Below are 144179 nucleotides of genomic sequence, written 5' to 3' on the forward strand. Positions count from 1 at the left end.
AGGTGTGTGGAGTGGGGCTGGAGGAGGGAGTGGGGCACAGAAGCTTTCATGAAAGGAACTTAGACAGCATTGCTATTTCTTTCTCTCAACAATTGGTTTCAAAAGTGTCCTGTGATGACCCTTTCTGTGCAAGCAACACATTCTCCATCTCACACCCCCACCCTCGCGACGTACTCTTATTGCCATTTCTCTTCTGCTAATAACTATTTTGGGGCTATGCCTTCCTGAAACTCTGCAAAAAACTGACACAATTAGTTCAGGACTCTATTGTCCAACTTCCTGCAGCGTTAGCAAAGCGTCCTATGTGCTCAGACTAAACACCTCGGTTTAGAACGGCTGCAGCTCGTATTTATATCACTATGGCTGCAAAAGACAACACGGGATATGAGAACTAGAGCAACTTCGGGCCTGTGTGTAATTAACAACTCAATGCTTTAGAGGACATAGGGGCAAAAAGGGGGTGAAATGATTAAAAATCCTCATTGCTAGAGGAGGGGATTTTCAGAAGCACTCGGTGCTGGCTGATCAGTTTGCCTTTGGCTTCACATGGGAGCAGAGAGTTAGGATAACTGTGAATGTTTTGGAAAATCATGCTTTTACCTGTTGGAATGCCTAATCTCTACTGCCTCAGCTCCACTGGAGTCCCTTTCCTGAGGAAATCACCCCTCTCCACCCCTGATACTTATGCAAAACCATCATTGGCACTGGCATGAGTTCTGTTTGCCTTTCATCAAAGATTAACAATTTAAACTAGGACAATTCATTGTACTGGGGCCAGAATCTACTGCTCTGGCTTCAGATTGCACCCTTAGCCCTAGGGCAATAGATTGATGCCGTTGTCCCTCTGTTATAAATCTTACTTCATCTCAAGGAGAATGTGTTCAAATGCATCTTCAAGGCCAATAGCTTGTGGCATCAGGAGTGCACAGAGCAAGCCAGCCCACAGGTTTCGGGTAGGGATATAACCAGCTGGTAGTGTCCTTGTTTTTATGAAGGCCCATCACAGGATCAGGACAGCAGTGTTGCTGGCATATTCCTAGACCCAGCACTATGGCCTAGAAGACCTTTAAGGAGAGGTCAGGAGAGTTCAGGGCCTGTTGATCTTGACAACCTCCCCTCCCAGTCCCCTCAACGCTCACTGAGTTAGGACTCTGAGCACCTGGAGCAGGCAGAGTAATTAACTTGGCATAAAGCACAGAGACACTTCCCTTTGCACACATGAATTACTACCCCTGGGAGATAAGGAAGTGCCTCTTGTTTTCGTCACAAGTGGTTTTCTCAGCTCACTTAGCAAGTCAGTGACAGAGCAGGTGTTAGAGCCCAAATGACCTGACTCCCAACCCAGTGCTGTGCCAACATCACAAAATAATCCTTCCTCCCTGACCAGGCTTTGTAGTGGGAACAGACCAACCACCACCACATGAATGTCATGAGTTATCCAGAAAGATACAAGTTCTAGCTACTGCCAGTGACCAGGGTGATCCAGCATCAGGCATGCTCCATTTGCACTCCTTGAGAAGTCTGTTGATTGATGTTAGCCGATTACAGTTCTTCCACTTTAACAGCTGGGGCTAGAAGCGCTAGAGCCACCTGGGGTATGTCTACACTGCACACTAAGCCCGGGCTCTGATTCAGGTTTGAGCCCAAGCCCTCTTTCCCTCCACACACAGGCCAGTCTGACTCAGGTCAGCAAACATTCAGGACCCAGATCCTAGGACCTTGCTAGGGGGGTGGGTCAGAGCCCAACTTGCCCTGTTATTTTGCCAAGTGGACACAACTCAAGCAGCAGACCCAAGTCAGAAGGGCTGCGTAGTGCAGTATAGACACATGAGCATGACTCTGAGACCCGGATCCAGCAATTGTAAGCTCAGGTTTACAATCCAGTGTGGACACCCCGAGTCCACCAGGCTGGGTTTACAGTGCACTACCCTGTAGACATACCCTGCATCTTTGAATCCAGCATGTTCACAAAGCTCAGTACAACCAGCATTATTAAATCAATTGCCCAGTTCACTGTTAAATATTACACCAGGCTCAGCGCCCTCTGGCGGGATAACAACAGGATGGCACGTTTCAGAGCGGAGTAGCAAGATGGGAGGGCACCAGAGGATTTGAGAGGAGGGAGGCTGCAGTTTGGTTTAGCAGCACTATGGGGGCTTTTTTGGCGGGAACTGGGGCACAGAAAGGCTGAACTGCAGCGCGATGGGGTAAGGGGAGACGCGGGGAGTCCAGTTGGAGGCAGTTCTCTTTGTGGAAGGGGGGAGACGGGAGGATTCTAGGAGGATTCTGCCACCACATCCTAACATGGTGTCTTATACGGGGGCTGCGCAGTCACCCAGCTGAGTTGCTCTGATCAGATGGAGCACAGCTAATCCTTTCACCTAGCTGCCCTGGCGAGGGCTGGCCTATGGTAGACCATGGAAGCTGGAGCAGGAATAAAGCCTTCTTCACTGGTGAGCTATGGTGAGCGTAGTGACGATGGAAGGAGAACATGAGATGAAAGCCTTAGACCTTGTCTTCACTAGGAAAGAGAGATGAGTTTGTAACGCGTGCCACATACTACCATGCTTGTGTAGATGCTAGCAGCATTTAACACTAGCTTTAAAGCCAGGTGATGGCCCCAGCCAGTGTGTTAAAACTAGACTACCTTATCTACACTAGGATTTTCACTGTGTTTGTTAAGGTGTTAAACAGCCTGGTTTTTCCAGCAAAGACACAACCTTAGGCGGTGTCGTCTTCTTTTCTCGGTAATGCTGAGGAAATGCAATTGCGCCACAGGATGGCCTCAAACAGGAGCAGAGCTCCTGCTGAATGGGGCCGTGCCGGTGCTGGGAGGCCAAAGGGCAGGCGGGGCACACTGCAGCCGTTGTCAGGCAGTCAGAATGCGCTGCCCGCCCTGAGCCAACTGCCTTCCAATGACAGTTCTGTAATGGAGACAGCAGAGAGTGCGCCACTTTGGTTTGCGCCAAACTCTGCACTAGGTGCTATCCCATTGGCTGTACGCAAGGTAGGCCATAAATAACCCACTCGTCCATTTGTAAAGCACAGGCTGAGGGGGGGTGTCACCTTTAATAACAGCAGGGGGACGGCTGGGAAATTGGAATCAGAGCAAATGACGGAGGCTGGTGGAGTGGAGCTGTTTATGGGGAAAATAAAACAGCACATTCTTCTACTTACAGCCCTGGCTGAAGCATCAGAATCGATGACTGACAGACACTTGCCTACTATAAACTAAGCATAGGATTTTCAGAAGCACCTAGTGAGTTAATAGCACGAAGCAGTGGGACTTGTACTCCTTTCTCCCTTTGGCCTTGTCTGCCCACAAACACATCACTTCAACTAGCGCTGTAGTTCAAACAGCACAACCCCCTGAAATGGACACAGTTATACTGGAGTAAAGGTGCTTTATAACCGTACAGCTCACGCCCCTGCCCATGCATGGAGCTGGTATAAGACACCGTTGGACTAACTAACTACAGCTGTAAGAACCTACCCATAGCTAACAGCTACATGCGTCCAAACCTAGGAGTAGACGAGGGCAGGGCATTTTTGAAAAGCCCTCCTTAAACTGCTCCCGACGGTGCCTTGTAAGAAGTTTACTGGCACAGAAGGTCGTTGGCTACTCATAACCACTCCCGTTAGGGAAGAACGTAGGCAGACTGTTAGAGCACAGGCAAAGACAGGCAGCAGCTGATTGAGATGCACACGTGAACAGCTGAAGCCTCCTTTTACAATGACAGTTTTTGAGACAGAGGCTTTTCCATTTGCCCAGTGGAACATTTTGACTGACGCAGCGTTTGGCTCCAGTTGCACAGTGCTAGAGAAGCAATGCAGAGGACTGTACAGAAGCCAAGGTAGCTCTCTGCCCTCAGGTGCATAGGGCACTGAGCCCACACTGTCACAGTGATCATCTCAGCCCCACCCAAAGGGCAGACTGGAATGGAGGACAATAGCTGGACATAATTTTGCTTGGAGCTGGTCAGACTATTGGGGGCCGGGGGAGAAGAGGGGAAATCAAGAGCTTGTCTCCAATTCAGGCTATTATTTTTTTAACCTAGGCTGTGTGTACACTTAAAACGCTACAGCTCTGCCCCCACAGCACTGCAGTATAGACTGTCACTACAGGTTCTCCGGTCACTGTACTCCCCGAGAGGCAGTAGCAAGGTCAGTGGAAGAATTCTTCTGTTGACCTAGCGCTCTTGACACCGGTGGTTAGGTCGGCTTAACTATGTCTCCCAGGTGTGTGGCTGTAAGTAGGACAGCGTAAGTTTCCAGCATCAACCAGCCCCTGATAAGTAGCTGGAGGAGATAGCCAGTCTCCTCTACACCAGTTACTGCATCCTATTTGACACCCTTGGTAGACACCCTCCTCCTCCTCAGCCATTGGACAGTGATTTTATGTAGGGCTGTTGGAAAGCGTTGCCATGAGGATCAGCATCTCCTGCTTCCATGAAGTGGAACCGCTTCCTCTGTGACCGCAACTGCGGGAGGACCTCTGCCAAGGTCCTGTATCCCAGCAATAAAGGCTGGACTGAGATCAGAGCTTTGGCTCTAGTTCACACTTACGGCAGTGCAGACGGCAGTGTCCATATGGTGTCAGCTGATGGAAGTTGTTCCTGCATATATCTGTGCCCTTCTAGAAACTGATGTAGGTAACACACACAATTCTTTCCTGGAAAGAGTTCACATGGGTTTAGTATTTCCCCCCCTTGCTCTTTCCAAATGGATCCCAAGTGCTCTGCATTCTCCCTTGGGACTATGGTCCCAAACACACGAAACAAACAGCAGCAGCTGGTGAATGTCACTCTGCAGGAGGAGCGGGATCCCTCCCTGCCAGCCATTAGCCGGGTATGTGTTCGTTTCCTCACTCCAGTTCCACGATCTCCCGCCAAAGGCAAGGACTGCCAACATCTAACTGAAAGGAAAGCTGAGCTCTGCTGCAACTCAATATGCTTCAGCTCCAACACAACCCAGGAGGTGTCAACTTGCTCCAAAGAACCAACTGCTCTTTGGAGAGGGAAGAGCTGGGCACGCCGTGACAGCCACGTTTTTCCCTTCAGAGAGACAGTTCGCGTGCAGTCCATCAGGAAACCTGTTGCAATTTGGTTATTTGCAATAAACGGAAGAAATGCTCCATGGAAGCAGCGCTAGACCCCCAGAAGTACTCCTAGGATTCAGAGAAGGCTCTGGCCCAGGAGGCCAAATGCCTCGGCTTACATACTGCAAATCTGAGAACAGGGCCAAGCAGCTGCTGCCTACATGAAGGACTCCAGCTCTGACCTGCGGAGTTCATCAGTATCAAGGATGTCCTCCTCCAATGTTAGAAGTGATTTTAATATTGGCAAAATGAGCTAGACAACCAAGTCTCTCTCCACACGCCTCTGCCTGCTTTGACTCTGACCTCCTTTGAGTCCCTGCAGGTAATGAAGTCTCCATGCTCACCCAAAGCCTCTCTGGAATACAGTTAATACTAGATTGCACTTACACATTGGCAGGGCAATTTGAATTCTGACATGCTCAGCTGGAACAGAATGAAGAGCCATAGGCCCAGTGACTTCATTTCTCCCCCCAGTGCCTTCCCCCACCGTAGCCAGGAGGGGTAATGGAGGAATAAGGTGCAACAGCTGGGCACCAGTTAAAGGAAAACTGCAACCCCCCCTCCAATTATCCCTTCTGTTTACCTGTTTCCTGGCAAATGCCAAGGAGGCGAAGGCTGTGGTATGCTATTTTCACGAGCTGCCCCCTTTTAAAGGTAACGAGGCAGGCCAGAGGCAGTCTGTGCCGGCCCCTCTTCTAGAGCACACGGCACCCTGGCACTGACCAGCAGCCCAACAGGGAGAGAGGAAACCAACAGCAGTGGCCTTTAACCCCACCCTGACCAGGTGATTTGATTGGGCCCATCTGGCCTTAAATTCGGACTTCCTTAGTCTCTGGCAGCCAGAGTGCAACAGAAGCAGGCAGCTGCTCATGCGATGGACCCTGGCTTTTGTTGAACTGAACGCATTTATTTTTTTTTTTAATTTAAAACACACCCACCAGTTAAAGGAACGTATCGTGATGGCAGAAAGGTGTTGGAAGACTCGGGCATTGCCTCGTGCCGTCAAACATCCAAACTGATGGCTGGTATTGGTCCACAAAGAGCTGGCCAGCCCCCCGGGGCGGCCTCTCCTTGGTCCCAGCTGATAAATTACATTTTAAAAGACCCAGCTAACTGTGCTCTTCCTAAGGGTACTTCTTCCACATAAAGCAATTACTGGAGGCATCACAGAACATGCAAGCACAAAAAAAAGGGGAAAGAGGTGCATGGAACAAACCACGTTTGGACATCCTTAACAAGATCATTTTGCTATGGGGGGGGGGGAATTTCGTGTAACGTGTAAGAGCTGAGGTTTTGCTGCATGACACATGAACAAACCATGCCTGAGCAGGGTTAGAGATACTGCATTCTCAGGCTTCACTTTGCCTTCTGGGCACATGCAAAGATCTTTTCCCAAGGACATGACACACGAGAAGAAAAGCAAGTCTCTCTCTGAATTGCGGGGAGCACGTTATTATGCTGAGGCCCCTATAATACCCTCTACATGTGCCCGCTGACCGGAGAGGCTCTGAGTGTTATCAAGAGGTACAGGAACGGTCAGATAAGATACAATTTAAAGAGTTGTCAGCATGGAGGAAGTTCATTCAACAGAATGATTTATGAAAATGGCGTAATCAGTTTATGGGGCTTGCTACCAGATTAATGCTAGCCACAAAGCCATTATCACAAGCCAGATGGGCTCATTGCAACTGAGCCCTATAAACTTATGTAAAACATGGATAAGTGTTGGGCAGTGCTATTAAAAATATTGCTGACTCCAGTTTAGTGCACCTAGAAGAGCGAAAAGTACATTGATTAGGGCTAAACTGTAACCCCCTCAGGAGGGACTCAGGGAGGGGTATATTTCCAGGATGTGACTCAGTGTGAATTTCAGGTGTTATCTACTAGCACCACTGCAATTTGAGACATAAATTGGCAAACAACTGAGTCACATAAGGAAGAACTGGCTCTTTCTCCTGAAGGATTATTGAGGAGTACTCTAGATTTTGTAATGGCCCTAAATACTAGAAATGCTTATTATACATATTAATCAGCAGGGCTTGCCTTTTTACATGTCATGACACAACAGCAGCATAGCCTTGGAAGTGGTCCTTCTAAAATACCAACTGCTCCTGCAGGAGGAACTGCCACCAAAAAAAGAAATGAGTTCAGCATGGAAATCTGAGCTTAATTGCTTCCAGTAACCAAGCTAGAAGGAACCTAGACTGTGTTCCTCCCCTCTGGTATTTTCCAGTTTGAGCTTTTCTCTGCTGCTGTGTAGAACTGTCATACAAGTTACTGGCTCCACACAGATGCTGCACTCACCTGCATGAGGCGCTAGAAGTTAGTCAGGGATATCCCACGGTTCATAGCACTGCCATAAGCAGAGCCAGTCTGTGAGTCTTTTCCAGCAAACGGTGGGAAAATGTCTGGCCTTCTAGGCACACTCAGGGAATTGTGGGAAGGCAGGATTTTTCTCAAGTAGCCCTAGGGGTACGTATACCCGGGTTTGAAAACCACTGCTTTACATAATGCTGTTTATACAGAGGAAAACCCTCGTCTCCAGGAGTAGGTCATTACACAGGTGCATGGAGAAAGGAACTTCCCTAACAGCAGGGAAGCTTATGAGCCAGTCCAGGCATTATGTCAAAAGGTGATTTTTTTTATTTATTTTTTTTTTTAAAGAATGGGGAGGGGGGAGAAGAGGAGGAATCCGTTTTCTGATCAGGTGTTTCTTTACATCCTGAATTGCTGTTTTCATTGTACTTTTAAAAAAAAAATTGTTCAAAACTCTGCCACTAAACAAAAGGTGGCTAAATTTAGGTAAGTTGGCAAGCTCTACCTTGTATGTTCTTAAATTCAGGATGCCCACCCCATCCTCTGAAATATGTACTAGTTCCATTCAAAATGCTGCCCCACTTTTGTTAGTTTAAAAACTTGAGACTTTTCCTCTTCTTAGCTATGAATACTGATATTCTGCATGACACCGCAGAGAACCAAGATTCACTGACATACAAGCAGCTTCCCTCATTCAACCCCCCAAATGGGAAATTTAGGATTTCTCAAAACCAGAATTAATATTTCAGACTGATAAACCCAGGAGAGAAGCGATTGGTCACAGTAGAGGCAGGGGGGAAAAAAAAACAAAACACAAAGATCAAATATTTACTGAAAATTTGGTCAAGTACCTTCAGGAAGCAAAACATGAAAGCTTTCCATTAGTAATACTAAGTACTTAGACTTTGAACAATAATCTAGCTGTATAATTAGAGTTTGTGAAAGCTTGATTCTAATTTACCTACTTCCCCTGGAGTTCATCTCTTCTCCACAAATTACTCCTAGCTATCCGAATCCAGCACTGGTTAGCGGTGGCAGTCAGACTATGCATGGTGCACTTTTGAACAGTTTCTTTGCACATGCTCTTCGACGCATGCATTCAATGAGTCAACTAGACCAAAGCTTTCGTATATAAAAACTTTAATGCCTCAAACTCAGCTGAATATAATATGTTTGGGACCTGCAAGACTCTTTTCAAAAGACCCAATTTCTTTGAGATAGATTGTGTGTTAAGGGGGTAGCTTTCTCTTCACAACTTGGGACAAAGCAGCTTCACATGTGTAGTTTGGAAAGGTGTCCATCAAAGTAGTCCTCAAGGCCGTGCACTGGACAGCCTTACACCTCTTGTTCACCAGCCCAAAGAGACTTCACTGCATACAGGATTTGCACCAAAGGCCCATTGGTTTATTCCTAGACAATGGAACTTTAAAGATATACTGTCGCACACTGGCGCAAGCCATGAAGGGAGCTGTCCTAGAAAGGTGGTTTTCTATAGTCCCTTGCTTGCCCCATTACAATTATGGGAGACATTTGTGCTTGCAGCAGTTAAGAGCTCTTCCTCACAGCTCAACTTCACCTTTCTGCTGGAGTCTGCGGTACTTGTAAACTTGCATTTACGACACCAGGCTGTTAATGAATTCAGCATGATAGCTTCACTCTAAGTAAGGAGCAGATGGAGCTGAGGAAGCAGGCTGGCTCAGCAACATCTTCTAAATTGGAGAACAGTGTCAAGGGAAATTAAAATCCCATGTGAAAAGCTCACTAGATGTAAGTTTTGAACTAGACATCGAAGATTCCTTGGTGCAAAATTCCCACTTCAGAAGGTGTACAATCCACAAAGCCACATGCAAGTTCAGGGAACCTTTCAGAAGTGCACACTTACAATGGTAGAACAGAATAGATACATCTCTTCAACAACTGAATTTAGGTACAAAAGTTTAATAAAAACCAGAATGAACCCTCAGACACCTCAAGAGAATAAACTTTGTTAAAGATTGCGTACATCAAGATTATACATTGAACAGGCTTTCAATGTGTTTGGTAACCATTTGGCAGGCTCCGTTCTTTAAACGACCCACGTCCCAGTTAAAACCTAGAATCTCTTACGAGGACCCCCACTGCTAATACCCAGTGAAGTAAGCAGAGCGCTTGTTCTAACATGAACAGAAAAGTGCATGGAACTTCGGTGCCCTACAAACTTGGTAATGTGCCTACACTTTAAAAACAGCATCAAAGTGACAGTACACTCTTGGTGATTTAAACAGTTACAAAATTGCTTAAAACCTGTTTTATTGTATTATGTTCAATTGTCAGGAACTCTGGTTCTCACTAGGAGGCAAGTTCGCATGGGATGGGGTCTTAGTCTGTGCCATATATATGACCATCGTAGGTATGTTATTGCTTGGAAATCTGTTGCAAAATATTTTGCTTTGCCCTTTAGGGCACTGGATATTAGTAAGGGAACCACCCATGTGACGTATCTGGCAGAGCTGCAACTGAAAGCCATTAGCCCAGATTCACAGAGTTTAGTACTTTGGCTTCAGTTTTACATCTTGGTTACAGTATGTATTGCACAGTATACAGCCATCCAACGTTCAGCTGGTGTTCACCCTCTTTGGAAGAGATTCTCTCTTCGTTGTTCAGCCTGATGGCTGCAGGAGTGGGAAGTGCCTTCCAAAACAATGCCATACTGTCTGATGTGCATATGACAGCATCTCCCATGCTAGACTCATGTTTTCACATCAAACAAGAACCATATACACGTATTAAATTGTACCAATTAGCTTCCATCCTTTCCTGCACATGGAAGTAGCACAATTCTATGACTTCTGTAGTTTAACAGGATCTCTTGACTCCACCAAATCCAGGTTTTCCTGATAGGTGAACAAGGCAGGCAGCTAGAAATGGATTTCACTTATAGTGCTACACAACTGCTGAATCCACACCCCCCCCCCATTAATAATCCATTACATACTCATTTGTAAACAGAACAAGATTATAGCTACACAGGAATCTCCCCCCCCACAACTGTCGTATCTTCCCAAAACAGTAGCCGACAGTGGCTGTGATGGCATCTCCCCACAATTTTGGGGAGCTACACTTATGCAAGGAAATAGCATTGGTGGCCTATGAAGTTCAGATCAACTAATCCTTTCTGGAAACGTTACAGCTGTCCAGGAGGAGCTTATATTTCAGATCAGCGTCTTCCACTTGTACCAGTGTGTCTTACAGAAGTGGGACTTTCCATTCAGTTTAGATATACCTCAGAATACTCTGGTTTGTGCCTAGTTGTAAATTATGTACCTAGATGCTATGGCAACAGGTGCCTTTGAAATATGGCTGTTTCCATTACTGAGACTGGGATTTGTCAAATGCTTAGAATTTCAAGTTTCCTTTGGCAAAATATGAAGTAGAGGAATGCCACCTAGAACCTCACCACTACCCCAGCAGACTCCCCCAAAAATACATGAAAGAAATCAGTTCCCCATTCACTCTGGAAAATAGCTCTCAAGCATCCTCCCCCCCGGCTGCAAGAAACTGTCTTTACTCAAAGGCAAAGTTACAAAAGAAAAATGAAGCCCTTCATATACATAGACAGAAGCACTGAAAGTATATTTTGATATATTTGAGGTCTTCAACACTTTCAAACCCCTCGCCCATCCAAACAGATATTTACCCATGTTAACTACTGAAGTGGTGTTTATTAATATAGTTGCCAACTCACAAGACACAGGTTTCTCCAGATATGAATTTAACATCTTATCAGGAAAACTAGAATACAAGCCCACCCGCCTGCCACCCCCCATTAGGTTGCCCACTTTTTGGAACAGCAGTAGTCTGTTATAATTGCAATCTCAGTCTCTTTAGTAAGAGTGCACAGGATATATTGCAGACTTGGAATAGAGTTTTTCAAACTAAAAGATTTTTTCCAACAAGAAAAATATGCCCCCTGGCCAAAAAACTTTGCTATATGCATGGAAACAGTCTAAAAATGCTAACGTAAAAACACCATTTACACAATAGGCATCTGGCAGCATTTTCAGATTTTTTTAATTTATTCTGACATGCTATAAAGGAATAAATTACACTGTTAAAGAATTACCAGCAATAAAAGTACTTTTCTCTCAGCTGGGCTAAAGTAAGAGTGAGGAGGAAAGCCCAGGGCAGTAACCAATGTGAACACTGCAGTGTGAGGCTGTCCAAGAACAAGAGTTAATTTGATTATATCCACTTCACAAGAACTTGAAAGAAAATGCCTTGGTTTAAAACCCTCCAAACACTTCCATTCTAAATTTTCAAAACTAATCACCACAAGTCAGTCCAGCCAATGCAAGACAACGGCAACACTTGTGGGCTGCCAATACTGGGGTCTTCAAAAGATGCCAATCTCTTATTATAGAGGGCTGGGTATCAATGCAGCAGGTTATAAAAAATTGCAAGACTGCCCTTTCCCCTCAAGAAAAAAAAAATTAAAAACGAAAGTGAGGAAGAATTACAATACTAAATCTAAAATGATTTAGAAAGAAAAATGAATTTTTGCTTAACAAATGGCCTTGAAATTGCCTGTTTAAAAAGAACTGGGGTGGTGTTGATTTCTTTAGACTGAATTAACAAGGCAAATTTAAAAAAAAATTTCCTTACAGAAAGTTTAGTTTTTAATGAACTTGTAAACAAAAAAGCTCCCGTTTCAAAATAAAAACAAAATCCCAGATCATATAGATGTTTACAGTGATTACATTTATCTAAGCAACTTACATACAGGTTGAGTTGTAAGATGTTAACTAAATTTCTGTGACAAATATGCTGTTTTTCCTTTTATACCAAGAACATTATAGAGTTAATGCAGAGTCCTAAAGATTATCTAGTAGTCGCTAAGTTTCTCTTAAGTCTTCACTTTAGATGCTGTTATTTCTAGCACAGGTAAGCAGGCAGAGTCTTTCATACGCTTAAAAACTGGAATCTTTGGTTACTACCATGTCAGCTGGCTTGGTATGTTGCACATAGAAGCCAACAATTTTAAGAATGTTTTAAGTGTACAACTTTCAAAACCCAGGGAGGAATAACCAGAAAGAGTGCACAGTTGTGAGCATTTACAATTATCACAACTGTTGCTGAAGACTGTTCATGCCATTCTTCCAAAACAATGAGATCTCATAAGCAGTGTAGTTCAAAGTAAAAAGGTAACAAAAATTGGCATATGCACAATTTTCTCCACCATTTTGTGTCAACCATTTAGTTAACTTTTCCACTTGAAAAAATGCAATAGAAAACTGGACACCATGTTTCACTATCTCAGTAATTCACAATTACAGCTGCTGCTACAACTCAAAGTGCAGCATCACCAGCGCTGCCCAGAGCCAGTTTATACTGAAATTAAGTTCTTTACACCAAGTAAATGGTTGCTCACAACCACTGGCAAGTGTACGTATGAACTAAAATTTCTAGGATTTGGGGAGTGACAAGTCCTGCTCCGATCTGCTCTGCTTTGTTTGTTCCTCTCTTCATGCTCAGAAACCTGTAAGATAAACAAAGGCAACTTACTGATATTTGAAAAGAAAAACGGAACAGCCTCCGGGATGGCAGGGTTAAACACAAATAATTATGGTCATTTACAGAGAAAATGTTGTTCCATTTTAGAACGGCATGGTCCCTGCTTTCCTTTTCTAAAGCTAAACGTGGTTTGACTGATCACTGTTCCGAACCAACATCACATGCTTATAAATTTACAGCAACAGTACACGTATGCACTAACTAGATGCAAAGTCCTTCAAATGGCCATTCAGTTTGGCAGCCAGCCATAGAATTTAAGAACAAGATGTGTTCTTGCCACTAGGAAGCAGGGTGTAATTTCACAGAGTTTTCTACTTGTCTGTAATGCTGTGTGTGTGTGTATTTTGCAGAATGTCCCCACCGGTCACCTGATGACAGTCTCTCGGAGGAGCATCAAGTGGCAGGAAGCAGATTTGATCCCATTCTTTGGGGCCAGCCGGATTAGAACCGTTTTCGAACTGTGCAGAAATACTTGAAAATGCCTTTTCACTCCATGAAGCAACTATCAGCTGGTTTGCTTCAGATCCTTATTTTAAAAAGGCACATTGTGATGTGTTTGGAGGGAGCCACTGCTTTGGCTGGGCACCAGTTACTTTTACAGATCCCTCAGGGCTCCATTTAAGCCCTTTGTAGTTGTCTACTTATAATGGTGCGACTGGAAATACTCAGGTTTAAGAATTGTAGGCAGGCCCCAGACTCTAAGGAACACCGTAGACTGAAGTGTTGTAGTGAGATGTTCACAAATCAAGGTGCATTTTGTTTATGAATGTCTCTGGCCATCTGATAGTCTTCCCCCCCCAAAATCATTTGAGAGCAGTTACTGGAAAACAAATTCTGTTCTCAAACAGATGCAGCCATTAGATCATTTACTACACAAGAAATCTTCAATCAAATCACCCCCATGAGGTCATTTTGATACCCCAAAACCTTTAAAGGTGACCAGTATTTTAAAATTGGACTTGCGGCCATTGCTATTTCATGAGGGATAAAAGCCTGAAAGGTTGTTTATTTTTGTTTTTGAACTTAGAAATGCCTGACTTTTTTTGGAGGGAAGTCTGAACACTAATGACTTACTGAAGGGACTAGAATGCTGAAACTAGCAAATTTTCTTTAACCAGAGTCAATCATTGAACAGATTTTAAAAAAGAATTTTAAAACCAGCGATTAAAAAAAATCCCTTTCCTTTAACGGCTCAGCTTTTAGCTCTTGTGATGTCACCATTTCACTAGTTCTGTAGTCACAGAGCCTTCCAGAATATACAGCACTTAGATTTCTAATGGAAACAAGCAAAAAACACTTTATGATCTGTAAAGAAAACTGAACTTCAATTAAAGAAGCCAAAACGGATTAGAGTCAAAGATTCTTTTCTTCTTTGCAACTCATCTTTAATATGCCTTATCCAAATGACTGCAGCTGTATGTTTTTAGTTGAAAGATAAAGGCCCATCTGACATGCTTTGTCCCAAATCATTACCCAGCTTCAGACTATTCAGACTATTTTACCAGCCTATCAGAATGTGAAGTACACTGCACCTAATTTGAAAAGCATTTAAAACGCTCAGCATTTACACCACCTTCTTTTAAGCACCCTCATTAAAAGCTGCAGGAAAAACTACCGTTGTGCAGTCTGCATTTTTGCTGTGTGGCTGTGTCCTTCTGTTGTGCTAAGCCTTAGCCAAGTTGACAAACGCTTCCTACAGTCTCAGCACGGGTTACACAGATACTGGGGCTGTACTTTGGGATGTCACGCTGATAAGACTGGCAACCACAATCTGGTATGTACACTTCCCCCCTGCATTCTGGTCACAATACCATCCAACACTAGTGCCATTTTGCCGTATCATTTGTTCAGGTGCCTCTGTTACTACACACCTACCACTGTTATAGGTTCACTGCATTTTGGAAGTTCTTATGCTCAGGAAATCAAACATCTTTAGAGCTTTTATCAACTCTCCATCACAGATACTCAATGTACAAGATAACACGAACAGCATGATATAAAGAAATTATTTATGGGAGATAGTGGATGAAACAAAAGGAAACAAAATGCAACAATCACATGAATCTCCTGTGTTCTGTATTACTGTTAAGCAAGGCAGGATACTCTACATCAGTGACCAAACTGTGGCCTGTGGACCACCAAATTGGCTAGTCTTGTGACAACAGTTCTTTGTTTCCAGTTGTCAAGCTGCACTAAGGACAATCAGTAGTACATGTCTTTTAAAATGAGAGAGGGGAGGAGTCAGAGCGTAAGTTTGGGAATCTTCCTAAATGCTAATAGCCTTTCAGGAACCATGGGACCAGAACTAGATTCACTAGTTTGTGAGTTTACGGTAAGGAAAGCAATCTAAAAATGACACATTCAGTAGATTTGCTGTGTATGCTTGAGTCTCATCTCTGAAAAAAGCAGCCAGTTTATAGTGATCAGCACTGCGGAGTCCATACAGCTATGGCATGATGAGCTGGGGTCTTCCGTGTCATGAAAAACCCCTATCAAAGATCAAATTGCAGATTACTGGGGATGATAAGACGCGAATTTGAGCAGGTTTTTTTTGCATTTCTGGTGTTAGTAGCTAGAAAACATCTCACTAAATAACAGAACAAGTTTTATTTGGATCTGGGAAAATATGAAAGGAAACAAAAGTACATTTTTACACCGCCACTTTTGCCTAATATCAGAATTTGCTCAATTAGGTCTTAGGTACTGCCATGATCTATGAACAGCATGCCGTGTTTTGGATACAAGTACTACCAACATTAAACACCAAGGGAAAATACTGTTGCCATTTCTTGGCCTTCTTAGGCTTTAACGTCAGACGTTCTACCAGTTTGTAATATTTTAATTGACAAGAGACGCTTTCAGGTTTAAAAGCTGTTTTTTTCGGATAATTTTTGCCTCCACTTCCTGGAGGAAAGCCCAGAGTGGATGCAGTGCTCTGACAAATGAGCACAGCAGCACTTATCCAGGATACAGCATCCTGGTACTGTAACGAACCAGCCCTCATGCTGCCTCTCCTCTGTATTGCTGATGGAGGACTGTGGGATTAACAAAGTGAGGAAGCAGATGGGAGCATCCCCACCACAGAAGACACAAGAGACAGGTCTCATGCTGTGGAATCCATGAGCCTCCTTAATGCTTTCCTCTAGCAATCCTGAACATACAAGAAGTGTTAGAGGAACTACTGGGGAGGGAGCAAGAAGAAAAGATTACAGAGTAGGTGCTCCCACCACACAAAGAGGATCCATTTCTTGGTTCTGGTAACTGACCAGTCCTTGGATGAATGGACAATCATAGAATACCAGGGTTGGAAGGGACCTCAGGAGGTCATCTAGTCTAACCCCCTACTCAAAGCAGGACCAATCCCCAATTTTTGCCCCAGATCCCAAATGGCCCCCTCAAGGATTGAACTCTCAACCCTGGGTTTAGCAGACCAATGCTCAAACCACTGAGCTATCCCTCCCCACAATGTCTTCCCACAAAAGCATGTCCCAACAGTCTACTACCTTTCTCTGCATAGAGCAGTGTAAGTGGCTTTCAGATGAGAAGGTTTCCCGGCTTCCCTCTTAACTACTTTTCCCTACCCACCAGTTAGCTGACTATGGTTTTACTTTATAGCCCTAGGACTGACCATCACTAGCTAACAATTAATCATGATTAATCGCACTGTTAAACAATAGAATACCATTTATTTAAATATTTTTGGATGTTTTCTACATTTTCTAATATATTAATTTCAATTACAACACAGAATACAAAGTGTACAGAGCTTATATTTATTTTTGATTAGAAGTATTTGCACTGTAAAATATCAATAGTATTTTTCAATTCACCTAACAGAAGTGCTGTAGTGTGATCTCGATCTTGAAAGTTGAACTTACAGATGTAGGACTATGTACAAAAAAACCTGCATTTAAAAAAAAAACAAAACATTTTAGAGCCTGCAAGTCCACTCAGTCCTACTTCTTGTTCAGCCAATTGGTCAGATAAATAAGTCTATTAACATCTGCAGGAGATAATGCTGCCCGCTTCTTGTTTACATCACCTGAAAGTGAGAACAGGCGTTCTCATGGCACTTTTGTAGCTGGTGTTGCAAAATATTTACATGCCAGGTGCGCTAAAGATTCGTATGTCCCTTCATGCTTCAACCACCATTCCAGAGGATGTGCCCATGCTGATGACAGGTCCTGCTCGATAACAATCCAAAGCAGTGCAGACCAACATTCATTTTCATTATTTGAGTCAGATGCCACAAGCAGAAAGTTGATTTTCTTTTTTGGTGGTTCAGGTTCTGTAGTTTCTGCATTGAAGTGTTGCTCTTTTAAGACTTCTGAAAGCATGCTCCACACCTTGCCCCTCAGATTTTGGAAGGCACTTCAGATTCTTAAACCTTGGGTCCAGAGCTGTAGCTATTTTAGAAATCTCATATTGGTAACTTGTGTTTTCTGAAATCTGTTCTGAAAGTGTTCTTAAAATGAACATGTGCTGGGTCATCATCCGAGACTGCTATAACATGAAATATGGCAGAATGTGGGTAAAACAGGGCAGGGGACATTGAACTCCTCGGGGCGGGAACTGTGTCAAATTTAATTAAAACAAGTGTCATCAGTATGGAAGCATGTCCTCTGGAACGTTGGCCAAAGCATGAAGGGGCATACGAATGTTTAGCTTATCTGGCATGTAAATACCTTGCAATGCCGGGTACAAAAGTGTCATGCAAAAGCTTTCTCTCACTTTCTGGTGACACTAAATAAGAGAGCAGCATTATCTCCCGTAAATGTAAACAAACCAGTTTGTCTTAGCGGTTGGGCTGAACAAGAAGTAGGACTGAGTGGACTTGTGGGCTCTGAAGTTTTACATTGTTTTGCTTGAGTGCAGTTATGTAAAAAACCAAAAATCTACATTTGTAAGTTGCACTTTTACAACAAAGGCTGCACTACCGTACTTGTATGAGGTGAACTGAAAAATACTATTTTTGTTTATCATTTTTAAAGTGCAAATATTTGTAATCAAAATACGCACTGATTTTGAACACAACACAATACAATATATATGAGAATGTACAAAAACATCCAAAATATTTAATAAATTTCAATTGGTATTCTATTGTTTAACAGTGCAATTAATTTGAGTTAACTGCGATTAATCAACAGTCCTAATACATATACACACACATTTATTTATGCAATTTTAGTTTAATAGTTTCAGATTAAGCAATATCATTCACTGTTTTCTAGCATACTGAAAATGTACAATTATTTACTGGATAATTAACTTTTGCCCATAATTTGAATCATGCTGCATTAGGACAGCAGCTGGAATTTAAACACAGAAAACAGCATTTTTATTCAACAAAACTTTGCTTATCAAAACACATTTCACATTTACAACTAAATGATTTAGGAAACAGAGGGATTAACTGCATTTAGCAGTGATTAAATTATTTCAGGTCAGCTCCTGTTACTTTCACTTTGGCACATTTGCCCAGGCTGAAGTTCCTTTTCGCATAAGTCTCTTGAACATGAGAGAGTCTCCTACATTTCTTAGGCCCTCCTTCAAACTTTTAGATTTCATCCCTTCCCCTCGTTTTTATTCATAGACTAGAAGAGGGGCTAGCTTTCCTGCTTTTTCGACTCCTAATTGATTTCTCAAATTTGAATTAGTTCAAATAAAGCAAATATTCACTGTGCCTGCAGAAGAGGCTACTGCTGTCAAAAGCAGGTTTAGCACTTCAAAAAACTCCGGTTCCAGGTGCTTAACTAGTGACAGCCACCAGTTCAGTGGTATGACTTTGTTTAAATCATTAGCAAACGTGTATGGCTTGAATGGTTTACCTCCAGCCCTGAAATTTATTGTGATTGGCATGACTGATGAGTGATTATTAGATGCCAGTAGTATAGTAGCACCTTCAGCAGTTAAAGCATCTACCCTGGTACTTTGCATTGACAATATTGACAAGAAAAGGAGATTGAGTAAATGATTGATCCATCTGCTTCCTTACTGCCTGCAATTTAAAATTTGTTGTTCATTATTTCCTTTCCTCAATGTCTCCTGATGTTCCTTTCTAAATTTCAACAGCATCAGCAATACATCAATCTTTCTGCAGTTTATCCAAGGCTACAGAAAGTGGTTTCAGTATATGCAGCATGTATTCTACATTTCTCTTCAGTCTGATGTTGACTACTGCAGCTGTGATAGTTCCATCTATTTTGCCAACAATTTGCTTCACAAATAGTCATCAAAACAGGTCAGTTCTTAATAAATACCTCAAAAGTCAACTACTAATCCCATTGTACATATTGGGTGAGAATTTGTTTGGATCCTCCTCCTCTCTTCAGCAAAGCTGAAGTGGTTGTTAGGGAATTATTTTGAAATTTCAACATTTTCATTTATTCCTGGAGGTGAACTTCGGCTAAAAGATTAATCAAATGAGCACTGCACCCCAAGTTATAAGTTTTAGGGTCCCTTCATTATTTTCTTCTGGATATCTTCTCATCTTTGCTACATTTGCAGCACTGTCTATGATGCTACACACTTTAATTTTTGTTCAACTTGTTATAGCTTTTACTGCTACTGATAAATATTCTGCTACGTGGATATTTCCTGATGTATCAATTGTTCTTGTAAGATAGACAACCCCATCTTCTGTTGTCACACAAGCACAGATTATTGGATCATTGTGTACGTTGCTCCACTCATCAAGACTCAGATTAATGAAATTTCCCGTAAATTTTTTTTGCACAGTGTTCAATTTCATTCTCACACTCTGTGTCCAGTAACTTTCCAGCATGGTCTGCTCTGCCAGTAGTGTGTAGCCTCATCATAACGACTGCGCCACATCCATGAAATGTTTGCTCTGAACAAGACGAAAGGGAGAATTTGTTGCATAAATGAACCAAGCAATCTTGTCACCAAAGGAGTCTGGCTGGAATGGGCTGATCCTGATTACTAACGCATCCATGGTTTTACTGGATAATGAAGAAAGTCTTTTCTTGATTCAGGTAATTTACTGTCTGATGCATATTTAGTTGCGGCAATCTAGTGGTACCAGCAGATGATGACTCTGAAGTTGTAAACACTGCAGACAGATGTTCATAAACCCTTATTGTCTAAGATGGACCCTGAAACAAAATGGTAAACGTCACTAATTAAGTATTACTCAGTGTTGCTTATAATAAAGTATATATAAAACACATGAAACACGCATCCTACTGGACCTGTTTGTTCCACTGTTTAAATAATTTATTCCAAACCTAGTTTTATTGGAAAAAAGTCATGAGAATTATCCAAATATATTAAAAAACCCTCATTTCTAGAAACATACCAGACAGCGTGAAAATAAAAACCCCTTTAAATGTTAAAAATTCATAAATGCCTAATCAAACTCTACTTTTGTTTGATTATGCTGCGCAATAAAAAAGTCATTTCAGAAGTCCACCAGTAACAGTAAAAATGGAATCGATAAATATTCCCACAACAAATTAATATACCAATTATATTGTGAACACAAAAACTTTGAAATTGGTAAGTAAATAATCTACCCAAAACACTGGTGTGTGACAATAAACTAAGTTATTATTCACTAACATAGTAAGACATGGTAGGCAGTCCATAAGAATGGTGGAAAAATAAGTTTACTAACCAGATAATCCAGATTGTTCAGATATGTCCACATCATCTTCAAAATCATTGCCTTCTGAAGAGCATTTTGCATCATGCTTCATTCTGACAACCAGACCTTGCATCTCTGTTGTGCTGCTTACATTTAGCATATGATGTTCCTTTTATACCCAGGAGGTACAATTTTTGTTTGTTTTGTAAATATGACTTGCAGCCATGGCAGGTCTCTTTCCTCCTCTATTCCCAAGTGTTGAAATGAACAGAGAAGGAGTTCTCAGGATAAATGTTTTGGTGGCCGCGCTATGAGGCCACCAACTTTTGCTGGTGGCTACTCATATTGTTTCCCTAAAATATTTGTAGGATGGAGCCTGAAATCGTGTGTCCAGATCCTGAAACGGACAGGGGATGGGGTCTGGGATGGAGCCGAAAGCCGTGGGGCTGGAGCCTGGTGCCTGCTGCTGCACAGCCGGAGCCTGAAACATGGCCAGAGCCTTAGGCCCTGCCTCCCCAGGGCTGAAGCCCAAAGCCTGAGCCCCACTGCCCCTGGGAGGGTGAGGAACTCACTGGCTGCCTGCTCCTCCAGCGTTGTGCCCCAGGTGTCACCGGAGGGGGGCAGGATCCAACCCCTACTGGCAGCCCTCCAACCAATACCAAGGCGGTGCATCCAGGAGCAACAGGGAGGGGCCGCTACTTTGCCACTCCTTCCCCCCCCCCCCCCCCGTCCCCATCACGGCTCAGGAGGCTGTGGCCACAAGAAAAGCTCCGGTAGCTGCATGTGGCTACAATGGCTGCATTTGAAAAACACTGCGCTAGAGGCTGCACTCTGAAGAATGTTATCCCTTTTCCCCAGTGTCCTGTTTTCACTCCAGTATTGCACCCTTCTGCTCCTTCTCCCTTGTTACAAAACTCCTCTACCCCGCCCCAGCCCCAGCCAAACAAAAGAATTAACAATCCAAGCTATAAAACAGGAGGAGGAGACCTCAAGGTGGGCTCAGTTGATGATCCCGATGAGATACAGGATCTCTCCCGAAGTTAGAGGCCTGGTCCAACATTTATGATGACTGCCAGGCTCTTGCACCAAGCAGTACAGCCTGTGGGTCTACCACAGGATCAAGCTATTACAGTACATGACCTATTACGTCATTTATAAAGCTCAAAAGTTAGAATCGGGGAAAATATTTTATATAGAAAAGCATCCTTTAACTCAAAGTTTTTGATAGAGGCTCATGGATTCGGCATATGTATTTTTTATTTAAGTGTTAAGAGATTACAGCAAGTTTAAGCCTTAACACATTTTGGAGTAAATTCAAACTTCATTTTAAAAACAGGTTTATTTTTAAAGAGAAAATTGTTTAAAAATCTAAAACCTAAAAATCCTATTTTTGTATTTTTTCAAAAAAAAATTCACTCACCCATTTAGCAAGGAGAACCACAGAATAGTTCTTTTGCAGCTGTTTACTGAAACAAGTGACATGAATAACTGTCAAAGATTCTTTCCTTCGCTGTTTCCCTCAGTGAAGATTAAACTTGCAAATCAAGCTTTAAGAAACTGCATCAACTGCAGTAAGGGTTGAGCATTCAATCAGTCCAAAATAATTGGCCAGCTGACTTGGTCAAACATTATTAAAAAAAATGGCAAGTATGGAAAACCACTAAAGCACTAATTTATCAGAATAGTAACAACAAAAAGGTAACACTTTATGGTCTTCAATAGGCTTAGCTTTAAACACTTGTGCCTAATTACGAAACAAAAATTATTTAACTTAGAAAAATGTGAAGCACAATGAAAACATTCTAATAAATAATAGAATTACTACCTTTTTAGCAATGTGAATGTTATGCAAGAAAACCTCTGTGTAAGCTGGTCTCTCCTCAACAGAAGTTGGTCCAATAATAAATAATACATCACTCACCTTTGTCCCTCTAATATCTTGGGACCAACAGGGCTACAACACCACTGCATACAACAGTGCAAGACTGAAAAGTTATAAAAGAAAAATTAAACAGAAAACAAATAGCATATGTAAAAAGTGATTTTTTTAAAATGCACATATGCTAGTGAGTAGCAGGCCAACTCTTCAAGCACCTGGCTTTTCATTTATCTTTTTCTTCAGCTTCAACTACTTCATCTATTCCTGCCACCAAATTCATCAGTACCGCTTTCCTCTTCATCCGATGAATACTGAGTCAACTCTTAATCTGCCATTTTCTTTTCTAATATTAAATTGTGACACACGGTCACCAGCTTCCCAGCACTGGCGGTCTTCAGTCTATTTCTGGTTTCTGAATGGATGAGGATTCCCCAAACTGACAAGTTTTGTTCCGCACATGCAGTTGTACCGTCAGAATTGTTTGCACATGTGTATATGCTTTAAGATTTGCAACAGTCACTAAGAGGTCACAAACTGAATTGAATGTGTCACCAGAAAGGTCTTGGCTCTAGAAATGTGGATCAAGAAGGTAGGCAGCATTATGTGATCACTTGGCTTTTCCATGATACTGTTTTGTCTATTACCTTTCCTCTTCAGCTTTTGTAAGTGGGTTGTGTTCAGTATTCTCAAAAAATTTATCCATCAGCAACTCATTCTTACCATTAATGTTTAACTATAATTTTCCGTAGTCTGAATGGACTGAGCTATGGGGTACAAACAGTGAAATGAACTTTGAGCTTTATATTCAAGATATTGAGACTGTCAGCGCAGAGTACTCAGGGGCAGCACTTGGCCACCCCTTTTTCCAACAGCTGTGTATTAATGACCTTCTTGAATATTTGAAGATCTTGTAAACATTTAATAGAAGATGCCCATCGAGTATGACTATGCTTACTCTGTGTGGATGATACTGAGTCCTGTACTCAATAACTGAAGAATGGCTGTTTTTTCAAAAACTTGAAAATGCTTTTCACTTTTGACACGATGAGAAATTGTCAGATCTCGCCAATGAAAAACTGCATCATATGGACAGCACATAAACAAAGAAGGTGTGGACACATTTATTAAAGCCCAAGCAGCTTTCATATTAGCCATGTTGTTGGCACAACCAAAATAACCTTCCCTGGAGCCAATTCATTGATTACATTATTACACTGGTCAACAATATATTGGGCTGTGTGGTGATTCTCAGTTGTGCACTGAAATGAGTAAAGCACTGTGGAGTTATCATGAAGTTGATGGAGCACTCTGACTATAACCCCATCCATCAAATACTAGAGACACGTGAGGAACTTGCACAGTAAATACACCAATTTTTTCACATTGTCTGCTTTGGCATTCAGAAGACTCCCTATAAACTGTATCCTACTTGGTACTTTGTAAATAGGATGCAAGTTATGAAAAAATTCTAGCATATGAGGATTTTTGATGGTATGAAATGGTATATTGCCGGCATGAACACCTCTACCAAATGTAGTCAAGTTAGGTTTTTTCTGATCATGACACATTTTATCCAAAAGCCTCTTAAAAACGATTATGAACATCTGAATACTTTCCAGGAGTAGGAGTTTTCAATGTTGAAGCAGGTGGAGTATCAAAATACTTATCAGAAGACTAAGAAGTTGAATTAGCTTCACTTTCACCCATATGACTCTTAACAGAAAATATCCCTGCATGCTTCTTGATGCTGCCAACGACAAAGTTGGAGTGCACAGAAGAAAAATTTTGATGCAGACCAGTTTTCCCTTTCTTGCTGTTTGACTGCAATAGTTTTTGCTAGTAGCTGGACACATGAGAATTCATCAGAGTTTCTCCATTCTATCTACGTGTCATACTCAGGAGACCAGAACTTGCACTTCGCTTTAACGTTTTTTCCATGTTAATGTCTAGTAAAAAAAGAAGTTTCCATACGAACGATTCTGGCTTTCCCCAACTCCTCATAATTTATGTCACTGTTAATGTCTTCCTACTTCTGGAATGCTTTCCAGATTATGAAGTATCTCTTGTATTTCAACCAACCAGTAGCCAATTTATTCTCTATCTGCTGCTGTTCCGGAAGAATCCAGCGAAAAAACGTTTTTGGTCATGCTGCCCTCTCCCTCCCGGGACCTTTACAGAATTCCAGATCAGATGAAAGGGAGAGACAGCTCTTCCTCCCTACAGCAAACACAATGGATTCATAGGTGGCAGCAGCAGGAGGAGGAACAGCAGGAAGGGAGAGGCCTTTACTGAGATGTGATATTAGAATCCACTCATTAGCACAGGACTTTTCAGATTGGCAAGGTTTGGTTGGGATTAACTGTGTGTGCATTATAAAGGAGATTTTTGTTGAGAGGGAACTAGTGGAAGTTTATTTACATGGGCATTTAATGTTGCTGTTTGCTTTGTTGAAGTAAGGAAAGGTGTGTGTGGGGGGTTAATAGCGGAGATTCTTTTCTTTGTTTCGGGAGAGGTTTAATGGCTGTGTAGCTTCTCTTTGTGTTGGGGAAGGAAGTTTAATGACTCCCTCCTCAACTCCAGAGTTAATTTCTTACGTTTGGTCAGTTTAGAGTAGACTGTAAGCTCTTCTCGGTAGGGACTATGTCTTAAATTTGTTTAATGTACTTTATAAACAGCCATGTACATTGATGGCCTGGTATACAAATAAAAGAAAAATACACAGAGTATTTGTTCTATAAGGTTCTAACCAGTCAAGATGCTCAATTTTCACCTTCCAACCATCCCCCCCACCCCCCGCAAACAGGTGCAATTAGCATGTAGTAGAGTGAGCAACCAATACGCTCAAGTTGGCTAGCTAACTTGTGGCATCATGGTTTTGCTGCAATCAAAAAGGTAGGATGCCAGCTACATCAGACTATTCTTGCTGGAATACTTGACAGTGGTTAAGTAGGCCTTCAACTGATTGGCTTGCCAAGTGCAGCACTGACCTCAAAAACAAGTTTTAAATATCCCAGAATGGTCTACCAGTAAGAGAATGCTGGAAGTCAGAATTGTGCAGTGGATTTCACAACACTTCCCTGCATTATTAGTCTTAAAACTTAACCTGCTAGTTTACTGACTTCACACCTAGATTCACTGTAGGTTAAATTCTAACCAGGCATTATCCAAGGTTTCTCTTTTATTTCAGCCATGCTTGGCACAAGGACCTGCTATAGTAGTGACTGTTACTGCATCAATGAAATATAATCTAATACAGCATATGCATTGTGAAGGTAAGATTGAAATCATTTCCTTGCTCAAATAGCTGAGTTTTAAAAGCAGCTAGAAAACATATTCAAAGTAGTCCCTAGGGCTTTTCCAGAAGAATTCAACAGTGTTCAAACTGAAGCATGTTTAGTCTCAAAAAGAAGTTTTGGACAGCAATTGCATCTGAACATTTCACAACATTTCCCCGCAAAATCATCATCATCTAAAAACTTACGTTTTATACCAAGAAGTCTAAAAACCAAGAACGTCCAGCCACTTTGAAATGAAAAGATGGAAAATTGTGACTTTCTGGGATAAAACCTTGAAGTACAACAGCAGTTCAAGATTATACCTAAATTTGAGCAAGACATTCCAGGCTTATTGGTCCTTTCCCTGGACTTTGGGCCAAGTGAGGCTGAATGCAGTATGTATTAACATTAGAGGAAGCCAAGTGATGAAACCATATCATTCACAGTTTTCCATTTTCACTGCTGGACAGATGCAGAGTGGAGAAAAACCCACAACACTCCTATAGCTGGAACAGAGCAGAACCCAAAGTCTCCAGATACTGGCCCTAGTTAATGAGGACTATCGCTGTAAAGTGTTAGGTCTAGGATTTTGGATTGTATCACTTATCACATTCCCAACACCAAGTCATTTTCTTGTTTTGGAAAAGGGGTTAATGCGGGAGCAAAAGATGCAGTGGTTAAAATGACCCAACATCCCCAAAAGAAATGATATGAAGAACAAGGACATTTTGGTTTAAAGTTAGTAGTCAAATTCTCCAAGGACGTCTTTTTTTTTTTTTTTTTTAAAACAAACAGCCAAATGTGTGTTTTTAAACCACCTCCTTGATCTAACACTTAAATCACTGGCATTGTCCAATTTAGTGTTTAATTTTTTCCTGTAACGTCACTTGGTTCTTGGCTACTAACCTTTCATGTTACTCTTGGATTTGTCAGTTTGCTTGCCTGTGGGGGTTTGGGCCTGCTGCCCCTGCCCACTGGAAGAGGCGGCTTGCTGTGCTGCTTTCTGCTTTAACATTGTCCAGTCGAATGTGTAGTCATATTGGTGGTTCAGGGTCCTAGAAGACAGGGAAACACTTACTGCAACGTGACTACCTTACTGTGAATTTCAAGCCAGTCTGCTGAGAAATGAAGCTAGAAGTTAATCTTCAAAGCACTTTACAAAAAACAATTAAGAGCAGTGTACAAATGCTAAATATTACTAACTGAAAGGAATCCTTGGAGTAAGTCAAAGCCATTTGGTAATGTCTGCTTCCCTCATTCACACAGATATCTGCATCTGTAGAAGTACTTCTGCACAGCCCAGCTTCTCCTCCTGCCTGCACTGGAGTCATGATTCTTCCTTTATATTGTCTTATAGGAGAGATTTCTGGTGCTACAAATCATCCTACATGAATTTATAAGATTCCAAAGGGCTCAGATTATAGAGGGTCAACACCAACTTCCATTATTTAAAGGCACTTTATAGAGAAAACAGTTGGTCTTATGTTCTTGTTTGCTTCTTTACAGTGTAAAAAGTATTAATGGGTTTTAAAACACCATTCCCTCAAATAAACTTCCAGGACACCACCAGCAGATCTATATGTAGCCCCAATCCTCACCGCACCCGAAAGCTTCCCATCGCTTCTTCTCGTGATCCAAATCCCATAATCCTCTTGCCACTGAGAGTTGCTGGAGATGGTGGGATGTTGGACAATTTCAGCCATTTTGGGGGTTGAGGATGAAGAGGAATCAAAGTCACTGATCTATGTCATCACCAGGGCGGAACAGATCAAATAGAAAAGATCCTCTTCCTTCACAGCCAGTTTCATATTGTGCCACATTTCCTGGTTTTCTAAAGTTGTAGTTTGCATGCTGTTTCTAATTTTAAATGATTTCTTGAAGTAAACTTAGAAGTTTCCCCATTCCAGGAATTTAAAAAGAAAAAAAAAATCTCTAAAGAAGATTCATGAAGCAGTTATTGTTCATTTGAATGCTGATCCGATTAGATTTCTAAATTATGCTATATTTTTAGACTGACCTGAAAAGAATACGGAATAATTGCCTCAGATACATGTAATCCGGTGCCTCTTCAAAGCGAAGGCCACGACAGTAGTTCAGGTACATGGCAAATTCTGCAGGAAATCCCTGTAAGCAACAGGATTAGTCAAACTATGACCCGCAACAAGGAGCCATTTGTAAGGATTCAGAAATCAAAAAGCCATAGCCAATGTTTAAAGGCAGAGTTTAAATATGGATTTGGGTCTTAGGAGAAGGCAATAACTAAAGTCTCTGTTTTGGCCCCATTTTGCTCAGGATGCTCATCAGATCACTAGACACCCAAGAATATATTCCTTTTCCTGTCTTAATTCACAGGACCTTAATATGATGTATGCAACATAAAAATAAAGATATATACAAACAGCAGCATTTAATTAAAACTGAAAATATACCAAATGCTTTATTCTTTTATACCTTTCCCCTTTTATTCTAGTTATGCTTAGTTCTTAAAAATCCTTTACCCCAACAGAAGTGGTTACAGTTCTTCAGAAAACTCAGTTACTTGTACAGGCTATTTTGGGGGTATTCTAAGTAACAGAAGCTACTGCTTAATGCTCCTTGGGACCTAATCATGAAAATGTCTACTTTGAGAACTGGCAACATAATGTGAATTTCTGCATAATAAGTGCTGCTTAAACGCCCTATTCTTAATAATAAAATAGTTATTTGCATAAACTAATGCTTTAGTGTTGTAAGAAAAAAAGCAAGAGGAGGGAGAATTCAGTGGCAGATACTTGTAAAATTTGTCATCTGTAGGAACTACTTTTCCAACATTCACTATACGGTGATTTGCAGGATTGCAGAGTTAGACCCAAGGGACTCTTGGAGGACACCCAACCAACAACATAACCTTACCCTGGAAATGGGTAAAAAGCAGGCATCTATGCCTTTGCTTTTGATGCCATGAGGTGCTGACATCTGCAGCCCTGGAGAGGGTACAGTGAGCTGGTCCTCTGAAATCCCAGATGACAGTACTGGATAATTGTTTTTCTGCAGTCAGGCCTCTCAAGTGGGATTCTACAGGGGTCCATTCTATTGCTTCTTCTACTCAACAAGTATAGGAGACTATTAGGAAACACAGGCTGCTGAGTGTTCCCTCACAGCACTGGATGAGAGACCTCTGTAGCTTCATCTCATCCAATCTTTCCCGTGATGCAAGTATTCTATTTGTACCTCAACGAAATACTTTGAGAAGAATTTGGACGACACTCAACCCAGATAAACCTGACTGAGCGTTTACATGGTGAGAGCAAGAAGAATTGGCAAAAAAGTGAAGATTTATATTGTTCAGACCCCCCAAACCGAGGCTATGCCTGCCTTATTTATATTTGCAAATTAAGGATCTTGTTAGATTGCCAACTGCACCTGCTGTTCAAGTAGCAATGGCTAGCAGGAGAATTCAAGTGAATAGAGAATGCAGTTTATTTAAAGTGCTTTGACCGTGTGTCCAACGCACTGGACATGTCCTTTGAGTCTCTAAGGAATGATGTCATGCGGTGAAATAAAATTATTTCCATTTACTCTTACCTTACACAAAACCTCAACAGGAGTGGACATCTTCTTTTCACTAATCTTTTCATACTTTTGCTTCTTTGTTGCAGCCTGTGGAACATGTGGGTCACAATATAAAAAGATGTTGTGCAACACTGGATTAACAAGGACAGTAGCAAAAAATAAAAATCAAACCGACAGGGAAAGCCCTTTGTCAACCAGAAGTTTTTTTTTATGTGAAATCTCCAAGTCCCACATACTTATTGCATAGGGAATGAAGGTCAATCTGGTATTAAGATTTGGACACAGTTTAATACCATTTATTGCAGTCTAAGGCTTCCATCACATGGCACAACTCGTGTCTTTCTAGCTGCTGCTTTTGTCCACTCAGACCCTACTTGAATATCCATTTGCAAAAGTTCTATTAATTCCAATTTCTGAACTCCATTCAACTGCTGCCTCTACTTTTTAGTGAGAAACCATTACATTAGATTGCAGCTGGAAAGTTCTAGCATTTTACCATCAGATTGCCTGTTTAAAAACTTACTGGTTGTGCAGCTATAACGCCCCCTGAACAGCACAATTCCCATATGGGAAAGAAAACTAAAATACAGTAAAGAATAAGTCTACACTATTCAAATCACAAATTCACCATGCTTTTACATGATGACCTCATGTTCTGACATAGGGTAATGCAAACGCACACCTGAGTTAAGCTTTGCGTATGTTTCAACTAAGATAGCCATTCAGCTAACCCACAAACGAGACTTACATTCTCTTTTTAAAGTTATACTTTCATATCCTACATAGTTACTGAGACTATTAAAATAATCTTTTATATCTATGTCTCCCTTTCCAAAATGACCTCAGCCTTGGATAGGAAGAGTACTTTTGCAAGGCTGATGTAAGCCACTGTTTAGCATAAATTTAAAAAGTGAAACAATACACACATTTTGCATACTGCATGAGAAAAAGCAGAGGCCTTCTCCTGTCACATCCAGTAAAACTAAACTTGGAAAAGAGCTCTGAGTTAGAACTGCACAGATCATTTTATGCAGGCTAGTAGTCAAGAGCATCCATTACCAGCTCTTACATGTTTAGAGTCTACAGTAAGACTGCAGACTGCATGGCCTACCTTTAATCCTTGCCAAGGCAGGCTGGTTCTGTTAAAATACATCAATACATAGCCTAGAGACTCCATATCATCTCGACGACTGTAGAGAAAAAAAGACAATCTTAAAAACTGCAAATGTTATTAGAACATTAAGATTGCACCATTTAGTGTTCATAAGAATCCTTAAACTAGAAACAGTCTCATGTTTGTTCAAACTATTTCTAACAATGACACAAGGAATCAATGAGCAAAACGGAGAAAAATCTGGGATTAATTATGTTTCTCTACAAGTCATTTTAGAGATACTGAAATTTAGGGAAAACATGTAACAATCAGTCTGAAGGCTCCAATGTTACTTAGTTTTTCAAAGCAAGGAAAGTTGACTTTCCCATTCAGCTCCTATTGACATTAGTTGCAGTTGTGACTAAACAGCTGCACATCTATGAAAATTTGTTCCCATGGAACTCCAGAAAGCCAAAGTGAAAAATTTGATAACCACAGATGCATTAACTCCTATTAAGGCCCAGCCAACACTTGATATTCAGGTCAACAAACCTAAATCAGGAGTCTGTAAAATCCACACAAGACTGACGTAGCTATGACGACATAACAGCCAGTAATGTCAACAGAAGAATGCTTCCATCGACCTAATCATGGTCATGTGGGGACAAAATCCCTAATACTCCTTTCCAACAGAGCTATGCCAGTATAGTCTCTGGAGTGTACACACACCTTAAGTAACTCGGGCAGGAAACTGATTTGAATTAGTGCTATTTTAAGAGACTTCTATAGTCTTCCTTATTTACATCTTTGACCTACTTAAAACAGTTTTTCCTTGAACTCTGTTTTTATTATGGGGCTTACTGTAGATTCTGATGTTCAGTTATATCACCATATTTAGACAGGGAGCAGATGTGACTCCTATATTTAAAACACACTTTTAAACCATCAAAAACGGGGGAAAAAAAAATGTAAGAGGAAGCTCCAGTGCTATTTGCAGACTGTATTAAGAGCCTGCTGCTGAAACATTGTTTCCACTAGACATGCTCCAGCACCAGTAAGCCGCCTCAGACCCTATCACACCAAACATGCTCCACAGATAACATTTTCCTGAATCATTCTTCTGTGTGAGTATTTAAAGACAGGTGCAATCCACTGCAGTGAGGAGGTATCTGCTCCACCAGTCTTCCTTCTTGGCAATGTCCTCTCTGCAATGGCAGGGAAGGCCTCTGCCCTTCTATATGCCAGCCTGCTGATGCTGCCTATTTAACATGGTCTGAACCAACTAGTTGTGTGTGTCTACCCACAAACCCCAGTTCATCAAACACACCTCCTGCCAGGCTGTTATTCTGCAGGTAAGCTAGATGGAAACGGGTTCCCTCCTTCCGCCCACTAGGGGTTAAAGGGAGAGGGGAGATGAGAGAGAGCTTTTTTTTTTTTTTGCGGGGGGCGGGGATTTATTTAATGAGACTGTAGTGAAGGAGCATCTACATAAGTAGATCCCAAAAGAATCCACATGTGCCTGTAAGACAACCCTGCCCTGCAGAGCTTACTACCTGAGAGAATACTCAGTGAATGTACTTACAAGGTAGGATGGAAAAAATGAGGGTGACAGCAGTCAGACTGTGCAGTTTCCTAGACCACAGTGTGCAAAATGTGCTGGTTCTGAAATCATTTGTTTTTTCCATTTTAAAATAAGCACTAGCAAAGCCCAGTGACCTCATGCATAGACATGATGTGCTTAAGAGCTTATATGGGGGTGGTGGCAGTAGGACTCTGGGGGAGTTTTCTCTGAGCCCAGGCAGTGAGGGGGCAGCATGCACCTTCTCTGTTATTTGTTTTCAATGGATTTTTCAATGCCATAGCTGTACAGTATGAAGCCTGGAATTGACAGTCTTGTACTGACATTTCCTAATAAAGGCTTCATTAGGATCCAAACGCATGTAAGTGGACTCCAGGATATCTGGCTTGTAAAGGATGAGATGATATCACCTTCTGTTATACTAGGTATTTATGTTACTTCAGTAACAGCTGTCACTACACTTGACAGAGCAAACCCTGCAGTAGTCTCAATTTAGTACTGTAACTGATGAAGGGTTCTGCTGTCAAGTTTCAGATCTCCTCCACCTTCACATGATTTACAGCAGAGGATCACTTAGTGACCTCACTACTGGCTTAGTCTGAATGTTTTAGTAATTCTTAGAGAGGGGTAAAAGAAAGTTTACCATTAAACTAGAATTCCAAATACCAAAATAGAGGATGGGAGAGCTGCCAGACAAACTACTAAAAATAGCCGCAAAGAATGCATAGTCCTTTTTATGATCACTGCCTCTACCTTCAGATCCTGGCTTATCCAAATCTACTTGGGATGCAATGTATCAAAACCTGCGTTAAGAGCATGTGTTCACATCAGAAGTTCTAATGCCCACATTCTCTATTTGCCCCACATGTCTAAGATGTTAGAAAATTGTCTGAGAAGAACCACCACGTTTAAATTGCTATTCATGACGACTGCTACACAAAAAAAAGCCACAGAGGAAGGAGGTCAATATGGAAACATATGGACTTTTCCTAAAGTCTATGGTACTAAGCCCTTCCCACATGCTCTGAATAGTCAGTTATAAGTTTTGTTACAACTGATGAGATAAAAATAGCTGCTCAAGCTATGTTTTAATAATGTTCAAGCTCTGACGACAGACCACAGGGAGCAAAAATTCAGGAAAGGCTAACTACTTCAGGATATGACCTATTATGGCTCTAAACTAAGTCCTGCAGCAGGACTGGGATACCGCAGGACCCACTGAAATAACAGCAGGAGCAGGTAAAATGTACTTTGTTGTGGGTGGGGGTAAAAAGCAAACTGCGATAATCTGAGGGAAAAAGATTAAAAAAAATTTAAATAGAGGTTTTAACACTGAAATTTAAGCGAGGGATCAAAAGAGATTTGATGTCTATTATAACAGGAGTGAAGTATTTTTTTACATCATTTAAGCAAGATTTGTTTCATTCTTTTAGTAGTAAACACTGTCTGAATTCTGTGTGTTCTTCTGAACAGTTAGAGGAGTGAGCACTCTCTCCACTTGATTTCTGGAGGAGTGGAGCTCACGCACACAGAGCAAGTGATGCACTCTGTCTCGAGGTGGTGCGAATCCACCCTTTTGATTAATAAATTTCAATATTTGCTTTGGAGAAGGTGGCTTGCTCTCACCCTTCTAGGAACAGGGATACTACTAGAACCACAGCCAAGTATGCAAAAGACTAGAACAGAGGAGGAAAGCAGGGGTACCGTGATCCTCATAACCTAACAATTAATGACTGGGGGAAGACAAAGTAAAAATACCAGCACTGAAAGTCAGTACAAAAAGGCCCCTGAAGCCAGTTAAGAGTTTTTCCCATTACTGAAACAAAAAACTGGGCTATGGAAGTGGATCTTCCAAGACCTTTCAAAGAGACAACAACAAATGCCAGCACAATGAAAAAAATTTGTGCTTTGAAATTTTATTCAGCACAAGTGTCTCTTCAGCCTGCAAGACTCACTCTTCAAGGAAGAAAATAAAGCACTTAATTAGCTTTCATACTCTGGCAGAAGCAGGCAGAAAGGTAAATATTTGCCAAGGGATGTGTTCACACATTTGAGTGAAAGTAGTTTAGAGACTTCTGAGTCTTATGAATGAGGTCAGCCATAGCCTTCAGGAGCACTGCAGTAATCCCCTTGAACTCACCTCTGCTCAATGCCAAGATGTGCATTGATACTGGCATATCGAGCTGTGCCAGTGAGATTTTTGTCTTCTCTGTATGGTATGTGTTGCCTTGTCCTGTTGTCCCGGTACTTTTTGGCCAAACCAAAGTCAATAAGGAATAACTTAAAAGAGAAATGAAAGTAGGTTATTTCTTCCAGATACAAGTATGTGGAAACCCCACCCCATATGTACTTTGTTTCATTAGGTCTGTAGTTAAACCAGAGGCAATAGTTTAAAGGAAGCAAAGTAACCCTACAGTAAGTCTTACTTGCTCTAACAAGCAAACTCGACGTTTCAATATTCAGTTTTTTTAAGCCTTTCCTTTTCCAGGTGGGAGGGACTAGATTGTGCTACTCAACTCAAAGGTTTAGTCTTAAACATACTTTACTACTGTTCTAATCTGTATTATACTAAGGTTATGTCTACACTGTCCTACAGTTTGGACTATAGGGGAGTGGACAGTGCGCACTGTAACTCCCTTGTACAGATGCTGTGGGTGTGAACTAAAAGGTTCTTACTTTGCATTCATGTAGTTCTCTTCGAAGAGGATTACATTAATGCACACTAAGAACCTTTTAGTTGGTGTCAGCAGTGGCCACACGGAGGCGTCACAGAAGAGCACCCTGACACGCATGGCTATTCACACCCCTGTAGTGCAAACTGTGGGGCAGTATAGGCAAGCCCTTACTCAAGATCTGTGATGTGATTATTAGTTAGGAAGGGAAATGAAAATATGGTATGGCTATATGCATCACAAAAATGTTTTTATCTGAAGCAATTTTGCACTACATACATTTAGATATTCACTTAATGGCAGCTCAGCAACTTACACCCTTCAATTGTTTTGATGTGCTAGCATTTGTGCATTTTAATAGTCAAAGATCATTTTGCATAGCATAAAAGGCCAACTTCAATAACAATGAGATATATTGCTTTCAGCCATACACCCATATTTTTAAGCTACTGATTAGAAGTCAGCAAGCTAAGTACCACAGAAGCATGGAGATGCTTTTATTAAATCCAGCTGACTATATTCACATAGCCAAGCAGCTCTAGCCTAGTAAAAGGATCAGATTAAGATTTATTTCTACAGAGCCCATGTCAACTAAACCTCCCTAACAATCAAACTTAAATAGGAAGTATGTTTAACTGGATTCCAGTTAGTGTGGTAACAGTTATTGTATTTTCTTGTGGCAAAACTTCAGGCAGAATTTGGCAGCGAAGAATGAGACTGCGGTATGTAAAAAAAGTGTTTTCAGTTATAGATCTGGAATATTACTCTTCTGTCTCAGTGCTGAACAATTAAATCTGTTCCTTTCTTTCCTTTAAGATACTCAGAATTTTTTAGCTGAACCTTCAAGTTTCAGCCTGATAACATGTGACACCCCACTGCCATAGATTAGATCCAGAGGCCAACAGAAGATTGGGGTCTCAGTCCATACATATGACAAACGATTGAAGTGGCTGAGTGTCAGGCTATTAAGGGGGCTTTTGCGACTCCTAAATAATTCGCAAGAGAACCACATTCAGGGTCTTAAGTTCAAAAGATTATTCCAGGTAACTAAGATAGAGGACATGGCTCTTAAATTCACTCAACAAGTGGGAAGGAAAAGACTGAAGGATAGTTTTACCCTAGTATAAGGAGAGAGGGCTGCCTTTGGTACATCTAGGTGGTAACACAAATTAAATCAACAATTCTACTGCGCAAAGAAGCTTCACTCTAGGGTGGCTGGCTGGCGATTTGTTAACTATAGTTTCTTCTGGAGAGGAATCATCAAATTCAGAGTACTCTTTAGCAGCCTGAAGACATGCGTTAAGTTGGCAGGGATAAGGGGTAATGTTTAATGCTGAACAACTTGGGGACATTCTGACATAATTTATACTTGTTTTATATTTAAGACCATGATCTTAAGAACTTGCTTTCACACAAATCTGCATGGAAATTTTTTCTTCCTTTTCTCTTGAGGGAAAGCTTTGCCTTACTGAAATTTCTTCCAGTAATTTGGGTTGCTGTTATTTCATGTTCCACCAGATGAAGCCACTGCCAGTCTCAAAAAAATCTCTATTCTTAAGCACACAACACAACTACTGGTAGAGACAACACCCCACAGGCTGAGCAGAAATATCAAATTCTTAGAACTACTGGGACAATTTAATAAGTCCTAAAGTAGATGCTGTAAGGTTACACTTGTATTAGCATGCTACAAGTGCTACCTACCTTTGACATAGGAAAAACTAAGTGCTGATGTAAATTTATAGCTGGCCTCCACACAGAAAGACGGCTCCCATCCACTGTTCAAAGTTTAAAGCTTTGTGATCACATGACAACCACCAATATGATGCTTTGATCACAAAAGCTGTTTGTTAGAGTGCCCCCTTCCAGCAACAAATACAAGTATTTTATGTCTCAAATAAAATATGTATTTTATTCCTCAGTGACTACACACATTCACTTAGTCAGAACATTTAAAACTACACAAGGAATTTACAAAGTACTGGAAATACTTCAAAGTCTCAGCTGATATGACAGGCACTTTTGTAATCCTTGGGGTCTGCCATTAATCACAAGTGCAGGAAGAAACACAGCCTCATGATACTGATCACAATAAAAGGTATAGCAACACACACAGCAACAGTCTTTATAGTTCTTTAGGCAAATTCTGTATTTTTTCCTGGAGTTTTGTTCCACATGGCATTTTAAAGCCTACCTGCTGCTGCTTCTTAAAAAAAGAAGCAAAACAAAAAAAACACAACAACAAAAAAACAAAACAAAAAACCCCACACTTAGTTGCAGGAATTTTGTGATACTCCATGCTTCCTGCTACAACTCTTATAGACCTGCTTAAATGCATATTGGGCTGATACGGCTGTTGTTCCCTACTTCTGTTTTACACTGATCAAGTAACTGGAATCTGTTATATTCCACTAACTTTTTCCCCTCCTCAGGAATTTAACCTAGTCTCCAGGAGTGGGACAGCAAGTTCAGCCACCTCCCTTCTAGACTACTATGGGTTCAATGGAGTAAAGTAGTATCTCTCAGTGTAGGAGGCTGGGATCTCTTCAGAACACCCTCTGACCCAATTTTAACAGGGACAGACACTTCCATCAGATGCCAGTCAGCACTAACAGAAGAGCCATCATAGAAACAAGTTCAATAGCACCTTGATTTGATTTGAGGTAGAAGGGTAGGGCAGCTGCAGATGTAGAATAAAGATTGCCTTGACTGACATGTTTTCAGAACTAGATTCCTAATATCTGTCAGTGAAGTGCAGCATATGTACTACAGAACAACTACAAGCAGTGAAGACTACTGCTTCCGCAAGCCACACACCAGAATAGTACGCCTTACCAACCCAGGAGTTGCTTTCTGATCAATTTCCATTTAGTTTCAACTGCATGGTTAGAAATAGGCACAAGACTTGCTTTCCCTTTCCAACCATGTCCTCTCTCCTAGCAGCAAGGAACCCTACACTTAAGATTTGAAAGCAACAGGCAACAGGATTATCCAAGAGACAGGTTTATCAGGGTAGCCTCATTTTATGAGCACAGTCTTAAGTCATGAGTGACCTCACACCACCATTTGAAATGGATTTACCAAGCAAGAACTGCATGGGAAGGGAGACTGACTGAGGTGATCAACAGGATTTCCCCATATCTGAATGCATTCAGATACACAGCATGCACCCTGCTTAGTGGGCATGTGTACAGCCCTATGCAGCAAGTCTGGCTGCTACGTTGCTACCACTTTGAAGGGGTAACCTAGACACATCAGGACATGCAACAAATTGCACTAAAGTTTTATATACCAAACTAAAAACTAATTTCTGCATTTGACTATGAGGCATGTACATATAACCCATTTCACATTTAAGTTTACAGAAAACACTTTACAGTTTAGACAAGTGCCACAGGGAAACATCTTAGAAATGTTACATGTTTGCCAAGTATGTCTGAATAATGCCAACATAAGAGGTGCTTTTGCAAGGTCTACATTGTCCAGAAACAAAACAAAACAAAAAAATAAATAAAGCACATGAATTTGGGGTTGAGGTTGGAATAGGAGACAGTTTCAGACCTGGTTTAATCCTGAGAAAGATGGGTCCTGAGAAGTACTAACAGTCATGCTTCTTTTCCTCTTCCCCACTGGAGATTCTAAACACTGAACAAACAATAGAGGGTGGCAGTGCATCAAACAGTATTGCTTACATTGCAACAATGGCCGGCGCAGACAGGCAACACCGAGGCGTTAGAGAAAGAACAGGGTAGCCAAATGCCATCCTTCTTCCACCAAGCACTGTAGTTTTCCAAAATAGTTAATTTTTGTTTTAAAGAGAATTTTGAAAAATGTGGCAAGATAATTTTTGAATACGAGCCACTCCATAATGGCACTGCCTTAAAAGGGATAGCAATGGTGACATTTGGCTCTATCAAAAAAGGAAATTGAAGCTTTGCTTACAAAAAGCATTCTTTGGTACCACAAACTGCCCTTCCCCAAAAGACATTAAGAAAAAGTAAATCTTCAGTAAGGAAGAGGTAGAAGGCATTTAGTCACCTTAAAGTTTACTTTCATAAGCATGCAGGGCTAATTTCTAGCAGAGCTGAAAGTTTACCTTTTAAGGTAGGAACAAATTACTCCCAAATATCAAATTGAGAATAATTTAAAAATTGATCACTTAAATTTAAATTGTGACTACATTTAAAAAAAAAATTGTTTATAATTGACAGGAAGCTACTGGAACAAGATTACCATGGTACCCTAGTCTTTTTGTGACTGGCATGTCCTCAAGGAGTACGTACAAAACTATTAAATACGTAGCTGCACTTAGCTACAAAGAAAAGGAACAAAACAGTGTATTATATCTGGAAGCAAATGTTTCTAAAATGGAGCAGCCATTAGTCCAAAACTGAAACAAAATGTCCCTTTTCAATTCGGCTTACGTAGAGCAACAATTTTACATTCTTACATCAAGGACTATTTAATAAAACTCATGCCCGCAACAAAGAGTGTTTGCCACTATTTCATTGTGTGGCTCCCTAACACAAATAGCAAGTGGCATTGACTAAAAATTCATGGTCTGCAGACAATTTAGGTTTTCCACTCAGCTGATGTGACTAACATGCTCATCTAATAAAATGAGCACAGCAGTATTTTCTAGGCCATTATTCCATATCAAGGTAAAACAAGGAACTACAATGCCAACCCAGCATGACTGTGCAAAAGTGTGGGAAAACGGCCAAAAACGAAAGAAGTTGGAAATCAGAGACTGAAACTAGTAAAAAAAAATTAAAACAAGCTATTTTAATTTTTTATAATTATATTGCCAGGTCTTGCCAGAGAATTAAAGAACCTGACTGCTTTATAGCAGAGAAAAATAGAGCTCTATAGAGTAAAAGTATGAAACTTGGGAATGAGCAAGGTTTAACAGCAACAGGATTACATGAAGACTTTACCTTTCAATTGGACTGTTACAAAAAGATTTTCCAACAAAAACAGTTAATCTAAATGTTCATTGTGCACTGCACCCCTTCAGACAGAACTCTGATGTTTCTCATGATAGCAACCAATTTTGTTTCTAATGTTAATGGCTTCAAGTTGGCATTCATACAGGCAAACAAAGGTAAACATTTTATAGCTAACAGTGCCCAAAGATAGTAAACATCCTCAGATAGCATATAAAGAACATAAGTGGGAATCTTGCTTCCAATAAAAAGCTTAATTATGTACGTTTGTCCTGAAGTTAAAAATTTCTATTAAATAGCATGCTTACTGCATTGCCAATGCTGCCTGTCTGCCCGAGCTCAACATAACAATTGAGAATGAAACATTTCACTCAACAGAACTAGTCACTGAAAACAGTATTTCTCTATGCAAAGTTTCCAACTGGAAGCATGCATCTCTGGCTAAATTAACCCCTCTACCCCCCCAAGTTTAAAGTTAGCAACTAGAAGTCCTCCCAATTTAACTTAAAGTATTTAAGATCCAGTAAGGTCAGTTTTGGTGTGTGATCTTTAAGCATTCAACTAATCTACATTTTAGTACTTCTCCAACTTGAAAGGTTTGCAGAAATTCAGTTACAAACACAGCTTAAGTCAACAATGCTACCATCTATAGGCTGATAGTTATTTTTGTATGCATAATCCTGAAGATTGAAGGTTTCATTACCAATCATTGCAAACTTTAACACCTTGGTGACAGGTAGGTCAGGAGCTCCTACACTGGTGCAAATACATTTTGCATCAAGATATCAGTCCTGGAGCCAAGAGTTAAGACTTGATTTTAACATTACGGAAAAAAATTATGCTATTCGGATATTCACTAACTTTGAATAATGAAACACCATAGTTGGACAGAGAATGTTTAGGTAATCAAATTAGTTTACACTTCAGATTTTTATGTTTAAAAACAATCCTGTCATTAAATCCTCCTTGTGGGGTGGGTCAAAGGCCCACATGTTCATGCTACTGCATTTAGCAATACACGTAAGGAAATCCCACCACCTGGCATCAAAGAATTAAACTGATTTAGTCTCTTTGGCATATCTGTTTCAGCAATGACAAACAAACAGTTAACGCAAGCTGAATAGCTTTTTTCAAAATCTGAAGTTTATCAGTACCATTCTTAGAGGCATTACCCTCCTTGTTCTTACATGCAAAGAGCATTAGACTAACCTTATTACAGTGACGCCCGATACCCATTAGGAAGTTATCTGGTTTAATGTCTCTGTGTATAAAATTCTTTGTGTGCACATATTCAATTCTACTGATCATCTGTAAATATAAGAAAAAAATAACCAGAATTTAACATTAGAAAGAGAAAGCTAAAGATCAAAGATATTAGAAAAAAGTCCAGTGGTTTAGTTCAAGTTCATTTTCCTTACTAATGAATTAATTATAAATTGAGTATTTAACCAAGTACATTTTAACAAATAATCACAAAATAGATTTGTCAAGTGACGCGACAAACAGTTTGATGAAAATAATCACTGGTCTGTCATCACTTGACCAATACTACAGGTCTTCAGCGTAAAAGCCTCCAACTGTTTCACTATAAGTAGCACAAGTTGTATTCACAACTGATTTATTCACGAATTTAAAAAAACCAAACTAACTAAAGTTACTTTGTTTACTACAGGACTGTTTTAGAATCTTTTCCTGATATTGTCCGACTAGGAACTAACTCATTAACAGTTGGTTACTCCACATATGCCTTTTAGCTATTCTGGTTATCTTAATTTGCTGGACAATAATATTATAGCATTAGGAAGGTCTACATTATGGGGACTATTGTGGTATAGCTACAACACCATCACTATGCTGGCATAACCCCATATAGCAATGGAAGGTGTTTTTCCTGTCACTGCTTGGGAGGTGGTCCTACAATGGGAGCTAAGTCAATGGAAGCGTTCTTCCATCAACCTGGATGCACCTACCCTAGAGGGTTAGTTTGGCATAGCTATGATGCTCAGGCATGTGGATTTTTTCACACCCATGAGTGCGAAAGCTATATTGATCTAAATTAAGCGTAGACCAGGCCTTAGTGAATTACAAGTGTCAATACTGTAGCATCTCTCTAAGCTAGTAGCAATCCCAGTGGACTCTGTCCCAGTGGCCACCTTTAAACTTACTGTACTAAAGTTCCTATCCAGCAGTGCATTTGAAGGCATTCCTATTGTCCCACAGATACTCAGGTTTTGATTCTTTGAGAATAACCTTTTGTTTTACAACATTTAAAGATGCTACTACCACAGCAGCCAAGAGTGGTTCTCCCTCTGAAGTGAGCATCAGTGACTAAAAGCAGCTGAGAACAAGGACAGTTGACACCTATCTCCACTCAGAAATGCTCTACCCTTCCTTGGCTGACAGCCTGGGATTTCATGACCATTTGGCAAAGTGACAGTTACTACTAACATCAGTTGGATAATCTTGGATAATTTTCAATACAAGTTTTAAACTCACCTATATTTAGGTCCATCTAACCCTGGCACTCAGGGCATGAAATTTTTCACAGCCCTGAGTGACTTAGCTAGATGGTTCTAATTTTTAACTGTAGACCAAGCCCTAGATTCTATGATGGAATATTTCACGCCTAAATAGAGAAACAAGTGAAGATAAGGCATTTCTAAGGCACTCACCACTAAATATGTAACCTCAACTCTAGAGATTTGAATTAAGAGATAGAAGTTTGGCATCCCCATGTTTGTCACTAAAGGACAGCAGACATCCCAAAACCATTCAAATTTGAGAAGACTAAAAGTCAGGATATCAAGGATGTAACAGGTACACACTGACGTGCAGTGGCAGAGCTTGACGGAGAAGTCTATATACAGCCTGCCAACAACATGCTTGGCTGAAGCCTATTGGAGTGCTTCATTTAATCAAATTAACCCAAAATGCTGAAGATTGCTTTTTACCATTACCAGTACTTGACATCTGTGATGTAAGTAAAATAAAATTAAGAGCATGATTTTATAAAGCGTTAACACTAGCATGAGAATACTAATATTTGTGTTGCATTCTGAGTTCTCTACAATGCTAATCTTATGCTCTGCTATACCACAAAACTGCCACTAACACTGTTCCTATTTTTTGCTTCTATGCGAGTCAAATAGGCACTTGAGTATACAGAGTACCGGGTTGCACACATTCTGACATACTTAAAAGGAACATTATTTGCTTCATTTTCCTTACAACGCAAATTTAAGTTTCACATACCTGGTCTGCTAACATAAGTACTGTTTTCATTGTGAACCTGCGGGAACAGAAGTTGAAGAGGTCTTCAAGGCTGGGTCCCAGAAGATCCATAACTAGAACATTATAGTCTTTCTCTTGACCATACCACCTGCAATGACACAGAGATGTTTAAGTTATTCCGTTTAAGATAATACTACAGATTGTTAGTTTAACAGCAAGGTAGCCAGTTAATATTTAAATTTTAGAAGATGCCAAGTAGTACTATGTTTTCCCACTTCAAAATAACAATTGATATTGTTGATGCATAAATGCAATTAACTAGACTGTTTTACAAAGTGTTCAGTATTTATAAGCAAGCCCTGGCTACCATTAGATATGGAGTTTTTTTGTGACAGTAATTTAGTTTGATGTAGATTAGTGGCAATGATGCACTTCTTTTATAATATTCATTTTGTTTAGGTCTTAATTGGATCAGCCCCATTTTGTTCTTCCTGCCATTGATTTCCAGAAAGCAATGCATAATGCTGGCCTTTAACGATGTTAACTCCCATTCTCTTATTAACCACCAAAAGCACTGACTAAAAACAACCCACTGGCAGTTGGCCTTTACAAGCTGAATAGTTTAATTTTTTTATTATTATTGATTATTATTAAATAGAATACCTTTTTGTAAAGCAAGCAGCAACAGAAAGCTCTATAGCAACTTACTGAGTCACCCTACTTTCTGGAAAAGCATTCAACTTTCATAGGACATTGAGCAAAAAGGTTTTGTTTGTATTTTAATAAGGTGTGCCTTCAATTTTCACTTCAAACAAAGGAGTGTCAAGTTTCCACCTGCAACTCTCCCATCCCTCTCAGTCTTCAACTCGATGTCTGCCACTTTCTGACAGAAGAACATTTGAAAAATACCAGTGTACCAAATTAAAATGACAGAGCAAAGCAGAGGCAGCTGTATGAACGGTAAGGTTCAAACCATGTTTGGACTGGCACCTTTCAAAGGTATCACCTCATTTTTGGTGTTGCTTCTTGTTGTTTCCAGTTTCACCCCAGAGAAAGTTCACATATAAGCAGTCTTTCCAGAGGAGAGTTGTACAGTTTTTTTCAAGCTATGACTTTTTTTCACTAGATAACAGGGCAAGGAAGTCAGATTCTCCCTCACTACACATTCATCCAGGTTTTTATTGGCAGCCATCTTTCCAGCATTTGAGCACCCAGTAGATACATTCTGTTCTAGTAGAAGAAGCTGATAGAAAATCTAGCGAGAGATCCTTGCTATACTTAAGACAAAACTAAGATTTTACTAAAAGTAGGAGATTAAAATTCCAAAAGCAGAAATCTAAAGGCACTGTTAAAATAGAACACTAAATTACTTTACTCTGGACCAGGCAGATCTTGCAAGCCACCAGAGTGTCTAATCTCATAATTCTGAGCAAGGACATCGAGAAATAGTAAGGAACGACTTACAAAAAGCATATCTATCCTTTCAGCACCAAGGGAAGATCTCTTCCCATCCACAGTATTCCTGCTAATGTGTCTATGGTATTTCACGCCATTGCATACTATTATCCTACCAGATGTAATAGTGGTTGATGGGAGCACTTAAAAATAATTCCAATTCTTCCCTTCAGAATGCTCAGTATGGCGATGGGCTCAACTACATTGAGAGTGCTCAACTGCGAAGTTCCACAAATCTTAATACTTCCCTTCCATCAGGGATAACATCTTTTTGAGGAGAAGGGAAGAGAGGAAAGAAGGAGTGACAACCACCACTGCTTTCTCTCCAGTTCAAATAGCACCTCTCCAAATAATTCCTCTGCCTAGCCAAGATAATTGGTTGGATGAAAGTCAGGAAAAGGGACATGCTTTAAAAAGTTCTTATCAGGATTCAGCAGTTTACAGCACATATGTCCTCCTTGCTCATTACTGCTTGACAAAATGGTCATGACAAAAACCCTCTGCCATTGACTAGCCAGAGGTTGCACCTCATCTTCTCAAAGATGGACCTAGCCACAGTAATTGTACTTTTGGGACCTTCAGCCTTGACTACTGGAACTCTGTACCTAGGTCTTCCAATGGACATACAGTCAGACGCTGGAAACTTCAGTTATACAAAGCGAAGAAAATAAGATTAACTTTTCTGGGATCTGACTAATATGGCCCTTGCCATAGCATTAGTAATAAATACCCCCCAAAATAAAGGTAGGTGAACAGAGGACTAGATCAAGTTCTGACTTAAGCCCCAACTACCATATGTCTGTATAACTCCTATAGCAAATACCCACTTAAGGAGCGGACTCTAGGAAAGTAAGTTATCACAGATTGATCTGTCCTCATCAATATTGACTCCATCAACCCAGATCATGTGTTTCAGTACAGCCAAATGCATGGTCCTACATCTAGGAACCAAGTACAGGCCATGCTAACAGGCTGGGGGCTATATCCTGGGAAGCAGAGTCTGAAGAGGACTTTAGGGGTTGTGGTAGGTAACCAACTGAATACAGGCTACCAGTGTGATGCTACAGCTAAAGAGGACCAACATGAATAGGAGGATTAAGGAGGTACTGTATATGACACTGATGAGACCACTACCAGGCAGGTGTCAACACTTTGAAAGGACTTAGACAGGAGCCACAAGAATGATTCAACATCAGAAAAACATGCCACACAGTGAGGCTGGAAGTGTAACTTATAGTTTATGGAACAGAAGGTTGAAAGACAAACTGATCACATTCTTAAAATACATACACAGGGAGAAGATGTAAGAGGCTCTTTAGTCTAGAGCAACAGTTTTCAAACTGTGGGTCGGGACCACAAAGTGGGTCAAGACCCCGTTTTAATGGGGTTGCCAAGGACTGGCATTAGTCTTGCTGGGGCCCAGGGCTGAAGTTCAAGCACTCCAGCCCCGAGTGTGTGTGGGGGTAGCTTCAAGTTACATGCTGCCTGCCTGGGGCTGAAGCTGAAGGGATTAGGCATTGACACCCCCTGCCCTCCCTCAAGAGCAGCGGAGCTCTGGCTTTGGTCCTGGCCCCCCTGCCCAGGGCAGCAGGGTTTAGGCTTCGGCTTCAGTTCCCCGACTGGGGGTCATGTAGCAATTTTTGTCAGAAGTGAGTCGTGGTGAAATGAAGTTTAAGAACCCTTGGTCTAGAGACTTCATAAAGAAATCTAATGGTTGGACGTTGACTTTACAAAAAAAAATGAGTTGTGATATAAGGCACAAATTTGTTATAATGGAAGTAATTAGCCACTGGAATACTTTACTACAGGATGTGGTTGATTCACAATGAACACAGGTATAAGTCAAAACTGGATGTATGGAGGGTAAGCTCTAGATCAACTACAGGCTATTGGGTTCAATGTAGAAATTACTGAGTATGCCAACCACTAAGAGCCTATACAAGCTGGCATCCTAATAGTAATGAACCACCTATATTACCTAGGCAAATCACTCAAATTTGGCATGTTACCTAGACACATCTACACCATAAAGTTTAAAGCAGAGCAAAGGCACTCCTGAGCAGTGAGCAACTGGACTGACATGAAGGAGAGATCAGTTTGGCTTGGGACCAACTATCTTGTCTTATAATGAAACTTGAAATTACTTTTCAAAGAATCCTTTAGTTGTACAACAATTCCAGGCACTCTGAGTCCATCTGTTCTTTGGCATAGAAGCTTCTGAACCAGTTATTCATGATGGTCTTATGAAGATATAGTAAAAAGTTCAATTAGCCATTAGACCAGGGGTCAGCAACCTTTCAGAAGTGGTGTGCAGTCTTCATGTATTCACTTAAATTTAAGGTTTCACGTGCCAGTAATACATTTTAAATGTTTTTTTAGAAGGTCTCTCTCTCTCTCTAAGTCTATATATTATATAACTAAACTATTGCCATAAGTAAACAAGGTTTTCAAAACGTTTAAGAAGCTTCATTTAAAATTAAATTAAAATGTAGATCTTATGCTGCTGGCCCGCTCAGCCCGCTGCCAACCTGGGGTTCCGTTTACCTAGGCCAGCAGCAGGCTGAGTGGGGCCTGCGGCCAGGACCCTGGCTGGCAGGAGCTGGCGGACGGAACCCCAGACCGGCAGCAGGTTGAGCGGGGCTGGGACCCCAGACCAGCAGTGGGCTGAACGGCTCAGCCCGCTGCCAGTCTGGGGTTCCGTCCGCCGGCTCCTGCCAGCCAGGGTCCTGGCTGCTGGCCCCACTCAGCCCGCTGCTTGTCTGGGATCCTGGCCCTGCCTACATAGAGTGGGTACTACCTTCTCCCTGGTTCTAGCCCATTCTCTTCCTCTCTTTCTGCACTGAGCTGTGGGTGGGAGTGCACTGAGCACAGGGCTGGGGGTAAAGGAGCAGGTTGGGGTGTAGGGTCTGGCCATGAGCTAGAATGAGGGAGGGGGCTCAAGTTGGGGCAGGAGGGTTGGGTGTGGAGTGCTTATCAGGGCAGCTCTCATTTGGTGCTAGGGGTGCAGGTGGCAATGTGTTTGTGTGGGGGGGGGAAGAGGAGGTTTGCAGGAGCTCCCGTTTGGTGCTTGGGGTGGTGGTGGGAATGTGGGGGGTGCAAGAGTCAGGGCATGGGGTGTGGGAGGGGCTGGGTATGTGTGGGGGCTGCAGGAGTCAGGGCAGGGGTCGGGGGGGTTTAGGGGTCAGGGCAGAGGGCTGGGGGTGTGGGCTAGGATCCTGGGGGTGCTCCCAGCCCTCTGCTCAGAGCAGCTCATGGCAGGGGCTGGACGGGATATGTCCTGATTCCACCCCCCTTCCCCAAGACCATGTTGCCACCTCTTCTCCACCTCCTCCCCGGAGCAGCAAGCACACTGCAGCTCCCAGCTCCGCTTCTCCCTCTCCCTCACAAGGGCCATCAGCTGATCAGCAGCAGGGAGAGAGAGGAGGAGGGGCAGGAACCCAGCACACCGACGGAAGAGGGGGGACTCTGCCTGCCCTGCAGCCGGCAGAACCAAGCTTCTTCACCCTGCCCGCACAGGGGGGCAGAGAAGAGCAGGCCGGGGGGGCAGGATTTTTAATGGCACGCTGCTTCCTGCCAGGCTCCTGGTCACCAGCCCAGCTCAGCCAGCTGCTGGCCTGGGTTCGGCAGCGGGCTGAGTGGGGCCAGCAGCTGGGACCCGGCAGGCAGCAGCGTGCCATTAAAAATTGGCACGCGTGCCATAGGTTGCCGACCCCTGCATTAGACCTTAAATTCTTTACTGGAACTCTTGGACGGGTCCACTTTCTAAACTTTAAGTAGAGTTCTTGATGTCAAATTTTTTCACCTACTTCAGGACAGAAAGTAGGACCAGAAGAAACCCAGACAACAGCATAGCCAGCACTATACAGTAGTTATGCAATGCCCTATAGATGCTAATCTACTAGTTTTTGAAGTAGCGAGTCAGTTTTTGCCTTTGACAGAACACATAAAACAGTCAAGACTACTGTAAGAAGCTTTTAGGTTCCAGTTTCCCTTCCAAAAAGTATTATATTTTGTTTGCATTATAGGTATTGTTACCTGCACAGTCTAAAATAGACAAGGTTACCCAACACTGTCCATTGTAAGACCATTTTCAACCCAAACAGTTACATTTTGGTAAAGTTATAAGCAACTGAAATTTGACCAAGTTATGAGCTTCTGAAAGTCTCAGCACCTGGTTTGGCAGCTACATTCTCCAAAGATTCTCTCTCTAATGGGCATGCTGCAGGGGTAGAACAGACTTTCCTGCTATTGCTCCTTCCACCTGGCAAGAGCCACTGTCACAACATGCATTGGGAACTGAGTTTCTCATACTCCCCCTGCTGGGACCTAAGAAGGAGAAGGGGGAACAACTTGACTGGAATGCAGAGGGATGAGGAGCTAAGGGGGCAGAGACTAGACACAAACAGGCTGGAGAGGTCAGGACAGAAGGGTCTGAAGCCGCTTGTGAATATTCCCTTCAGAACCTGGAATAGCACCCACAATTTCAGAGTCCACATTCCTTTTATGTCAAATAGCAGTGAAGCATACTGAAAATATATGCATCATCCTGCAATCCAAGTGTTTTTAAACAAATCTCATCACTGTAGGTTTTTAAGCACAGGTTAGACAAACGTATCAGAGATGGTCTAGGACCGATCATCTCAACCTGGGGAGGGGGTCCAACTTTTAAGGGGTGTGACAAACCTTCTAATAGTTCAGTAATTATAGTAAATGTAGGGGGGTACTGTGGCATTGCATCCTGATGCTTGCCTCTCATTCAAAAGCAAATTTTAGGAGGTAGGGAGAGACAAGTCCAGGAAAAACAATGCTAAGGTGGGATGTGATTTAAAAACATCTCGGATATAGGTGTTCTTGGCCCTGACTCAGCGCAGGAGGGCTGTATTAGATGACCTCTCAAGATCCCTTCCAACCCCACATTTCTATTATTTAAAACTTAACACAGGAAATGAGCACATTAACAATGGAGCTGATGAACTAGTTTAGAACTAAAAAAGCTGCTTAATTCAACATAAGAAGTAAGAGGTCAGTGTGTTTTGGGATGTATATTTAGAGGTATCAAGCGTTTGGGCAGACTTTCCAGAGAAGTTGCTTCCTACTTGCTTTGAAAAGCATTTCAATCCCTCCATCCAACCCTCATACATTGTATGAGCAAATAGATGATTCACTAGGATAGCTCCACCTCGCTTCTGCCCAAACATGTTTCACTAAGTGCTTAGGTTTGCCTCAAATGTAGAAACTGAATGCTAATTTCAGCCATGTTTTTATTTAAGTTAAATTAAGGATTATACAAAGCAAAGAAGCAATATGCTCGATTCCTGCTATCAAAAATAAAAAGGTAACTGACCCCAACCAAAACGTGCAGGTATATCTCAGTGAGGTCCATGAATTGTTGGAAGATGTAGGATTTTTTTCTAACAAGGCATAGATTTTGTTTTTAAATAGACAGTTATCAAGAAGTGGACTAGGATCATTCACCCAGACTACCGTTTAGTTTTAGATTTTTGCTAACTTCTCAACGTAGTCTCCCTCCCACCAAAACAAACTATGTTTTGGGTGAATTATGTCCTTTATGGGTCATATGCAGGCATTCTAGAATACACAAGAGGCAGATTTTGTTTGGGGATTTTTTAAAATACAGAAAGAAACCCTGTCCTCATAACCAATTCTAACAAATGATTTCAGTATTTATCAAGGGTTCTTAACAGGCTTTTAATATTTAGTCTCCCTGGTCTAAAGCAAAGCTAGTTCTGCAACAACTTTCTAAAAGGAATTTATGTTGGAAAATGCGGTAGTATTTCACCACCACTTTCATTTCTTAAATTGTAAGAAGTCAGAAATAATTCCTGTTGATTCACATAACCAGTTAATTTGAAAGGTTTGGTAAAGGAGATTTGAAATATTCAGTGTTTGGCTTTGCAAAACACTGCAAATCAACGACTTCATTTTCCTGTAATGTTTCCAGGAAAAACTGGATTAAGAAGTGAGGCTACATCTTGTCCATTCAAGGTTTGTTTGGTAGCTGCTACTATTGGAAACTAATAGTAAAGAATGCAGAAACTTGGCTCTCACAAGCAAACCCTTGGAAAATATACTTACAACGTTTAGCTAAACAGTCATGTTACTTCAGGACATGGCTACGGATTTACTGGTAGTCTTCGAATGATCAGATTTTTAATCAGTAAGTGTCAATAAATGGTGATTTCACCGTACACACACAAACTAATGAAAATATATGTTCATCAATGATAATCAAAATTTACAGATAGGCAAAGAAAGAAAAATGATGCTTGAGAACTTAGTTTGCTTTAAGGATATTTACATTGTATATTTTGATATGATGCTGACAATTTGCATTTTAACAGTTATAAAGCTTTAACTTTTTGAATCAACGTCTACTGGTAAACAATTACTGTCTGACCTCCCCATTGTCTTGTTCCACAAACAGCTTTCCACAACTGAAAAATTTAAATTGATAAAAATCTAAAACAATTAAACACAAATATTGATATTATCAGTCAAAATAATCAAAAAAGAAAAATCAAATTCTGCCAACCCTAGATATAGGCTGCACTCAAGTTAGTAAAGTACACCTTGTTTATAGGGATAAGAAATCTGGGAGATCAGAAATTGAGGTAGCCTTGAGAGTTTTAGGGCTGCAGAGCTGGGGCAGTAGTCAGATTTACAACTGTATGCATCCCTGCACACTTCCCTACTTTCCAATGGGCTGAAAATTTCATATTCATTAAAATGAACTATTCAAAAGGTACTGATTGAAGAGACAAACTTTCAAATTAAAAAACCTTACATGGCATCAAAGACTTGCACATATATGGCTGGAAGGTTTGTATATTTTTGCATTAGCACATTTTTACTATAGTAAAGCAGTGTAACATACATAGGCAGAATTGGAAAACTTGTTTGTAACCTCCTGTGTTTCAATGTCTGTGTCACTATGCTGGGGAATTCAGTCATGTGATACTGTGGTGTGAGAAACTATTTGGTTTGCAGCTCCCAGATGGGCAAGCAGGCATTATGCCAAGTCACATGATTCACCTTAGTGCTTACTCAGCAAACCCATGGTTTTTATTTCTTTAATGACTAACCTTGAGGAAAGCAAATGAAAGTGTTGATACCACAGTGGTAGGTACACAATTACTGTACTTAGTTCCACCAAGGCATCATCCTTTAAACAGCAACTGCTTTTAAGTTGGCTACAACCAGGGCCCTACCAAATTCATGGTCCATTTTGGTCAATTTCACAGTGATGGCATTTTAAAAATTGTTAATTTCATGATTTCAGATATTGTGAAATTTCAGATTTTAAGTGTTGTAACTGTAGGAGTCCTGACCCAAAATGGGGGGGGGGAGGAGGAGCTGGGGGTTTGCAAAGTTATTGTAAGGGGGTCACAGTATTCATAGCTACTAAGGTCAGAAGGGACCATTATGATCATCTAGTCTGACCTCCTGCACAATGCAGGCCACAAAATGTCACCCACCCACTCCTGCGAAAACCTCTCACCCATGTCTGAGCTATTGAAGTCCTCAAATTGTGGTTTAAAGACTTCAAGGAGCACAGAATCCTCCAGCAAGTGACCCGTGCCCCATGCTACAGAGGAAGGCAAAAAAACCTCCAGGGCCTCTTCCAATCTGCCCTGGAGGAAAATTCCTTCCCGACTCCAAATATGGCGATCAGCTAAACCCTGAGCATATGGGCAAGATTCACCAGCCAGATACTACAGAAAATTCTTTCTTGAGTAACTCAGATCCCACCCCATCTAACATCACATCACAGGCCATTAGGCCTATTTACCATGATTATTTAATTACCAAAACCATGTTATCCCATCATACCATCTCCTCCATAAACTTATCAAGTTTAATCTTAAAGCCAGATAGATCTTTTGCCCCCACTGCTTCCCTTGGAAAGCTATTCCAAAACTTTACTCCTCTGATGGTTAGGTTTCCACCCTTACTTCTAGGGTGACCAGATGTCCCAATATTTAGGGCTGTCTTATATGGGCTCCTATTACCCCCACCCTGCCTGATTTTTCACACTTGCTATCTGGTCACCCTACTTACTTCTGCACTGCTTTCAGAGCTGAGCCCGTCCCTCCGGCAAGCCAGCTCTGAAGGCAGCACAGAAGTAAGGGTGGCAATGCCGCAACCCCCTTACAATAACCTTATGACACCTGCCCCCCACAACCTCCTTTTGGGTTGGGACCCCCAGTTTGAGAAACGCTGGTCTCTCTCATGAATTCTGTATAGTATAGGGTAAAAACATACAAGAGACCAGATCTCAGAGTCAGTGACGTGTTTTTCACAGCAGTGAATTTGGTAGGGCCCTAGCTATAACATACATTTTGGAACTTTTCATTTTCGAAACCCTGGTGTTAGTGAATACGTTACAAGAATATGGCCAGTGACAAATTAATATTTAGAACATCTTGAGAAACCAGATGTCACAATAGCAAGTTTACTAACAAAAAGCAATTCTGTTCAATTATCAAGGCAGTAATTTTATGGTCAAATGTTACCTCCTAAAGTAGACTGTACATTCAATCTTGTGTGAGGAAGGACTCACTAGAGTATTTAACAGAGGGAGAAGGAAGAAAGCCATGTGTAGGAGCAGAAGTAGATGAAACCACTTGTTTCTATGTTAGCCAAACAGCCAGTGAAATTCTAGGCCTGATTTCAGACCATGTTGTACCACTTCCACCGTTCCACAAAATAGCAGTTAAGAGCTAAATTCCAAATCATTAGGCAAGTATAAACAGCATTCACATAACTTCAAGGAGCAGAAAAAGCCATTACATCTTCAGATAAATACCCATCTAAGAGTTCTCAAACATATAGATCTGCCCTTAACTGGGGCACAAACTTAAAACTCAAACACTGGCATAAAGGACTCAAAGGAATAATCTCAAAGCAATCTCAAAGGCATTCTTAGTGACAGTTATGAAGTACATCACGTTACTAAACACAATAAAACTGAAGCAGAAAGTAGCCATGCTAGCAGTCTTAGACACAAGAAGTACAACTGTGCATTTGAGTGCATGAGGAAATGCAAACAAAGCTGTTATAAACTAAAGTTCAAACATATCACTACAGCTTTAGATCTTGTTTACTCAAATAGAAATGCGTTTTATCTCAGACTACATCTAATGAAACGGACTACTTGAAAATATCAGTGATAACTTATTGACATCCAGCACAACTTAGGCATATGGATTTCATACCTCTACCAGGACATTACACACATTTATTTGTCTTGGTTCCTTATGTTTTGTCAGTATCCTATACTGCTTAAGCCTACAATTATTCTGACTGGCACCAAGCAACTGGTTCCTTAACATCTTTCCGTTTCAAATATACAGTTTCATTATGGCAGTCACTTCTCAACTATTAAAGAGGGAGGAAAATTTCACGGCAAATAAGTATGCCAATGTACCAAAAGTTTGGATTCTTTACACTTGCTAATTCAACCTCTCCAGAGGCAGCAATAATGTAATGCATAGAGTGTATATAAGAAAAATAGAGCCCGTCACCATGAGACATTTGAGACTGAACTGCCTAAGTATTTTACAATTTACCTATGTGTTAGCTTCTCCATATTGACTTGTATGTTCTCTTCCATAAAGCTGGAAAAACAATTGTTAATTGTTGACCAACTAAGAGTCAGGAATACAAATGCAATCAACATAATATGGGATAACTGGTACAGTCAAGTGAAATATTTAGCAGATATCACTCACTGTGGCAACTAACATTAGTTATAAATTAGGACACCCAAGTACTAAATTAAGAAGTGGCAACTAAACACTTTCTATAGGAAAGTTAAAGAGTTACTATAAATAAAATATTGTGACTGTTTTGTACAGCTAAGACACACTTCAAATATTTGAAGTATACTAGTGCAACTCATTCCCATAAATACCATGCAACCTGATGGTTTAAATTGACTAGAATTCTCCATGCTGCGTATGCACCTCTAAGTGATTGACTTGCTATTTTACTAACTGCTTAAGGCAGAAAATCTACATCTGGTAAATTGTTTCTATGTATGTTTCTACAGAAATTAAGCCTTCCTGCCTTTTTGGTTGCAAAGGTAATCCTCCAATATAAGGAGAAACCCATGGAGTGCTTTCATCCCAAGTCTTTATATTGCTCTAGTGCTGCTCAGCTTTCCCAAGCAGGATGAAAACTGACAAAACTGGTCAGTTTAATTACTGCATACAGGATGCCACATATATTGAAACTGACAAAACTGCTGGCTACCTTGGTATCTGCTTCTGCTAGATAAAAGTGTGAGCAGAGGCAGACTGAACCAAGTATAAGAGAAGATCTAAAAAAAGACTGAAGCTATCCCTATTCAATAGAACAGATTACCCTCCTTGTCAGCCAAAAGGCTCTGCCACAAAAAGAAAAGCATCAGCTGCTGGAAGGGAAAAAAAAGTGACAGGGGAGTCATACACGCCTACAAATATGAAACAGAATCCATTGACAGGACCCTACCTCGTTACAGCAGCTCACAAAAATGGACTTTTCTCACCAGAGCGCTGCCAGTGGAAGTTACAGTTGTGCCCTCTCCATGTCTCATATTTGTATCTGGCTAGCAGGTCTGTTTTTCAAGCCCTGTCTTATGATTTCAAATAAGCAGTTCCAAGCTGAGAATGCATCCTCACCGATTAAAATATTTAACTTGTATACAACACTGCTTAAAGGGACATTCACTTGAAAAGATGTCTGAAAATTATGCATCTACTATTATTAATAAAACTCTAGGATTACTATTAAGTAACTATTTTTTCAATTTACTTTGTGCATTTGACAGCACTTTATGTAACTCAGTTTCACCGTTTCCCTGAATAGTCCATTATTATGGGAGATACTAGTGAACGCTAAAGCCAAAAGACCCTTGAACATTTTTAAGATGTTTCAGGACACCCTGTTAGAAGGGCGCTTTATCATAAGCTATAATATTTATAAATTTGAATGGTTTTAAATTAATACATTTCTAATGTCCTTTACATCACTACACATCTAACTGCACATATTGCACTCTTAAGGCTTAATGCCAGAGTAGGTTTTACTCATTTTATGAGTTAGGAAGGACCCATGCTAAATGTTAAATTTGAATAGCTCCATACAATGGTGCGATTCTACTTACGACTAAATTAAAATGTCACTTTAGTCAGCTTCATATGCTTAGTGGGGTATTAAGACTCCTACAGTGAGAACATAGTGCAAACTTCTCTGAACCTGGAAGGTCATATCAGGAGAATAAGGTTAATCATAACAGTCTTCTAGAATTTGCTTTCCATGAAGATGGTGGGAAGCAGTAAGAAGCTTCAACCTTCTCCTTCCACTCCCCCTGCAATAAGGAATATGAAAATTGGCATAAACATGCCTCAACACCTGTAGAATATAAAACAGGTTTGAACATTAAGCTGGGTGGAAGGAAAGCTATGATATACACAATACATATTTTTTCAGTAGTCTTGGAATTCAAAGAACCAATGGTATATTTTCAGTGCCATTAATTATCACCTATCCATGTGTGTTATTATGCCTTGTCTACACAAGAGCAATGGCTTCCTCGTGTAGCCACAGCCTTAGTTCTGCCCTCAATAAATAAATGCAACATTTAATATGTTACACATGATTGGCTGTAACCAAGGAGTAGATACATCATCCATTCCAAATACAGCCAGATCCTGTCAATTCATCTGAACAACTAATCCTCAAGAAAAATCTCTACCCAAAGAAAACCTATTTAAAAATATGTAGAGGGTGCATCTTGAAAGACATTTAAGTTACAATAAATTAATACAAAAAAAAGTTCAGAACAAGCCACCAGCCAAATATACAACCAGCCAGAACCAAGGCATCTGGTACAAACTCAAATACCCCAAATTAATGTGATCAATTAAACAAGAAAGTAACAGATTAAAATGATTGCCAGTACAAGAAGCAGACTGACAATGCCCTAGAACCATCTGGATAAACCTGCCAGAAGAATGTGGCCTTTTCATTTCATTCAGTCCATCAGAGCTGCTTTAGGGCACAAAATCAGTTAAAGAAGTGTAACCTTGATTCAAGTTCTGTCAACCAAAAACGAAATTCATGTTGCACAATAAATGTAAATAACACACATTACACTGTTTAACTACTAGTGCATTTATATAGTTCTTCGTACTCTGAACTAGTTTCAAATTCTTAATAATTGAAGGGGTCTGCATGGTGGGAGTATAGAATAACAGCTGTGCCTTTTTTTCAAGATTTCTTTTACACCATAAAGCAAAACCTTTCCTGCCCAAATCTGACTGTGTTTTTTTATCTTAAACATAAGGATTGCAAAGTCTCCAACCTGACCTGTTTACAGTGATGGCTGAGGATTCATGTACCGTCAGCTTTCTCAGCTCTGAGGTGACATTCAAAAATGTATTTTAAAATTGGATTTTGCCCTTTTGCTTCTTTATACATTATGAATGCATGTAAGGGGTTTTTTTGCTAATTTATCTTAACATATCTGGAAGACCAAGTCTAGTCATCTTGGTTTTATTGGATGTATCTAAGCATGTTTCTGCACTTGCATCTAAGGTGCAAGAGAGCTGAATATTAAACAGAGACTTCCTCTTATTGCAAAAGTATTAATAACTGCACTTCCGTGTTTACTGCTTTGATATATGTAGGGTATATCTACACTTAAGCGTAGCACTTCAGTGTAACATTACCTACGGCAACAGGAAGGGTTCTCCTGTCAATACAAGTAGTCCACCACCCCAGGTGGTAGGTAGGTCAAAAGAAGAATTTTTCCATCAACCTAGCTGTCTACACAGGCACATAGGTTGGCTCAACAATGCCGCTCCAGGGTGTGGATTTTTCACCCCAATGGACACAGTTAAATCAACCGAATTTTCTACTGTAGGCTAGGCCTAAGAAGGCCCAACATGTTTTTCAGAAGCTAGCCTGCATAATCTTTACATTAGTAACTCAGACGTACCATTTTATTTCTTGTATAAGCATAACAAAGGTCTTATCTAGTGTTTTTTATACACAGGTCTCAACACTGATTCATAGAAACACAGGACTGGAAGGGACCTCGATAGGTTATCTAGTCCAGGCTGCTGCACTGAGGCAGGACCAAGTATTATCTAGACAGGGTGGGCAAACTTTTTTGGCCCGAGGGCCACATTTGGGCATGGAAATTGTATAGCGAGCCACGAATGCTCACAAAATTGGGATTGGGGTGCGGGCCCTGGGGTGGGACCAGAAATGAGGAGTTCAGGGTGCGGGAGGGTTGGAGTGCAGGTAGTGGAGTGAGGGCTCTGGCTGGGGGTGCAGGCTCTGGGGTCCACGACAGTGGGACTGAGAGGTTCAGAAGGAAATCAGGGCTAGGGAAGGGATGATGGAGGGGGTCAGGGGTACAGGCTCCGAGCAGCGCTTACCACAAGCAGCTCCCAGAAGCAGCGGTACATCTCCCCTCTGTCTCCTTCGTGGAGGCGTGGCCAAGCGGCTCGGCACGCTGTTCCGTCCACAAGCGCCACCCCTGCAGCTTCCATTGACTGTGGTTGCCAGCCAATGGGAGCTGCGGGGCTGGCGCTTGGGGTGGGAGCAACATGCAGAGCCCCCTGTCCGCCCCATGCGTAGGAGACGGAGGGCGGACATGTTGCTGCTTCTGGGAGGCGCACGGAGCCACAGCACGCATGGAGCGGGGCAAGCCCTGGATCCTGCTCCCTGGCAGGAGCTCAAGGGCCGGATTAAAACATCTGAAGGGCCAGATGTGGTCCCCAGGCCATAGTCTGCCCACCCCAATCTAGACCATTCCTGATATGTTTGACTAATCTGTTCTTAAAAGTCTCCAACTGCCGGAGATTCCACAACCTCCCTACATAATTTGTTCTAGTGCTTGACTAGCCTTACAGTTAGGAAGCTTTTCCTAACGTCTAATCTAAATCTCCCTTGCTGCAATTTAAGCTCATCATTTCTTCCCTGTCCTCAGTGTGTAAGGAGAACAATTTATCCCCCTCCTCTTTGCAACAACCTTCTACATTCTTGAAGACTTATGTCCCCCAGCCCCAATCTTCTCTTCTCCAGATGTAACATCCCCATTTTTTTCCCAATGTTATCTCATAGGTCATGTTTTCTAAAACTTTAATTGTTTCTGTAGCACTCCTCTGGCCTTTCCCCAGTTTGTCAAATGTAATCTTGCATTCTTTTGTAAAGTACTACCTCGGTTTTACAGATGGGGAAACTGAAGTACAGAACAATAAAGTGACATTTCCAAGGTTATACGACAAGCCAGTGGCAAAGCCAGGAATGAGCTCTCGATTCCCTGTCAAGTGCCCTATCCACTGGATCACAATGCCTCCTGCTATGACTACTTTAATAGAGTGCAGCTGTAAGGTTTTATAACAGTTTTAAAGCTTGCCTGACTTATGAAGAAAAAAAAGGATTAAATTTTCCTTAACATTCTCCTCCAGCAGAGCACAACTCAATTCTATTCCAACTGTTCAGATACACACATTCTGCCATAGTGCTGATGTGGTGTACTGTCAGAATATTTAACCGAAAACTAAACTAAATATAAAAGTCAAACATTTTCCAGACAAGAGTGCATTTAAAGCGTACCAGATCACATGCGTCTAAAGAGACATACTGGTAAATCAAGCACAATATGCACACTCTATGGACATCACCAGGATCAAAGTCGCAAATTAATTCTTTGTACAATGTACGTATCCTTGATGGGTGCTCTAGTGACACATTCCATGTTGTAAGTCAGGTTATTCATCTTCATTCACAGAAACAAGTATTTGGCCTGAATCAAATTCCATCATCTTAATGTTTGTGGACAAGAACTTTCTTGAACAAATTGTTATTGCCCTTCTCTGATGTTAAAGTAGAAAACGTAAAATAAGAAGCACTTTATTTTAGGTTCTCTCTGCAACTGTCAGCAGATATCATCGAGCAGGATGCCAGCCAAAAGTAGAAGTGTGTGGCTAAAATACATCCCCCCACGCAAGATTTAAACCCAGCAGAAGTGCTGTGAAAGAATTTCGAATGAGGGCAGATGTTCTGAAAGGTAGCATTTTGCAGAACACCCTATGGTAGGACTAGGGCTGTGAGAACCTGAAAGTGAAATTGACCAGAGATTGTTTCAGTCACATAATCTAAGGGATTGCTCAACCTGAACTTTCCTCAGTTTAAAAAAAGTAGTGAGTTGAGTAGTTTCAGATACCATATCAGTTGCCAAATCTCCCAATCAATTTTTTGTGGTATTATCCATCATTTCCTGTTCTTTAAAACAGTTGTTCATTCCCCTATTGTTGTGTGGAAAACACACATTTAAAACAAACAAAGGTGAAATTGCTGACTATATACAAAGTGAAATGGGATATATAAAATACTGTCAAATGCACAAGGAAAAAACTAAAAATATTAAAAACAAGTTTTTTCTTTCAGTGATATCAATCTTGTTATTTTCAAACAGTAGGTAAGTTTAATACAAGAATCTTATTTAAGTAGACTTTCAGCATCTCAGCTTGTAAAAAACAGTAATAAATTGTTTTATCACTGATCAAGCCTGACGACATCTCTTTGAACTGTAATTCACTTCTGCTACATGGAAAGAAAACTAAATTAAGGATTTGTTGGTAGCATAACAGGTATGTTTTTCACTTAAAGAATAACAATTTACATTTACCTAAAAACACCTGTTTTTTCAGACTGGTAGTGAAATATTAAGTACCTGTTCACTTTGGCAGTTTTTCCAAGTTATCATTTTAATGTTCAACTATTTCAGTAGTGGCATTTCAATAAACAATGTCAAGTATTTCTTCAATGGAAGGCTTTCATTTTTAAAACTGAAAAGGATATTGAAACTGTGTAATCTGTGCAGCTCTCATTTCACACTTATAGCTAGAGGTTTTTTGCTTCATCCAGGTATGTTTGCTCTATCCTTACATAAGACTATACTGATTTTACAAAGGGTTTAAATATATAGGACAACACAGCCTATGGCAATATAGTTATGGCATATGTGCAGGAGATATTACTGCTCATAACTGGGGGCACACACAAATGTCCTTATTTTAAATGAAGGAAAGCATTAAACTAATTAGTATTCGATAAGATTTACAAAACATGTCCTACAATAACAGCAGCCAGTCACAATGTCCTACAAAATCTCTTGGGTTATACCCATTATGTATTATAAAACAAGGAAAAGAAAAGGTACAAAGTGTGTACTATAGCTAGGCTTGTCAGAGTTCAATTTTCATTTTTTTTACAACTGATGGCTAATATTGAATTTAAACATTTTCTATATTTATCAAATTTTAACAGTTGCGGGAAATTTTGGGGGATCAGACAATAATTTAATGAGAGCAGAGGCTGAGATTCAAAAAGTTAAAGCTTCAAAATCATTAAAACATCACCTCAAAACATACAACGTAAATATCTTTAAATCAAATTACATTCTCAAGAAGCATTTTTCTTTGTCTATTTGTAAATTTCTATTATTGATGGAAATATTTTTTCCTTGGTTTGTGTGTACACTGTGAAATTGATGTTTATCAAGATTTACCATAAAAATCTAATCCTTCCAATCCTAACTATTACTAATACCCTATCCTTTGCAAACCCCTAAGTTTTGTTTATGTAGCCACTGACTCCAACAACATAGCTTTGATTTTCTTCACACTCACCACACAACAGATGTTAAACACAATTCACAGAATTTTAAATGCAATAAGCTTCTAATGAAGGCTCTTGAAAAGTGACAACTTTTTATAAAAAGTTTTTGTATAAAGATAGTTACATTTCCATTCATCTCTATACTGAAGTAAAGGGAACCCACCAGCTTTTGCTTTATTCTTGCTCACCTGGCTGACCTACCAGTCTTAGTAAATTAATCCAATTCTCAAGTATGCTTCGCTACTAAGAAAATTTAAAAATAGTTCTGACTAAGCCTCCCCTGATGTATTAAAACATGTTTTCACAACTAGCATGAAACACGGAGACCGCATAACAAGCAAATGGAAGGGGGAGGAATAATCTTGGCACTGTATCTCTAGAGGGCTCAGTGACGCATCTGTTGTGGGCAACAGAAAGGGGCTGCCATTTCATTCCCCCTGGAGGTTCTCTGCAGGCCTGAGCCTTCCAGACACACAAATGTGATGGAAGGGAGAGGTACATGCCAGAGCATGTCCCGTGTCCCAACAGAAGATGGGGGAAGGGTTAGTCACGTCCATCCGCCATTTTCTAAGCAGAGAAGGAAGACATGTTGGAACAAAAACACAACAAAAGAGAGCAGCCATTTCCAATGCTGCCTCCCCGGAAGCCAGCCTACACTCCCAAACACAAATCCTGCAGGAATTCCCCCTCCTCAGGGATTGCTGCATAAAGGGCTGAAATCTACAGGGCAGTAAGGGGGAATGGGGAAGGCTGGGTTGGAGAGATCCTGCTAATTCTACCAGATACACACTTTTCCACCTCCTAAATCAATCCTTAGTAAAAACACTCACCCCTTCTGTAACCATAGAGCCCCATCACAAACTGATGCACTGGACAAGAGCCCATACTGGTGTCCCACAGCTTGTTTGACTCTTACCTTATGTGTGGGATGCCAACTCCCCCTTGCAGAATCTTGTACAATTTGCTCTCGTACAGCAACTGGGGATGCCTGGCCTTCTGAGACTCCAACTTCACAGCCACTTCCTGCAGTGAGAGGGAACAGGGATCAGAGCATCCACCAAGTACAGGGGTTTAGGAGGACACAGCACTCCACTCCCACTCAGAGCTCTGCTGCAGTAAATTTTGGGAATATGGGAAAATTTTCTAGTGCTCACAACACTAGCTCAATATCCATAATATGGAGAAGCAGCAGGCTCTGCAAATAAAATCCACACGGTGCTGATCTGTGCATAAATATCCATCCTGAAAGGGAAATTGGACTAGAAATGTTTAGTCTTCAGATCCATACGACTAATCGAGATGGGAATTGTTTCTTCGTGGCTCAGAAAAATGTGGGATGGAGAGAGAAAAAAGAAGAAAACCGAAGAGTGGGGGGGGGGGTCCTTCTGTGTGTCTCACCATATGTTGAGTGCCAGGTAAGTGTGTGCCCCCTCAAAGCAGAAAAGAATAGATGACTGGGGGAGGGGAAGATGGCCCCCTGCGCTGCTGATAGCAAGGTACATACCCCCATTTTTTTTCGGGGGGGGGGTTTCCTAACTCTACCACCCATCCCCAGGGTAAGTGGAGATCCCCCGAATCGATGTGCTATCATCCGGTAAATTTCTCCTGCGAAGGGCCGGCCAGCCTCTCTCTGGTAGCGGCCTAACCACCGCAGCGGGTACGCGGGTCGCCCAATCTCTTGGTGAAGCCAACCACAGGGGCCTGGGCTCCCTGTGCTGACAAGACCCCGGCTCGAGGAGGGTCACTGGGGCGGGGACTCCCTCAAGGGATGAGTCCCGGGGCTCCCTGCGGGGCTACGTGGCGCCCTTACCTCCCCGTTGGTGATGTTGATGGCCAGATAGATGTCCCCGAACGAGCCCGACCCGATCTTCCGCACCAGCTTGTATTTACCCCCGACGATGAACTCGGCCTTGGAGCCGCTGCTGCTCGCCATGGTGAGGGGCGGCTCGCGGCCCTCCCGGCGCTGAGGGGAAGTGAGGTGGGGGCCCTACGCTGGAACAACGGGCCTGGGGGGGCTCTACGCCGCCTGGGAGGAGGCGGCAGCGGAGGAGGAATCTGGTCCCCGCCGCTCAGCTTAGGCCGGGCCCCTGCGGCGGGCGTCCTCCTCCGCGGCTCTGCCCTACTCCCCGGCCGGGCGCCACTACACTCTCTGCCCGCTCCAGAGATACGGGAGTGGCACCGGGGGGCTCTGGGTGTCCGAACGCAGCTAGCACCGCCGGATCCCGGCCGCCACCGCTGGTACTTCACTCAGCAGCCGCCGCCATCTTGTATATCGCGCGGCTGCTATCACGGACACAAAATGCCTCCACTCTGCGGCCGCCGCTTCTTCACCGCGCAGGGCACTCTGGGAACGGGGCGGGGCAGCTACTGCGCATGTTCGACAGGACACAAAACGCGCAAGTGCAAGCTAAGAGGGCAGGCGAGGACGTTGAGCCAGCGCGCATGCGTAGACGGCGTTGACTCAAATTCAATGAGCAGCTCGGCTCTTCACGCAGCGTCAGTTTCCGCAAGTGCACATGCGCACAACCCTATTCGGAAACCAGGCGGAAGGGTGAAAAGGAAAGGGTGCATGCTCGCCCGTCCTCCCTCACCTGTTCCCCCCCCCTTCAGCCTTAAAGGGCCAGTGGCCTTTCAAAATCACAAGGGGTCTCTGTCACTTGACGTGGCCAACTTTGTGGGAATGGGGCCAGGGAGGGGCACGTGGGGCTTTGCAGCCTGTTTCTGGCAGCCAGCCTTGTTTGGGGGAAAGCAGAGCCATGGTCCTGGGCTAGTAGTCTTAGAAATCAGTCACTCTCAGAGGGGGCCATCTGTTTATGGGTGCTTCCGTTTTTGGTGACAGCTGGAGCCTGATTTTGAGAGATCTTCAGCATCTGTTGCAGCATTCAGTGCAGTTAGGGGGAGCTTCTCAATTGGTACTCAGCACTGGAAAATTGGGCCCACGATGTCTCTAGCTGGCAGTATTCCTCATGCTGAGTATTCAAAAATCATGAGTCAAGCCCCAGAAAAATCACGAGCTTGGCTTAAAAATGATGAGATTTTAAAAAGTCTAAATTTTGAGTTCTTTTTTGTTTGGCATCTGTTTTTTGAGCCTCTAAGGTTAATATTTTCAAGTTGGCTCTGCAGACATGAAGGATAGAGACAATTTTTTAAATGTAAGCTGAGATCTTCAATTAATCACGTGACTCTGGGTGCTGGGGCTTTAGAAAAAAAACCAATGTCATGAGAGCTGGCATTGCAACACTTGGGCACCCAAAACCAGAGGTATCCAAAATCAGTGGCCACTTCTGAGAATTTGGCTGCACGTGCACAGCTGTTTTTTGTCCATTTCACAAACCAATCTGCTAAATATTGCTGGTTGGTTGGCTCTTTGTAAAGTGGCTGAGAGGACCCTAGGTGAAGAATACTTTGAAGATATAAAGGGCCTAAAAGTCAGACCAGGTGTAAATGGGTCCACTCCCACTGAAGTCAAAGGAGTTGCAACAGCTTACATTTGGCCCTTTTTATAAGTGGATGGATCTCCTCTAGAACCTCTTTGGAGCAGGTACCTGACTTAGGTGCGTTATAAATAATAATTAATGCTTTGGGGTCACATTGAGGAAAGCAGCAGTAATGTTACATTATGCTTAAATGGAGTATTCATAGATCTGATTTTTGTACCCATCCTCTTAGTCAATTTTCCTGCTACATACCCCCTTCTTGATCTTCAGTGTGTCAATTACACCATCTTTCTAACCAGTACACACATGACCTGTAATTCACATCACCTTTTACATCAGCTCTGAGTATTGCCCAAAGTGGATTGTATCCAAGCTCTGCTGACAACTTATCAGATCCCAAATCAAATCCGAAAACCTTTGGTACATTAATGTTAAGTGCTTGACTTCATTGTATAGAAAAATAAATTCAGAGTAACATGTGGCACCTAAGGTCCCCCTGCTATTCTGAGATTCTTGCTGCAGTATCTCAGGCCCAGAAGCACAATAGGGGTGAATTAAGAATGGAGTGGAGCTGTCTTGTGCTTTTGTGCATACACAACCTCTGTTTTATCATCCTTCTTTGGTAGGTCTGACATGATTTGATTTACCTCGTAACCTTGGTTCAGCTACGAGTCTTTTTGGATTGTAAAGTGTGTAGCACTAATTCCTGAAGATGCCTTGCAAATTTTTGCCGGGAGTTCTTTAACCAGCTGCTTTGTGTCAGCCAGATATATTCTGGGTCTGCTGTTTCTTTCTGCCTTTTTAAATGTTCTTTCCTTCTTTGTCCTCTCGATCCATTCTCTGCATTATTCTTTTGCAAGAGCATGAAACTGAGAATTCCTTGTGACTCATTATTACTCACTGTCAGGATGGGCTCCATCGCGCAAGACTAAATTTGGGAGAAGATTTAGGCCTCCAGCCCTGTTGAGAAAGTACCTAGAGAAATGCAGCCAAATTATAAGAGCAGCATACATTAGATGCCAACCTGGCATGTCTCTTGCTAACTGGATCAGCCACAGAAGCTCCCTTTCAGCTCAGCTGGTGGGGTTGCTAACCACATGCTTATGAATGATAAGGAGCCTAATTTAAGGCCTTGTCTACACACAGTTTATGTATCGATTTAACCACTTTGATTAGGACTGTGACTTTATACCGATATGGTTAAAGTGGTACAACCCCTAGTGTGTATGCAATTATACCAGTATAAAGGTGCTTATGCCGGTAAAGCTTATTCCCCTGATATATCTGCAATCACACTAGGAGTTGTATATTGGTTTAGTTATTGTGGTAGAAGAACACTCTGTCAACAAGCCCTAAGTATTGGCTGTGACTATGTGATAACTCTGAGACTTGCCTAAATTCATTTGGTCTCCCCTTGTTATCTATAAGGTGGCTGCAAAGCAGGAAACCAAGAGGAATGAGAAGTCCAAGTAGGGGATGAAGCTTGCAGTTAGCAATGATCCTGAACTGCAAAGTTCAGCTCCAAACTTTCTTGTGCTTCAGGGTATTTGGATCTGAGTTTTGCTTTGGTCCCATCTCTCCCTGCAATGAAAATAAAACTGATCTTAACCAACACTGATCACATTCTGGACTAATCCACATACTTTAGAATCAGTAAGAAATACCCAAAGTTAAAGTCAACCCAAAACTCATTCCCATGTAAATTCTGTAATTGATTCTTTGCATAAGTAAGAATATCTGCACTGGTCTCTCACTGAAAGTGAATATTGATCTTGTACCAAGGAGTACGGATACATATCACAGGAGGAGGGAACTGGACTTTCAAGGGCACTTGAGATGTCTCAGAACAACTCCCTCAACTCATTTCTAAATAAGGAGCTTTGTGTCCCCTATTGCCAGTGCTGTTACTGTTGATCATGATCTGCAAACAGCTCAGGAGGACTGAGAAGCACTTAAAGCTCTACAGGATTTTTAATAGCTGCTCTTGAAGGGATTTGAGCAGTTGGGAAGTTGTTTGGCTTGAGTCACATTTATTTGGAAGAGCTGGAAAAACAGGTTGTCTGATAAATAGACCATATATGGGTGTATCTGAGTGCTACTGACCTCTCTGCTCTAGATCTGCAAAATTGTGCAATGCTGCCATCTGATGGCTGAAAAGTTATTATGCAAGGTAGCCTATTTCCTCTTGCAAAAAGAAATGGAGTACTTGTGGCACCTTAGAGACTAACCAATTTATTTGAGCATGAGCTTTCGTGAGCTATAGCTCACTTCATCAGATGCATACTGTGGAAACTGCAGCAGACTTTATATATACACAGAGAATATGAAACAATACCTCCTCCCACCCCACTGTCCTGCTGGTAATAGCTTATCTAAAGTAATCGTCAGGTTAGGCCATTTCCAGCACAAATCCAGGTTTTCTCACCCTCCACCCCCCCACACAAATTCACTCTCCTGCTGGTGATAGCCCATCCAAAGTGACAACTCTTTACACAATGTGCATGATAATGAAGTTAGGCCATTTCCTGCACAAATCCAGGTTCTCTCACTCCCTCACCCCCCTCCAAAAACCCACCCCCATACACACACAGACTCACTCTCCTGCTGGTAATAGCTCGTCCAAACTGACCACTCTCCAAGTTTAAATCCAAGTTAAACCAGAACATCTGGGGGGGGGTAGGAAAAAACAAGAGGAAATAGGCTACCTTGCATAATGTTTTTTCCTCCCCCCGATGTTCTGGTTTAACTTGGATTTAAACTTGGAGAGTGGTCAGTTTGGATGAGCTATTACCAGCAGGAGAGTGAGTTTGTGTGTGTATGGGGGTGGGTTTTTGGAGGGGGGTGAGGGAGTGAGAGAACCTGGATTTGTGCAGGAAATGGCCTAACTTGATTATCATGCACATTGTGTAAAGAGTTGTCACTTTGGATGGGCTATCACCAGCAGGAGAGTGAATTTGTGTGGGGGGGTGGAGGGTGAGAAAACCTGGATTTGTGCTGGAAATGGCCTAACCTGATGATTACTTTAGATAAGCTATTACCAGCAGGACAGTGGGGTGGGAGGAGGTATTGTTTCATATTCTCTGTGTATATATAAAGTCTGCTGCAGTTTCCACGGTATGCATCTGATGAAGTGAGCTGTAGCTCACGAAAGCTCATGCTCAAATAAATTGGTTAGTCTCTAAGGTGCCACAAGTACTCCTTTTCTTTTTGCAAATACAGACTAACACGGCTGTTACTCTGAAACCTGAAAAGTTACTGTTATTATTACTGTTTAAAACTAACACTTACATAGGTGCTGGAACTTGGGTGCTATGGGGCGCTGCCACAGCCCCTGGTTGAAGTGGTTTCCATTATACATAGAGTTTACAGTTTGGTTCAATGGCTCTCAGCACCCTCACTATAAAAATTGTTCCAGCACCCCTGAATATTTATATTACAGTGGCACCCAGAGACTCCAATCAGGATTGGAATCCCATGAAGACCACTGTGTCTGCCCTGAAGAGCTTACAATCTAAGAAGACAAGTATCATACTTGGATAGGGGGATATGATGAAACATACACAATTTATAATATACATATAGACATTTGTTATTTTTTCTCTTGATAATTTTAAATATATAAGGTAAATGCCAGTTATCCCCATCTGTCCCTCAGGCTAACTTCTTACAGGCATCACAGCAGAGAGAGGTTTTGAAAGATTTGAAAGAGGATCAGTTCAGGAAGGATGTTCTGGGCATAGAGGGCAGCCAGGAAGAAGGCACAGAGATGTGTGTGAGAAGCTGACGAACATGCTGGAATGGAGGAAGAGTCATGCAAGAAGAGACAAGAGCAGATACATTTGGTGAGTAGAGCTCTGAAAGGCCTTGAAGGTGAGGACAAGAAGGTTAAACTTGATGCCATGAAACCAAGGGAGCCAGTGAGGAGATTCAAAGGGACTTGGTCAAAACAAAGAAGATGATCTTAACAGCTGCATTTTGTACGGTGATATGGGTGTTAGGGAGGCCACAATAGCGAAGATGGGATATGATGAAACCTGAATGGGAGTTTTGGCTGTCTGGACAGAAAGAAAATAGATCTATTTATCTGTCTATGCTTCTAGTTAGCAAAGGCATCAACATCAATACAGTCATCTCCTTTTGATTCCATACACACACAAACATATGCATTGCCCACTATTTAAACATACACATGCACACACATACGCTTTCCATGCACATGTGCACACAAGATCACAGGGACAATTCCACCATGTCAGTCGTGCATGAGGCTCAAGGAACATCGCAGAATGTATGTAGGCTTGGAAGGATTCAACTTTTATCAGGGAATGTCAATTTCTCTGCACACACACACACACACACACCCCTGCAAAAATATTTCCATAGATAACAACTGAAATTTACAAATAGGCAAAGGAAGAAAAATGCTGCCTGAGAACTTATTAGAATTTGATTTACGGATATTTATATTGTGTATTTTCACATGTGATTCTGACAGTTGGTTTTTAACAGTTACAAAGCTTTAACCTTTTAAATCTCAAAGTCTACTGTCTTAAACAATTACTTTCTGATTCCCCCCAACTTTCCTACAGCTGTGAAAATGGAAATCGATAATAATAAAAAAATGTTTAAATCCCATAATTTTGCACAACTGAAGATTTAAATTGATACAAATTGGAAAAAATGCTTAAAAAATCAATATTAGCCATCAACATTATTTTTAAAAATATATAATTCTTCCAAGTCTAGATGTATGATACTGAAATGACCTCAGCTCATTTCCTGTTTCTACTACTGTTCTGTCCACATTTTAAATGCCAGTTTTCAGATTTGGGTCGTGGCAGTTTATGAGCTGTACTTGTGTATGTATCTTTCTGCAATAGCAAGAAGGTAATATTTTTCTCAAGAACAAGAAAGAGAAATTAATTTCTGGATGGGCAGGAGTTCAACACATTAAGTGAATGGGATTAGTAAGGACATAGGATCTGAATGAAAATCATAGAGCTATCCATTCAGGTATCCCACGCCTTACCCATATCAGATCAGATCCACAGGTCCATACAGTCCTGTATCCAGCTCTGGCACAATGTATCAGACTCAGAGGCCTAAGCTGGTATTCTGCCCCTTGCCATATAAGATCAGATCCACAGGTACATCTAGTATGGTACCCTACCTTCTGCCATACTGGATTAGACCCATAGATCCATTTACTCTGGAATCCTACCTCTAGTAGTGACCAATATCCGATACCTCAGAGGAAGATGAACACTCTTGATAATGCACCTTTCCAGCTGTCATGCCCAATAGGAGAAATAGTCTCTTTCCAGCTTTTCCATGGATAAACATGGCCAGGGATGAAAGTAATCATAAATTCTTACCAGTACGGGGGCCGGCTCCGGCCCCCGGAAGGGGTGGGGCCTCTGGCAAAAGGGGCAGGGCTGCAGGTCAGCCTCCCCCAGCCAGCCCATCTATGCTGCCTGGACCCCGCTGGCCGGGGCTCCGGTGGCGATTTAAAAGGGCCTAGATATCCGGCTGCTGCTGCGGTAGCAGCAGCCATGCCCCGGAGCTCTGAGCCCTTTTAAATTGCCAGCCCTGGGCAGCTGCCCTTTTGCCCCCCTGTCATAAATATAAAGAGAAGGGTAAACACCTTTAAATTCCTCCTGGCCAAAGGAAAAACCCTTTCAGCTGTAAAGGATTAAGAAGCTAGGATAACCTCGCTGGCACCTGATCAAAATGACCAATGAGGAGACAAGTTACTTTCAAAGCTGGAGGTGCGGGGGGGAAACAAAGGCACTCTCTGTCTGTGTGATGCTTTTGCCGGGATCAGAGCAGGAATGCAGGTCAGAACTCCTGTAAAGCGTTAGTAAGCAATCTAGTTAGGTATGCGTTAGATTCTGTTTTGTTTAAATGGCTGATAAAATAAGTTGTGCTGAATCGAATGTATATTCCTGTTTTTGTGTCTTTTTGTAACTCAAGGTTTTGCCTAGAGGGATTCTCTATGTTTTGAATCTGATTACCCTGTAAGGTATTTACCATCCTGATTTTACAGAGGTGATTCTTTTACTTTTTCTTCTATTAAAATTCTTCTTTTAAGAACCTGATTGTTTTTTCATTGTTCTTAAGATCCAAGGGTTTGGGTCTGTGTTCACCTATGCAAATTGGTGAGGATTTTTATCAAGCCTTCTCTAGGAAAGGGGTTGTAGTGCTTGAGGGGGATATTTTTGTGGGGAGATGTTTCCAAGTGGGCACTTCCCCTGTTATTCTTTGTGTAACACTTTGGTGGTGGCAGCTTTTAACCTAAGCTGGTAAGAATAAGCTTAGGGGGTCTTTCATACAGGTCCCCACATCTGTACCCTAGAGTTCAGAGTGGGGAAGGAAACTTGACAGCCCCCGTCGGTCGCCCGGGGGGGCAAAAGGGGCAAGCAGCGCTTTAACGTCGTTGCCCTTTTTGCCTCCCCCATCGGCAGCCCTGCCGCTAGGGTCCCTACCGGAAGGGCCCCGATGGATGGGGGAAGGGGCAGCAACGTTAAGGCACTGCCACAGCAGTGCTTTAACATGGGCTGTGTATGGGCTGGTACCGGCATCTTAACGGTACGCCGTATCGGCCCATACCAGCTCACTTTCACCCCTCAACATGGCCTATACTGTGGAGTCTGGTCTTTAGTTTACAGAGCTATGAATCAAAAATCCATCCAGGCCTTTCAGAAATGCAGCCACAGCCTCTACATCCATGTTCTCACTCTGCGACTTTGAGAAAAATCATGAGTTACACAAATGTTAATAACATTTGCACAGCCTGTCAGTATCAGAAAGAAAATGAATTGATGAAAACTTCTGGCTTTGGATTCCTTTTTGAAACCACAGGGAGCATTAGCGGCATTGAAAATGTGAGTTGCAAGGTGATTTGTACTGTGTGTCAGAGGAAGATGGACAAGTCTGATCAGCAAAAGAAGCCTGCATTCCCAGCTTCAAAGGTGGTTTTGCAAAAAACTGAGAGAAAAAAAGTAATTGCTTAATTCAAACGTAAAACTGGAAACTATCAGCCTACACACCCTCATCAACAAAATACGATAAAAAAATTGCCTGAGACAAATCAATCGGATGGAACCCTAGAAGTGTAGGACTGGAAGGGACCTCGAGAGGTCTTCTAGTCCAATCGCCTGCACTCAAGGCAGGACTAAGTATTATCTGGACCATCCCTGACAGGTGTTTGTCCAACCTGGTCTTAAAAACTTCCAGGGATGGAGATTCCACAACCTCCCTAGGCAATTTATTCCAGTGCTCAACTACCCTGACAGGAAGTTTTTCCTAATGTCCAACCTAAACTTCTCTTTCTGCAATTTAAGCAGTCACCCCACCTTCTGCAAGTCACCCCACCTTGCTCTAGGCTGGATCTTTGCAGACTGGCTACTACTGCACGCTTCCCTACAGAGTACCCTCGCCAGCAAGCAGCAGCGGTAAGGTAAACTACTGAGAATGTAAAAATTTATAATTTTAACACACTTTTCAATACACCATACTTTTTAGCCTCAGCCCTTTAATATTTTCTCTGTTTAAAGCTCTGAGATGCTCTAAGTCTCGTGTATTTCATTGTTTTGTGAGGGGCAATGAAGCAAGGAAGAGATGTTTACATCTGTATCACCAGATAAAGCAAAAGGAATAAATCCCCTTTCTTCTCTCTCCATTAGATACACTGAACTTCCTGCTTTGTTGAGAACCATTCTCATACAATTAGCTCAATATCACCTTGATCCCAGCACTGCTCACACTTCAGTTGTTCTTTCTGTGCAACTGAATGTCCCCAAAGCTTTTAATTTGATCCCAGGGTAGGGAGGGGGGCTGTGCACACCATAATGAAACAGCTGTTCTATACAGTACAGATCTAGCAGCATACTTGCAGTAGTGCCGGTGAATCTGTCACTGTGAAGTCAGAGAGAGAGAGGGAACAAATCCTCCTTCTGGGCAGCAGGGATATCCCCTGCTCTTGCCAAACAGCATTAGGGGGGAAGCCTTTCATTGACAAGCTACACCATGCAGTGATCTGAAAGGTCAGAGTGTCAAGCACATCTCCTCATGGGTGGCCTGTGAGTGCTGATAATGGGGTGTTTAACTTCTGAGCCCCCTACTGGGATTCACTCTGCTTGCTGCTGTTGGCAATAGGGGCTGGGACCCAGTGTCAGAGAGGAGAGTCTAGATTCAATTTTGCTAGACTACTGTTTTAACATCAGAGCTAGGGTGGAGCACTTCACAAATAGCATAACGATTACAAAGACTTTGAGACAGAATCTGATCTCAGGTATGTCAGCGTAAACCTGATGCAAGTCCAGTGAATTACTCAAGGTTTACACTGATGTAAATGAGATCAGGATCTGCCCTTTTGTCCTTGTATTGCTCCTGCCATTTGAGGATCTCCAATTACATTATGACTTTTCATGAATTTAACTCCACAACAACTTTATGAAGTAGAAAAGTACCTCATTTCACAGAACCTGCGGGCCCCAGCATTTGAGGGGAAAGATTTTCAAAGGCACAAAGGGAGCCTAAGCCTTATGTGATTTGCCCAAAGTCACACAGGAAGTCATTGGCAAAGTTGGGTATAAATCTCAGATCACCAGACTTCAAGTACCTTGGTCTAGTTATTAAATAATACTGCCTCTCCATCTGACTGGTGGGTTAAATATCAGGTTGCAGAGACCCAATCATGGGCCATAGAGCCTATTTGATGCAGTTAGGAAAGGTTGTTAATACAAGAACAGTAACAGGGCTAACATCTACGTGCTTCTGCATTAGAGACGGCACTGTGTTATTGGCACTGCTACAATATTTATGCATCAGATTAGATCTGGATGAATGGTTTTGCAGACTCACTGGGATATTCATTTCAGGACACCCATTCTGCCTCAGCATCTCAGTGCTTTCCCAACTGCCCATGCTGTTATGTCCAGAGCATGTCATTGAGACAAGGGCACAACTTCCAAGGGCGCCCTTCTGAGCAGGGTGGCCAGGTCTGTAGCTTTTCTATGACCTTCAGCTGGGGGCTTTTTACAGCAGAGAGTAGGCCATTTACTGGTCTATTTTTAGAGCTGCTCACAGCTTTTTGGGCTGCTGCTGTAGACAAGAATCTTGCGCTGCTAGGGGCCAAATCAGACACACATCAGCCAAGGGCAAGACACCGGGACATAACCAGAGGTAGCATTATTGCTCTGATAGCCACTAGCAGGGCTCAGACACCCAGAATATAGGGCTGCTGAAGTTATTGACAGGATGTAAAGTTCAGCAATCGCCCCCATACAGTGGCTGTTACATTCAATGGGCCAAATTCTGCTTCTGATCCATGTGCCCCAACCCTGACCTGGAGATTAATACAACAGATCCTTGCTAGAGTAAGGGGAGTTCAGTATCTGCGGCCCATTCAGTCACTGGGCTGTCTGCTGAGACTGTCAGCAAAGGTGTCAACTGGTGCCACTGTGATGGCGGTTTCTAGTGATCCTATTCATGGTGTGAGGAGCCATTCAGCATGAGTAAAGGTGGAAGAATCAGACCCTAATTCTAACCAGGAAAAAGGTCTGGAGAGCTCAATGAAAGCCTCTGCCAGTGTGAAATGGCAGTAAAAAAGAAAGTGTCAGGGTGCATAAGAAAGGGGACAGGAAATACTGCTCGAGATATTCTAATGCTATTGGATAAATCCAGGGTACACCTTCCCCTGGCTGGAATAGCGTGTTAGTTCTGATCAGCCCATCTTAAAAAAGATATGGCAGAAATAGAGCGGGTTCAGAGGCAGGGAGTAGTAACTAGATGCCTGGAGAGGCTTCCGTAAGAAAATTAATTGACAACTCTGGGACTATTTTTGAGAGGAAACAAAGAACAGGGAGCATCAAAATAAGGACTGGAATAGAGAAGGTAAATTTGTTGCCCTCTCAATATAAAAACAAAGTGATGTTCAATGGAAGGAAAAGGCAGCAAACTTAAAACTAATACAAGAAAATCGTTTTACACAACCCATAGTAATCTGTGGAGCTCACTGTCACAACAGATCACTAAGGCCAAGAGCCAAGTATCAGAGTATGGGAACAGCTCCACGGAAGTCACTGCAGTGGTGGATGTGACCCAGAGTGTTATTCGTTCATCTTTTCATAAACACTGTATCATCCACCTTGTTTTATTAAAAAATTCCCTTCTAACATATACTAAAAAATTAAGACAGCAGCTACTAAATATGCTCAGGAAAATGCAACAGAATGTGCTCATTTAAAACATCCTGTAGTGATTCTTAAATGCTGAGCTATAGCGAGGATATCCACAAAGACTACACTACTGTATATCACCAAATTAGACTACCAAAACCATCCAGTTAACTCACACTGTCTGTCTAGGTGTGTCAAGGCTAATTCCCCACTCTGGCGCTTCGAGTGCAGAAGGTGGAGGCCTGCAAGGATTCCAACAATTAATAGTGGCCACTCCAGGCTTGTATTAAACTCCCAAGGTTACAGCTTTTCTCTGACCTTGGGCTGGTAGATACTGCCATCACCCAAGTGCAGAACCCCTTTGAGAACTCAGGAAGGCACACTTGGGAATTCCTTCCTGTGGGGTACCCTCAAGCCCTTTCACACACACACACCCTTGCTGGGAAGGGCTGAGAAAGAAAAAAAAAAGAAGAAGAAATCAGCTGTGGTCACCAGATAATTAAACAACATGTGCACAAACCTCTTAAGACACAAAAAAACAATTCTGTTTTTAAAAAAAGTAAATTTTATTAATAAAAACAATACACCTGGGAATTTAGGCACTTGCTAGATTTAAAAAAAAAAACTACAGGGATTAAGCATCTAGAATAGCTTTCTTGAGGTCCAGTTTAAAGGTTACAAGCAAAACAAAAGGACCTGGGTTTAGCATAGAGGAGTCCACAAGCCATAAAGAAACAAGGAATAAACCTAATTGCGTCTTCCTAGACATTTCCTGATCTACTTACATATCTCGGGTTTTAAATGAGTAGTTTCTAGGTATGATACTGATGGTTTTTTCATACCTGGCCCAAACTCTTACAGCAGAGCTCTGTTTTGTTTGCCTCTCCCCAGGAGAACAACAACAGAGAGACAAAGGGGAGTCTTGTTTCAATTTTAAAAAGTTCTAGCCTTCCCATTGACTCTTTTGGCCAGGTGCCCACTCACTTCCTTTTACCTATGCATAACAGTGAGACTCTTTAACCCTTTACAGGTAGAGCAATTAGAGAATAGCTACTGTGAGGGATTTTATAGCTACTGGCTGGGTGGGTGTCCATAAAAGGGAGCTACCCTACCCCTTCATTTATCACAGGGTGTCTTCTTGTAACAACAGAGAATCCCTCTCAATCCATTTGCTTATGCCCGAGTAGGAAGTAAGGGCCCAATCTAGCAAAGCCATTAAGACTAGAGCTGGTTGAAAGTCGGAATTTTCATTCTGTGGGAAATTCCAAAATAAAAAATAAAATTCTGTTTAGAAATGTAAATAGAATTTCAAAATTCCCTGCAAAAGGGAAAATCTGGAAAAAAAAATCAGTTTGAAATAATCAAAACATGTTGTTTAAAAAACTTCTAAGTGAAATTGAGCCTGAGCTTCCGGCTCAACTGTGGTTCCCAAAACTTCTAGGATCCTGACTCCCCATCAGGCTGCTGAGGAGCCGGGGCGCTCAGTCTTCCAGTTCTGTGGCTGGGAGCCTGGAAGCCTTGAGAGCCCCCAAAGCCTTTCAGGCTCTTGGGTCCGGAGCAGAGACCTTGAAGCCATAGGGCAGTCCGCATAGTGAGACTGCTCAGAGCTGCAGGCCCCAGAGCTGGTGGATTTCTGATAGAGCCCTGCCCATGTGTGGTTCATGTTGTTGTGAAATATTTCAAGTTCAACAAACAAATTGGCATTTTCCAAGGAAACCGTTTTGTTGAAAAATCCAGCTTTAGTTCAGTGGGACTACTCACATGCTTCTATTCTATATTGGTTCTCTGATCTCGCTAATCACCATAGTATCTGAACACTTGCTTAAAGTTAAGCATGTGCTTAAATGCTTTCCTGCATTTAAGCCTTAGGTCTTATGTACACACAAAAGTTGTACCATTTTAATGACACCACTGTAACTAAAGCGGTACAATCCCTGTAATGTGGACACAGCCATATATCTATAAAACAGTGCTATATTGGTATATCCTTATATATATATCCTGGTATTCCTGAATGGGAAGCACAATAAGCAACAGTGGTACAAGCACTTTTACACTGTTATAACTGCATCCACTCTAGGGGTTGTACCAGTATAATTATTTCATTAAAAATTACAAACCAGCCAACATGGTTCTACCAGTATAAACAGTGTATAGAACAGGACTTAGTGTGGATATCTGCTCCCTGTCCAGATTGACACTGGTAATCAATCTCTTGTTCTAAAGATGAAATCTAGAAATTAACCTAAACATTTAAAGTTCTTAAACATTAAAAAATGAAATGTAGAAATTAATCTAAACGTTAGACTTTAACAAGTGTAAAGATAATTAAAAGTTCATAGTAGAGCTTTTTCTCAATGCAGTTGTTCTCTTTAATTGCCTCGAAGCTGGATTTACATAATTTCAGGGAGTTTGAAAATGAAAGTTTGCACCTTACCTTTTCTTAAAGGTGATTTGCATATTGTTTTAAAATAGCTTCACAATAAAGGTCATATGTTCACTGTGCCAAACAGCTGCAGACAGGAAGGCATTCATAATTTTGTTAAGTTTTCATTTTGGGTTTGCAAAGGTTGTTTCCATCATTCTTTTCTACCCCAGGTTTGCTCTCTTTGGTTCACAATTACTTAGCTTTGCTACTGAGCTCTTCTTTCTTTTTCTTTCTTTCCTTTTTTACATTTTTAAAGCACATTAAAACCCAATTAACAAATTTCATCAAATTAAGCTTGATGGCCCGCAGACTCAAGGCTTCTGTTTAGCCACAGAACAGGTACAAGAACACATAGTATCAAACAAGCTTCACTCACATACGGTCACTAGCCCAGTCTATAAGCCTCAACCATGACTTGGCAATGTGCAGGTGGTTTTAGGACTGATCTCTTTGTAATGCAAGTGCCACTGTCATAGTCCCCTTCAGTGAGGGGAAGCCAGATATTTTCAAATACTGGACACAAATGTCTTCAATTTCCAGGCTGATATCTAGAAATCGCAGAGATGGGCCCATCAGAAATGTCATAAGCAGACAGAGAGAGTCACTGCAGGCCACTGTGTTTGGGATCATTCCAGATGGAGACCAGAAGACAAAATAGGATCTTCATCCTCTTTCCCCTAACTTGTCTTCAAGGCCATGTTGAGTTTATGCCAAAACAGCGGAATCTCCTTCTCCTCCTGGGGCCACGTGAGGTATGTTTTCTTCTTCACCAGCTTTCTCATTCTGTGGTAGGGTGATAGACTATCACTGGGGATGTGTTCCAGGAAAATCAGGACCAGGACATCCATGTGTTCATCAAAGAGGCGAAAGCTGGCCACCTGCATCTCCTTAGAGCACGACTCACTTTCCAGGTAATGGTGGGTTATGACACAAATGGTCTTCCTGCTGGCATAGATGTTCTCCACAATGTTCTTCAGGATGCACTTCCCTGGTTCAAAGTCACAGTGGTGCAGACATAGCCTCCAGTGGTATTTGTCTTCCAGTGTGGGAAGGAGCTCATTGATCACCCACTCCTGGTCATGCGTGTTGTAGGAGACAAACATGTCATACTCGTATTTTTTATGTTGCCTCATCCTTTAGTAGCTCTTGTCATGAATATTGGCAAGGAGCAGGTGGTAAGCATAAATCCCCTGCCACCTCCAGGGAAAAAAGATGCAGGCTATCATCAGTAAAATAATTGTGGTTGTATTCGTAACAAACAGAATAAACTCATGGTCGACTGTGCAGGAGGAGGTGTGAAAGGCCCACAGTTTCCTTCCCTTATTGGCAAGTGGGAAAGCACAGGTGTACTGGTAGAAATAGATCATCTGAGTTTTTAAGTCATGAAGAGACCAACTGAGGAACATTTGGTTATCACAAGAACAAGTGAAAGGATTTTGTCTAAGATCCAAAAAAGTAAGGTAAGATAAAGCCCTTATGTGCTTAAGTTCAATTACATTTAGTTTGTTTCCAGACACTCTGAGTATGACTAGCTTAGAAAAGTTTACTTGGAGAACAAAATCAAGGGACTGCAGCCCTATTTTATTGAGATGTAGCTCTCTCAGCTTCGGTACAGGCTGGAACAGAGCTGGGCTAATGGGACTGATAGGATTGTTGCTCAAATCCAGTTCTTCAAGCATAGGGGTGTAACTAAAGGTGGCTGGATCCAAATTAGTGACGGACAAGTTGCCAGCATGGATTCTCACTATTGATTCCAACCCTTGCAAGAAGTTAGATGGGAAATTCAGAAGCCCATTCCGACGTTGGCTGTTCAGAGAGAGGTATTTTAAGGACTTCAGGAGAATGAAGGGAGGGTTGTCAAGTTCTCCAGATGTCTCATAGGGGATGTAATTTTCAAAAAGCTGAAGATCAACCAATGAGTTTACTCCCTGGAAGATGCCTTTCTGGAAGGTTTGCTTGGTGATCTTATTTGTGGCAAGCAGCAGTGTCTGAAGGTGGCTCAGACCTTCAAAGGCTCCGGGTTCTATTGTGCTAATTTGGTTGTCCAGCAGGCTGAGAAACTGCAGAGAAGTCAGATTCCTAAAAGTTTCTTTCTTGATGGAGCTCATCTTATTTCCTGTTAGTTCCATTTTTTCCAGCTTCCCTAAACTATCTGAAAAAGGTTGTGAGATTTCCAAAAGGAGGTTCATTCCGATATTTAATTCCAACAAATTGTATAGATCCGAAAACAAATCTGAGCTGATCTTAGTGATTCTGTTTCCAGTTAGATTGAGGTGCTCCAGGTTCTTTAGATTGGCAAAGTCATTTGGGACAATTTTCCTAATTTGGTTAAAGCTGAGATCCAGACTTTTCAGAGATGTTATATTCGAAGTTGCATTTGGTACTGCAGCGAACTCATTGTTTGCCAGGGAAAGACTCTGTAAAGAATTCAGGGCCTGAAAAGATATACACGGCACCACTTTAAACCTGCTGTGTGTCAGATCCAAATGCCATAAATGAGTGCAGTTTTCAAAGACAATTCCTTTAATGCTTTCAAATGTATTGCCTTGTAAGTTAAGAGTCTTGACATTTCGGTGCCAGAGGCATACTTTTTCTATGATATTGTCAGAATCAGTCAAGTTCAACTCATTTAGGTGGATCTCCTCTAGCAAAGAGCAATTCAGTTTTTGGACCACAGCCAATATGTCTAGTGGTGTCATAAATATTCCTCCTAAATATAATCTCTTTAACCCTTTCAGGAAACAAGGGTCTTGTATAATCCATGTAATGTGGTTATGGGTGCCAGAGAAAGATAAATCCAGTGAAAGAAGTCTATACAAAGCATCAGTTGCAACATCAATGAAAGAGATTGGGTTATGGGATGCATCCAGTTCACGAAGCCACATGGGCACATTAACAATATCTTTGGTAGTGAAATTTGTTATATTGTTCTCTCTTATGTGCAGCTCTTCCAAAGATTTTACCTTAAACACAACATCCAAAGCATTCAGAGAATGTAACTTGTTTGATGATAAATCAATTACCTTTAACTTCATCAGGTGGGCAAAGGCAGATGCCTCAATCCTGTCAATATTATTTTCCCTAAGTAGCAAGACTGTAAGGTTCCCCAGCCCATCAAACATAGAGCTGGAAAGAACTCTCAGCTGGTTTGAAGTGAGGTTCAAGATCTTTAGGCTGCTTGTGTGAGTAAAAGTGCCTTCTTCAATTAGATGAATTTGGTTCTGAGAAACATTCAAGACTTGCAACAGACTCAGTTTGCTGAAGTCGCTCTGCCTCAGGCTTGCAATCTGATTCTCAGACAGATCTAAGTTGTTTACATTCCAGGGAAGATGACTTGGGACTCGAGGCAAGTTCTGATGATAGCACAGCACCTTTATCATTTTGCTCCTCTGTTCATGGACCATACAGTTCTGCAGTGAGTAAGGAGTCACTCCTTGGACTTGGCTGTAGAAAATCAAGACAGAGAAAAGCTGCAGGAACAACATCTCTCTAACTCCTGATCGCTCCTTAGTTCAAAACCAAGAAGAGTTGTAGTGAGGAGAAAGCTGAAAGTGAAATTAGTGCTCTTGTATAATCAGGAAAAGTCTCCAACTGCCTAAGAGAAAAATCCTCATGTTGCATATCACTATTAATAAAATATTGAGGTCTCTGTTTTCAGAAGAGCTGGAGTTAGTTGTGTTAGGGGGCTTATTCCTTCACCCACTTACTTCCCTGGTCCTTCTCGCATGAACAGAGAGCAACAATACCCGAAGTCCAAAGGTGCAAACAATTCGATGTTTATTGGGGTGAACTTCCAGCAAGCATGATTCCAGTTTCCTTCCTTAGCATCCTCCTTCCCAGCTCTGACACCACAGAGCCTTACACCTGTGTCCCTGTTCCCATTCCTACCCTTAGCCAAACATGATTCCAACTTCCTTACTCCTATTCCCTGTTCCCATTTCCCACTTTAGCAAAACATGATTCCAGTTTTCTTACCCCCATTCCCTGCTCCCATTTCCCATGCCCACACCCAGTCACTTCCTCATTGACTACAGATTATATAGTAAAACTTGAGTTCTGCTTAGCTATACCTTAACCAATCATTTTCCTGAAATTTAACTAACCAATCCTAACATATTGTAACATGATTATGTAACCTATTATATCCCACCACCTTAATTAGTTTACACCCAGCAAAATTAATTATACAGCAGACAGGAACAATCACAGAACCAGACAGAGATTATACAGACAAACAATAGCAAAGTGGGAACTACAATGACAAGACAACACAGAAGTGAGGATTTCACATCCCAGCTATTGATAAGTGAGTTCTTGCCAGACAGGATGCTATCAAACTAAGTTTCCTTTTACATTTTCTAGGCACTTCCCTTTCTCTGGAGGTGATAGGAATACAATCCTGTCCTGATAGTGCCTAACAGCCCAATAGCACCTTATTTCAATGTGACTAGTTTGGGATGTGACTGTTCGCTTCCCAGCTTATGGCTGCCTCTGCTGCTTAGCCAAAGGCCTGAGCCTAAGCACAGGGCCACAAACTGTCACAGTAAGAGAAGGCCCTTACACTGGCAGACAGTGGTTTTGATTCTTTCTTTTATACCTCTGGAACTAGCCAAGTGATAAGAATACACCTAAGTTCTTAAAGCACAGGCCTTTGCAGACAGGCCTGAATATCTATATCCTAACAAGTTGCTTTAAGTCACATCCTACTGAAGAATTAAAAATTAAAGGGCCAAATTTTCAAAGGACAGTGCAGTGCGTATGTGAGCACCCGATAGGGCCTGTTTACAACATTCAGGAATGTGCACAATGGGTAAGTGTGCAGAAAGGCCATAATTTCTGTATATATATATACATCTCTTCTTACTATATGTTCATTCTATGCATCTGATGAAGTGGGCTGTAGCCCACAAAAGCTTATGTTCTAATAAATTTGTTAGTCTCTGAGGTGCCACAAGGACTCATGTTCTTCTTGCGGATACAGAATAACACGGCTGCTACTCTGAAATCTCTCCACAGTGTAATTCACCTGAGGCAGACAGACAGCACAAGGGGTATACTGCACTTAAGTCCTTCACAAAGGGGTGAATTTCACCCTGTGCCTTCCATCTGAGGATCTCAAAAGGACTTTACAAATATTTGTGAGTCAAACCTCATAACAGCCCTGTGGGGTATGTATGAATAAGGAAATTCAATGGAGTGTTGCTACTGCATTGCATGAGAATCTCAGCTTTTTCTAAATTAATTTCTAGCCCTAGTGGTTGCAGAGAAAAGTTGGAAAATGTGACTCTTAAAAGTGCAAACACCAGAAGCCAAATAAAAAGAACCCAAATGTATTGGGTTTTGAAATCACATGATTTTTAAGCTAATCTTGTGATTTGTGAACCCTTGTGGTTGGTGGCAGTATGAGTGTGGTGGGGTGTGCTCCCCACACTGCCCCTGCAAGAGCTGAGTAGTACCAGGTTGGCCAATCAGCTAATTAGGCTGCAAATGAGGAAGCTTTAGGCTGGAGGCAGCTAGTTAGAGAGAAACTCACCTGTGAGGGACAGGTGAGGTTTATACAAAGGACAGGAAATTGGAAGCAAAAAGGGGAGCAGGGAGAAGTTTGTGATCACTCCCTGGGAAAAGGGAGGAGTGATTGTGGGGGGAAGAGCATGCTGCAGAGATGAGTTGCCTAAAGTTACTCCCGGGGGCGGGGAAGGGAAGAGACTGGCAAACACAGAGGTGTGGGGAGGGCCAGACAGTTTGGAAACCGCTCAGGGAAAGGCAGCAAGGTGCAGGAAATGGATCTTGGCTGCTGTGTAGAGGGCCCCTGAGCTGGAACCCAAAGTAGAGGGTGGGCCTGGAGTTCCCCTACCAGTCTCTGCGGGAGTGGCACTGTGAGGCAGTGAAGTGGAAGACTGCCTGAGGCTACTGCAGAGCAGGAACCTTGATACATTTCCCCCATATACACCCCACAAGGGGTAAGTACAATAGTGACGTGGTCGGAGGGCTGAGTGATGAAGAGGATGCTGCAGTTCTGTAGTGAAAGACAGGCTGCAGAGGAGAAATTGACAGGGTATAATTGCTGGAAAGGGTGTTGGCTTGACCGAGGTAACCCACAGAATGACCAGGAAGCAAGTAGAGCCCCCTGTCACAGTGAGGCACAGAGAGACTTGTCCAAGGTCACACAGTGAGTTTCTAGCAGAACAAGGGCTAGAATGCAGATCTCTGGATTATCAGAGCAGTGCCTCAGGGGGCATTCCTGCGGCTGTTGTAATGGGAGCTCTTGGCTTTGCACATTAACTGCTCCTGGATGCTAGGAAGATTGTGAGACCAGATCCAATGTCACTTTGGCCCCATAAGTAGCTTCTCAAGGCAAAAAAGCCAGTGACAAATGTAAAATCCAAAGGGGATAGAACTCGGGAGGTAACTGGCCGACCGAAATATCTGTACCTTCAGAAGGGAGGGAATTCCATGGGGCCCAGTTGCACAGCCTTGGTGATTCAATATGCTGCCCTCTCCCGTCCGTCTCAGGAAAAGGACCAAGGCCTCAACTGAGTCCGCAGCAGGCTGCAGCTGTGAGTACCACTCTACCCTGAGTGTTAGTCGTGTGCTGGGTGTACCACAAGCTCAGAGGCAAGGTGTGTAGGCACTCCAAACACACGGGCTTCAGGCTCTGGCTCTTAGTGGGTTCCCCAAAACCCTGGCACACTTTATACAACTGAAGATTGATTCCTTTCCTAGTACTGCCAGAAATAACTGCTGCACCCTGGGCATGCTTATTTTAATAGTTACAAGATAAATCCCCGTTCCCAGTTTAGCCCAGAGGGGCAGTCCAGCACATGGGCATACAGGTATCCAGGAGTCCGTGTGACCCCTTCGCATTGGCCTTCTCCCTGGGGGTTGCAGTACCATGTCTTCCTGTTGCAACTGGGTTAATGGTGGCTCAGCTTTCCGGCCCTCCAGAGCCCCAACTCCTAGACTAACTGCTGTCCAGCTTTTCCCTTCTCAGCCTGCTCCTAGGTTGCTGCCACCCACTTCTGGCACCTGTTTTAATTATTACGGATCCCTCTGCTAGCTGGATGTTGGACTATGGTAATGAAGCCCAGTAATGAGCTAGCCGGCTCTTTACGGTGCATCTGTAGATAATGCAGAATGGAGCCAGTGCTCGTTTCCTGTGCCATATGCATGTCCTCTAGCTCATGCCCAGCATATCTGTGTTTCTGTGGCAACAGCTTAGATACAAGTTGTTGGTTCAAGACGCTAGGCCAGATGCACTGTTGGTGTAAATGGGCACAGCTCCATTGACTCAGTGGAGTTTTATCCCTTTACAAAAAGTAAGAATCTGGCCCAGTGTGTTTTCAATCTATATGATTGGGTTGAGTGTTTTATAATCAGTTGTGAGTCCAGAAAACATCAGTTTATGTCTCACACTTCCCTGCCAGCCTGTGGATTCCCAGGGCAGCTAGAGTCACAGGGTTCTCCTATTGCACCTCTGAACTGCTTTGACTTTCTGCTTGCCCAGCCTACTTCTGTCTCCAAAGAGGAAGCTAGCTGCCAGCGCAGAGTCAAGCCTTAAATACATTTCCTGTGCTCGTGGCACTTTAGAGGAGGCAAGGAAATCTCAGGCCTTCTGCTGTAAATGTCTTTGGTACCATAGAGGAAAACAAAAGCAATCAGGCTGTAAGTGGTTTGTATTCTACAGACTACGCTTAGGCCAGTGGTCTCCAAACTTTTTTGATGGCACACCCCTATCAGTAAAAAACTATTGAGCACGCACCCCCAATTTATGTATATTTATTTATGTATAAATTATGTACATGTACTACTGTACTAATATATTGTGTAAATTATAAAACATACACAAAAAATAGAAATTAAAAAACGATGAGATAAAGATGAAATAAACAATATTTTTAAAATTTTTATTTTATTAACGGTACACAAAACCTTTTTGCTCTCACTAAAAAAATTTATTATTATTTTTAGTGAGAGCAATGTGATTGGATATGCGTTATTATTTTTGAAAATCTTGGTTTAACACTTTGTGAGACAGCGGGCGCTCAGGGTGGGGGTGCGGGGTCTGGGAGGGAGTTAGGGTGCGGGAGGGCACTCAGGGTGGGGGTGCGGGGTCTGGGAGGGAGTTAGGGTGCGGGAGGGCGCTCAGGGTGGGGGTGCGGGGTCTGGGAGGGAGTTAGGGTGCGGGAGGGCGCTCAGGGTGGGGGTGCGGGGTCTGGGAGGGAGTTAGGGTGCGGGAGGGTGCTCAGGGTGGGGGTGCGGGAGGAGGCTCAGGGGGGCAGGCAGGAGGTGCAGAGCACTTACCTGAGGCAGCTACTGTTTGGTGCAGGGGGCTCTGCGCAGCGCAGCACCACCCCCATGGCCACGATTCTGGGAGCTCCCCTCCCCCACCCCCACGGCAGGCAGGGCCACCCAGACCGTAGGGGCTTCAGGGCCCTGGGCTAAGGGGGCCCTGGCCTGAAGCTCTAAAGCCCCTTTCGGATTGTGGCCCTGAGAGCACGGGCCCGAGGACTCGGGAGGAGCAGGGCAGCCACACAGCCAGAGGCCGGAGAGAAGCAGCGCTTTCCCCTTCAAAGCGGCGCTTCTCTCCGGCCGGCTTTGAGGGGGAAAGTGCCGCTTCTTTCTGGCCGCTGGCTGTGCGGCTGCCCCTGCTCCTCCACGGGCCGGAGGACTCAGGGCTGCCCCCCGCCCTCTTTTTTTTTCTCCCCCCTCGGGCGGTGCTCCTCCTGCCATGCCGCCCTTTTGCTCTGGCGGCGCCCCTCCTGCTGCGCCCCCCAATTGATCGTCTTGTGCGCACCCCACTTTGGAGACCGCTGGCTTAGGCAATGGTTCCCTGAGGATTACAGACTGAGAACCAGCTGCTTGTTTTGTCTAGGACCAATTGGAGGATAACAGGCTGTCCTGAAGGGGGGGGATAGCAAAAAGTGCACCCACCCCAGAGCTGTGCAGACTTGTGCCGTAGTGATAGCTGGGCCCTTGCCTATCTCTAGGACAAGGATTAATTTAAGTGCCCTTTCATCCCTGCTCCATCCAGTCCCTGCAGGTCAGTGTTCAGGCAACTGGTCTGAGACATCAGCTGTTCATAGGAGCCCTCGCTCGCACTGTACTTTGTGTTTACCCTGTTCTCACTCTGGCTCAACTCCTGATAGGCCACATCTTGAGAGGTGCTGAGCATGTGCCACTCCCCTGGATGTCCATGAGAGGTCCAATCCCTTGACATTGCTCAGTGGGAGTTTTCCTGGAGTAAGGATTTGGGGATTTTGACCCAGAGATGGCCCCAGACTGGAACACCCAATTCCAGACAAATAATTGTGAAGGAAAAGCTGCAGCTCAGGTCACTTTGAAAGGTGAGCCTCTTCAGTTAGAGTGATATATACATCTGTCACCTCTGGCCTGAGTATCTGCTCCTCTCCACTGAACTGCAAAGCTTTTCTTGCCATTTGAGAGCTGCTGCTTGCAGAGATCAAAAGAACATGGCCTGAGAGATGCTGTTTGATTTTTTTTTTTTTTTTTTTCCTCTCCTCAAAAGGCTGTTGTGAGCCTCTGTTCATTAGCGTTTGTAAAGAGCTGTGGATGGAAGGTGCTAGCTAATGGAAGGGTTATTCTTATATTATTATTGCCACAGTAAGATATATATCACCATCAAATCAATCTCACCCTTGATGCACAGAACCCTGTTCCATGTCTTCCTATGAGCAGTGCTTACAATGCACAGGTCTCCCCTTTCTAGCTTCAGGATCTGATAGATTAAAAGGATGAAAGTGCATTGCTCTGGTGCTTTTCAGACCAAGATCTTCGAAGAGTTCCTGTAGAGTGGGGCTTTAAATGAATTTCAGGGCTGGTGAACAGTGTCATGGTGACAGCTCTGGAGACTTTCCAAAGTAGGGACCTATGTTGGACTCCTAAATCTATATTTAGACACCTAAAGAAGTGATCTGCTTTCAGAGGTGCTGAGCACCCAGCAACTACCATTTGGCTTCACTGGAAGCTGTGGGATGCTGAGCACCTTCCAATAGCAGGCCGCTTATGTAAGTTCCTAAATACAGGCTGGGGAGCATAACCCATTTTGGCAAATCCTCCACTTAGCCCCAGAGCAAATACAACCCAGGCAGCATCAGGACAAGCTCCCCCTCTATGTGCCTGAATACTGACCAGGAGGGACCACCACCTGGGGTGAAAGGACACTTCAGTTTGTCCTTGCCATCTGTGATGGCAATTTTGTGCAGGAGACATTTCTCTACCAGTCTTTGCACCTAGGCCAACAATTTTCTTCACTGAGTTTCTCAACAATGTTCAGAGCAAGGCTATTTTTAGACCCATACCCCCACCCTCCACAGCTGTCTGCCTCACAGAGTGCAGAGTTCCCTTTATTGAGTTCCTTTCTGGAATTATTATATTATTTGCTTTGATTCTCTGCGTTGGGTTTAGATACCGTGGTCATTGATTCCTGATCAGGACTGCAAGCAGGGTTGTACGCTCTAGTATGCAGCACTGGCAAGAGATTTTTAGGGGGTACGGGCTACCAGAAAGACTAGGGGCTAGGCCCCACCCCCCTCCAGTGGTGGGGTGGGGCTGCGCTCTGCTCCTTAAAGGAGCAGAACACAGCTAGAGAGGACATTCTTTCTTTATATGGCTTTAACAGCACAATGCATATACTAACAAGCTTAAACAAAGGCTTTGTTTAGGTTTGTTAGCATATGTATTGTGCTGTTAAATTGGTCAAGAGTCCTCAAGAGGTGAGGGGTTGGGGGGGTGAGACGGGGATGGAAGGAGTTTAAATAGTGTTTTTTATATTATTTCTCCACATTGGTCTGAATTATCTAGGACATCCATATTGCATCACATCAGAGGATGTTTGGATTCTGATGTCAGCCCAGTTTTGCAGCCTGACAGGAATCAGGTGTTGTCTCCAGTGAACACAGAATTCTTCTTTGCAGCCAAACTAGTCTAACGTGCATTTTGCTAACTGGAACTGGAGCAGAAAAACAAAGAAAATAAATGCCTCATTTTCCAGCTTTGTGGGTGAGAGAACTATAAGTGAAGATTATAATGCTGGACATAGACGACCTTAAACCAGCTGCCTCAGGAATCTGCCAAGAACTTTGCTGAAAATATGTTCCTCATCTTAGCAATGGAGCTAAGGCTTATCACACCTCTGCCCACCTTTATTCGAATGAAGCTCCTTCTGATCTGACAGCGCAGGCATTATCAGTTTCATCTAGAACAATTTACAAACTTGGAACCTAATCCTGTAAACCCTTAATCATTTGATAAATCCCATTGAAGACAATGGGATTATTTGCATGTCTATGGACCACTTTTGTGGTAAGAGTTTGAGGAGTCTGTTCTGTTCCTATAAAGGAAGTTGACTCCCCCATTGAAATGCAATGTTTGGGTACGATATAATGCAGTTTAGGATACAGTTCTACTTAAAATTTGTCTTTTAATAAGTCAGACATGCTGAAATGTCTCCTCGCCCAACTCCGTATTCCATATAAACAGACTGAAATACTACATATTTTAAGGGAAAGTGAGTAGTTAAGCATGTTGATGTTTGTGTATACAAACACTCATTTCATCACTGTACTGGAAAATATAGCTGAACTTAAATTTCTGAAAGTTTAACAGCCCCAGTTGTTCTCTGTGTTAATCAGTGTGAACCTAAAAAAATTACATGCCTTCTAAGAGAAAAGAATCAGTCCACACTTACTGAAAAAAAATTCCTTCTAACTGTTGTTCAGAAGAATGCTATAAGACACATACATAACCTCAGGTTTCAGAGTAACAGCCGTGTTAGTCTGTATTCGCAAAAAGAAAAGGAGTACTTGTGGCACCTTAGAGACTAACCAATTTATTTGAGCATGAGCTTTCGTGAGCTACAGCTCACTTCATCGGATGCATACCGTGGAAACTGCAGCAGATATTATATACACACAGAGATCATGAAACAATACTTCCTCCCACCCCACTGTCCTGCTGGTAATAGCTTATCTAAAGTGATCATCAAGTTGGGCCATTTCCAGCACAAATCCAGGTTTTCTCACCCTCCACCCTCCTACACACAAACTCACTCTCCTGCTGGTAATAGTATTATTAGTAATAGTAATAGTATTAATAGTAATAATATTAGTATAATAGTAATAATATTACCAGCAGGAGAGTGAGTTTGTGTGTAGGAGGGTGGAGGGTGAGAAAACCTGGATTTGTGCTGGAAATGGCCCAACTTGATGATCACTTTAGATAAGCTATTACCAGCAGGACAGTGGGGTGGGAGGAAGTATTGTTTCATGATCTCTGTGTGTATATAATATCTGCTGCAGTTTCCACGGTATGCATCCGATGAAGTGAGCTGTACCTCACGAAAGCTCATGCTCAAATACATAACCTCATGAGCAGAGAGCAGAGAGGAGACCCTCCCACATTATGACCAGCAAAAAAATAATAATAATAATAATAAAATCTCAAAGAGGGAGAGGTTCACAGATTTGCAAACCTAAAAACCTGTGTTATGCTTTAAACCACCTCCGCACATACCAGGTTTGAACATTAAAAAGTTAACTACAAAGGAACATTGAAGCCCATTAACCTGAATGTGTGCCAGCCAGTATGCCCTCCCGGACTAAAGGTGCAGTCACACCTGAACAGCTAAAAATTAACCTTGCCCTTTTTAGCTAAACGGAGTCATGTCACTGGCTCCATCTCTGTTGTTACATAACAGATAACAAAACTCCAGTGGGGCCTGGTGCTGGCACATAGGGTCTGATGTACGTGGTGTGATTTTTCAGAATCTCTTTTGGGAATAGTCATGTAGGTGAAATAGCTGGTACTTATGATTATGCTATTTCTATGCATGTATATTCATCTTGGTATCTGAAGTTATGAATATTTGCTATGTTTACTACATGTTTGCTCCTGTGGTAACGCCCACAAGGTATTTAGCCAGCACATGAAGGGACAAGTCAAGTTGAATGGCCAATTAAGGAACACTTAGCTCACAATGGACCCTGGAAAATGCCCGTCTACACTTAATGGACTTTTTGTGAATGTTCTAACTAGAATATGGGTGGGGGTGATGGACATGTAACTTGCCCATGTGACTCCAAACACCATCTTTCACAGTAAAAAGAGATTTCCCTTTACTTGGCACTTAGCAGAAGCTAAAAGGCCCTGGCCTGGAAACCTCTCCATTTTGCCTTTTTCCTGCTCTGGCCTCTTTCCTGCTCCAGCCTCTGGACGATGAATATATACTAATGGGAACATTCTAACCAAGGGACTGAGGACTTTAAGGTAATCTGGAGCCTTCATATTTCTTGATCCTTTGCAGATGGACTTATGAGTTGGATATGGTACAGAGACTGTTCTAGCCTCATTGATTGCTGATTTCTCCCTTGCAATGGACAAAGATCAGATGTTGTTTGACTTTTTCACTTGAATCAGCAGCCTTTGATACCTCTGGTATAAGCAACATAGCCCTTGCTTGAGTGGTTTTGTTCTTTCCTCTCCAAATGTCAAAGCCTGTTCCCATTGAACTCAATAGGAACAGGATTTGGCCCCTAGTGATCAGAGAATGTGATTTTGATCAATTGATTATCTGTCCGGAGACAGGTTTCAGAGTAACAGCCGTGTTAGTCTGTATTCGCAAAAAGAAAAGGAGTACTTGTGGCACCTTAGAGACTAACCAATTTATTTGAGCATAAGCTTTCGTGAGCTACAGCTCACTTTGGATGAAGTGAGCTGTAGCTCACGAAAGCTTATGCTCAAATAAACTGGTTAGTCTCTAAGGTGCCACAAGTACTCCTTTTCTTTGTCGGGAGACAGTTCTCATGCATATTCTTCCAGGCTGATTTTGCTTGCCACTCCTGTATGTCACGCTGAGGAAAATAATAAAACAATTTGGGCTGTAGTTCTATCACTCTGGACTTGGCACACACAGTTCTATGCCTCTTTTCCATGAAACCCAGATGGCGCAGCATCTTTGCTTTCCTAGTGCCTGGTGGAGAGCAATACTTAGATACAGGCAAGCTGGCAGAAGCTTAGTTTGGACATAAGGGAGGCACTGATAGTGTGTTAAGGGAAAGTGGGATGATTGTCCTTCCTATCCTTCTTTCATTTAAGAAGTTTTCAATTTGGGGTGCTGCTGGATCCTCAATGACACCTGGAAGTACAGGTGGCACCAGGAAACTGTTGAACGGATGCAGTTGTAAAATTTTAGACCGGTAATGGGTGTGTCGGAGGGGACAGGGAGAGTGTGGGGGTCCCAGGCTGGGGGTGGGGTGGGGAGGAGTCACATGGAGGGTCACATGGGGAGGTCATGTGCCCCCCCCCCTTGTGTCCCTCCCATGAGTGCAGTACTGGCAAGACATGATTTCTACTTGCACCATTGTTCCTGATAGATAAAAAGTCTATTGAAAAACTGTCAGGCCATTATGATTACAGATGTCCAGGTCCAGGTCCAAAGCCCATTAATAACTGGGGACCAGATAGAATCTAGCTGTGTCCGAAAGATGATTTCCTTCCCAAGTCTTCCAGCCCCTCTTGCCATCCTGAAATCTCCACAGGTCTTACTTCCTCCTAAACTCGGAAGTTCTCAATCATTTATAGTCAAGGGAAAGAATCCAACTGCTCATTAGCCACTTCACAGAACAAGCCACCTACATCTTGTTTGTTAATTAAAAGAACAGTTCATTGCACTGCATTTTCTTTATTAAAACCAGTGATTTACGTGATTCTAAAGCTTCATCAGGCTTTTCGTGAGCCCAGGATGATTGGCTGACATAGAGGCAGAAGAGAAAAGCTCAAGATTCAAAGCAGAAGAAATAAACATTCAGCATTCAACAGTCCACAAGGATTCACCTGAAATCAGCTCCTGGACTCCTCCAGCTTCCTTTTGCTTTATCTGGGAATGGGCCAAAATATTGGAAATGATTGGATCGTGCATTTCTTGGACAGTGTTCAAGGAGAGTGCAGGTGAATGCAGAGCTGGAGCTCCCTTGGGAAGAGATTAGACTGCGATGCAAGGACAACAAAACAGAGAAACCTAATTTCCAGGGTCACTTCTTCTGAACTTGATGTATCCACCAAGCTGGGTTGTACTAATATCTCTCCTGACCTGCCGGCTTTGGTCCATCTTATGTATAAAATGTGTATTCTCAATGTCTCTGAACAGTCTCACTGGAGCTACTCCTAGATGATTTGGGGAGGAAGGTTGGGCCATATGACATATAAAAGATAATTTTCTTTATATTTGCAATAAGCTCTTAGATCTATGATATGACCTGTTCTATCACAGTAATTGAGTCATTCTTTATACAGACATAGGTCACAGAGGAAACTTCACTAGCATTATAATTCAGGGAGTGAAACTGGTTGATTTGTTCAATGCTTTGAACATATGACATTTCCATAAGTGCTATTAATAACACACTTTTAAAAAGTTGCAAATAATTCTGAAAATAAATGTTCTTAAAATAACAATTTCCTCTTATTTTTCCTATGCAAGTCTCCCTTGTGCATCTCTCACATAACAGGATAAAGACAGCTGGGGCCAGATCTTCCCATGGGATAAATCAGCCTTCTTTCACAGAAGTCAATGGAGCTATACCAATTTTCACCATCCGAGGATCTGGCCCACAGCATGAAACCAAAGGTAAATGCTGCAAGCCCTCGGTATGTTCAATATCAGTTCTGCCTGCATTAGGGACCACTGGGGGACTGGATACGAGGTGTTTTCATTATTGTGAAACTCAAACTCCCATCTCATTGAATTCAGTAGGGCTATAGCACCGTAACTAAGAGGAGAATGTGTCTTTAGCTCTTCAGTCACACTAATGGCAATGAACTAATACAAGACTTCGGAATTATCAGCCATTTCACAATAACCTGTGGTTTTTCAGGTGCAAACTGAGTCAAGCACTCGTATAGCATTGTGCCATTGAGACAGACCTTCCGAGGCACTGGGGTGGTAAGAGGAGCTGGAGCTGGAACATAAAAATATTAAATAAATCTTATCAAAAACCCCATTATTTTATTCCATATTAAGTGCTGTTTTTCCAAGGAGCCCTTGCTCCCCCAGACCATAATGAGATTAATGTTCACGTTTAATGGCCTGTAAGATATTTGCCTTTGTTAGTTTGTAGTCTCTGTGCTTGGAAAGGCAACAGGAAATGCCACAGAGAAACTCCCTTCTGCTACTGATAAAGAATATTTCAAGGAAAATAAGCAACTGGGTATGAAAACAATGGCAGAATGGAACACGTAGCGAGACACCTTGGAGCACAGCCCGCTGCCACTGAAGTCAATAGGAATTTCCCCTGCTGCAGTGGAAGCAGGATTGTGAGAAATGACCTAACTGCAGTAATTTTGTAGTTAAAAAAAACAAATGTTTTCCTTGCATCACACTCCACATGCAGAAGGTCTGTCTGCAGTATTTGTCTGCACAATCTGCCCTGTCTTATTCTTCTCCTTCCTGGGCCCCAACACCAGAGTGTCTGATGTTCACCTCACAGCAGCAGTTTAGCAAGAAATCGGTCTTAAAAAAATTGTTTTGCATCTGACACCACCTGCAAAGAACAATCCAGCTTCATTCAAGAAGATGGGGCCCCAAAACATAGGAGATTCTGTTAAACACATGATCTGCTTCTCTTTAAAATGAACGGAAAATACCGATGGTCTGTTCAGTCGTTTCTAGATACTCTTGTTGACCCAGTGTCATGGGTCCACAGGCTTGGTGCCCTTGAACAGCTCTGACTCAATCCCTGGCAGGAGCCTCTTCAGCGTGACAACCCCCGCAGGGCACACTCTCAGTAGGGTAAACTTCCTTGCCTTCAATGCCTCCTGGGATTAACCACGGACCCTTCAGCACCCCTGCAGTGAGTCCAGCTGAATAGGCCACTTGAGGAAGCCTTGCTCCCACCCCCCAAAGGGAAGCAAAGCGGGCGTGCACACACGCGCCTTCCTTAGTCCTCAGTCAGCAGTGACTCTCAGCCAGCATTGTAAAAACAAAAGGGTTTATTAATTGTCTGGAGCACAGCATAGAAAATTCTTTTTGTTAGCGCAGCGAGCAGGAAGTTTACAGCAAAATCCATCTTGGTCAGATCCAGAGCCCTAAGAGCTGGCTCTCGACCCTCAAGTCCCCATTTCACCAGCCCTCCTCCCTCCCCCAACTCCTTCCAGCTGCCTCATGCTTAGCCACCACCTCTGGCTCCTTTCCAGTCCTTTGTCCTGTTTCTCAGGAAAACTCTTGTCACCTGCTTTCCACCTTAGTTCCTTTGTTTCCCAGCTGGTCAAACTGGTTGATTTCCTGCAGAGTCTTGGCTGTTCAGGGCTGTTAGTTGCTAGGCACGAGTTGTCTGGGCCATCAGAATGACCCTTAACCTCTGGCTGAGTTACTGAAGTCGTCAAATCATGGTTTAAAGACTTCAAGTTACAGAGAAGCTACCATTTACACTAGTTGAAACCTGCAAGTGACCTGTGCCCCATGCTGCAAATTCCTTCCCAACCCCAAGACCCACCAGCTAGACACCTGGGAAAGAATTCTCTGTAGTAATGCAGAGCCATTCTGAACTAGTGTCCCATCACTGGCAGTTGGAGATTTGCTGCTAGCAGACGTAGATCAGCTACATGCCATTATAGGCAGTTCCATCATACCACCCCTCCATAAACTTATCAGACTCAGTCTTTAAGCCAGTTGGGCTTTTTTTCCCCATTGCTCCCCTTGGAAACTGTTCCAGAACATCACTCCTCTGATGGTTAGAAACCTTTGCCTAATTTCAAGCCTAAACTTGTTGATGGCGAGTATATATATCCATTTGTTTTTGTGTCCACATTGGCGCTTAAATAACTCCTCTCCCTCCCTGGTATTTATCCCTCTGATGTATTTATAGAGAATCATATCTCCCCTCAGTCTTCTTTTGGTTAGGCTAAACAAACCAAGCTCTTTGAGTCTCCTCTCATAAGGTAGGTTTTCCATTCCTCGGATCATCCTAGTAGCCTTTCTCTGCACCTGTTCCAGTATCAATTCATCTTTCTTAAACATGGGAGACCAGAATTGCACATAGTACTCCAGATGAGATTTCACTAGTGCCTTGTATAATGGTACTAACACTTCCCTGTCTCTACTGGAAATACGTGGAACATCTCTTAGAATCCATGGAGTTGGTTTATCTTTTTACCAACAAGAAAACTAAGCATTGACCCATTTTAGCCAGAAAGTTCTTATGTCTTCTGGCAGTAATTGATAAACTTGTGGTCACTGTGAGAAGGCAATTACATTCCAAGCAAATACATTCCAAGTTGCATCAGCACCAATGGAAATGTTGACTGATGAGTTTGTGCCCCAACTGGCTTGGCAGCTTTATTCTTTGCAATGTTGCTCTCACATTCCTTCCATCTTTGACTTTCAATCCAAGCAGGAAGAACAAAGTTCAGATCGTGCAGCTGTGGCCAGGAAACCAGCATCTGACTTCATCTTCAGAACAACAATGGGCCATAAAGACTGGGCCTCTGGTCAGTTTGGTGCAGAAACACGTATTACTAAGAGTGGATGAGTTGTCAGGATTAGTGTGATTTCCTGGAAGACATACACCAGAGAGGAAGAGCTCACCTCGGGTAGGCATCTCATCTTATCTTTCAAAGCCACTGCTTCCTGATGTGCTGATAGTGTGGAAAATACCAGTAAACGAGCGTGCAGCTTCATTGGTGATGTGGTGCATCGGGGTACCAATGGCAAGATGTGGGGGTATTTTGCTGCAGATTGGGGGTGTTATGTAGTCCACGGTCTTTGGAACTGTGGGGCAGTAGTGTACAGAAGGGTATAGGTCCAGCTCTGGATGTCAGGTGTATGCAATAATGGGCACACAACTGCAGAATCAACACAAAATCAGGAAGAGAGAGGAAAATAGTATTGTGAAATGTGGATGGTTGGGTCTTTCTCAAAAGCCTTTCCCCAGCTGATGCTTTCTCATGTTTTCTAGAATCAGAGGGGCTGATTTAATCTAAATATTATTTTTAAGAATTTACTTTAGAGACAATACACTGCAAGTGGACTTCCTTGATGGAATTATTTTTCCTCGTTACCTTATTTACAGTAAATCTAATTCACCCCAAACATCCCAAGGAATTTTGGATCATACATAAGTGTAGATACATGGCCATTTCAGTCTATTCTGTCAGTGATCTGCATCAGCAAGAGGTCCCCAGGTAGTCCACATATTGTATATGTATGATCTTATGTTACCACCTCACCCAAAGTGAGGTCCTAGGTGGGATTGAGCATTTGCCCTTCTGAGCTGAATTGGGAAACTTTTCCTGCTTAATTAGGACAGAACTGTGCCCCTTATGGAGGTCAGAAACTATTTGATGGGAGATGCTGGTGACCAGAGCCTGAAATTGTGGTGTAATCATGTTGTGTCAATAGAACGGCACCCTTCTCCTGCAGTGATGAGGTGCAGCTGGTGCAGTTTGTTTGTGGGAGTGGGAGGTACAAACACCCATTCCATCACACCCATCTTCTCTTCCATTCCTATTCTCAGATTCTTTTGTACAGCGCTACGTTCCCTTGTGCATCACCCCCAGAAACCTGCACAGCTTGACTTCAGATTCTGAGTCCAAAAGCAGGAACTGCCTGCCAGCTCTGCGAACAAATTAGCAGGCTATCATGGAGGTGCCAGAAGTTAGCTTCTTGTCAGTTGTGTGAGGAGCCCAGGGCTCGTTGGGTGGAGACCTTACTGAGCGGGATGGGCAAATAATTCTAGTGGATGCTTGTGTAATTCCCAGCTTGCAAAATAGTTATTTCTCCAGCAAACTTGTGACTTTATTTACTTATTCCTGTCACTCTCCATGGCCCTGCCAGATCATGGCCTTTCCTCCTGGAGGTTGCCCAAAACAGGACCTACTGTGGCAGTGTTCAGTGTGATGTGCACACTGATTACAGTGGGAACTGGACTCAGATCCATCCATTCATTTCTTGTAGTTATCAGATGGCGATGTCCACAATCCAACTGGGGCTGGATTTGGACCAAGAGATGAAAGGCTCCATGCCCTTCTACCAGTTCCCCAGGATGCCTGGTTCCCATGATCATCCTGAGATCTCAAGGCATCTTTCAGCCAGCCAGCCCCAGTTGTGGTCAGGAATTTATGGAGAAATGGAAAAATCCAATTGCTGATAGAATAAACCCTTGTAACCAAGGCAGCCACCTGCATCCTTTGCACTAATAAGAGGAAGGAAGATGAATAAATATCGGCATTGTTTAGTTTCTTGAAAAAAGCAATTAAAGTGATACTGAGACTTCAATAGAAGTTCCAGGAGCCCAGAATGCTTGGTCTGCATACGGAGAAAGAGGAAAGCTCTTAAATCAAATAGAGAGAAGAGCAGAGTGTTTGACATGTATCAGCCTGTGATCATCACTCTGAAATCAGCATCTGGCTTTCTCTTGATGTCCTCAAGACATCATGAACTGGAACTGGCTTAACTGGCATAACTGGCCTAGTCCAGATTTGGCAGCCCTGTGAGAATTTAGAGAGCATGAATGGTGGGATGCAGGGAATGCACCTCCCTGGGAAGAGAATACAATGCCAACATGCCTTTGGTTAAAAGTCTAGGGAAGGGAACGCTGGAGACTGGGACATCAGGTCCCCACAGCATAAAATGGGGCAGAGGGAAGCCATAAAACCATGATAGAAATGAAGAGGGGTGTGGCTCTGATGCCATGTGATCGAGAGCTGACATTTCATTTTCTCTCTTGCTGTTGGAGTTTATTTTTTCACCATTATTTATGTTAGGGCAAGAGAGAAGAGAGGGAACGCAGGGAAAGGGAGAACAGGAGAAGGAGGAGACAGGAAGTGGGAAAGAGGATTGAAATTCAATGGAAAAGAGGAAAAACTGCCATCATGCCGGAAGCAGCAAGACTTCTCAGTCTGTGACAAATGGAAATGAGGCTTCCTGATTCAAGCAGGGAGAGCTGGCAGAGGTGACTCTACCCACCCAACCCAAAGGAGAGACATTAAACCTGGGAAGGAGCAGGAAGAAGGTTAACTGCAGCTGTCTCTGCACTGGGAATGACTGGTCAAGACTTTGATTGAGCTTTACCTTCCTTTTCAGATCCAGAGGGGTGGAGGGTTCGGGGAGAGAGCCCATGCTGAGATGGGATCGAGCTAAGTAGATTGTAGTCAAATTAGAAGGGAGATTGGTTAGAACATTGAAAAGTAACGTTCTGGTGAGTATAACTCTCATCACTGAAGAGAGCTTTTTATTATAAAGAAAAAAGTCTCTTTGGAATAAATCCCAGGAGCTGAGCCGAATACAGTTTCACTAATTGTCCGCCCATAAATAAACCCCTCAGCACTAAAAGACCCCATTGAATGCATTCTACTTGGATCAAATCCCCTCCACTTATTTTCACTATCTGCTTCCTTTCCTATTCTGCTACCAAAGTTGTGTCCCAATGGGAATTAAGGACCAGAACCTCAGCTTCATTCACGTCTAATGGAACTTCAGCGGTTTATGCCAGTGGAGCATCAGGCCCTAAGTTATAAGCATGATTCAAAATTCAGAGCCAAGTTTTCAAACAATTTCAGGAGGCAAATCTGTGTGCAGTTATGTGCCTACTTTGTGGGTGCAATTACTGCAAGTGCATATGTACACACACAGTGGGTAAATGCAAGCACAGATGAGCCTAATTAGCTATGGGGTGATGATGAAGATATTGGAATTATCAGCTCAGTCTTAACATTGTCATCACAGAAATGTTTGCTTAGCATATATGGTAAAATCTGAGGGAGAATACAAAAATATGGCTTGAGCTCTAGCAGCACAAATAAACGCAGATCATTTCCAGCTATTCATTACTGGATAGCTACACACCATTTCTCAGCACTGGCCCCGTTCTCCCCAGAATGGTGAGATTGACAGTACAGCTCGTGGGCCACAAGAGAGTTCAGGTTTTGCAAACCTCACATTCTATTCTGTAGATTCACATAAATGTGGATCTTTCCCCCCCAAGGAGTATTCAATATTTAACCCCCTAACTTGCTCTTCTACCTATGATCCCCGTGGGGTCTGTACAGATCAAGGTGCCAACCGCACATTTTTGATAAATCTTTCCCCAAAATTGATACTCTTAAAATTTCTCTGTCTAGGAGGGATGAGAAGAGGAAGAGCATCTTTTTGTTCTGGACTTTTGTGCTCTTTAAGTGTCTGATTCTGTCACCCTTCTGCATGCTGACTAAATAGCTTTCTCCATGGATAGTGACATGGCTGGTACATGTGGGTGCCCTGTGCCTTATTAAGGCAGCAAAAATGATGTCCAAGGATCTATCCCAACCTTCACCAGCTGAAGTTCTGGCTCCCTATATTATATTTCATTGGATTTTTTCTTTCCTTCTCACTTCCTTCCCCCATGTTTCTGTTCTGAGCAGAACATGAACAGGATAACATATGAGTCTGAGCTGAATTGTCAAGCCCACAGTGTTTGCGTGGTCTGAAATTACATCAAGCAGGTGAGTACATTTCTAGACTGTGTGTTTTCTGACTGGCAAAGAGACAGTGAAATCAGTGATATCAGTAAATGGAGAGAAAGACCTTGTGGGGCAAAGAGCTGAAAAGAACAATATGGGGGAAATTATCAAATAGACGTTAAAGTAGCCCTGCCCCGGCCTGTGTGTTCATGATGCCCTAAAATGAAATAATCCCATTGCAATTGTTGAGTAAACTCTTGTTGCACTTTGTCTGCATCAGTCTCTGTGTACAGAAAATCAGCTTTAGTTTTCTGAGGAATCACTAGCAATCTCAAAGCAGTAACTGCTCAATGTTCTCTTTGGGAACTTCCTGTTTTTAATATTGATCTGAAGAGCATTATGGGTTAGGCTTTGGACAGTTCAGATGGCTCATGTGCCCTGCTCTGTATAATCAAAAATGACTTACTAGAGTAACAGCAAAATGCTAAGGTGACAAGCAGAGGGGGCAACTGTCAGCATCATGGCTGAGCTGGTTGTTTTATTCTGTATTGAGTCTAAAACTGTCCAATGTCCAATGCCCTCTCTTTAGAGTACTCCTGGATATATGCTGGGCAGCCTACCTGTGTTCATCCCAATGTCCTCTATGGCCGTGAGTGTGACATATCTGCCCAGCTAAGCTGCAAATATCCTTCCCTCTTCTTATGCTATTATTGCAATGCCCATTTTGGTCCACAGCCCAGTGATGTCAAAGGAAGCTTTTCCATGGCCTTCTCTGGGCTTTGGCTCAGGCCTTTATTGAGATGGCCAACCAGGGGGTGCTGCAGGCAGGAGCCGAGCTCGCCAGCTGCTTTTATGCTTTTTTGAAAATATTTCCACTGGAAATTTTACTGAGCTCCTTTCTCAGGAAACAAATGGAGAAAGGGAAACTGGAAAGAACAGCAGAAGCAGTAAAGGGAGCTGGCCATGCAAGACATGGCCGTGAAGTGAGTCAAGGCTGTGTGAGCTAGGAAGGGGGTACAGCTACCATTCTAACATTGCTGCTTGGTCTGATCAACATTCTGGTTCTCGCTCATCCAAAAAAATAGCAAGGAAAGAATAACACCAATAGCAGCTGGTTCAGGATTCCCACCTTGTGGTGTCCGGGGCCTCTCTGCAAAGCCACACAGAGGCGCAGGTAGTCATGGACACTATTTCCCCCCCGGAACTGAATAGAGTCCCACCAAACTCTCTGCGTAGGCCACCAAAATGGTGGCAGGCCCTGGAAGTGTTGGCTTTAGAAAATCAAGCTGTGTGCAGCTTGGCTTGGGGGTGACTAGGGTGGGGCACGTATGATAACAGTCCACAAAAATATTTGAAGGGTGGAAACAGCACACGGGAAGGGAACCACTTCATTTGGTATGAAGGGAGGGGGGAATTTCACTTAAATATCAGGAAAAATTGGCAGTGAGATGTATTAGGTGGCAGAAGCGACTCCCAAGGGAATAGCAGAAGCCACGTTACCTGGGGGTTTTTGTTTTGTTTTGTTTTGTTTTTTTGGAAAACAGGACTGCACAAAGCATTAGCAAATGTACAAGAGGAAACAATCGTGCATTGATCCCCCAGCAGGCGGAGTGGGTGACTTAGCATGCCTTTCTGTCTCTAACGTCTATGGCTCCATTATTCCATTCAGTGGTGGGAGAAGTATTGAAAGAAGAAACGGCTGCCTGTCTAAGGCCCTGGATTCCATTCTCCAATCCAGCGTGTTACACAATAAACTGCGAGGTATAAGATTTTGACAGAAGCGATGACAAAACCGGAGCTACAGCAATGTAAGCAACACAGCATTGATGGGAAATCACTTCACTTTCTGACACTGTCTATCCCACACAGTGGCACGGGCCAAACTAGGGGACAGGGGAAAACAGCTGCCAAAGGAAACAAAGGCTGCTCAGGCACTTCAACAAAGCCGGCCCAAAGGTGCAAGCACGGGAGACTGCAGCGCCACTGACATTTCCTCCTGCCAGCAGCAATCCAGCAGGGGTAGTTTTGCATATTTATCTCTTAGGACAGTTGTGTGAAGATTGGATTTATTGTGCCCTTCTTTTCCTTTATTTCCTCTGAGTGGCTTGAACTGGTGCCACCACCTGAACCCATTACATCTGGGATCGTCCTGATTTTGTGGGTCTGGTTCCACGTCTGGCTAAACGCACTGGAAAGGGTGAAAGGGGGTCCAGGATAACTTTTGGGGCCCTTGCAACAAGGCAAAACAACATTGTGAGCCCTGGCATCATGATACTACTTTGTCCTACAGGAGAAACTCTCCAAAGAAGGCAGCCCCACTGCCCCTACAGGGGCCTTGCCTGTAGCGGGGAGGAACACGGGTTGCAGGATAGAAGAGGAGGTATCTGGAAGTCAGTCTGTTTGCACAAGGCTTGAGTTGCAAATAGCTCTCTTAATACAGAGGTAGTGTAGGTTTAGAGGCATGGAGTCCTCTCAGGTTATTATCCAGGATGCAGGATGCTGCCCACACATTGTGGGGTTTCACTGGATAAATTCAAACAGGTGGTTGGTCACTTGCACAGAATATATCAGATCATCGTAGATACAGGTAGAAAAGGTCTGTTAGGTCACCTAGTCCTGCATTTGTATTGCCATAGAACAGTTACCCAATAAAAGAAGTAGAGTGATGGTTAGACATCATTATTTCTGGTTATGGTTGACTACAGAGTTCTGCCCACAAGAGCGAGACAGAGAATCACTGGGAATCAGTCCTGACCTGCAGACCCTATCTGCTATTCCACCCTCCCTTGTCTGCCAAGGCCCCTCACTCCTGATCCACAGCAAACATGGCTATTCTAGTCTTGTGCTTCCCCACCACACTCCGCTGAGGCAGCTCCGATCTGATCTGCAGCATCTCCTCCTGTTACATCCATGGGGTCTCATTAAGGTGGGGTCAGGGACTCCAGAGCTGAATACTCCTCCTGAATTGTGGAGAGGCTTGTGGATCTTGATCCAGAGCTGAAGTTTCTGATTCATACCCACTTGTGGCGAGAACCTGTGTGTCATTCTCTCCATGTCACCTTATGGACACAGAGGATTGGCCTCGCATGCCAGCTTAGTTCAAGCTGCCACAGTCATTTCACTGAGGCTAGAACTAAGGCTAGATTTAGCTGAGGGAAGGATTGTTTGTAAATCAGATGCTGCTCTGTGGATGATTTTCTATACCTTGATACCGTAAAGATGTGAGAGCCTAATAAGCCAAAATTAAACATTGTGACAGGGTCAGGCCAGATGGCTACAAGAGAGTGGTCGAAGGTAGATACATTAGTTCCAGGTTAAGCAGGTCTCTTTTCCCTGGGTAAGATAACAGAGACTATTCCAGAACACTCAGGAACTTTCTAGAACTAATTAAAGCAGGCAGGCTAATTAGGACTCCTGTAGCCAATTGGGAAGCTGCTAGAACTAATTAAGGCTAATCAGGACACCGGCTTTAAAAAGGCTGTCACTCCAGTTAGTGAGGTGTGTGCATAAGGAGCTGGGAGTGAGAGGACGTGATGCTGGAGGACCGAGGAGTACAAGTGTTAACAGACATCAAGAGGAAGGTCCTGTGGTGAGGACAAAGAAGGTGTTGGGAGGAGGCCAAGGGGAAGTAGCCCAGGGAGTTGTAGCTGTTGTGCAGCTGTTCCAGGAGGCACTCTGGACAGCTGCCATCCACAGGGCCCTGGGCTGGAACCCGGGGTAGAGGGCAGGCCAGGGTTCCCCTCCAAACTTCCCAACACAGGAGCTTCCACCAGAGGTGAAGGTCTCTGAGCTGGTCCCTGACCCACATGGTGGATCAGCAGAAACTGTGGGGATTGTTCTTACTCTTTTTTTCCCTATGCTGGCCAGTGATGAGGTTATCTGAGTGAACGGCAGATTTGAGCCACGAAAGTGGCCAAACTGAGAGCTGCCGTGAATCTCTGAGGCGAGCAAAATCCACCAATAAGCACAGGACCCACCAAGGTAGAGGAGGAATTTTGTCACACTGAGAAACTATCCGGCAGAATGATTTGTGTAACTACTATACTTACTCAAATGGCTTTATCTTCTGTTTCAAGTCAGAGGTATTACGGTAAGAAACCCTTTTCATACCCAGTGCTTAGAACGCAGTCCCAGAGGAGGCGTGCACCAGGATCCAGTGTCTGTGCCTATTGGTTTCTTTAGAGAAACCAGTTTGTTCTGTGGCTGTCAGACCGGACTCTCTGCTTGTTGTTGAAAAACAAGTGATGTAGCCAATGCAGGTAGGGGGTGAGGAATCGGTGTGTGTTTGTGGCTGGAGTACGGTGGAGAGAAACGTCATTAGAGCTGGCTTATTAAAACAAGCTTAAGGGCTACTGATTAGAGTTGAGGGGCTAACCTGTGTGAGAGCTGAGTGACAGGGCCATAAAGAGATGCTGGATAAGCTGGCCCCTCAGGGATGGATTATGTATTTCTTCCAGGCAGGGGCTGTATGCCTTTGTGCGTACACCCATAGCAGCATCCCTGCAGGGCCCTCCTGGCTTCTGCCCCTGCTGGGCTGAGAAAGTCACACAGAGACCTTTAGGTGCAGTGCCCACCTGGAGCTTTTATTTACCCCACCACCTTTCCACCAGACAAGTAATCCCCTTCTTGCAGTCCACCGGCAGGAGAGAGGGGGCAAGTGATCTCTCTCTGCTTCCCCTCACTGCCTTTCCTCTATTGCAGCTCCCCCCCCCCCCGGCTTCTTCCCCTGGGGCTCTTATCCAGCCCCAGCCTGATGAGGCAGCAGCAGGTGGTCTACCCAGCTCCAATTCACCTCCCTTAATTGGAGCTGGAGTGACAGAGGGTTGGTCTGTCACAACACCAAAGGGCACAGAGTTGATGCTCAACAAAACAACAATCGGAGGTGAGGTGAGCACTAAATGATAGATCGTGTTGTGAGCTATAAAGATACCACAGTGATGGGCACAGCATTAGAGAAAGAGCGAGAGACAGTGACAGTCCTATGAACTGGCAAAGCCACAAAGAGGCTGCATTGGGCCAAAGCTTGGCAATTGCCTTTGGGGGTCAGCTAATTTTTGTACCCCATAATATTTTGCCCAGTCCATTTCCCATTCCCTGACCCAGCAGTTCTGCCTGTGTTATTTCCACTCCCCATCTCCCTATCAGGTTTGGTTGGCTTTCCAGGCAGTAAGCAACCTGCTTTCATCCAGCAATCTCCCCAGCTGGCTGGCTGGCTGCCAGAGCCTTTTCTGCCATGGCTGTGTCTGCCTGCGCAGGGAGAACGTAGCTGGCTCAGCTGATCTGACTCTCAAGGGGACTCTCTCTCTCTGTCCCTGTCACTGTTGCCAACAGCTTGGGGAGAGCATGACAATGACCGAGAGGAGCTGGGCCCTGCTCAGCAACACGCGCACACAGCTGAGTGGGCTGGTCCCTCCTGCCCCTGCAGCACACAGCCAGTTTATCATTAACTTCCACAGAGGCAGCCTAAGCAGCAGCAGCCGCCGCAGCCTGCGCCAGGTGAAGCTCCCAGAGGCCAATTCCTGACTCACTGGCAGGTAAGAATGACAAACTCTGAAATGACCCTTGCTTTGCTGCCACTGGAGTTATGTGCAGACAGGTGGTGAGGCCCTGAAAACGTGTGTGGTGCGTTAGCAGAGTGCGGAGGATCTGGCCTCTGCTCAGCAGCTGCTGTCTCCTGCGCAGGAGGGTTGCGTATCCAAGTTGGAGATTATGTACTTTCCAAGGCCTGCCTGTCTCCTTCCGGCACAAGAGCAGGTGCCTATGGGAGAGGGAGGAATGCAGGCACCTGAGAGGAGGGCTGGAGTCTCTGGTTTAGAGCCAGACAATCTGTGTCACCACCGCTGAGTCATACCAGCAGCAATGATAACACTTTGAGTTTCTACAGCAGCTTTCACCAAAGCGCCGTGCAGGTGGCTCAATAATGTGTTATCCCCACTTGACAGATCAGGAAACTGAGGCACAGAGCAGCGAAGTGACTTGCCCAAAGTCAAACAGCTGGTCAGTGGCGGAGCTGGAAATGTCTCTTGACTCTCAGTCTCCTGCTTTAAGCACTAGGTGGGCTGGCTGCCCATGAGACTAAACAAGGACAGGCTCTGGTGAGAGGCAAGAGGCATGTCAAAGCTACACGCTCCGGTTTATTCCCGAGACACAGCTGTGATTTTTAAAGGCATTCTCACTCAGACCATTGATTGGCAGCTGTCAGTCAGGCTTTTGTAGCCCAGTTAGAAATATTTCTCACCTGATCCATTCATTCTGCCCCCTTCCTAGATTAAGAAGCTGCAGGGTACTGTGTTCGAGTCACAATTTCACTTCTTTCCCTCGTTTTTGGCTGGGGCCCTAGAAGCAGGTTTTCGTGTTTAAGTTCGGGGAGGGAGTTTCCACAGATCTGGAAGAAGTCCTAGCAAGAATGAGCTGAGCTAATCAATCCCTCCTGCAGGCTGCATTTCCCCCCGGACAGCAACATGCAGAACTGGGACCTCTGGAAATGAAAGATGTCCAGAGGCGAGGCATTGTGGCTGGCAGGACCGATCCCAATGGAATATTCTTTAGGGAGTTGTCCAGTCACTTTTGAATGATTCCAGGGAGGGGCCTTAATAGGTTATAGTGCGGGTGCTTATGTGGTTACTGTTGGGATCATTATGGTTTGCTGAGCAGTGACAATGCACTCAGTGACATGGATTACTCCCGGAGTCCCCTGCTTGGAGTGACTGGGATTGCCATCTCTTGGAGCTTGTAAGAGAACACTGGAAAAGGCACTGAAAGGGTGTGGCAGGGCATAGCTCTTCATTGGCAGGGGGATGGACTGGGTGAGCTGCTATGGTAAAATTCTGGGACCCTGTGCTAAGTGCTTTCCAGACATACAAGCAGCGTCAGTCTCTGCTGAAGGAAGCTTCCAGCGAGAGACAGTTCAGACTTGTCTGATGCACAGGTGATGACAGCAGCCTGAGGTGGTGCAGGAATCTGAGTCTCAGAGCTGGGAGACTCTGTGGGAGAAATGTAATTAAGGCAGGGTAGGAAGAAGAGTAAGGGTGTATGGGCGGATGGAGACAGCTCCAAGCTTGCAGAGTGCTGGAGAGCCAGGTAGTTGGGAGGCCAGGTATGGCAGCTACCGCTCCGGGTGAAAATTCTACCACCATGCACAGTGCACTGGAGTGAGATTCACCCATAGAATATAGTAGCAGTAAATCACTCCAGGGCATGGCCACAGGGTCGAATATCACAATGTTCCTCCTGCCACAGACACTGCCCTCCCTGAGGGTAATGATATTCCGGTGGTATCGACCCACGTGTGATATGCCGATGTTATCCCTGAGAGCTTGCCTGGCACTGGCTGAGTCTGGCAGATGCTTCTGTGACTGGACACTGGTGTGAATGAGAACATGTGCAAGGGCTCTCAATCGTCATGAAAGAAAATCCCAGAAGTACAGTGCTGCAAAACTGGCCATGTCGGTTAAGTGTGGGGCGGCTACCTTCTCCTAAAGTAGCACATACAGACAGATATAGATGGGCCGTTCCCTACTGAAACTCTGCCACTCATAAGAGTTGTGGAAACATCTGAAACACTGATGAGAGTGTACAGAGAGTGAGGCAGTGCAATCCCATGAGTAGGCTGTAAACCAGCTCAGAATTCTAGTCCAGTGTCTGTAGAACCTCTCCTTTGATCAGTACCTCCGGGCAAGAAGAGCATAGATGTTAGCATCACTGCTGACTGATGGGCTCTGGGGGAGCAGAGGAGAGAGGTAAGCCAGTCCGCAGCAGGACTGGACAACCAAACATCTCCCATTTGTTAGAGAGCGCACACCAGAGGGCTTTTCTGAGAGCTGGACTTTCCTGGGGGAGGCTGCCACATAGAAATACTGTCTCAAAGCTACGGATGGAGAAAACTCTGTGTTGTGCTAGCTTAATCCTTAAACCTCTAGCATTTTCCAGGTTGCCCTTCCAGGGGGATGCACAGGAGGATGTGTTTATGTGCCCGTAGTCCACAAAGGGTTATTAATAATTGAGATGAGGATGATATTTGCACCCCAAGATCTCAAAGCTCTTTATAAAGGCGGATTAGTAGTATTATCTTCATTTTATTGATGGGGAAACTGAGTCACAGTGTGGCAGAGTGACTCACCTGAGGTCACACAGTGAGTCAGTAGCAGAAGCAGGAATAAAACAAGCTCAGGAGGTTAAATTATTTATCTGGGTGTGAGGGTGGGGCAGGCAGATCAGAGAAGAGCAGCGAGCGATGACTATGAGTGAGGCTAACATGGGACCAAACACCCACTAGTATATTGCACCCCAAAGCAGGATACTCCTCTCCCGCCCCCCCATAGGTGCTGGAACTAGGAGTGCGGGGGATGTTGCAGTGCTCCCTGGCTCTAAGTGGTTTTCATTATATAGAGGGTTTACACTCTGATTCAATGGCTCTCAGCACCCCCACTATACAAATTGTTCCAGCAGCCCTGCTCACCCCTGGACCAGTTCAGTTTTAGGGATCATCATATTTAGGGTGAGGTGGTAATTCAGCCCCTGAGCAGGCTGGTGAGGACCTTGGTGCAGGAGGGGCTGGTTTCACGTTCCTTTGGAGCCCCGAGCAGGGATCAGCTTATTAGAATCAGGCAGGTTAATCGCCTGGGGTCCCTGTGGGAGCTTGGGGCATCGGTGAACCTGTTTCCTCTGGTGTTTCTATTCCTGTGGCAGCTGTGCTGCAGGGAGAGACTGGCAAGGGGAAAGATGTTGAAACCTGGTTAGACAGATGAGCTCAAGCAACAAACTGCACCCAAACCTTAGGGAGCATGCCTGAGACACCAGTATGCATCCGATGAAGTGAGCTGTAGCTCACAAAAGCTCATGCTCAAATAAATTGGTTAGTCTCTAAGGTGCCACAAGTACTCCTTTTCTTTTTGCGAATACAGACTAACACGGCTGTTACTCTGAAACCTGAGACACCAGTGAGATACACAAGATAAAATGCGCCCTTGAAAACTGGTGGATGAAAAGAGTGTGGCGCTAGTAATCATTCAAGTTTAACTCCTGGTCTTTTCCCTTCCAAATACAGGCTTTGAGCAAAGGCAGAATTCTTTTAAAGCAATTGAGTGGGATTTTAAGTGGCAACAAACTATCTAAATAATTTTGCTTTGGAGCTACTATCAGTTGGGTGGTTTGAGAGCACACCCAATAAGAGCATTACATTTCAGTAGCAATTTCAGTTTCCACTGCACCTCTCTTCTCCTGCCAGCACATCTGCACCCGGCCCTAATTTTTCACTTCAGCCTCCTATTTTGCATCACCTAGAACGCATCTCTCCCTTTGGGGCCAGTGCTTTAATTATTGTTTCAGAAGCCTTAGGTATTTTCGTGAAGCTAAGCTGTAGATTGGAGCTGACGCAGATTGGAGCTGTTTATCCCATTCCAGGCTTCCCGCCCTGTAGTGATTTTGAGTATATTGCTTTGCCAGTTCCAGTGCTGTGTCTTCCCCCCTTTAGTTCAAAATGAGCAACATACAGAATCCAGGATGGAAACTATGTGAGTTAACTCCATTTATTCCTGTTCTCTGCAGGCAGGGAGGAACTCAGAGAGGCACATTCTAATGTGAAAGGAGTGCAAGTTCCTGATAACGCTCCTCCTCCTTCTAATATCTATAACAAATGAAAGTTTAGCTTTTTTTAAACTCACTCCCCCTACTACACATGCCTGTCTGAGAGCCTGATCCCAAGTCAATGGAAATAGAGCTGGGAGGGATTTTTTGACTGAAAATTTTTGGGCAAAAAATGTTAATTCTGTGACACTGAACATTTCACAAATTCATGTCAAATTCCCTGAATTGTTTTGGTCAGAATAAAACTTAAAACAAATAATTCAGGAAAAATCAAAAAAGTTTCAAAAGTGTCTAAATGAAACACCTTGATTTTTCAATTCAACAAGATTTTTCATTTTGAAATTTCCTTTAATTTTATTTTGAAACATTAAAAATATTAAAATAAAAAATATGCTGTAAATGTTTTGCTGACCCAAAACTCCGCACCCCGCAACTTTTAGATTTGCTGAAATTTTTTTCAAAATTAGTTTTCCATTTAACCCAAAACATATTTTCCCCTGATTTTTCAGAATTGTCAGCAAACCAAAAAATCTGCCCATTTCTAAATGGCAAGACTCCCCCTGGACTTTGAGTAAAGCTCTTGAGCTGCAGGCAGTATTCCAAATGGTTAGAGTTAAAGTGAAGTTGGAAACAGTACAAAGAATCCCAGTCCAAAAGGAACATGCAGAAAAGAAGCAAAGAGTAAAAGAAGCACCATTATCTAACACTCATTGAATGGAATAGCCCGAGGTCCCTGTACTTTGGATTTCTGGGCCCAGGTTTTCAGGCAGCTTAGGTGCTCATTTGCAATTGAAAATCTAATTTTTTCACACACATCTACTGCAATTGCACATGCAGGTCAGATAACTATGCCTGCACATGCAGCTAATTATCTGTTTGAAGGTGCATCTACCCAATCCATGCATGCAGCCACTGTAATTGTGCCCATAAATCTGGTGAATACCTTCCGGCATATTTTGTGTCTAACCTAATTGAAAATCCAACCCTTGGGGTCAGTGAAATCAGCGCTTTATGGCTATGTACAGCTTACTCTCAAGCCTGTTTTATTTCTCCGTCCTGCACTCACTATGTGGGGCTGGAATAATGTTTTTCAGTTTTCTCCTGTTCTTGCTGCAAAGCCAAACCCTAAAGTGTAACTTTTTTAATCCCTGAATTGTAATCGGTTATTGTTATCGTGCCAACGCCTGAGCATCAATATCTCTTCACTGGACTGAGACAGCACTGACTGAGATCCCCACATTTATTGCCCATGGGCCACAAAACAGCCATTGAGTGATAATGACTTTGGGTTGCTACCAGTTTTGGCTGGATGAAAAAAGGAGACCTAGTGGCAAAAGGTGACTCAGTAACACTGAATCAAAACATCTGCCTTTATTATAGTCCTGCATAAAGCTGCTGAGATGAGTCAATTGCAGAATTGCTCTAAACTGAGCTCTCTGCCTCTCTCAGAGCCTGCTGCTGACATGGCGAGCTCCAGCTCAGATGAGCCGTCTGCTAAGGAGACACCAGGAGCTGAGTGCCCCATATATGAAGAGGTGATATGCCTTGACAGAGCAGAGCAGAACCAAAGACTGGCAGTGGAAGAGCTGATCAAGACAGAGGCCAGTTATGTCCACACCATTGAGCTGTGTGTGTGTGACATTCGGGTCCACCTACGGCAAAAGCAGGTGAGAGCTAGACTAAAATCTCCCAATGGAGATGTCAGTCACAACGTGGGGAATGTTCTGTTGGTGTCGGATTGAAATGGGAGCTACTGTGTTTCCCCTTGGTATGAGCCAAGCCTGTTCCACTGTACAATGGAAGGGCTCTTTTAACCAGCCTCTTCCACAGGAGAGAAGGTGGGGAGGGGTCTAACCAGTCCTGGAAGATTGACATCCAAGCCCAAAAGTGAAGCTTCTTAAATTCACAGAGGCAGAACCCTCCACCAGCTCCTCAAAGAGTGACCGTTACCCTGGAGGAGTTTTGCCCCATAGAATTACCTGTGACATGAGGCGACAGATCTTCAAAAATAGCCACTGAACTTGCACCTTCTTACCCATTGAGATTTTCATGTCTGCTTTTAAATGCACAAACATCCAGAGTGGGGCACGCAAAGTGCATTTGCACAAGTGAACTGAGGACATGCAGTGCAGTTTGAATGCCTAGCTCTGAACTTCTGCAGGGGTACAACTAGATGTGGAAACCTGTGCATGCAGCTGGAGCTGGTCAAAATATTATAAACAAAACGTTTCCCTTGACAAATGCCATTTCATTGACACTAGACTCTTTTTTTCAGTGCGTGGTGGGTGGGAAGGAAAGAAAATATGAAAGACTGACTCTGATTCTATGGGAGTGTTTAGGATGCTGGTCTAGGATGTAGGAGACCCAGGTTCAAGTCCCTGGTTTCTATCAGGCCAGGCTATAGAGAGCCAGAGTGTCTCACTCTGTTAAACTTCCAGAGGTCTCATTTACATTCTCCATTGAAATGTTTTTTTTGTTTTTTTTTCTTTCATTTGTTGTCCCCCCTAATCTTTTGACACCTGGGTGCAGAGGCTCCTCCCCTTTGGCTGGGGGTGGGGCAGCTTTAGATGTGGGCGGGCCTGGGCCTCCCCATCCCCAGAGCCTCCAAAGGTGGAATGTTACCACATTTCGATACCTCTAAATGTTTTGTGAAGTGGAATTGTTTTCCAGCCAGCTCCATGTGCAACTTCTGAGGACGGCTTGAAGGATGCACATGCTGCTGCCTGGAGGCTGGTGTCTAGTGTGGGACTGAATTCATTCTGATTGCTTGTGGCTTCCTTGTGCCTTTCAGCTGCCTGACATAGACCTGGAAGGGCTTTTCTCTAACATAGATGACGTCCTCTGTGTCTCCAAACGTTTCCTGAAAGGGCTGGAAGCAACAGTGAACCAGGAGCCTGAGCAGCTGCTTCTGATCAGTAAGTGTGAAGGTGGCAGCGAGCAAGGCTCTGTGTGCCAGGCTGATACTGAACTGATACCGCTGATGCCTGGCAGCAGCAGGGGAAAAGGGGCCTGCTTCACCTTAACAGCCGTCAGCCTTGTCTTCCTCGGCACTCTTGATATCCAAACATTTACCGTGGCAGAGCTGTCTGCGGATCTGGCAGACCCAGCCAGCCTCATGCCCATGGGCAGCAATCCAGAGCAGCCTGAGTTGTACTCATGTCCTGCTTCTCCCAGGAATCCAGAGCCTGAGGGTGAGGAATTGTTGGGTCTTGTGTGTTAATCTCAGCAGATTGCACAGAGCTAGTGAAATAATCACTGACAGCCTAACCCTGCAGGATACATGCTGCATGAGGCACGGGATCGGACCTGCCCATGGAAGGGTTGGGGCACATCAGAGTCAGGTTAGGATAGGGTGCCTGAGGGGCAGTGTTGCCCATTGCTGGGCTACATTTGGCTGGGGCAAGGCCTGGTCTTGTTTGCTCTCCATCTCCTCATGTTCCCTGTTCCCCAGTTTCCAGCAGGGTGGAGAGGAGCCTCCTGTGACTTTGAACGTCTCTTACTCATCTAGTGGGGAGAGTGGAGACCTCAATCTCTGCACTAGCCTTCAAAGTCTTCCTCCACAGTGTCCCCTGCCAGTGTTCCTCAGCCGCAGCTTGGAGGTATCTCCCTCAAGGGTGCCTCGCTGCCATATCCATTCAGTCCTTGGTCTCTCTTTGACCTGCTGGCCAGAAGGCTAATGATAGTGCTGGCACTGTGTGCGTTGAGGACGCCCCTCCCTGGGGAATGGGGCTGGCTCCCCAGCGTGACTCTGTCTGGTAACTTTGCTGCCCAGGTGCCTTGTTCCAGGAGTTCAAAGAGGAGATGGAGAGCATCTATAAGGTTTACTGTGCCTGCTATGAGCAAGCCCTTCTGCTGGTGGAGAGTTACAAGAAGGACCCGAGGTTGCAACAGCAGATTGTGGAGACCCTGAATACGATGGTGTAAGTGCTGTATCTGTTCCCCAGCTCTCTTGGTGAAGCTAACTATGCTTTGGCCTGAATGGCACTTTTTATCCAGGATGGACTGGGCATGCCTTGGAAGCACATTCAGTTTACACAGCTGGCTGGACTAGCTGGATGTCCCTGTCCTCCTGACCAGAGAAGCTGCTGCTGGGGGCACATGTCCTCAGTCAGCTGGCTGGATCATGCACCCTGAAACAGGGGTTGGTAACCATCTTTACACCGCAACCTCCTTCAGCCCTCTGGCAAAATTATGCATCTCTGTGTCCCAGAATCCTCTGGTCCAGTTGCCATGGTGCTTTGTAGGAAGCACTGTGAGGACTGGCCTGTGGTTTATGGACATTCCCAAGGTATGGGGAAGACTCATTTGCAAGGGACTGAGTAATTCTGCTTCAGCAGGAGATCGGAGATGAGGAATGGCGATCGCTCACAGCCACCCCAGACAGCTACTGATGCTCCCATGGGAAGCTGTGACCCAGGAACCGAAGTGTTGTCCTGATAGCACCATTCCCCTTCCCCCTCATTCTGGTGCAGGTGGTCACAGTCTTCTTTAGATATGAGAGACCAGCCTCAGCAGAGGCTGGATTTTCCTTTCTCCTCTGGGGTATCTGTCTGCTCGGCCATGGTGTTTGAATTTGGAGAGTGAAATCTCCTTCCAATCTGGGGTCACGGGGAGAGGCTGCCCTCACACCCCAATAATTCACCTTCTGAACAAAAGTGGGGTCAGGGGCCGTGTCAGCAGGGAACGTGCCTAGGGACTGAAGAGGATGAAATGAGGTTTGGGGGGCAGCCCTATGGCCCTGCACTGCCTTAAGGGGTGGGGGACCCTGACTGCATTCTCAGTGCCTCGACCCCTGTGTCTGACCATGTGCTCAGCTCCTGGTGGCAGATCCATCCTCCCTCAATATCGCCCCCCTTGGGCCAACTAAGAAACCACCTTAACAAGCTCTGAAGGGAGACCCATCTAGTCCTACTGGACAGAAAAGGACATTGGAATGGGAACGGGAGAAGGAATAATTGGAGGTGTGTGGAGGGGGCCCCACCAGCATTCCGAGAATATCACTGCTGTCCCCAACACACGTGACGGACGGGGGGGTGTTAATCTGTTGACAGGGAAGGATCAGAAATGCTAGGCCTTGCTTTGTGCTGCATTTGCCTTGGACCTTGGTCCCTGTCTTGGACCCTTGGCTCATCCTTCCAAAGCTGGACAATAGGCGAGGCTGATAACTGAGAGAGCACATGCAGCTTGTGCCTCCTCCCCTCCCCCAGCCAGCAAGTGGGAAAACATCACCCACAGGCGGAAAGGGGCCTGCCAGTGGATTGCGAGACGTCCTCAGCATGACCTGGGGCAAGAGCTGACATGGGCTTGCTGCTGACACTCTCACTGCCCTAGTCGCCCTATTAGGTGGAGCACTGATAGGAGGGGAAGCAGTTGCTGGGGTTTCTTATGCTGTGCCTCCATGGATCTTGCCACAAAATCTCTAGTGAATGGTGCCTGCCACGCTGCTGGGAGGAAGGCTGGTCAGCCTGCAGCACTCATTCTCTGCTAAAGGCAGCTAGTCACTGTCTTTGTCTCCCTTTCCCTCTCTCTGTCCCCAAGACAAGAATCAATCCTAGGACCTGTTCACTAAACAAACGGGGCACTGTGTAATGAAGCAAGGAAATCCGTCCGCGGCTGGCAGTGTCCTTCGGGTCACTCCCTGACTGGTGCTGGCAGAGACAGTCATCGCAGTGGCTTAGCACAGCTCTGAGGGGTGACGGTTCATGGGCGTTGCCTGCTTCCCTTTGGAAGGCTGAGATCAGGGCTTCATGGCCTGGAAATCCCTGAGCACCTGACAGTGAGCTCCCCAGCACAGGAGGCCAGGTCCTCAGCTAGTGTAAATCAGCAAACCTCCACTGCAGTCATTGTAGCTACAGAGAAACTGATTTTCAGCAGCTGGGGAACTGGCCATGAATTTGAAGAGAAAATGGGAGCAACGGTACTGCCCATCTGTGATGTGCACAGAGGATCCTCCCCACAGTGGTGTCCTTTGGGGGTGGGGGGGAGGGCTGCTACACACGTCACATGGATTCAGGGGATGGATGCAATTAGCCTGGGACCTTATTGTGAAACGGAGTTTCTTTGAAGGTGATCACCCTCATTACATCACAGGTGTCTGATGCCCATTTGCCCCCCCTGCCTCCACCCTCATGACTGGGTACATCTGAAAGCTCAGGGGTCTCTCACCCAACTGTGGACAGGAAGGAAGGGCTTAAAGCCCTGCCCGAGTTCAGCTGTACTCAAGACCCTAATCCTCCCCATTCGCTTCTCATGCAGGCCACACACGGGTGCTTCAGACCTGAGCTTCTTCCTGGTGATGCCAGTGCAGAGGATCACCAAGTACCCACTGCTGCTGCAGAAGATCCTGGAGAACACGTCAGCCAGGGACAAAGCCTACGCTGCCCTGCAGAGCGCAGCCAGCGCCATGCTCGAGATTAATGCCAACATCAACGAGTACAAGAGGCGCAAGGAAGTAGGTGAGGAGGAACTGGCATGTTAAAGGCCTTGTCAGAATGACGGAGGGTCTGTAAAACCCAAGATCAAACTGAAACGTCTTGACTCATTGTTATTCCATTGAAAACAGTTTTTAGTCTGGCTTTAACCTGCAGTGGAAGAACCCTTCCTTTCTCCCACCCTCTGTTTGTCTTGATTGTAAACACTTCCAACAGGGACAGTCTCTAGCAGCATCTAGCACAGTGGGGTCCTGATCTCAGTTATGCCCTCCGGGTACTTGAGTAATATTATTACTATGCTAATACTACTCATTGCAAAACAAACTGCCCTGTGCAGGGGATCCCTGAAGTGAAACTGACTAAAAACAATCATGAAACTGACCAATCTGTTGTCCCTCTCAGAGCTGAGAAAAGCAAAGAGGAAACAACCCTCCCCAATGGTACCAAATAAAAACAGGCTTTTAAAATACTTTCTGAATTCTTTTTCTAAATTATTTGTATTCAACCAAGCAATTCACCTTGATACATTGCAGTGGTACCTAGCGACACACACATTTCTCCAGCCGGTCACTTGTGCCAGCACTGAGTCATACCTTAAGTTCCCTCTAAGCTGCGTGGCCGTGCAGCTGCCTATTAAGCCCGACGCAGGGGTTCAGAGCTGCGGTGGGGAGAGGCGCCCCTCCCCACCAGCCCCAGCATGGACCTGCCGCAGCGGGGGGAGGCACATCTCTCCCCGGCCCCAGCACGGACCTGCCCCAGACTTGCCATGGCCGAGGGAGAGGAGCCCCTCCTTCAGGCCAGAGCCTACACCCCGAGCCAGAACCATCACCCCCACACACACCCCAACCCTCTGCCCTGCCCTGATCCCCCTCCTTCACCCTGAACCCCTTGTACCTGGCCCCATCCCAGAGCCCGCACCCCCAGCCAGAGCCATCATACACACCCCTGGACCTCAATCCTCTGCCCCAGCCCTGAGCCCCTCCCAGACATCACCTCTATATTCGTGCACATAACAAAATTAATTCCGCACATGGACCTAAAAAATTAGAGGAAACACTGCATACCTATAGTGGTTTGCACACATGAAACCACATTGGCCTTTCATGTCTGAATATTCTACTCTGTTAATGGTTTGAGTTGTCTTTCTCTTTCCACTAATCAGTCTGATTAGTCATGTTACATTTCCTACAATCCTTTCTTTGTGTTTTACTATTCTTATGACTATTCCTACCTTATTTCTTATTATTTGTATCACAGTAGCACCTGCAGGGACCAGGGCCCCATTGTGCTAGGCACTGCACAAACACTTAGCAAGAGACAGTCCCTGGCTGGAGAGCTTCTAGTCTAATTCAAATGAGAAGTGTGTGTCAAACTATAGGAGGCAAGGAGGAGGGTAAGAGTGTCCAGGGGAGAACTACAGGAAGGAATATAATGGAGTAAGCAGGTAGGTCATTTACAGCTTCAGTTATACTCTCTTCCCTTTATGAGGGGTCAGTGCTCTGCATTTGGGCCCCAAAGAACTGAATGAGATGTGATCCCCAGGAGGAACCCAGGCTCAGAGGTTCCTTGATCCCTCACCTGTTTATCTTCCTCCCCTTCTGTCCTGAGGCAGCAACCAAATACAGCAAGGTCGAGCAGCTGACGCTGCGGGAGCGCCTTGGCCGGCTCAACAAGCACTCCATTGCCAAGAAGACCATGCGGTTGAGCCGGCTCTTCATGCATGAAGCGGGCATTGTGCCCAAGGTGAGGCTCCTGCTCACATCCGGCTCCTAGTAACAATACAATGTGTATATGCTAGTGACATAGGTAGGAGGAAAACAGTTCAACCAAGGGCAGCAGGAGTTGGGTGCTGCTTACTGAAAGCACCTGTTTTTCACAGGTAGCCTTTCTGTGGCTTAACACTGGCCATCACGTGTATCTGCAAATGTGATGTGTGAAACATGGGTGAGCCACACTGAGGTCTTATCAACACTGAGGTCATGTGATCCATGCTGATATCATGTGAGATACTTAAGTCCTCATGTGACCTACTTGTGGTCATTTATCCTAAATTTAAAGCCTGGCCTAGTGATCTGAGTTCAAGTATCAAATTCACTCTCTTGATCCCCTGGTGAGCAAAGTCTTGGAGCATTGTAGAGGCAGCTTGCTCAGCTCCTAAAGGTTTAGGAAGGGAAACAAATCCAGTGGGGTGGACCCTTCCTGCAGGCTGTGGCTAGTGCGTTCTCCCAAGTCCACTGAAGGCCTTTCTATGCCCAGCCTCTATCCTGCATGCATTCCTACCACCAGGCAAGTACATTCTGGGCAAAGTTCTGGGCCTGTTGAAGCCATTGGCAAAGCTCCCAGAATTTCACCCTCTGTGTCCACCAAGAACTGTCTATATTCCAATCCATTTGGTGTTGCAATCCAGTCCATTCCACAAGACAGCAGGAGCACTGTGCCTGTTCAGACTAGTCAATGGACCGATTTCCTGTCCAGGAGCCCACAGTATATCTTCTTCCCATTGACTTTCAGACAGAGGACAAAGAATTTGACCGTCTGGAGGAAAAGTTTCAATTCCTGGCGTCTGGTGTGACTGAGCTGAAGGAGAACGTAACCTCTTACCTGAACAATTTGCAGGTAAAGCCCACTCATCCCATAATACCTGGGGGTGAGAGACCTACAGAGGCATCCTGGGCAAGCTCCTGTGGATCGCTCAAGCACCTTCAACTCCACCTGAAACCAATGAGAGCTGAGGGTGCTCGGCACCTAGCAGAATTGGGGCCGTATTTCTGATGGGTGAAATCCAACCCTGTGCAGAGGGCTCACAGAAGGTGCAGAGGGGTCATGTAAGGTCTGTGCATTGCTTAAGTCCCCAGACTGAGCTGCGATTGAAACAATGCCTGGGCCTTGTACTGATTCTCTGCCCAGAGGTGAAGTTCACCCCATGTGAGGAATAAATAAAATAATAACTGCACCATGTTTAGAAGACGTACGGTGCTATAAAAGGTCCCAGGGTTATTCAGGCTCTGAAATCCCCATGCTGCATGAGAAGGACTCTTTCCAACACTAAGGCTGACACATTGGGAACAAGGACACAGGGTGACACAGTGAGCTAGTGCCCTGGCTTTCCTCCTTTGAAGACCCGATTGGCTTGCTTCTCAGCCTTCCCACCAGGTGGCATCTCTCTGTGGGAGATGGCCTGGGTATGGTGGCCTGCCTTCGTCTCTAGATGCAGTGTTGCCAGGTAGATCTTGACAAACTGCAGGGCGCTCCGAGAAGAGCATCCAAAAGGCCCAGGGGGCTGGAGGGATGGACTCGTAAAGAGCAATGAGAAGTGCTAAACAGGCTAGGCTAAGAGAGGAGGAGAAGGGGCCGAATAGCCCTTTATAAATACAGGAAGGGCTTAAAGCCCCATGAAACTCAGGAATTCTTTGGGGCTGGAACTGGGAGGAATGGGATGAAATTAAGGAAAGGAAACATATTCTGGGATGCCAGTGACATGCTAGTGTGCAGAATAGTCTCCCAAGGAAATGGTGGAAGCCCCATCCTGTGGGACTTTTGAAACTAGCCTGGAAAAAGACCTGGAGAACAATCCTGCCTTGGCCCCAGGGTGCTGAGCTGGATGCCCTGAAAGGTCTTTACCATCGCTACTGTTTTCACACCACGGCACCAGGAGTCAGGGAATAGGGCTGAGCACCCAGGACAATAAACTCAGTGGTCTGGCTGGGCAGGGCTGTGATCAGACACAGCCTTTAGAAGTGCCTGAGGAAAGGAGTGTGTCCCATCCCTGCCCGAGGGAAATCCTCTGGTAAATATTAATAAAAGCTTGAGATGATGTGATCTCCTGCACAGAAATGACCTGATCTCCTAATGCACCGTTTGGCAGGTTGGCAGCTCCTTAATCCCTCCAGTCTGATCCTCCTTATTCATCTGCACATGCCGTCCCTCAGCCACCAGCAGACAGCCAAATCACTATTTGTAAAAAACCCAGACCCCAGTGCGGCTCAGAGGTCTCAGACACAACAGCCACCTCAGTGGTGGAGGGGCCAAAGATACCTCCCCCCATCATCTTCGCTGCTTCTGGTTCCCACCTTTTCAGTAGCAATGAGGGCCTGAAAAGGGAGCTGCATTCCCTGGGACACGACCTCCTCCTCCTCTGGTGGAGGGTGGGGGAGAGCAGGAGTGCACCTGGGACAGAGGAGTCATTAGCTCAGTCTGAGCCAAGAAAGCACCTTCTGCCAGTACTCCAAGGCAGCCCAGGCTGGTGGGAACGGCACATGGAAGCCCCTCTTGAGTGGCCTGGCGACTATTCCTCTGAAGAGGAAGAAAACCCATCCAGCTGTGAGAGCAGGGAGTTCGGCACCTCAGCAGCTGCCCTCAGGCAGGGATCCTTATGGCTGAGTGGGTGGTGCTCCCATCTCTGGGCCAGAGCATTATGGGTTGGATTCTCCCCTCTGGACTGAATGCTGCCGTTGAAGGGCAGCAGTGGGCCACTGCACTGAGAGAGATGCTGCCCATGAGAGGAAAGGTCGAACCAAAGCCTCTAGGAGCTCAGGCTGTCCCTCTAGGAGACCTGGGACATCTGTTTTGCCAGCTCCTCTCCCTTTGCATGAGTCCCCCAGTCACAGCCTCCCTGGCAGAGAGTGTCAGCTAAGTCCTCTGTGCAGCATGAGTGTTCATGTTAGCCACGCTGCCTGAGCTCCAAACACTACATGCCAGGGAGTACGAAAGCAGCCCCAATCATACTGCTCCAGGGGAGAGTGCAGCAGCCCTGGAAACTTGACAACAAGATCTCAAACCAAGTGGAGGTTTGGGTTTCTGCAGGGTTTCTTGTGGTCACTGGGCTGCGGGCACCTGTTTGTTACTGTAGGGTGGCTCTTGCCACGTGGTTTGTGCACCCTGACCTGGGGGTCATTCCTGAGCATTGCATGCACAAACTGGTTTGCTACCAGAGAGCTGCTTGGAACACTGGTCTACAAACACTGCTTTGGTATTTTAGGATAACTTGGAAATGCCAGGCTGAATCCATTGGTTTGTTATTTTAGGTAGCTTGGGAGAATCAGCCTGAGTGCACTGGTTGGATACTGTAGAATGCAGGACAGCTGCTGCAGTTTTTATTCTCAAAGAAAAGAGGACAGGAGCTTTGGGTGGAAGAGATAACAAGTGCCTGGAGTTTACAGAGGGCTGTAGGAAAAGGAGTAGGTCCCATTCTGAACCTGCCTTCAGGGAAGGCTGACACTGCCCTGGGCATCTCCCAGGTTTTAACACACATGGACAATTCTAGGGTTCTCAGCCCCTTTTCCCCCCCCCTCCCAGGTCTTCCTCCTTTCCAAACCACAGGAGTGCGAGCTGGAAATGGAAGGAGCTGCCCAGCAGTATCGCCGCCTGGCGGGAACGCTCTGTCGCACCATCTTCCCGGAGTTTGTGAGTGCCACCTCACTTACATCTATGTGGGCAGGGAGCCTAGCGCTGGCCCTGCAGGTCCCACCCCAGGGCTGTTCTCATTAGCTTACAGCAGGCAGTGAGGGCAGGACTGCATCCGAAGAGAGGACTGTGGGAAAGGCAATTACACTCGCTATTTGACTTGCCTCCTGAACGGTACTCCATAGGGAGCTCCATCATGTGCCTCAGCCCCAGCCCTCCCACCACTTCTAGGGGTTCTCTGACTCCTCCCCGCAGTCAGAACTTGGGCACCTCACTCAACTATACGTTCCCCCACCCCTCTAGCACCCTGCCTGTTTCATTCCACGATGGCTGCTTATCGCCTGGGGACTCAACACCCTCTGAAGTCTGCTCTCTGTCTTGTGCCCCACGCTGCTCACTGCTGCAGTTTCACTGGCTCAGAATGAGGTGGGTGGGTGGCTCTTAGTGTCCGAATAAACATCCAGGGAAGGATGCCTGTTGTGTCTGGCTACCGGTGGAGAGGTGCCTGAGAAGATACAAACCATGTGTGGAGTCTGGTGGGATCATAATGGGAGCTTCCTGGGGTCTGTCGGCAGAAGGCCTCCTTGGTGAGCCCAGTGGAAGCTTCCCTTACGTCAAGTCAGTAGGAGCCAGAAGTTGCTCTCTGCAGACATGACAATTCCCTTCTCTCATGGCTGCCAGCCACGCAGGAGAGTTGGGCGCTAATGCTCTCCTCTGTGACAGGCCTGGAGAGCCTGGAGTTCAAGGGTCCCCCATGCTGTTTCTGATGTTCAGGCTGGAGCACTGTGCTGCATGGCTGGCAGATCTGGGGACATCAGGATTTCACTGGGGTGCTTCTGGGTTCTCTCCAACAGAGGAGTCAGCTGGACCGGCTGGTTTACCAGCCACTCTGCAGCCTGTCAGAGACTCTGAAGGGACCGCAGCAGCTGATCAGGAAGCGCCTGGACAAGCTGCTGGACTATGAGGAGATCGAGGAGAAGAAGTGTGAGATAGGCAACGTGACCTACAATGAGGAAGCCACCATGAACACCTACCTTGCCATCAACACCCTACTGGTGTCCGAGCTCCCCACCTTCAACCAGGTGGCCATGCAGTGGCTGGGGCAGATACTGCGCTCACTTGTGGCCCTTCAGAGGGACTTGGCAAAGCAGGTGCTCCAAGAGGCTGAAATAGAGCTGGCCCAGGTAACGGAGACCCATGGGTGCGTACTGAGCTAGCATGAGCTAGAAGCTCTTGTGCCTGGCCTCAGCTGACAGCCACACACCACTAAGACCCACAGGCACGGGGTTGGGGGGAGCACCAGGAGAGGTTTCTGCCTGGGTAGCAGCAGGCTGCTTTCCTCCCACCCTGACTCTCCACAGGCAGATGCACTGAGCTCTCCCCGCAGGCTGCACTTTTATTTGCACGTGTCTATTTCCCTTCTTCTTTGGGCTGGCTGGAGTTGCTTCTCCTAGACTGCTACGGGTGGCCCTACCCCCTCTTGGGGAGTTCCCCATGGTGGCTGAGGGTTACTATTAATATTTGAATTGTGCTAGTGCCGAGGGTCCCCGTTGTAGACCTGGACCCCACTGCACTAGGTGCTGTACAGATGCAGAACAAGACGAGAGTTCCTGCCCTGAGGAGATAGCCTGATCAAGCCAGAATATTCTTGATCTCCTAGGAGCCCTCCTCTAAGTCCTGACAGTATCACTGACCATTGTACACATGGGGAGGAGCTATGATTCAAAGTCAGATAGGAGCATCTTGTGTTGATGAGGGGGACCTGAGAGATTGTTCCGGTTTCTTGAAATGTAGAAACTCTTGTTCTCTTTGGGTTTCTGATTCCCTTTCTTTCTGTTTCTCCTCTTCCTGATACCCTTCCCATGGATTTCTGTCTGCACAGCCCTTCTCCCTTGCGATCTCTAATTCCAGTGTGTCTTTCTACAGCTACCGCATAGCCACATCCCTCTACCTACTTTCTGGAAGATGGTGAAGGACACTTTAAGCCAGTCTGGTGCTCAGCTTAACTCCTTCTGCCAGAAATTTGAGACGGTCATGCCGAGCCCTGTGGTACAGGTAGGAGCAGGGAGGAGCCAAGCACCTCCTCCCATCAGATGGCTGAGAAGACAGGAAAAAGAATGAGGAGTACTTGTGGCAACTTAGAGACTAACAAATTTATTTGGGCATAAGCTTTCATGGGCTAAAAACCCACTGCATCAGATGCATGCAGTGGAAAATACAGTAGGAAGATATATATACACAGAGAACATGGAAAAATGGGGGTTGCCATACCAACTCTAACGAGACTAATCAATTAAGGTGGGCTATTATCAGCAGGGAAAAAAAACTTTTATAGTGATAATCAGGATGGCCCATTTCAAACCCATTAGTTGACAAGAAGGTGTGAGTAACAGTAGGGGAAAAATTAGCATGGGGAAATAGTTTTTAATTTGTATAATTACTCATCCGCTCCCAGTCTTTATTCAAGCCTAATTTAATAGTGTCCAGTTTGCAAATTAATTCCAGTTCTGCAGTTTCTCGTTGGAGTCTGTTTTTGAAGTTTTTTTGTTGAAGAATTGCGACTCTTAGGTCTGTAATTGAGTGTTGAAGGAGGCTGAAGTGTTCTCTGACTGGTTTTTGAATGTCATAATTCTTGACGTCTGATTTGTGTCCATTTATTCTTTTGCGTAGAGACTGTCCAGTTTGGCCAATGTACATGACAGAGGGGCATTGCTGGCACATGATGGCATATATCACATTGGTAGATGTGCAGGTGAACGAGCCTCTGATGGTGTAGCTGATGAGATGAGGTCCTATGATGGTGTCCCTTGAATAGATATGTGGACAGAGCTGGCAACGGGCTTTGTTGCAAGGACAGGTTCCTGGGTTAGTGTTTTTGTTGTGTGGTGTGTGGTTGCTGGTGAGTATTTGCTTCAGGTTGGGGGGCTGTCTGTAAGCGAGGTCTGGCCTGTCTCCCAAGATCTATGAGAGTGATGGGTCGTCCTTCAGGGTAGGTTCTCAATCCTTGATGATGCGCTGGAGAGGTTTTAGTTGGGGGCTGAGGGTGACGGCTAGTGGCTTTCTATTACTTTCTTTGTTGGGCCTGTCCTGTTGTGGGTGACTTCTGGGTACTCTTCTGGCTCTGTCAATCTGTTTCTTCACTTCAGCAGGTGGGTATTGTAGTTGTAAGAACGCTTGATAGAGATCTTGTAGGTGTTTGTCTCTGTCTGACAGATTGGAGCAAATGCAGTTGTATCTTAGAGCTTGGCTGTAGACAATGGATCGTGTGATGTGGTGTGGATGAAAGCTGGAGGCATGTGAGTGAGTATAGCGGTCAGTAGGTTTCCGGCATAGGGTGGTGTTTATGTGACCATTGCTTATTAGCACTGTAGTGTCCAGGAAGTGGATCTCTTATGTGGAGTGGTCCATGCTGAGGTTGGTGGTGGGATGGAAATTGTTGAAATCATGGTGGAATTCCTCAAGCGCTTCTTTTCCATGGGTCCAGATGATGAAGATGTCATCAATGTAGCGCAAGTAGAGTAGGGGCGTTAGGGGACAAGAGCTGAGGAAGTGTTGTTCTAAGTCAGACATAAAAATGTTGGCATGCTATGGGGCCATGTGGGTACCCATAGGAGTGCCGCTGACTTGAAGGTATACATTGTCCCCAAATGTGAAATAGTTATGGGTGAGGACAAAGTTACAAAGTTTAGCCACCAGGTTTGCCGTGACATTATTGGGGACAATGTTCCTGACAGCTTGTAGTCTATCTTTGTGTGGAATGTTGGTGTAGAGGGCTTCTACATCCACAGTAGCCAGGATGGTGTTTTCTGGAAGATCATAGATTCTCAGTATTTCACAAATGAAGGAGAACATCCCATTGGGAAGCAAGTGAGGTTAGGGACAGCCAATGGCAATGCCGAGGACTTTGCAGCAGCCATGCTACTGGTTTTGACTCCTTGACAATGGTTGGCTGGTAATTGTGGTGAGCCAGGGAATCCTCCACATCAGGCTACAATGGCCTAGGGTGGATCCCTTAGCTCTGGAGACCCAGCTTCATACCCTGAAGCTGATCAGATGTTTTACTGCAACTGACTGGAGTCCCTACCCTGGCTGACACTGATCATGACATAACCCCCAGTAATCCAGAAAGTAAACACACTCTGAGGGTAAGATCTCATAGTAGGGAACATTTTCTGACTCTGTTCTCCCTGTGTCTTACTCCCCATTAGCCTCTCAGCCCTGCTGAGGAGCGCAGGGTCCTTTCACTTGTCAACAAACATGGCCCAGACAAGCTCTACCAGCTGACAAGCAACATCAGTGGCAGCAAAGATCTGGACCTGACCCTGCAGAGGGGACAGATAGTAGCTCTCCTGCACGAAATGGACACCAAAGGCAACACTAACAGATGGCTAGTGGATGCTGGAGGTACTTGCAAGGACTACAGGAACCTTCTCTTTTTCCCTGACATTAAAGGTTCCTCAAGCCAGCGTAAAAAACAGAAGGGAGAACTATGTTCTGACAAAGTAAAGTGCTCTGGGTTGGTGAACTGTCCCTAGGGAGCCTTCCATCTGGGAATTTCTGGGGAAGCAGAGACTGCTCGGCTCTATGGCTGTATCTCTTTTCTCTCTGGAGCAACCTTACTGAGATCCATTCTCCTTGACTGCTCACTTGTGGGTGGAATACATCAGAGGTTTGCTGGTGGAACTCACAGGACAGAGCTCGATGCACTGAGAGAACAGAAGGTTGTGAATTCTGTTCCACGTGTGTATTTTGGAGATAGGCCTGAAGCAGAACCATTTATCTCAACCAGCCTGAACTTCCTGGAATTGGATGAAACAGGAGCTAGATGTGACCCTCCCCTGGTTTTGCCAAACTCAGATCCACCCCCATTTTTGCCCAGTTCTAATATGTCTGTAGCCACAGGCCATTACACATAGTGCTCAGGTTTTGCCACATTGATTCCCCAGGGAGCATTAGTGATGTGCCGCAGCCTGGTCCCCTGTGCTCAGCAAGATCTCAGAATCCCTTTGTGGTGCTTCACGGTGGGGCCAGTCAGCCAGATAGCAGAGAGGTGCAGCAGCAGAGCTGTGCAGCCTTGCACTATGCCAGGGTGTTGCCAGAGTAATCCCTTCCTTCTTCCCCTATGCTTGAATCCATCCACAAAAGAAGAACAGGTAATTGGTGCCCAGCCTGACTGAGTCTGTGTGTCTTACAGGTCACCGAGGCTATGTCCTGGCTGGAAAACTCCAACCATATCATCTGGTCCAAAGTCAAAAGCCCAGGATGCAGATGCTGGCCCCGGACGCTGGAGCTGAGAGAAGACGACACTCTTACACCTTACCCGAAACACCCAGGCCACAGGTCCTCATCACCCCTCCGGCTTTCCAGGTGGGTGTGGAGACACCTGCAGGCACCTACGTTTGTTCAGTCATTACACCCACCTCTGTGCGTATAGCTGCCCTGGGCACATCCAGTACCTGCACACATATACAGCACAGGAGTGGGGGAAGCACTTACAGCCAAACTCACAACATGCACATGTGTATACTCAGGACATACTTGGCCATGTCTGTAACCACTTCTAGGGAAGCTGTGAACGGACAGCACAGACTGGATCCGTGGCCCATCCAGTTTGGTATTTCCTCTCTAACATTGACCAGTGCCTAACCAGTGCAGAAGAAAGGGACTTCCTCCATGTGCAATTGACTATTGTACAATGTTCTAGCTAGAGGAAAAGGCCTCCCTGACCCCTGCAATGATCAGAAGATGCTCAGAAAAGATGAGGTTTGATTAACCCTCTGCACAGACAACTGTAAATGTCCTTTTGGCTTGTAACATTACACTGTCCCTTTGTAAATCCTGGGTGCAACATTTAACTCTGACGGTCTCATCACTCAGAGAGTGCGGCCCAGGGCAGTCATGGCTTAAATGACAGTAACTAACTCCTTGAATTCCTCTCAAAACCAAACAGGTAGCCAGTGCTTCTGAAAATCCACACCCATGCACACCTCTCTGAATTGATAAGACCTAAATGAGTGGGATTCTTCCATTCATCTTCACTTTAGCCCCCAGGTCCTGCTCCCCTTTGGATCTTCTTTCCAATGAGGGTTTTCTGTACCATCTCCTTGCCTTTTCCAGGTGGTTGCAGGTTATGCATTCACAGCCAGGAGCCCCCATGAGGTCAGTCTGCAGGCAGGGCAGCTGCTGACGGTGCTGGAACCTCACGATAAGAAGGGAAGCAAGGAGTGGAGCCTGGTGGAAGTCAATGGACAGCGGGGCTACGTACCTTCCAGTTACCTGATGATGGTCCCCACCCAGGAGCTGGGCGGTTGGAGCTTGCCTGCTTGGTCTCTACCAACTCAGCAAACATAGTTGCAGAAACAATGTTCAGGAATGAGTGATTCACTCCCCTACCCACCCCTCTCCCCAAAGAGGCTTGGCACATGCAGTGAGTAAAGCTGGAGAATGAGCTGGCAAAGAAATGAAGAGGCCCCACTGGACTGAGAACGGAAAGGACAAAAACTACTGACATAGAATTTTGCACAGGGAACTTTGTGTGCGGGAAAGTGTGTGTGTGTGTGTGTTAGTCTGAGGGTGCCTTTTGTGTTGTCATGGAAGAGGGCATGAAGGTGTGAGGGTGTGTTTGTGTCTGCACCATCTGAGCCATTAGCAATTCTCTTTGAAAAGTCATGGAAGATGGGAGAGATTCCAGAGGACTGGAAAAGGGCAAATATGGTGCCAATCTATAAAAAGGGACATAAGGACATCCCAACGAATTACAGACCAGTGAGCTTAACTTCAGTACCCGGAAAGATAATGGAGCAAATAATTAAGCAATCAATTTGCAAACACCTAGAAGCTAATAAGCTGATAAGTAACAGCAAGCATGGATTTGTCAAGAACAAATTGTGTCAAACCAACCTAATAGCTTTCTTTGACAGGGTAACAAGCCTTTTAGATGGGGATGAGCAGTAGATGTGGTATATCTTGACTTTAATAAGGCTTGTGATACTGTCTTGCATGATCTGCTCATAAACAAACCAGGGAACTACAACCTAAATAGAGCTAGTATAAGGTAGGCGCATAACTAGTTGGAAAATGGTTCCCAGAGCGTAGTTATGAGTGGTTCACAGTCATGCTGGAAGGACATGACGAGTGGGGTCCCGCAGGGATCAGTTCTGGGTCTGGTTCTGTTCAATATCTTCATCAGTGATTTAGATAATGGCACAGAGAGTGCACTCATAAAGTTTGCAGACGATACCAAGCTGGGATTGCAAGGGGTTGCAAGTGCTTTGGAGGGTAGGATTATAATTCAAAATGATCTGGACAAACTGGAGAAATGGTCTGAAGTTAATAGGATGAAATTCAATAAGGACAAATGCAAAGTACTCCACTTAGGAAGGAACAATCAGTTGCACGCATACAAAATGGGAGATGACTGCCTAGGAAGGAGTGCAGTGGAAAGTGATCTGGGGGTCATAGTGGGCCACAAGCTAACTATGAGTCAACAGTGTAACACTGTTGCAAAAAAAGCAAACATCATTCAGGGATGTATTAGCAGGAGTGTTGTAAGCAAGACACGAGAAGTAATTCTTCCGCTCTACTCCGCGCTAATTAGGCCTCAACTGGAGTACTGTGTCCAGCTCTGGTGCCACATTTCAGGAAAGATGTGGATAAATTGGAGAAAGTCCAGAGAAGAGCAACAAGAATGATTAAAGGTCTAGAAAACATGACCTATGAGGAAAGATTGAAAAAATTGGGTTTGTTTAGGCTAGAGAAGAGAAGACTGAGAGGGGACAGGATAATAGTTTCCAAGTATGTAAAAGTTGTTACAAGGAGGTAGGAGAAAAATTGTTCTCCTTAACCTCTGAGGATAGGACAAGAAGCAATGGGCTTAAATTGCAGCAAGGGTGGCTTAGGTTGGGCATTCGGAAAAACTCCTTAACTGTCAGGGTGGTTAAGCACTGGAATAAATTGCCTAGAGAGGTTGTGGAATCCCCATCATTGGAGATTTTTTTAAGAGCAGGTTAGACAAACATCTGTCAGGGATGTTTTTGATAATACTTAGTCCTGCCTTGAGTGCAGAGGACTGGACTAGATGACCTCTCAAGGTCCCTTCCAGTTCTATGATTCTGTGCTTTATTAGAAGCCAGGAAGGGCTGTGGGTGCATGTTGTGCCCCTTTGCTGTGATTCACTGGAGTTAATAATATTGAGAAGAATGTTCCATTCAGCAGGGAGAAAGAACCCAGCCAGAATCTAAAGGAGATCCAATGTTGACCTCCCCTGACAAAGGGAGACCTCCAGACTGAAATGGACAGCTGTTTGGTGGCCTCTTTGAAATGTATCTGGGACATGAGGACATGACTAGCAAACACGTGTCCACATCCTGAAAGCACCCATCACAACTGGCAAGGACTGGTGCTCTTACTAGCCATCTCAGCAGAGAGGCCAAGGATCAAATGAGCCCTGGAGACTTAGGGGAAGTCTGCTCAGCTGCTGCCCTTGCTGCCCATTCAGTCTCATGGGCTCAAAGTCCAGCACCTTTGACTCACACTAAATCCACTTTAAATAAAAAAGACATGGCAATGGCTGCTATGTTTTAAAAGAGCATTCAAATTAGCAGTGTGGCCTAGTGCATAGAATGCTGGAATGGAACTCAGGAGATCTTGGTTCCATTCCCACCTCTGCCACTGCCCTAATGGGTGACCTTGGGCAAGTCACTTCCCCTCCCCTTGTCTCAGTTTGCTCAAATGACCTCCTTTGAGATGTACTGAAGAAAAGCTAACAATGACTACTAATACTATTTAATACTGAATATTATTCTGACATGTCATAGATACATAAAGCTACATACATACAACAAACTTTCTTGATACTTGGGGATAAGCTACCAAATGCTTCACTCATGCACTGTACTTGGGGGGGAAATACTACTGAGCTGCTAAGTGATCGTTACTGTGGGTGAAGGGGGAACCATCATTCTTTGCACTCCAGCGGTGGGTAGGGCGGGCATGTGGGCAATGGCAGTGGTAACATGGAACAGACACCCCCAACACATCACCTCCACGTCGCCATGACAGGACTCAATTGCCTGGGATTCTTGAGCTGGAGGGCAGCACAGCTGTACTGATGGGGATGTTTCAGACTGTTCGTACATTATCATCACAAGGGCTGGAGTACTGGAAGCATGCAGGGTAAGAAATGCTCATGCCATGGTTAGAAAGGGCTGTGAGGCTCTTGCTCTCTGTGGCTGATGACAGGAATTCTTTAGTGGCCTGTGACACATCTGTGTTACAGAGGTCCCAGTGCACCCTGTATCCCACTGCGTATTCATAGTGTGGCCACTAGATGGCACAGCTGTGCCATCCGGCTGCTGAATTCCCGGATCTGCCTCAGCTCTGAAAGAGCAGAGCCTCCAGAGCAAACATTTGGCTTGAGAAGTCAGTGGAACAGCAGACAGGCTCTGCCATCCCATGTCCCACTGCCTGCGAGGCTTGGTGTTCCACTGCGATACTGCGTGCTAAGCCACGGCAGGTCTGGTTGGTGCTTGGATGGGAGACACAGAAAGGGGCCCTAAGGGACTCAGTTCTCAAGCAGAATTCTGTTGTGGTGCCAGGGCATGGTGCTGCAACCTTTTCCTTGCATTGTGAAGCTGAGGGCCTGACAGATCCCAGGGCACTCGGGACTGATCTTAGATCAGAATCATGGTCCTTTCCGTTATTGTTCAAGCTCTAAGATTGGCTTGGCGAGCCGCAGCCAAATTGCACTGAAGGTGGTTACGACAGCTTCCCTGCCAGTTCTACTGAGTAAAGGCTTGGTCTTCACTCCTTGTGCCAAGCTGTTGTGTAGAGTTCCTGGGCCCTGTTAAAGAGCTGCCAGGCCCTACCCCAGAGGTGGCTGCATTTCACAGGTGGGCGAATGGATCTCTGTGTCTCCTTATAAATAGGAGATATGACTAATTCCATCTGTGTGGCTCATGCCCAGCACTGGCAGAAGCAGGCAGTGCGTGGGGGAAGGGAGTCTTTTGTGTCACTTGATGGTGGCCTGCTCCAGCTAACATGGCTACACTGGAAACTTCAAAGCACTGTGGCGGGAACGCTCCCGCAGCAGCGCTTTGAAGCGCGAGTGTGGTTGTGTGCAAGCGCTGGGAGAGAGCTCTTCCAGCGCTCCTGGTATTCCACCTCCATGAGGGGATTAGCTCCGAGCGCTGGGAGCCCGGGTCCCAGTGCTCGGAGCCTGTCTACACTAGCACTTTAAAGCGCTCAGACTTGCTGCACTTGCTTGTGATTTTTCACCCCCCTGAGCCAGCAAGTTAGAGCGCTATAACATGTAAGTGTAGACAAGCCCAGAGCAGTGGTGCTGACTGGCTCCAAAGGCAAGAACCAGCAGGTTCTCCACAACTGGAAGCATGCTGCCCTTAAAGGTAGGATGTGTGGAAGCAATAGGCCTGTAAGCCTCCAAGAGAAGACATCCCTGTTCTTCACCCTTGGATGGGAAGAGCTATTTAGAAACAACACAATTGCCTGTAGCAGCAGCATCTCCAGCCCAAAGAAATGGTCGTGGAAAAGAGAGATGGGGATTGTGAGGAGCAGTGGCTACCACAGAGTGCTGCTGAGGGACAGGCTCCAAATGGACCATGAGGCCTAGGTGGGACCTACAGAGAAAGATGTGGTCTGAGCACAGACCTGGGAGCCAGCGCCTCCTGAGTTCTAATCCTGGTTCTGACACTCCTCCCTCAGCAGCCTCATGCCATCCCCTCAGTGTACCTAGCTGGGGAGGCTGTGAGGAGTAACTGGGGAATATTTGTAGCATTCTGTGCAGGCATGAAGGGTTATGAGGCGCCAGGCTGGCTTACAACTATGCCAGGCCCACTGCCCCACACAGCAGGATGGGCACGGCCTTGGGAAGCAAAGCTGAACAATGCAGCAGAGAGATGAACCAGCCTTGGGGGAGGGGAGGAGAAGGGATGGTCTGTGGGGCACTAGTGGAGCGAGACTCCAGGCACTCAGAACATGCTGTTTCTATTTAAAAATGCTGGGCTGGAAAAATCGATCCCAAGTTATATATTATAAATGCTGAAAGCCTCGGCTTTCAGCCTGTTGGGCATGAAAATAGGCCGAGGTCCTCCTCTCAAGCCCCTGCAAAGCAAATAAAATGCTCAGCCCATGCAAACTTCTCTCCTCTTGCTACCAGCCAGCCTGATGCTCCAGGGCCCTACGCAAGGAAGAGGAAGGCTGAGCTGTGTCTGGGTGAGGCTGCAGCCTGCAGACGTGGCTGGCCTGCCTGCAGGGCAAGCATGTGTTTTGTGCAGCGGTCTATCAACACAGGCAGCCAATGTATGCCAGCCGTGGGTGGGCGCCGCAGGTGTGTGTGTGCACCCTACAGGTATGTTCATAATTCTGGGGTTCTTTGAGATGCTGGCTGCAGGGCACAGAGCAGATGACACCCATGCACCCGCCAGCTGCAGCCACGGCACCCGGGGGAAAGCAGTACAGCTGATGGCTGTGAGACAGCTCCGGGTACCTGACTGCTAATGCAGATGTCCACTCTGACAAAGGCATGCTCAATATCCAGTTCAGCCCAGTGACAAGCTAGATAAATGCCGCCAAAGCATGAGACCAAAAGCTCAGACGTGTCCGAGGTACGTGACATCCAGACACCTCAGCCCAGGATGGGGCTGCACAGGGGGTATTTGGTTCAGTCCCTTATGTCCATTTGTTGCTAGTGTCCACCCCTTACACACACACGCACATCATATTCAGAGGGTTTACAGTAAAGTGGTATTTTATACGTCTATATTTATTTTGATGGATAAAACATAAGCCCCTCTATCTGCGCTCAGGCTGGGTGGGTGGTGTCTATGTGGTGGGCACTCCTGCAGCTTCAAGGCACAGGATCCAGGTGGACAGTATGTTGCCACAGTGTGCTCCTCCTCAGCAAAGGGCATGCCTGTCACCTATCTCAAATGATCACTTCTGGCCAACTCAGCAACATGGCCGACGGATGTGATTTGCGCAAGGCAGCAGCCCTGGAGCCTGAAGGCCTCTATGATCCCAAGAACAGGTACAGGCTGGATTACAGCAGGGCAAGATTCCCCCGCTCAGGCCTGCAGTAATGTGTCGAAAGGGAACTCCTCCAGGGCTGAGGGTGCAGCTCACTCGCCATGGCCTGTTTGACCCACAGCTGCTCTGCTGAGTCTGCCAGCAGAGGCCAGTCAGTGCCAGATGCTGGAGCCAGGGGATTGGAGCTCTAGCCCTGCAGAGCTCAGTGGCTCAGTAGGGGGCAGCGTCGTGCCCGTGGGAGGCCCTGGATTTGTTAACGGATTCCCGTGAGGCTATGTGTGCACTACAGAACCTGCGCTGGTATAGCTTCGCTGGCCTAGCCCCCTAATGTAAGCACGGTGCACTGGGGACCCCAGTTCCCTGAACGCCATTAACTGTGCTGACAGACACCCTCTTCCAGGGTGCAGCTATACTGAGGGTTTAGGCTGTGCAGCTATGCTGCCGTGAGCAGCAGACGCAGCTAGGCCGGTACAAGTTTTAGGTGGAGCCCAAGCCTTAGGCCTGCTACTATTTCTGCTAACTGGCAGGAAGGCAAACACACAGGGAACAAACAGGAAAGACTGCCCAGCAGGCAATGATTTGGTATGTCTTGTGTGGCGTCTTACACAGCAAGCCTAAGCCATCCACTGGGCTGGGCCTTGCCTGAAGCATCATGACTAGCTGGTAGGCTCTCCTGGGAGAGCCCAGTGGGATGCTGCTGCACAGGAACCATGGGACTGCTTCAGAGGGGAATCCCGAAACTTGGTGAGATGGGGTGCTGTCAGATCTGTTACAGCCCCCTCGCATGGGGGAAAAGGGGTTCACCCAGCAAAGCCAGTCGCTGACTCACATTGCAATGGGACCAGTAACAAAGCTGCTGATCTCCTCCAGCTTCTGCAGCAGAGCAAGAAGCTAGCAGAAGTTAGCACTTTGCAGGACCCTGGCCTCTGCTTCTCATCACTCAGCACATTCGCAGGAAGGTTGTGCTGTTTATACAGAGTGTGAGGAGGGTAGCCCTGGCAGGACCATGTTTCCTTCCCCTGTCCATGAGATATAAAGCCAGACTCCTGACCATTTCCCATCAAAGCCTCTGTGGCACTTTTGGCAAGATTATGCATGCTGGCTCTGGTGTCCCAGTCAATCCCAATCTGGGCCGGAGTATATCCTGCCTACCACAAGCTCCCCTGGCATCTCATTTTGGAGCGATAGTCTCCTTCACTTCCTGCCCTGACTGTCTGTGTAGCATTGCTGCCCACTGATACATTTATACAAATAGGATGACCACACTGAGTCGATTATAAGCTTTGTAATGATACCTTCCAAGAGACCTTTTGCGTGAAACATATTCCAGTTACATTATATTCATCCTCATTAGCATATTTTCATAAAATCATATGGAGTGCAACGTCACACCCTCCTCCTGAATGTACTGCCAGAGATTTGGACACTGTCCATGGCAGAGGCAGTACACCTAAAATTCCTCTTTGGGCTCCCCTCCGGGGCAGACACTCCTGTGTCCCCCAAAAGGGAAGGTGACCCTGATCCAGCTGTGGGCTCACAGCTACCAGCTGTGACAGACTTTTCACTGGCAAGAGCAGTTGCTTTTCACTCCAGAGATGGCTGCATTCCAGGGATGGGTGAGGCACTGTCACCAGAGTCTGTACTGTATTTACAGAGACAGTGAGTAGATCCCTTTAGGCATGGCCGGAAGGGAAGGGGAAGAATCCAGTCTGCAGTTAGAGTCCTATTAACATCTGTATACACAACTGGAATCATCATTCCCTCAGCAGGAGTATAATGGTGTTTGGGTTTCACCCACCTTTGTCAACAGTGCTCCTTTCATCTGAAGCACCATTGATGTGAGTGGGGCGAGGCCACAATAGGGCTGTGGGGAGGAGTTCCCCTTTATTTGCTGGGAGGGTGGGATGCTGCTGTCTCTATCCCGCAGCAGGAGGTTTCATTAGCACTTTAAAGGTCCAGGCGAGCCCAGCCCCCAGCCACACTGCCAGTCCTGTCAATAGAGTGGCCTAGCAGGAATTGCATCCCGTTTGGAGAGCTGGCCACTGCTGGCCCAACGTTATAAATCGCTCAGGCCAAGTTTCTTGCAGACTCTCACTGGCTGCAGGGTACATGGGTGGTGGGTGAATATGGGAATGGAGGCTGGGAATGGGGTGGAGTGTATAGGTATGGGTAGGTATGGGGTGTACACAGTTGTGGTGTATCTGTCAGTGGGGGCTGGGTCCAGGAGTACTCTGGGAGCCAGGGAGGATGAGTGAGAAAGGTCTGAATTTATGGGGCTGTCAGCATGGAATTGGACACATGAGAAGGTGGGCAAGAGCATGGAGGTGTCTGTCGAGGTGTCTGTTGGGGAGAGAGTAGGGCAGGGGGCTGCCGGTACCAAGGGAAAGTGAGGATGTACAAGGGTGGGGGTCTCTGGACAAGGTGGGTTGGGGCCATGGGGAGACTGTAGGGGAAGTGGAATGTGCGTTTAGCCCAGAACACAGGGTCCCAGACTGCTGTGGGCCCTGCCTGACACTGGTTTGCCCTTTGCTGGATACCCATGGGAACACAGGAGCTGGGGGAGAACACAGCAAGGTCTGACGATCACCGTGAAAGTGTCACTCATCTTCCTACCCCACCAAGTTGCCTGCCAATCCAGTTAGTTAACTAGAATGGGCCTGATGCTGCCAATGGACAGGGCCCCATCCTGCTTGTCTCACCCCAGGGCCTTGTCTCTTAACATTTCCAACCACTGCTATCCCAGGGCAGCTCCACATGATGGTGTCCCTTGCGTGCGCCTCCATCCCCTCTCCTTGGAACAATGCCCTCCATTGCTTATGCATCAGGGCAGTGGGGCTCAGACCTTCAGGGAGCTGCTGATGGCTCCTCTGGATTCTTCCGCTTCATTCTAATCAAATCAAATCAGGTTGGATTTCCCTCCCAAGCGGTCTTCCTGCCAACTCGGTGGGGGGCTCAAACACAATCAGCAGAGCAACCAACACAAGCAATTATGAGAAACGCCAACTCAAACAAGTCCTGCTCCTCTGGAACTCAGACTCCTGAGCCCCTTTGGGGAGGGGAAGTGCTATAGAAATGCTGCCATGCTCTTTGCTCACGGCACCCCAGAGCAAGTTCCGGACCGATCGGGGTGAAAGCTGGGGAGACACGAGGCCTGGCTGCAGAGTTACAACATTTTCTTACTCCACCTTTGCATGAGCTTTTATGAGTGTGAAATGACTGCCCTGTCCCCGTCCAGAAGTGGCTGCAGTTTAGCACTGAGTGAAGTGATTCTTGCACATAGCGGGGCTCACACAACAAAATTTTTGGTGGCCTCAGAGTGTGGCCACCAACTCTTGCTGGGGGCTGCGTTGACAATTTTTCCTAAAATGCTTAAATCGCTTTATGAAAAACAAATAAATATGCACATATCCATGTCCAAATCATTGTAATTTATTTATGTAGGGTTTTTTTTACAGACTGAATCATCAAAATAATGTACAGTTGTCTCTATTCTTTACTGGACCTAAACAGAACAGAAACACAAATAAGGTGCTTTGAACATTCTTGTCTTTTCCTCTTGTAGTTTCTTTTGCTTTTTTCCCTTGCTTTTTTTTTTTTTAAGTCTGCTTTGAAAAATGATATTAACAAACACACAATAACAAACAGCCTCAGCAAGCCTGGGGAAAATTCAGCCCTGATGGGGAGGTGAGGATGGAGGCAACAGGAGCCAGGGGTGGTGGGGCACTAGGGGAGGCAGCGGGGGCCAGGGGTAACGGGGGGGGGGTTGAGCTTGGGGCCAGAGCCTGCCACTGCGTGGCTGGGGAATGGAGCCTGAAGCGCCGCAGCTGGAGCCTGCCACCCCTAGGCTGAAGCCCAACCCCACTGCCCCCAGGAAGGTGGGGAACTCACTGGCTGCCTGCCCCTCCAGTGTTTGTATCTCCAGAGGGGGCAGGGCCAACTGCTGCTGGTAGTCGCTGGGGAGGGGCTGCTGCTTTGCCCCTCCCCCCCATCACTGCCCAGAAGGCTTTGGCCGCAAGAAAAGCCTCAGGTGGCTGCATGTGGCCACAGTGGGACCCGCATTTGAGAAACGCTGATCCTAGCATGTAGAGCCTGTGGGGGTCCTTCAGGCTGCAAGTCACTGTCTCCTTCGCATAGCCTGGAGGCTGGCAGGATCCCCATCTAGTGCCTGGGCACAGCACTTGCAAGCAGGCTGAGCAGGCCAATGCAGATGTGAAGGAAACAGCCCACTGCAAATCCCAGTAAGCGGTTTATGCTGGCCACATGCTGAGCTGCTGTTCAGGCGATAGCTGGGCCTTCGGCTGGGCTGAGCTAGAACAGACTCAGGAATGTATTTCCCACGGCCCAGCCACCCATGCTGAGTACAAGGATGAGATCTGGGGGAGGGGGCACGGGCGCTAGATTCCTTTTCTCACGCCAGTGACATTTCACTTATCCAGGCCCCGGCAGCCATTATCACCCCAGAATGTTGCCCCCATTGCTGGCCAGGGACAACACCCAGACTTTAGGGTGGGGCCTGCTGCAGTCAGCTCCCCTTCCGCAGGGGTGACCCACTCAGCAACAGGGCAGGACTGAGGCCTGCTGCTCCCCATCCCATCCCAGTGGGAAAGGGGCAGTGCTCCAAGCAAAACCTCAGACTGTGAGTGGCTGAAGGCCCATGGGTGACGCCCCCAAACAGCTGTTTGCTTGGCATGGGCCTAAGGCTGGTCCAGGGATCATTGCTCAGCCATATTGCGTGTTGCTTCCTTGGCGCTCCCTAGAAGTGTCTAAAAGAAGCTGCAACAGCCTAGTCCCCGGTGTGTTCTTGGCCAGCAGGGTAATTACTACTACAAGTCTTAGCAAGCAGAGATGGACAGGCTGCTTTGATCGCTGAATCCACTCCCTGCAAGGACAGGACAGAGCCCTCAGGTGTGAGGCCCAGACCCTACTTGAACGTAAGCAAGGGTTTTGCTGCATTTCCCTGCAGTGCTGCTCGTGGGGAGATCTTGCTGTTACACAGCAAGGGTTGGGCAAATGGGCACTGAAGGCCTAACGGACCCCTCATGGCAGCCCTCTCATGCTGTGTTTGGCAACAGCCCCTCCCAACCAGCACTGCCCTGACCCTGGGGCTGCTTCCTCTCAGCCAGGCGTGTGGTACAGGCCTCTTACAGCATAAGTATGTGGAAGAATAAAGGGCAGCCTGCATACCTTTAAATAGCCTGGCAAGGACATACCCTTCCAGCAGGAATGCTCTGGCCCCATGACTGGAACATGTTGTTTGCGGCTGGGAGTGAGCGAAGGGGGAGGGTGCCTGACCCAACTTGTTAGCTCAGTAAGTGAACTCAGGACAAGGTTAGGAATCTCCTTCTTCAGTTAGGTGCATCTGTTGAGGCCTTGGCTCTGGGAAGTTTTCTGAGTCTTGCTCATGTGCAAGGTCACAACAAGGGTGGGTAAACATCCTTCCCCACTCTTTGCTTTCCCCCCTCTTGTGGCTGGGGTCTTCCACAGACCTCCAGCTCTGCAAGGTCACAGCTAAATCAGCTAAACGATCATGCTCCGCTCAGCCTGGGGTCTGTATCTAGTTCAAGGGTGCAGCAAGGTTGCGGGAACCCCACGAATTCTTTCACCCCTCACCCACGTCAGAGGAATGGCCCAGCTCAGCTCTGCTGAGTCATAGTGTTGCCAGTTTTGGCTGAATGTATTCTGGGAGGTTTCTGACATAATCTTTAATTAAAGATTAATCTGTAATCCCTGGAGACTCCAGAACAATCCTGGAGGGTAGTGATCACCTCATCCTGACCTGCAGCCTCCCACTCTGCCAGGCCTCTATGCCAGCTCTGCAGCCCCCTAACCTGGCCAGGCTAGTCCCATCCCTCTTTAACGCAGATAGAAGACACAGTCACAGGGGTGTTGGACAGGGGGAAGCAGCATATAACTGTATCCAGGTTTATCCCTCTGTCACACTCTGTCAGTCACTCATTCCCTTCCCCCTACCCTCCTTCTCCCACTCTCTCTGGAGAACCCCTTTGGATCCCATTCCTGACCACAGGAAAAGGCTGCTCCCAGAGAGGCCTCAGGTGAAGGCAAGTAGGGGCCAGGTTGGCATCCCACAGCCCAGCCAGCTGCACAAGTGACCATGTGTGGCTGAAGGCAGAGACTGTCCTGGGGATTTGGGTGTCGGATCCTCTTTAGGCTATGCTGCTTTCCAGAGCGAACACAACGTCGGGACAGAGCTCCTGCCAGTCCCCTTTGCTATAAACTCCTCATGTCAATCCCACACCAGCTAGAGTAGCTGATTTTCCTGGGTCACATTATTACTGCCCAAAGGGATGATTGCCTATCGCGCCTCCTTTAGGTTCCAAGCTGGGACAGCTTTCAGCAAGGGAGCCTCACTCAAGTCATGATCTGTCCACCCCGCAGCCATTGGAAACCCTTATTTGCCTTCAGCACAATTCTAACCAGGGAGAGAAAGGGCAGCTCTCTGGGTAACTCCCCAGCCCCAGCGGGTGGGCAGACAAAACTCTATTCTGCTTCCCCAGCAGGATCTGGCTGGGCCAGGGTTATTCACTGTGCCAACGGCAGAGCGGCACAGCAGGGCCAAGACAGAGCTGGGGAGGAGAGGGGATCCATCTTCCCCACACTCTGCTATGACTGATCCGCACCAGCTGGGCTATAAGCAAGCTATGTGCCAAGCTGTGGGCCCAGAAAAAGGGAACCTGTCGCTAGGATACCATGCAAGGGCCTCCGATGGCGCTGCCCATGTCCAGGGGAACCCTTTTGGACAGTAGCGCAGAAAGCAAGTCTCAGAATTAGGGCTTGAACCCCACCCCCCCCCAACGTGTCTGCCTTAATGGGCTGTAGCTTTGGAAAGGCAAACTGACGGCTCCTATCTGAGCCCATATACGAACATTCCCTGCTCCCCACTGCACCAGCGGCAGCAGAGAGCCCCTCACCCTTCCCCATCTTCTTCTGTGAAGAGGTGTCCAGGCCTGTCCCAGACTGGGCCCTCTGCAAGAGGGAGCTCACCAGCCCCAGGAGAGTCACCCACCACTTGGCTCCTCCATCTTGGCTGCAAGTTTGGGGAGACAGGGTGGGGCAGATCCCCTCAGAGCTTCACCATTCAGCTCCACCCAGAGAAGGCCCTTCCATGAGGTGCCCATGTCTGCACTGCCGGCCGGCTGGCCAGTGAATCTGGGAGCGTGTCTGTGGGCCAGCAGCGCAGCTGTGGTAATTATGGTATTAGGATGCAAGGGAAGCTCTGCACCCCCAGCACAGACTGTAAATGCTGATGCACTGGCCCGCGGCCAGGCAGCACATTAACTCAACATTCCCGGCTGATTTGTAAACCAGCAGCTCCCTTCCTGCCTCCCCCCCGCATCTCGCTGTCACGCGTGTTCCTCCAGCTCTGATTCCTCTTGTAATGACAACAGACTGCAAACAAGGAGAAAGGAGCCAAGCAGTTTGCAACAGGGGACACAGAGGCAGCTACAAGGCATGGAGCTGTCATGACACCCTGTTGGCCACAGCTGCTCCCTTGCAGAGAAACAGCCTCCCCCAGCTCCTCATCAGACCTGGTGTCCTGAGGGGCATACGCAGGGCCAGGGCATGATGGAGACTCCAGTGGGTAAGGGCAAGAAAGCAGAGGGACATGTTCCCTAGCTCCTTGCACTTAATAATAATATTTGTCATGCTCATTAACTCCGAGAGCCTCTCAGAGAGGTAGGATATTAAGTATCATCATTCCCAGTTCCCAGATGAGAACAGTGAAATGACTCACCCCAGGCTACGCAAGGGGTCAGTAGCAGAGTCTTGATTAGAAGTCTGGAGTTCCTGACTCCTGTTCCTGTGCTCACAACGCTAGGCCCTCTCCATCTCCTCAACCACATCATTAGTCCTATTGTTATCTGTGTTGCCATAGTGCCTAGAGACCCCGACGGAGCTCTGGGCCTCCATGCACTAGACACCATACAGACCCCGGTAAGAGACAGTTCCTGCCCCAAAGGGCTTACTGTCTGAAGAGACAATTTGCACAAAGGAGAGGAGAGGAAACAGGCACAGAAAGGGGCAGGGACTTGGCCAGGGTCACATAATGATTTAATGGCAGACCTAGCAATGAAATGGAGGTCTCCTGACTCCCAGTCCAGTGCCCCATCCATTAACCACACTGCCTCCCCATCAACTCTGGGCTCTAGGGAAAGGCAAAAAAGTCCATCCCCTCATCTCCATTTGAATGTGGGAGCAGAGAAAGGGTGAAAAACGTCCCGCTGCACCCACATGCAGTGTTCACAGGGAAGCATGGCTCCCCCTTTGCACTTTTTCAGGGATGCAGTATATCTGATCTGCAATTAATAAATTAATTAATTAAATATCAGCGCTCCTTGTGCACAGTTCCTGCTGTCCCTGTTATTTGTGTGCTTGTTCCCACTGACAGAGTCGCTAGGCTGGTGCAGGGCTGACCCAGGGCCCTGCTAATTACATCTTCCAGCGGAAAAGGCTCTTTGGATTTGTTGTTTGCATCAATCGTGGGCCAGGAAGGACTTCTCCCCTGACTTTGATCTGTCCTGCTGCTTCAGGTCAGGGAGTCCAGGGAAAGCATCAGGCATCAGGGAAAGCCCACTGCAGCATCTCTCCTGCAGAGCCTAAATCCAGGGAGCCTTGTTAATCTTCAGACACCAAATCATTGAAAATGGAAGGGAAATATATTTCAAGAAAGTTCCAAGCCTGTTTTTCATTGCTGAAACAGCATCCTCAGCTGGATGCATTCTCCATGGTTGGCTGCTGTCAGTTACTTGGCTTCATTCAAGGGCTGGAGAAGGCATGATGGGACTCTACCCAAACCCCACTCACAATCCTAAACCCTGTCCACAACCCCAGAATAGCTGGGTATTTTGTTAAAATAGAGAGCAGGGAAATAATTAATGCTGGCATGTGGGCTGTCATCATTAGACTTCAGAGTCAACACTCAATGCAATTAATAAAGGCAGTGCACAGCTGTCTTGGACCTCTTTTTGCTCTTGATATTCGGAAGGTTCTCTCCCAACTTCCATGATGGCTAGGAACTTAATCATCTTTAGAAATCAAAGCTTAAATCCTGCGGAAGCTGCTAGACCCTGCCCAGAAAAGTGCTGTGAGAATGCTTGATCCAAGCCCTGGCCTCTTGGGAATGAAAACACGGCCCAGTTTCCAGGGAACCTGGGCAATGACAGTGCTACTGGGAGTGATGCCATTGGGGTGATACAGGCATTTGTGAGCACCGTTACTGGTGGCAATACGTGTCTTCGTGGCAGGGGCGGTGGTGTTGGCACGGTGCTGCTGTTGGTAGGTGGTGCTCTCGCTGTCCCATTGGTGGCACTGTTGGCATTCATGGGGGTGGCATGATGGCTGGCACTGTGCTTTTCAGGCTGGTGGGGATGCTAGTGGTGGGTTGCAATTGCTGGTGCTGGCTGCTGTGTTTCTGCTGTTCTTGGGGGGTGGGGGGGGCTGTGTAAATCTGGTGATGGTGCACCACCAGCTCTTTCCATGAAGGGTTAAACACTGGCAGGAGATTGTCTAATAAAGTAAATCTGAGACAAGCTGGCATCCAAGTGCTGGTGGTGGGTATGTGCCAAGTGGTGGCATTGCTCTCAGCGGTAAACCACAAGATGGTATTTTGAAGAGGGAGACCTTACACAGTCATGGCCAGCCTTCTGGACCCATGCAGCACAGAGCTCTGGGACAATGCTGTCCTGGAGCAGGCAATTTGCCGTAGGGGCAGTACCAGGGAATGTTCTTCATGGCTCTTGGGTTGCTCACAGGCCCTGCTAAGAGCAAGGGAATATGCTTCCGAGGGGAGGGCTTGGAGCAAGAGGGAAGAGGGAAGGAGGCAGGATCACTCACTTCAGATTTGAGCAATTGACACCTGAATTGGCTAATAAAGTGTGAAATTGGTTTCACGCTCTGCTACCTTTTCTGTGCTGCACCCTCATTATGCCTCCTTCCATTTCCCGCCCCAACCAGCGAGCCGGCTGCTGCTGACGTCCCGGCTGCTGTCATTGTGCCTGCCAGATGAGCAGGTCAGTCTCATGCACGTGTTCAGGCTCAGCTGACTGAGTGCATCGGCAGTTTTGCAAGCCCTGCAAGGAGTCAGGCAGTACTGAGCCACTGCAGTCCTGTCAGGATACTCACCAACGTCTGTGTAACCAGGCCGTACGCACCTGAGCTGGGCTGAGCATCTCTTCCCCACTGTCAGAAGCAGCTCGTGGTGGTGGCATTGGACACGGAAGTGCAGTCACATGGGGCACTTGGTGGTGCCATGCCCATCGGCCTGCCATGATCCAGGATGCCCTAGCATTCTCCAACTGCTTCCCCACAACGCCAGTGTCCAAGCATTGGGCTTTGCCATGGGTGTGTGGCACCTCAAGACTTTGACCACAGGGTACTTCTGGTGGTCTTGTCACTGTTGCCTCCAGGCTGGGTGTGGGTTTCACAGGCAGGGAACCTGCTTCAGGCTTCCCCTTACCCTGGTGCGAGGAATGGGGCAGGGGGGTGACTGGGACGTGTTGGCCTTTGCTGCACTTTAATACATCAGACCAGCTTTCCAGTGATTTGTCATGGAAGCCTTATTGCAGACAAGATCCTGGCAGCTAGTGTTCTAACCCCCCATCATCTATGCCCAGGTTAGACAACTGGTGGTAAAGGCTGGCCCGAGCCCGCCTGCCATTGCTACCAGCAGCTGAGCTGCACCGGTCCTGGTTCAGCAGTTGAGGGTGAGGGGTTGATTAGAAAGTCTAGTGTAGACATGCTGGTGTGGCAAGCACCATCACAGAGCTATGTCGGGATGTCCTGGGTGATTTCTAAAGTAAGCCCATTGTAGGTCTATTTGCAGTGGATAGTATCCCTTTAAGAAGGTGGTCATGTGTTTATTGGCATGGTCCGCTTGCCCAAAGGTGCAGTTAATGACAAGGGCTGAGGCTCCAAACCAACCCCAACCTAGCACAGCTGCTCTTGGTCAAAGCTACCCAGGCCTCATCCTGCTCTGCTCGTTTGTCATGTGTAGGGCTGCTGCAGCCCTTTCCGGCCTTTGGGGCAGGAAGCTCTGTGCCATGACATCATCCCGTCAGATCACGGTTAGCTCAGGGGCTAGGACAGACCCTCTCAAAACTCTGCCACAGCCAAAGAGCTCTGGCCTCTGAAGAGAAGCTCAGCGTAAAGCACTGTGCCCAGGAGCCTGCCCTGTGAGCAGAACTGCTGCAAAGCCTGGCCACGGGGAGTAAATTAGTGCCAGGTGCAGTGCCAATCAGATAGCCTTGTATGGT

The 144179-nt window shown here is 44.9% G+C and overlaps 3 protein-coding genes across 8 annotated transcripts; 1 reads left to right on the forward strand and 2 right to left on the reverse strand.

Annotated features, from left to right (window-relative positions):
• Positions 1-11446: 11446 nt before the first annotated feature.
• CSNK1A1 (casein kinase 1 alpha 1) lies at positions 11447-63301 on the reverse strand. 6 transcript variants are annotated; one of them, XM_077824207.1, is made up of 11 exons: positions 62764-63300; positions 61870-61976; positions 42822-42948; positions 40779-40877; positions 38185-38268; positions 34092-34231; positions 30391-30469; positions 29292-29366; positions 27745-27851; positions 26670-26782; positions 11447-12929 (listed from the first exon to the last, which is right to left on the reverse strand). In XM_077824207.1, the coding sequence occupies exons 1-11, from the start codon at positions 62884-62886 to the stop codon at positions 12922-12924; spliced, it is 1062 nt and encodes a 353-aa protein (XP_077680333.1). In that variant the 5' UTR covers positions 62887-63300; the 3' UTR covers positions 11447-12921. The 6 variants fall into 6 exon arrangements, with proteins under 6 accessions (XP_077680333.1, XP_077680330.1, XP_077680332.1 ...); XM_077824204.1 differs by having other exon boundaries at positions 26634-26782; XM_077824206.1 differs by lacking the exon at positions 11447-12929 and adding an exon at positions 18137-20082 and having other exon boundaries at positions 62764-63301.
• Positions 63302-77625: 14324 nt separating this feature from the next.
• LOC144268549 (uncharacterized) lies at positions 77626-80484 on the reverse strand. The gene is given in 1 exon segment (XM_077823483.1): positions 77626-80484. A coding segment is annotated over 1 exon segment (2859 nt).
• A 29949-nt stretch (positions 80485-110433) lies between these two features.
• Positions 110434-127218, forward strand: ARHGEF37 (Rho guanine nucleotide exchange factor 37). Its single transcript, XM_077825133.1, has 12 exons — positions 110434-110700; positions 111825-111948; positions 112806-112953; positions 115289-115488; positions 117077-117207; positions 117976-118080; positions 120760-120867; positions 121722-122051; positions 122794-122922; positions 125076-125271; positions 126062-126234; positions 126985-127218. Exons 1-12 carry the CDS (start codon positions 110434-110436, stop codon positions 127216-127218), a joined length of 2145 nt encoding a protein of 714 aa, XP_077681259.1.
• Positions 127219-144179: the final 16961 nt, after the last annotated feature.

This window comes from Eretmochelys imbricata, chromosome 8, assembly GCF_965152235.1.
Source record: "Eretmochelys imbricata isolate rEreImb1 chromosome 8, rEreImb1.hap1, whole genome shotgun sequence".
In the NCBI taxonomy this organism is placed as follows: domain Eukaryota; kingdom Metazoa; phylum Chordata; order Testudines; family Cheloniidae; genus Eretmochelys; species Eretmochelys imbricata.

What these genes read in the sequence shown, in the direction of transcription:
- CSNK1A1 (XM_077824202.1), bottom strand. Translation starts at nt 62,886, where the DNA reads ATGGCGAGCAGCAGCGGCTCCAAGGCCGAGTTCATCGTCGGGGGTAAA. An exon ending in TCGGGCGTCACTGTAATAAG is followed by an intron (nt 38,269 to 40,778) that starts GTTAGTCTAATG and finishes TTGTTTGTTCAG; the next exon opens with TGTTTAGAATCTCCAGTGGG. An exon ending in TTATTCCGTATTCTTTTCAG is followed by an intron (nt 26,783 to 27,744) that starts GTCAGTCTAAAA and finishes CCTGTCTTCTAG; the next exon opens with GACCCTGAACCACCAATATG.
- ARHGEF37 (XM_077825133.1), top strand. Translation starts at nt 110,434, where the DNA reads ATGAGTCAATTGCAGAATTGCTCTAAACTGAGCTCTCTGCCTCTCTCA. An exon ending in GAGACCCTGAATACGATGGT is followed by an intron (nt 112,954 to 115,288) that starts GTAAGTGCTGTA and finishes CTTCTCATGCAG; the next exon opens with GCCACACACGGGTGCTTCAG. An exon ending in CAAGAGGCGCAAGGAAGTAG is followed by an intron (nt 115,489 to 117,076) that starts GTGAGGAGGAAC and finishes GTCCTGAGGCAG; the next exon opens with CAACCAAATACAGCAAGGTC.